This window comes from Sciurus carolinensis, chromosome 8 (assembly GCF_902686445.1).
Source record: "Sciurus carolinensis chromosome 8, mSciCar1.2, whole genome shotgun sequence".
Taxonomy (NCBI): Eukaryota; Metazoa; Chordata; class Mammalia; order Rodentia; family Sciuridae; genus Sciurus; species Sciurus carolinensis.
Genome location: NC_062220.1, coordinates 68,471,327 through 68,574,459, shown reverse-complemented (window position 1 = coordinate 68,574,459; position 103,133 = coordinate 68,471,327). Strand labels below are relative to the sequence as shown.

The 103,133-nt window shown below is 39.4% G+C and overlaps 2 protein-coding genes across 3 annotated transcripts; one reads left to right on the top strand and one right to left on the bottom strand.

Annotated features, from left to right (window-relative positions):
• The first annotated feature begins 346 nt into the window (after positions 1 to 346).
• Positions 347 to 70,853, top strand: Lamb1 (laminin subunit beta 1). Its single transcript, XM_047559858.1, has 34 exons — positions 347 to 443; positions 580 to 701; positions 1,773 to 1,948; positions 4,539 to 4,674; positions 7,744 to 7,817; positions 13,848 to 14,036; positions 14,123 to 14,186; positions 17,285 to 17,487; positions 19,935 to 20,055; positions 21,561 to 21,749; positions 22,023 to 22,202; positions 22,337 to 22,449; positions 24,176 to 24,255; positions 31,600 to 31,735; positions 32,947 to 33,105; positions 34,192 to 34,319; positions 34,547 to 34,670; positions 35,644 to 35,845; positions 36,625 to 36,768; positions 36,993 to 37,224; positions 40,758 to 40,921; positions 41,969 to 42,193; positions 43,167 to 43,381; positions 44,409 to 44,505; positions 56,679 to 57,048; positions 60,023 to 60,207; positions 61,115 to 61,356; positions 63,898 to 64,101; positions 64,779 to 64,923; positions 66,007 to 66,214; positions 66,515 to 66,656; positions 68,878 to 69,054; positions 70,205 to 70,364; positions 70,549 to 70,853. The coding sequence occupies exons 2-34, from the start codon at positions 665 to 667 to the stop codon at positions 70,683 to 70,685; spliced, it is 5,358 nt and encodes a 1,785-aa protein (XP_047415814.1). The 5' UTR covers positions 347 to 443; positions 580 to 664; the 3' UTR covers positions 70,686 to 70,853.
• A 1,995-nt stretch (positions 70,854 to 72,848) lies between these two features.
• Positions 72,849 to 99,708, bottom strand: Dld (dihydrolipoamide dehydrogenase). 2 transcript variants are annotated; one of them, XM_047559859.1, is made up of 14 exons: positions 99,574 to 99,708; positions 98,030 to 98,108; positions 94,225 to 94,304; positions 93,521 to 93,589; positions 92,858 to 92,927; positions 91,905 to 92,005; positions 91,487 to 91,630; positions 90,781 to 90,882; positions 77,362 to 77,552; positions 76,261 to 76,431; positions 75,523 to 75,712; positions 74,905 to 75,042; positions 73,891 to 73,980; positions 72,849 to 73,797 (listed from the first exon to the last, which is right to left on the bottom strand). In XM_047559859.1, the coding sequence occupies exons 1-14, from the start codon at positions 99,610 to 99,612 to the stop codon at positions 73,732 to 73,734; spliced, it is 1,530 nt and encodes a 509-aa protein (XP_047415815.1). In that variant the 5' UTR covers positions 99,613 to 99,708; the 3' UTR covers positions 72,849 to 73,731. The 2 variants fall into 2 exon arrangements, with proteins under 2 accessions (XP_047415815.1, XP_047415816.1); XM_047559860.1 differs by lacking the exons at positions 98,030 to 98,108; positions 99,574 to 99,708 and adding an exon at positions 95,565 to 95,893.
• Positions 99,709 to 103,133: the final 3,425 nt, after the last annotated feature.

The window sequence follows — 103,133 nt, the reverse complement described above, 5'->3', positions numbered from 1 at the left end:
TGCAAGAGTTTGTAGCCTTGGGCACCTTTTCATGACTCACTTCTTACAAATGTAAATGTACGAGTCCAGGTAGGTCCCGACCAACTCCCCTCGCTGGGTGATCTAAGCACCTATCTCTCAAACCAGCCCAAACGCATCCCACCCTCTGCACACGGGCCCAGGACACGCACCGGTGGTGGACCCGCCATCCCACGCTGGAAACTGGAAGCGCCAAAACCCAGCGCAACCGTAGAAGCTGCCTTAAAACAAAAGAAGCGCCCCGGGGGGGTGGGACCCAGACCTAACCCCCTCCTCGCCAAGTTGTAGCCGCCCGCCCCCTCAGCCCCTGCTCTCGAGTGCGCATGAGCAGAGGCGCCTCCCTGGGTTCCTCCCAAGGCTAAACTTTCTAATTCCCTTCTTTGGGCTCGGGGGCTGCCAGGACCGGCAGGAGCGCTCGCACTGGGGTGAGAAGAACAAAGTGGCTGCGTGATTTTTCCCAGCTTCTCCGGCCCACCCCTTGCTTCCTTGGGAGCGGCAGGAAATGGAAGGGCCCTTCTCTTTTCCCTGAATATTCGCCTTTTCCCCCCTCCACCTCTCCAGAAACGAAGACGCGAAGAAAAGGCAGGCAGTTTGGCTGGGGTGTTTCCCCTCCTCGGCGGTGTCTCCCCGGCTGCAGGAACTGGATATGGGGCTGCTCCAGGTGTTCGCCTTCAGTTTCTTAGGTAATTCTGAGGAAGCGGTGGGGAGAGGGGTGGCGCTTGGGCATGGGGGAGGGAAATCAAAAGGGTTTGTCCACGCTTCGAAGGTAGCCTAGGGGATCGGGAGCAGGACAGGTTGGAAATGACCTCTCTGGGATTAAACGCTACTGCTTTCACCTCGGTGGTGGTGGCTGGGGATGGCGCATGCGAAGGGCGGCGGACCCGCATCCCCAGGCTCTGCGCCCAGAGCTCCCTCCCCTGCCGCTCCGGAGGAGGCACCTTCGGCCAATTCATTTTACCCACTAGGGAAGGCAGCCTTCCTAGGGTGGCAGGGCTTGCTGTGGAGGGTCTGCGAAAAACTCAGTTGCCCAGGAAAGTGCTGGGGCCGAGTGTAGGCATCGTCCTGGGAACAGCTTTGGGGCCATGTGGCTTTAATTAACCATCCCTGTTTGTCTCTGGGTGGCACCAGAAACAGCTGGACTGGATGGTTTTTCGAAATGGCGAAACATTGAAGCCACTTCAGAGCTGTAGGACTAAAGATTTGCCCTTTGCAAGGGGAAGCGGCATCTGCTACAAGCTCCTGGTCCCCCACCGAATCACGAGAGACCCTAGTGCGTGCATGCGCACAGGCTCCAAGCCCCCACACTGGCACATTTTCACACGCACAAATTTCCACGCACACATACTGGGGAGGCGCGCCGCACTGCCATGTGCGCGCGGGTGTGCAGCGCGTGGCCGCTAGCCACTCAGAGCCTCGGTTTAGGCACGTCGAAGTGGCGGGTCAGCACATCCACCTTTGTGGTGGGGGTTTGCACCCCTGGGGTAGATAAGGATGGGCGCAAGCGGTGGGATGGGTTTCTCCGGAGAGATGCCTTCGGCTGCTGCTAGACCGACCCTGATGACGTGTGTAGGTTTCTTTCTGCATTCTTTTCTCCACACCCTGCCTTCCCAGCCTTTTCGCTTATCTCTCCATTGTCTTTTTTCTGTGTATTCTGCTTTCTTCCGAATTCACTCTGTCCCTGCCTCCTGCATTTTCTTTTTCTCGGGCCTATTCCCTGCTGGTGCCTGCAACCTCATAGCTTGCTCTTTCTGTAGCCTTGTGTGGAACCCAAGTGCGCACTCAAGAACCGGAGTTCAGCTATGGTTGCGCTGAAGGCAGCTGCTACCCCGCCACCGGTGACCTTCTCATAGGCCGAGCTCAAAAACTCTCAGTGACCTCCACGTGCGGACTGCACAAACCGGAACCCTACTGTATTGTCAGCCACCTGCAGGTGAGGACTGACCAACGGGTGCTTACATCTCCTCCGGACCTGACCTAAGGGGCAGGCGCAGGGGAATCCGCATCCTGCCAGCAATCCAGATAGGAAGTGCAGCCAGCCGGGGAGTCCTGGGATTAGGCTGGTCACTGTTTCGCCCCCACCTCAGTTTGCACAGTTGCATCCGCCAATCATTTCCTGTTACTACCACCATCAGTATGAAAAGCCAGGACTGCAGACAGACCTGGCCCTTGCCTGTGCCTGTTCCCTGCTCAGGGGCTCCAAAAGTCTTTTTTCTTTTTCTTTAAATATTTTATTTGGAAGTGTGCATTAAAAATGGTTTATCCTTTTATAGACTGAGCAGTAATCTTGGTTTTTCCCCTCCTCATCTTTCATTCACAAAAAAGGGTATTCAAAGCACTGTTGTCTTGCAAGGTGATTTCAGTCACTGAACCCATTTATATTTCTTGGCTTGGTCCTCTGCCCATTAGATATTAGGATTGGATGCTTCCTTTATCAGAATGTGCTGGTTGCCATAGTACCCTCAGAGTAGAAAACCAAAATGAAATGTCAAGGTGTTAACCTGTTTCTAAGAGTAGACCCAGATTTTAAACTTCAGAGGTCATGTATATACAAAGTCAGAACTAATTTAAAAGACAGAGTATAAACTACCCAGAATTTGATTTCCTTTTCCTTGATTCTTAAAAAGAAGGCCTTTATCTCTGGCCTCTAACAAAAGCAAAAGATGTTAGTCTCACATATAGGGCAAGTTCCAAGCTGATTGCTCTGAGCTTGGTCATGTCACCCACCTGTGTAACTGCCCTTCAGTGGAAGGACATTGTGTCCTGTGCTTTGCACAGCAGATGCCTTAAAGTAGAGACCCATTTACAAAGCAGAAAGCCCATTCTGGAGACCTGATAAATTAAACTTAAGGAATGTGGTAAAGTGAATTCCACTCATTTGCTTCCAGGTTTATACAGAGATGTCTAGACTGCTTCCTCCTGATTAGAAGGGAGGCTATAATTAACCATTTTTTTTTTAAAGTTCTGGTAATTGTTTGTCAGTACTAGTTTCCTTGACTACAAGTTAATAAAGGCAGTCGATGTTACCTTTTCTAATATTAGCATTTAAATTTTACCTAAACTATTGTGCTGACATTTACTTCAGAGGCCAGGACATCCTGTAAATGAATCACCAGAGTCTGAAATCAGCTTTCACCAGAATGAGAATCGGTCTGCTTGCCTTAAAAGCAAGTAGAGCCAGACTCTCTGGTTTATAGGATTAGCCATGAAATTGTGGAGTGCTTTTCACAGATAATGGGGTCTAAAAAGGACTAGGCATGCCCTTTTTAAAAAAAAAAAAATTTTTTTTCTGGTGCTGGGGGTCAAACCCAGAGTCTTGCAAATGCTAGGCAAGTTCCCTACATCCCCACCCACTTTCAGCAAAACATTGAGTAGGTATAGAAACTAAGGCAGAAAGTTTTTGTTCCTGGTCCTTGTGTATCCCTGATTTTTGGTGCTTGTTATTGTTTTTTATTTATTGGCTAATACATCTTGCCAATCTACAAATCCTTTGGGGGAGAAGGTAATAACTAAATACAAACGTAAAAGTATAGTCAGTCAATTTGGACCTTGTAAGAATATCTTCCTGAACCAAAGCCTGTTTGTGAGATAGATATATGTAGGTCTCTATATATTGCAATCTTCATGTCATTTTCAGACTTAAGAATAATCTGCACTTCAGACAATGTAGGTACAGAGCAAAGCTCCATATGTAAAAGGAAACTAGTAAGCTGTGCTATTTATGATGCTCCGTATTATCGTATAAAGACATTTGGGAACTCTTGTGATCCCACGGCCCATTTGCCTGTGGCTGCCATCTTAGGGAAAAAGAAAATAAAAGAAATTTAGATCTTCTCTAAAACAAGACTATCTTCATTTCAATTCACAGTCATTTGGGAGTTCTTTGAATTGGCTCCCAGTTATAGAGGTCCAATGTGGCAGGACAGCCTGTTACCCTCCTCTCCCGCTGTTCTGGGCAATTTGCAGGTTAGCCTGTGAGCCACCACTGCCACACTGCTTGCTCGAACAAAGTAGAAACTCAGAAATCTTGTTCTGTAGGTCCCAAATCCTCTCAAAATATTTTTGCCTAATACTTGGTTTCCGCCTTATTTAGGTTTTAGAAAATCAGGCCAAATGAATTGTTCATTTTTATTTTTATTTTTTTTTCATCTCCAGTTTGCTTTATGTCAGCAAAAACTCTAAGCTTCTCCAGCTATTTACTGAGATTAAGGTCTAAGCCTAGAAATTTGATTTTGATTAAATTAGTAGTTTATGAAAACAAAGCCTTCTTTTACTTTTGACCTTGAATTTGCAAGAAAGGAGAAAATTATTGTCAGGAATATTTTAGACTCAATAACTTAAAATAGGAAAGATGTGAGAGTCATTTCAGTAATTTTTGCATATTTATCTTAAAGCTGTAATGGTTTGATTTTTGTATTGTGGGCTTAATGGGGTTTTCGTTGTGGTGGTGGCTGGTTTTGTGTTTTGTTGTTTGTTTTTAAATGAGATTGCTTCCTAGACTTATGAAACTAACTTGTTTTCAGGAGGACAAAAAATGCTTCATATGCAATTCCCAAGATCCTTATCATGAGACCCTCAACCCTGACAGCCATCTCATTGAAAATGTGGTCACTACATTTGCTCCAAACCGCCTTAAGATTTGGTGGCAATCCGAAAATGGTATGTGGTTGGTGTGGGAACAAGTTCTATGGGGTGTGATTGGTAACCTGCATGGGGTTTACAGGCTCCTGGGTGTTTGTAATTGCTATTGGCTTTTCTGTCCTGTAATTATGGCCTCTGACAGATAAACTGCCTACAGCACTAACTTTTCTTGGTAAAATCTGACCCTTCTCCCTGAAGCAGACAGCTTGGAAGAAAGCATTCTCTCATGCAGGACCACAGGAGTATACCTTAGTCCTCACTTGAGGGGGACCTTAGGGAATGAGTTTGTGTTGGGGCATTCAGGGGAAGGTGTATGAAGACCCCCATATTCCTCAGACCCTTATTATTCTACAGAACATAGCTTTCATTTTTATCAACCCCAAAGGAAAGGGCAAAATCAGAGCCCTCCCCCACCTTCTTTCCAGCTACAGTTTCCTAGCAGTATAATAATACTCTGAAATAAGAATAGTGATGTAATTTTAAAAGTTCATCAATGTAGATACGACCATAAGTTAAATCATTTACCCAGTAACCTTGTGAATACAGCCCCTTTTTTTCTTTGCCTTTTGGGTTTTGACTTATTAAATTCGTCAAATGTGATGCTCCTGTGCTAAGACACTAAGATCAAATGAGTATCACATTTATTAAATGTTGAAATTAAGGGCATAAAGGTGAAGTTAGTGTGTTCATTAACAGTGTACCATTAGATTTTTTAATAAAAATTTTATGGAAAAGGACCCCCAAAGAAGTGAACATAAACCTGGCATTAAGGGCTTGGATACAACTAAATTTCTTTAGTATGTGCCCTATAGTGGGGAGCTTTGGATGTGTGCAGTTGTTTGATTCAATAATAGAGGGACTCTATTATTAATATCTTCCATGTCATTCACTATTGAATTGAAAAATTTTCTAGAAGACCGTTTCTAGGGAAGGTTAGTTGTTCATTAGTTGACTTTGGGAATCTATTGGTTACCAATTTGAGACAGATCCTCAGAAAGTATGCATCATTTAGATTAATTCTTAAAGAATGAATAATTCTTTTGGGAGAATGAATATTTTGGTTGATAGTTCAATGTGAAAAAAGTTTCTATAAATCTGAGTCGCAGAAGACTTCTGAAATAGCATGGAGTGTATTACAAGCAGGGGCAGGAATGTTTCCTGACCTCCCACATTCTTCCAGTGAAATGGGAAAGACAATTAAAAGGGTACCTGGACAATAGGAACAAGACTGTCCCCATTTTATTAGTAAAGTTGCTTTTCAGGTGATACAGGTTCTAGGGAAGGTTTTTCTTAGTTATATCTGGAGTTGATCCGTTTCTATGACTTTGAATTTTTGCAACAAGAGAGTCCAAATGCCATAAGGATTTTCCAAACAGGGGCTTGAGTTCTCTGTCACAAAGATTAGATGAGATTAGACAGATGGAACTCGGCCTTTAGAAAGGCAGACTGATTGTTACTATACCATATCATCTCTCTGTTGTCTGATAGCTCACAATTAAAGACTTTCTCTCTGAATGTGACTTTATCTATTTTCTGTGTGTTTTGCATGAGTTGTGCTTATACATGGTGGTATTTAAATCAGCAGTGCTCAGGTCTAGAGATGTGCTTGGAACATACAGCTACTTATAACTGACTCTTCATGGTGATCTGTTCCTAGATTTGAAAAATCAAATACACTATGGAAGAATGATCTTGTTTCTCTTCTCCATGGATTTTTCTTCCCATATTAAAAACACAAAACAAAATACCGGGGGGGGGGAACCATAGTGCTTTATCAGGCTCTAAATCTAAATGGAATGTGTACTTTGGGGACACATATTGCAGTGTGTGTCTTATGTTACATGTAAAAATATCTTATGGGGCTGGTATTGCTTTGTACTTTATTTTGTTATCTCTCAATTTTGAACAAATATCCCAGATTTTTAAATCCCTGAAAAGGAGAGAAGTAAAATCACCTTAGCTTACATTTCACTCAGAAATAAGTGTCCATAGTCGTTTTGTAACATGTTTCTTTTTAATAAGTTAGATAAGTTTCATTAGTATGATTATAGTGTTTTTCTTTTAACATTCCAACTAACTCATATCCGTTCCAGTGACCACTTTTTCCCCTCAATCGACTTGGCAGTTTTCCAGCAGGAGAGTTTATTTCAAAAGATCCTACTGATTTCCTGAAAATACAACCAGCCTGTGACATGATTCATTCCGACACATTCCTGTCTTCCCGCGTTTAAGAGTTCTTTTGCTCTGGAAGATGGTTCCCCAAAGGCTCTCTCCATTCTGGAAATATGGAAAAGTCTCCTTGACCAAACAGGCAGGCTAGGGCTTGGGGTTGGGGGAGGTGCTTCCCATCCCTGAGATTCCAGTGGCCTTTTTAGTGTGTTCAAGTGGGACCGACTGACCCTCAGGGCACAGTGCAAAGGCTCATTTGTTTGTTCAGGCTTTCCCCTGAAAGGGAAGATGTTAGTATTTGTTCTGGGCCAGTTTATTTACTTGACCGATTCTTTGTCTCTTTAGCATTGTTTTTCGGCTGTGGAAATACATCCAAAGGTTGCCCCATTGGGACAGATAGTTTTCTAAATTGGCGTATAACTAATATATGCACTGGACTTATTTATTTTCTTTGCTACCCCACAGAGAAAAAAGAATATTTGTGTTTTATTGAGGGAGGATTGTGTCCCTTTGCTTCATACTGCAAGCTCACCCCCTACCGTGTACAGGAAGTGCCCCCTTCCCTTCTGAGAATTGCTTGGCTTAGAGGGTTGGGACATGTTTCATGTCTTCCCGGGCAAGAAATGTCTTTCTTGACAGCACAGAGAGGCACCCTGCCAGATGTCTTGTTCCTGTGAGCAGATTCAGTAAGTTGAGCTCCAGAATGATTTGTGAAAAACTGAAGACTCATTCTAACTTGAGCTTCATCACCTAAGTAAGGATTAATGTTAATAGCTTTAGCTTGGGCACAAGCTAGAAGGCAAAGAGGATTTCTATGAGGAGCCTAACGGTAGTATAAGAAAATAAGTCGCAGTTGTTTGGAGATGTTCCTATTTGCCTTACCCTTTCCTTCTTTATTTTTAAAAAAATCTCTAATAGGTGTGGAAAATGTCACTATCCAACTGGATTTGGAGGCAGAATTCCATTTTACTCATCTCATAATGACTTTCAAGGTAAGAAATCCATAATTTTCTCTCAAATGACGTGAGAGCGCTGTGTAATCACCCCTTTCAAAACCAATGTCCTTGTGAGTTGGCCTACATGGAAACTTTTGTTGCCCTAAGTTGGGAATCATTGAGCACTTTTAAAACATGGGCATGAATAATGACCATTAACAAATACTCTGTCTTCATGGTCATAAGTAGAAAGAGCTTCTATTCTAAGGTAATTCAGCTATAAACTTTTAATTAGATATCTCTTTATCTCTCTGTAGAGAGAAGCAACATTGACTTGCTTCCAAACCACAATAAAACATCTGGACATAAATCTCTGATCCCATGTGTTTGTTTTAATGCTGAGTCTGGTAACTGAAAAGGAAGTGTATTATCTTTAGTTTTCAAGGTTTTGCAAAATTTGTGGGAATAGTTTTACAGTTCCTTAAGAAGTGTGTGTGCCTTCTTAAATGTAAATTTTTCTCATCGTTTTTCTTTTCAAGATGTAAAATGACTCCAGGACTAGGGAATGTCTCTGCACAAAGTCTCTTTGTTTCTTCTTAAGCAGCTGCCTGGAAATGACAGACTTCACATGGCTTAAAGTACATGTTGGCGCACATAAAACTCATAATTTGCCTTTTGCTTCTCAGATTAAAATCACTTTTGAATAGTTTACATTTGGAGTTAGGAAACTTATCTGCACCCTCTTAGATTAGGAAAAGGTGCTGGGGATACATTTCCCATATGGCCCAGGAGTCATGAAAGATTCACTGTGTCTACTTACCAAAGCCTGTGAGGCCAGGGAGCAAGGGTTGGCGTGGGAGTCAAAAAGTGACTAGCAGGAACATTAGGGCATGCAGTTCCCAGGCCTCAGCTCATCATCCCCTTGATTACCCGCAAGTAACCGGTGATTGTGTTGCTGAACAGTAAGGTTTACACTGACACTGGATCCCAAGGGTGAAGGGGAGGGCTTTCACAGAATAATTCATCAGGTGTTTCTTGTCACCAAATTTGTCCTCTCACTCACCACACACTCAACCTGATGGTTAATTGAAACTGTCACACATAAAGATGTTGCCTTCATATTATGTGACTCCTAAAAATATTGAAAATCACCTTTACTAATGCTTATGATCCTTTTACCTTGGAGAGGGCATCTGTTCACATACATGGATAGTTCTGAGTTTATTCCTGTTCAAAAGTCCTTTGGGTACATATTCAGTACTCATCCTAGTGAATACAGTGGGCCAGAGATGAAAATCTGCACACAAACGCCAAAGGTCAAACAGCAAGTGGCAACTAGACTGTGAATGATGGACACATTTGTCAGTGTTCAGTTTAAGGGGCATAAACTTACCCATCGGGTTCTAGCTCCAGTGAGAAAAGCAACAGGTATGGGGTTGGGCAGAATTGGGTGTGAATCCCTGTTCCACCCTTTACTGGTATACAGCTTCCTCATTGGTAAAATGGGAAGAAAGGTGCCTGCATCCCAGGGCTGTGTGACATACCCCTCTGCTCTGGGAATAGGGATAATCTTGCTATTATCCTGGCATGTTGTGGGCACTTGATGTTTTATAAATGCTGTTCTTTAGCATAGGAGAGGGGGATATTAATTTTAGTCTGGGATCAAGGAGAAAGCCTTCCTAGGAGAGGACTGGGTCGCACTGGACTTAGCCAGGAGGGCTGACCAGGATTTCAGTGGGAGGGCGTGAAAGAAAAGCCACTCTTGGCAGAGAACACAGTCTACGAGCAAAGCACTGGTGGTGGGACCTTTGAGCTGGGTTGGTTCAGCCAGGTGCTCTGTAGATTTGCCTGGAGCTCCAGGTAGTGAGCGTGGGGAAATTAGCAAAGCAGATTAGAATCAGAGGGACCCTGCCTCCTTGGTAAGGAATGTGAACATATGGGAAATGGGGACAAGAAATAAGTCCTGTGTTTCAGAAACGACAGCCCTGAAGGAAAAAGAGCAGGGACTAGGATAGTGAGACGAGGAGACAAGTGGGGTGCTCTTACTGAAGTCAGTGCTGACGGAGGTCTGGTGTTAATGGAAAGTCCACCTGTGAGCCTCACCTAGGAGGGAGCCTCTTCCTGCAGCCCAGGAGTCCAGTCCATCTTACAGGTTGAGTATCCCTTATCCAAAATGCTTGGAATCCGAAGTGTTTCAAAATTTGAAATATTTGCGTAGACATTATCACTTGAGCACCCCCAATCCTGAAATCCAAAATCCAAAGTTCCAAAATTCAGAACTCTTTGAGTCAGGTTGGCACTCAGAAAGTTTTGAATTTCAGGGCATTTCAAGTGTCTAGGTTAAGGGTGGTCGAAGCATACTTGGAAAGCTTTTTCACATCACATGTATCCTCTTTCTGCCATACTGAGACCCTCTGCTTCCACTGCCTTTGAGACTCATTGCTGAGAGGAGGCAACCCTGTTTCCCATGGACAGATACTTGGATGGTTTAGGATCAAAGGTTGACCCATGAAGGGCAGAAAGAGGAGAGGCAGAGCAGCAGAAGGAAAGAGATGAGTCAGAAGTCATCTAGTAGTATAATTGGGAAGATGGTGATTACAGGCACAGTGGTGGAGACGGGAAGGGAAGTAAGGTTGGGGATGGAAATGAAGAGTATGTGTTTATTGTCACACAGGTTTGCCATGGAGATGACTGATTAGGTTTTCTTGGGCTAGCAAAACTCATTTTTTGTATGTTCATTAGGTTTTTGTATATAGCTAGATGTTTCCAAATTCTCATGTGTATTATACATCTGGAGGCAACTGTGCAACAGCACAAGGCCTGAAAAGGTTGGTCACTAAGCAGAGGGCACAGAAAGGATTCCTTCTTGAGGTGCGATGCATTGTTCCGATTTCCACCTCAGAAATTTGGATGACTTGCCAATGGCCCTTTGGGACTTAGAAGTTTCCAGAAGGGAGGGAGAAGAAAGCACAGACAGGACTGATTTCAATGCTTTTCCTCTTTTCCCTGTTGACACAGTGACATCAGACTAAGTGTGGCCCTCCCAGACCTTTCCCAGTGTCACAGGAGTCTGATGTCGTGGGACTATGCTGTGGCTACTGGCACACAGTAGTGTTCCGTCAGTCGCTGGGGATCCCCCCACGTACCCTAAAATTCTTAGTTTAGTACTCTCTTCAGTTTGATTGTCATTTTCTTCTATTCCTGAATAGATAAAAAAGTAATTTATGCATCTGCAAATGTAATCTACTTTTTTATACTTGACTCATTTTATCAGAGAAAAAGGGCCTTGGGAAAAAGAGGTCTGAGGTCTGGAAACGTGTTCATTCTCACCCTTAGCTCTCATCCGAGGGCTGACTGTAATTCAGGAGTAGACATCTTTATTTGGGTTCTGTTTTCTAGGTGACTTAACTCTCCTTTGATCTTCTTCCATGGTGGTCTGACTTCACGTCCTAAAATGCACTCACCCCGTTCACGAGTGTGAAGCATCTGCCTGTTTGCTGATTATTAGTGCTCATTCTGCTTTATCTCTTATTTCCAATTGACCCTGTTCATCACACCCTCCTAAATCTTCATCTTATTTTGAGCATTCTTTTCTCTTTTTCCCCTCTGACACTTATTTTTCACTTTCTACTATGCCATTAACCAGAAGGGAGGGAGATGGTACTGATCTAATTTAGCCTGGATTTGAATCTAAGCTCTGCCTGTAACTATCAAGTCAATTAATGTCTGAGTCTCAATTTCCTCATCTATAAGACAAATGTGTTATGAGAGTGTAGTTTCCCAGGGCTGCCCTAACAAAGTATCACAGACTAGGGGGATTAAACAATAGGTATATATTTTCTCCCAGTCCCAGAGGCTAGAAATCTGAGATAGATGTGTGGCCTGGGTTAGTTTCTTCTCTCCTCGGCTTGTAGAGATAGGTGTCTTCTCCTTCACACTGTCTTCACTCTGTGCATGTGTATCTTCATTTCCTCTTCAAAGGACACCAGTCTTGTTGGAATCAAGCCCACCCTAATGACCTCCTTTAGCCTTAATTATCTTTTGAAGACCCTATTTCCACCTAGTCACATTGTGACATATCAAATTAGATCTCCAATATAGGAATTTGGAAGGAAGTCAGATCAGCCCGTGGTAGACAGTTAAATGGAGTACTGTCATTGGTGTCACGGGCTCTGCTGTTTCTCTTGGTCTCGCCTCTCGCGGCATTTTCCTGGAGCACTAACCTTGGCTCCCTTTATCTTGCCTTTGCTTCTCTTTTGGAGACATCATATACTTAGAAGTTTCAAATATTATGTGTGTGCAGGGACAAGTGCCTTCACTCCTCTTCCATGCCCTCGTCATTGTCAGCACCCCCAACCAGCTCCCCAGGCCCTTGTTTCCTTTCCCTTCCTCTCCACTGAGAACTAATTGACTACCAAGGTAATTCAGCATATTTTACTGTCAAAATTTTCAGAGCAACCAATTCCATACATTTTTTTTTTCTATCCATGTTGTAATTGCTTGAATTAAAAACCTTCATTTTTTTTCTTTTCATTAGGGAGTGAACCCAGGGGCACTTAACCACTGAGCTACAGCCCTAATCCCTCTTATTTTTTGAGACAGGGTCTTGCTAAATTGCTTAGGGCCTTGCTTAGTTGCTGAGGCTGGTCTCAAACTTGTAATCCTTCTGTCTCAGCTTCCCGAGTCACTGGGAAAAAACCCTTCATCTCCCTCACCCCACCACTGAGTTTCTCCATATCTTGTTTTTTCCAGATTCAGTAACTCTGCCAGAAGAGTTATCTTGCTAAAGTGTAATACGATCATTTAACTTTTTTTCTCTTAATTCCTCAGTATTCCCCTTTCATTGCAAAAAGGTAAAGTAAGCCCCTTAGCATGGCAAACAACTGCTTTCCTACCCTGCTCCACCAGCCTCTCCTGTCACCTTGGGCCACCTTCAGCCCCTGCCTGGAAAACCCTCATTAAGATCGTTTGATGTTATCTTCTCTGTGAAGCATTTCCTAGCTTTATTATTTTTTTTTTTTAATATTTTTGGTTGTAAAATACACATACCATAAAATTTGCCTTTTAACACTTTTTAAGTATGTGATTCAGTGGTGTTAGGCATACTCACAGTGTTGTACAATCATTGCTTCTGTCAATTCCCAGAACTTTTTCATGGCTCCAAACAGAAGCTCTGTGTCCTTAAGCAATAACTCCCTGTTGTCTTCCCCTGGTTACTTTCAGTCTTTACTATACTAGATATCTCTTAACCATCCTAGATATTTCATATAAATGGAATTATTATAGTTGAAATTTTGTGTGGCTTATTTCACGTAGTATAACACTTTCAATATTCATCCATTATAACAAGTGTCAGAATTCTTTGTGACCGAGGGATATTTCATTGTATGTATTTGACACATTTTATTTATCCACTTACCAGTTGAAAGATACTTGAGTTCTTGCTACCTTTTGTTTATTGTGACTAGTCTGCATGGACAGTCATGTAAAAGCATCTGAGTCCCTGTTTTCAGTTTTTTGGGTATGTACCTAGCAAGAGAATTGCCGGATTCCCAACTTCTGGATTTATTTCTTCTTTTTTCAAATCACTCCATGTGATTCTACTGTGTTTGACATGTACTGTAAATTTTATATGCTCATATCTGTACTTCATTGAACTACATATGGCATATGTACATCAATAGAGGCCACTGTCTGGTGCCATTTAGGCAGTTCATACATTTATCGAAGGGTTAAATGAAGAAATGAAAGAATGAGCACCAAAATGCAATTGTGTTATGGGCCTTAAGTCTCCCAAAACTTTTTGCTATTAAGGCCTGTTTGTAATCCACTTCTAAAGAGAAACAGCTTACTAATCTAGTAGACTAGGGAAAAGTGTAAAATTTAGAGAATAGACACTTTTCCTTGCAAGAAGAGGCTCCGTGAAACAGCTTGAAGTATTTGAAATCGAGCCACAGTCTGAAATACCAGCCACATGCAGTCAGGGCTTGCGGCACACAGTGAGTGACATTTTCTTCTGTGACTTAAAAAAAAGTACAGATCACCAATAAAAAAACATCAAACGAGACTTTTGTTCCCTGCTTTTAGACATTCCGCCCAGCTGCTATGCTGATAGAGCGATCATCTGACTTTGGGAAAACCTGGGGTGTGTACAGATACTTCGCCTACGACTGTGAGAGCTCTTTCCCAGGCATCTCAACTGGACCCATGAAGAAAGTCGATGATATCATTTGTGATTCCCGATATTCGGACATCGAACCCTCAACAGAAGGGGAGGTTTGTTTGCTCCTTTGTTCTCCAATACACTTGCAAGTCTGCTTTTCGACGTCACAAAAATGCCAACCACTCTTATCTATTTTTAGGTGATATTTCGTGCGTTAGATCCTGCATTCAAAATAGAAGATCCTTATAGCCCAAGGATACAGAGTAAGCTTGTTTTCAAATAAAAGTTTGGATGGGAAACAGCACTCATGGAATAAGTGTCACCCAGAACCCAAGTATTCAGTCCCAAATCCACCTACATTTTCTTCCTTCCACTGTTGTACCCTACCAAGAGCCCTTGAAATGCCAGTAATAGGTCTTTGATGATGGAGAACATGTTTTGATAAAAGATTTACGTCATAGTCCTCAAATAATTATGTTGATCATCCTGTCTTATTTATGTTATTGCTCAGTATATTGTTTAGAATACAGATTAAGCTGTTGTAGCAAAGTATGCCAAAAAATACAGTTGTTCAAATAAAGTAGAAGTTTATTTCTCTTATGAAATCAGCCAGAGGGTTTTCTAGAGAAGAAATGTAGCTCGATTGCTATAATTAGGCTTTCACCTCTACTTGCTAAGTGAGTAGCCCCAGTTATAAGACCAGTCTTCTTCCCAGGTTTATCCATGTGGCTAGAATTAGACCACCACCACTGTATCCTCCTCTCAATCTGTGGCAGGCAAGCAAATTTCATTTAAAATGAAACATGGAAATTGTCCATATCACTTCTATTCAAATTCCATTGGCTGCAATGGGTCATGTGGTGGCTGTACAAGAGACACAAGGAAACTTCTCCAGCTAGGTAGCCATGGGCTCTGCTAAAACTCTTGGTGAGGGAAGATGGGAAGGAAGAAGTGTCGCCATGCTCAACGTACTCAATAAGGTGAAGGTTGTATTTCCATTTAATAGCAATCAACCACCAACTTGGTTCAAGTGACTAAACTTAAGTCTGGAAAATGAAAACCCCTGAGCATTAAAGTTGGACAGCAAACATAAAGTGAGGTGGCTATTAAATGGCAGTCAGCTCTTAATCCACGTGTTGCTATTCTCAGTTCAGAGCTCTTTCTAATGTTCAGCAAATATGCTCATGCTATTACATTATTACATTCTGATCTTCTTGGAAAACAATATGCAATAATTAAAAGAATGGGCTTTGGAATCACAACTGGTTTTTAGATCTTAGTTCCATCATACAGCTATGTGACCCAGGGCAAGTAATTTACTAATGAATTTTGTTGCCACTTTCTTTCATCTTTAAAAGAGAGCATGATATTGACCTTGGGATTATTATGGAAGGAAAATAAGTCGATGCACATAAATGACAAACCAAAATGTCTGACCAATAAATTGAAGCTGATATTGATGTTAATACCGTTGCCACTAGCTGTGGTTGAGGTATTGCACAGAGCTGGCCCTGGGAAGGGTGAGCCTGCCTTCTGTGCTGTGGAGTTGCACTCAGTTGAGTAGAGGCAGGGTTGATTCTTGCTGATCTTCCCCAGCTGTGCTTGACCCTGTTTTTAACCAAGTCCTCATGGAACTTCCACGCTCAAAGCATGGAAGAATAGAGTGGAAGAAATCCAAGGAATATTGCCAGAAAAGTACTGCTTCCCTGCTTAAATTAATTTTACATGTGGCCCAGACTGTCTCTGGTCCATAATTTACTCATTCATTCTATTGTAAAACAAATGTTTAATGGCATTTCCAGCTCCGTGCCAGTTTTTGAGTGAGTTATGAGGCCATCCCTCCATGTCTCAAAATCCAGTTACGAAAAAACATCTGCATGAACTCTGGGAGACAAACACCCAGAAGGACTCACCTACCTCCTTGTAGGTGAAATTTGGGAAACTTGGGGATTATGCTGCTTCTGTAACTTTAATCCCCTTGTGTTTTGTTGTTCAGTGATCTCAGAAAACCTATTCGTGTATTACAGAAGCATTAGCTGATCATGCTTTTGATTCACATTGTAATCCAGGGAACATCATTTCTTTAGTGTCCCTATTGTATAGACCTCAGAGATGCACTTCAAAGATGATCCCCTGTTGGTTTGAGGTTTGATTGTTAAGTATGGCAGGAGAAAGAGGAGAGCATATTTGCTCTTCTGAGGACTTCCACAAGGGTTCAAGGGTTTCTAAATATTCCATCTGCCCTTCACATTTGTGGTTTGGCCTCTCTTTAGTAGGGGCTTGTGCTCACTTTGTGCAGGAGGATTTTGCAGCAGGCAGTGTTCCATTTAGCTCAGTGGGTTTTCTGTTTCAGGCTTTACAAAGAGCCCATGTTTAACGCCTGGATTTTGACTTTCCACCCCCATCCTTTTCTTTAGTCTTTGTTGTGAACTATGCATTTATTACAAGTATTTAAAATTGTATTTGGGCTTTGAAAGTTTCTAATATACTGGGCCACTACTCTTTTGTCTTCTATTGTATGTTGTAAGGCTGTATCAGCATAAATGAAAATAAAGCTTATGAGCAATTTGAGGCTACAAAGCTCAGCCAGGGGGCAGATGGACTAACCAATCTCCCGGGATCCACTTTGGCAAGAACAGCTTAGTAATTAATGAAAACAATAGTGGAGAAGAGTTGACTGTTGGTCAACTGTTGGTTTATCCAGTTACAGGAAGATGTAATTGAAGCTCAGCTTCTGTAGTAAGCATAGGCCTCCAGATCTGGGATGAAAGAGGAAAGATAAAGTAAGAGAAATTGATTTACAAAGAACTTATATTTAGGGAAAAATAATTTGCCCTGACATCCTTGTACTGAGCCCCTTTATCCTTCTGTCACTATATTATATTGATAAATATGGAAATGTTTTATAAAACTAGGACAGAAAAGTTGTAGATTAAAAAAACATTGCTTAAAAACTTGGTTGACTTTTTTCCTGGATTGCAGTTATTCTGGAGTGTTAAATCTATTTTGGTAACTTGAATTTCATTGAAGTGGCAGGAAATTTCAGATAGTGTTTTCCCCTCCAAAAATAGACAATAAAAATATGTTCCTAACTGTTAAAATAATAACAAAAATTAAAGTGAAGATAAATCTTTTCCCACCTGAATGGAAAAATTTCTGTGGGTGCCCGTTGGGATTGCAGTACTTTAGGTTACCAGGTGCCAGTGGGTTTTTGTAATCATACTCCTGCATTCTTATTTCTCCACTTTCATGCTTCTTCCTTATTTTCATTTGTCAATTGTTGCTCTAAAGAGAAACGAAGCATAATTGCAAAAAATTGCTTGTTTGATCAGAATTTTTATCTTCTTGGTGACCTTCATAGATCTATTAAAAATCACCAACTTGAGAATCAAGTTTGTGAAACTGCATACTTTGGGAGATAACCTTTTGGATTCCAGAATGGAAATCAGAGAAAAGTACTATTATGCAGTTTATGATATGGTGGTTCGAGGAAATTGCTTTTGCTACGGCCATGCCAGCGAATGTGCCCCTGTGGATGGATTCAGTGAAGACGTGGAAGGAATGGTAAGCGAATGCTCCTTGTGGCTTTCTTTTATACTAGTGATTCTACAAGGCAAATAGAATCTAGACTTACCTTAAGTCTTTCACATTGTTTAGGGGTTTTCATTTTCCAGACTTAGGCTTAGCCACTTATACCAGGTTCGTGGTTATTGGACTGTGAGAATGTATATAGAATGCTCATTTCACAGACCCTGAATGAATTTTTGTAATTTGTTGCTATAGACTGTTGCTAAAGAAGATATTTTAGTCACCAAGGATTAAAAATTTGTCTAAATAACAATTTAGTCTGCCTTTACAGTAGGGAAGATTAAAAACCACAAGTATTCAGTCTTTATGCTAGAAAGCAGAAATTGATTCCAGTCCAAAGAAACTGGAAATTTTAACCCAGACCCATGGGATATCTTTAGAAATTTAAAGTTGAAATAAAGTTTTCTTTGTCTTTTTCTTCTAATTTCATTCTTTTCATACTTCCATGTTGTGTTTGCACATTATGAATTTTTTTTTTGCAGTGCTGGGGATTGAACCCAGAGCCTTGTGCTTGCGAGGCAAGCACTCTACCAACTGAGCTATATCCCCAGCCCTGAATGTTTTAAAATTTAGAATTTGGATGATTTCCCAAATAGGCAGAAAGAGTTAGGGTACTCTAACCTAGTTAAATAATTTCTGGGAGAATTCTTGTAGACTTAAGGGATTTTAGTGCCAGACAGGATTCAGGAGATCACCTAAACCCACTGTACTTGATGGACGAGACCAGAGATTAAGTACTTGGCTAAGGAGTCCTAGATAAGTGAATAGTAGGTGGGTGTTCAGATTAGTGCTCCTTTCCCTGCCTTAGGGCTCCTGCCACCAAACTCCAGGCCTCCTCGTGGAAGGGTGTGCCTTGATTTCTTACTGTTTTTGAAGATTGTTAATCCTTATTTTTAAAAAAGGTGCAAGATTGAATGTATTCAACCTTCTAAAACTTCTGTCTTCCTTTTATTCCAGTTAGACATCTCAGTGCATAAACAACTGGATGATTGTTTTTAATGCAGTGCTGGGAATCAAACCCAGGGCCTCACACATGCCAGGCAAGCCCTCTACCACTGAACCATAACTTAGATTTTTAACAGAGCCTGAAGGCAGGGATAGATATGTCCCCAATCTTACAGTTACGTCTTTCAGAGAATGCCAGGTAGATGATGCAGTTACTTTCCAGTTTAACAAATCTGCATAACTAATGTCATGTTACTCTCTTGGTGTCACAGTATGTTGTCCTGTTTGCTCAGACACTGTAGAGTCTCATGGTATGAGCTTCAGACTGTTTTTTAGTTTATATAAAACCACCTTGTAGTGAGAAGACTTTTATCTTCAGCTAACTCCACTCTTGTCAGAACTAGTCCAAGAAGGACCTGTTGGTTCTGTTCCTGAATTCAATTTTGTAGAAAATTGAAGTACCATGTACATACATATATGGTGAGCAGAAATAGTTTCTTTATCATTTATATGTCTCAAGGGTCCTAAGCATACACGTCTTAGAGCCAAACATGGAATAGTGCAACAAATTAGTTTGTATCTTTTGCTGAGATTGTATCCTGACTTGAAGGAAAAAATGTTTTTTAAATTTTTATTTCGGTTGAAAAAAAATTAAGTATTATGCCTAAAGTAAAAAAAAAAAAAAGGAGCAAATAACTTTTTAAAAAATGGTTGTCTGGGTTGGTCATGGTAGTGCAGCCTGTAATCCCAGCCCATCTGAGGGCTGAGGCACAAGGATTGCAAGTTCATGGCCAACCTCAGCAACTGAGACCTTGTCTCAAAATTTCAAAAGGAGTGGGAGTATAGTTCAGTGGTAAAGCACCCTTGGGTTCAATTCCCAGCACCCAAACAAAACAAAGTAAAAAGAAATGGTTGTCTGACCAGGCACAGTGGCGCACACCTATAATCTAGCAACTCAAGGAGCTGAGGCAGGATCACAAGTTCAGCAACTTAGTGAGAACCTGTCTGCAAATTAAAAGAACTTGGGATGTAGTTCAGTGGTAAAGTACCTCTGGGTTCAGTTTCTAGCCGCCCCCATCCCCAAATTTATTTGACCTTGTGGCAAAACTTAAAGTAATATGAGTTGGTATTCAGATATATGCATTAAGTTCTGCATTGTAACTGTTGGAGTTTCAATTCAGCAGATTTTTTAAAATTCTTAAGTAATAAGTTTACTTTTTAAAATTAGCAAATTTTGTTCATCGGGGTTCTTTTTAGAGATAATAAAGTATTGGGCATCTGTTATGTAATGGGAACTATTCCAGAGATGGGGGTTAAAGGCATGCATGAACTTGCTGGGGGAGGAAGAAGATAAAAACAAAGAAAGCCTCACTGTGATTAGTGTGAAAAGGCGTTTATATTTTCTATTGATCTTAGAGACAGTTTGGCCATTAGTTTTATCTCTCACTTTGCTGGTCCCTGTTTTTACTACTTTCAAGGTCCATGGACACTGCATGTGCAGGCATAATACAAAAGGCTTAAACTGTGAACTGTGCATGGATTTCTACCACGATTTGCCCTGGAGACCTGCCGAAGGTCGGAACAGCAATGCCTGTAAAAGTAAGTCTCAGCTGTAGGGAGTTTTGCATCGACTGGGACTCCAGTATCTGTACTCTGGTTAGCGGTGCCCAAACAGTGCAGTTCTGAAGAAGAAAAGTTACACACTTCTTCCAACTTCACCCTGATAGTCCCAGGAGACCAGCAATATGCATTCAGTTAAATTAACAAGAAATTACTATTGCCTGAGCAGCACCTCTGTGTTTGGCACTGACCCAGGAAGACTGAGTTGTTGTTCTTGACCTTGTACCTGTTTTTAAGGCAAGATGATTTGAGGGGAAAATGAAAGAAAATTATGGCATGGTGGATCATTAAGTTTAGAGAGAGATGGAGTAGGGTCTTCAGCTTCAATTCCATGCCAGCCCAGCTGTGGCCTCTGGACATTTCCATCTATCCCAGTGTTATTCTTTGAGCAGAGGTGTACAGCAGTGTGAACCAACACCCTTCCCACCTGCCTCTGATTTCGTGCACTTTTCCTCCCCTTTAAAAGAGTTCTTCTGCCCCCACTAGAAGGAATGTTCTAGAAGTTCAGAAACCAATGGAAGCTGGTGTGTTCACCTCTTTGTTAGCAATTAGCACCAAGCTGGCCCTTGATGATGATACTTGAGGTTGCTGGAAGAGAGGAATGGAGCAGATGAGACACAGTTCCTCTGCAGGATGTCCTATGGCAGAGGCAAGTAGGAAGCTGAGAGTGTAGAGCCCCAGGAGGGGCAGACAGGAGGAATTGGTATGCCCTGTGTTGAGCATGAGTGAGATGATTGAAGCCAGTTGGATGACTGCCAAAGAGAAGGAAATACATCTGAGAAGGTTGGCTAGAAGGCTGTTGAACATACCTCAGTTTTCTGAGTGTGGTGGTACATACCTCTAATCCCAGTGACTGGAGGCTGAGGCAGGGGATTGCAGGTTTGAGGCCAGGCTCAGCAACTTAGACCTTGTCTCAGAATAAAAAAGGGCTGAGGATGTAATCCAGTGGTAACGTACCTCTAGGTTCAATCTCCAGTACCAAAAGCAAAACAAAACAAAACAAAATTTCAACTTTTATTGAAGAACCTGGCTTGGTGTGGTGGTAGAAATGGGGAGGAGGGAAAACGATCCTTCATACCATGTTATTCTGAGCAGGGAGTCTAAACAGGCTTTCCTATTAATGTACTACCTTATGTCCTTTGGAGTACTTTCACCCAGTCCTACAGAGTGGGACCTGTGGGTACCCCCAGTGGATTGACAGCTGTCCTTCTGATCATACTTTCCAAGGGAATTTCCCCAAGGGCTTTCCCTTTTTAATAGCCCATTCTCCTCTACAGATAAAGGTGTTTGCTTCATAGAGTTTGCATTTTTAGTTTCCAGCCTGATTTAGGGTTTGAACCAGTGTCATTAGTAGGACGGTGCCTTCTTAACTGATCGCTCTTTGTCTGAACTCAGTCCCTGGTTTCCTGTATGAGCTTTCTTCCTACCAACTCTGTGGGTAAGTCGCTGAGACCGCTTTTCTTTACATTGTTCTTGTTGCACAGAGTGTAACTGCAATGAACATTCCAGCTCATGCCACTTCGACATGGCGGTCTTCCTGGCCACTGGAAATGTCAGCGGGGGAGTGTGTGATGATTGTCAGCACAATACCATGGGACGCAACTGTGAGCAGTGCAAACCATTTTACTACCAGCACCCGGAGAGAGATATCCGAGATCCTAATCTCTGTGAAAGTATGTTGGGATATGTCACATGTGGGACCTCCTGCAGGTTACCTTTTACATGAAAATGTCTGTAGTAACATCCTTCTCTGTGTTCAGTTTGAGCAGCAGGCCCAGCATGATTAATTTAGTTGCTGGGCTGGTGGAAGTGGAATTTACTTTAAAAATCGAACCTTCTTTGGTTTATTTTTGTGAGATTTAGAGGGTGGAAGGGAACAGTGCATTTACATAAGGATGCATTGTGTTTCCTGGTCCTTTTAACCTGTTGCTTCTTGTTCTTCTTAGAATGTACATGTGACCCAGCAGGTTCTCAGAATGGGGGAATCTGTGACAGTTACACTGATTTTTCTGCTGGTCTCATTGCTGGCCAGTGTCGGTGTAAATTGCACGTGGAAGGAGAACACTGTGATGTTTGCAAAGAAGGCTTCTATGACTTAAGTGCTGAAGATCCATTTGGTTGTAAATGTAAGTCTGTTTAGTAAAAAGTTTGGGAGTTCTCCCATGTACACAATTCCCATTTCACTTTGTAATTCTAAAACCAAACGGTGACTTTGGACTCACTTGGTGTGTTTCTTTGTCTCACTTTATCTTTAATAAAGCCTGTGCCTGCAACCCTCTGGGAACGATTCCTGGCGGAAATCCTTGTGATTCTGAGACTGGTTACTGCTACTGTAAGCGTCTGGTGACAGGACAGCATTGTGACCAGTGTCTGGTAGGTAAATCCTAATCACATGGGATGAACGGTTAGTGAACATGACATGTTTTAATAGAGAATGCTTTTTACCATCAGGGAGTCTACCTTATGTTTTAATGTTAACAGACACAAGTAGAACATTCACAATATAGGAATTACTTGTAAATAATTTGATAAGATGTTTACAGTTAGAATTATAAAATAAAGTCACAGTGAAATATCACTTTTACAGGCAAATTAGTAAGTTTTAAAAATAAGAATACTTGCTATTAGTGAAGACACAATAAGTGCTAGCACTTGTTTGTTGCTGATAGAAATGCAGATTGGTTCATACTCTGGAAAGCATTTTGGAGCTATGTCTCAGTAGCCTGTGGAAATGTACGTACCCCTTGACCTACTAATCCCACTTCTGGGAATCTGTCCTAATGAAATAATCACAAAATTTGGACAAAGGTTATTCACAGGACTCACTGCCTCTTTATTAATCATGGCAGAAGACTTGGGAACAGCAGTGGGAAAATAGTTAAGTAAATTTGGAGACCTCCATACGGTGCTGAATTTGGTCGCTGTTGAAAATGACAATACTATGAGGAAATACTTATGCTGTTAAATAAAAAAACACAAGATGTGAATGATCTCTTGACTATGTAGGGAAAAAATTCATCAAGAAAAACAAAATATGGAAGGAAATATACAAAAAATTTCACCAGACTGATTGGAGTAATTTTTGGTGTTTTTGTTGTTGTTTTTTGTTTGGTGCTGAAGATCAAACCCAGGGCTTTGCATGTGCTAGACAAAAGCCTGCTACCGTTAAGTTATATCCCCAGCCTTGAGTGGAGTAATTAGGAGGATAGTTTAAAAACATTATTCTGTATCTGCTATGATATCTTACATTGCTTTTAAAAGTTAGGTTTATCACCATTAAAGTATGTATTTGTATATAGTCCTGACAGATTATAAATAGATTTCTGGAAGTCTGATTTAAATTGGTAAGGTTTATTTTTTTTTGGGGGGGGGAGACCAGGGATTGAACCCAGGAGTAGTTCACTACTGAGCCACATCCCCAGCCCTTTATTTTTTAATTTTGAGACAGGGTCTCACTAAGTTGCTTACAGCCTCACTAAGTTGCTGAGGGTGTTTCAAACCTGCAATCCTCCTAACCTTAGCCTCCCAACCCCACTGGGATTATAGGCATGCAGCACCATGCCCAATTTGGGTAATCTCTTTTTAATCTACTCATTTGTGAGATACAGAAATCATCTTCCCTGATAAATACTGTCCCGTTCCTTCTTATTATTATTATTTTTTTTCCATTTCTAATGCTCCCAAGACTTGGTAGTTTCTTACCCTCCATTTGTGAGAATAACCTATGCAATGTTTCTGTACAGGTGAATCCTTGAAGGGCTTTCCTGGTGGGACTTAGGACAAACTGGAGAGGGAGAATTAAAGGCTTGCCAAATATTTGCTGTAACTTACTGGCAGCATAATTGAAATGAAGAAAATTGATATCTGTACTGCTTACTCATTAATTGCACAAAGAAAAGTAGTCTGATGTGACCCTGTCATGTGATTACCTATAATCCTCTGCCTCCTGTGACCTGCAAGCTTGGGTTCATTATTTCAGAATGTGCCTTCTGTCAGCTTTCTTTGGTGGAACAACCAAAACACGCTATAACTTGTTCCTTGCGGTGTGTTGTGTAACTCCGGGAACCCACCTTGAGACTTTCCATCTTCTGTTCTGCAGCCACAGCACTGGGGCTTGAGCAATGATCTGGATGGCTGTCGACCTTGTGACTGTGACTTCGGGGGAGCATTCAACAACAGGTGAGTGGAGCTCCACTGTGCTATTCAGCGCAGTCACCAAGGCCCATCAGCTATTCTAGGAGCAGCCTAAGCGTCTGTTGTCTCTTAAGAAGCTATATGGAATGTATCCATCTTTCGTTTGCATACCTGGTAATCATTGGTACCTATGATCTTAGTATTTTCAGTTTTTCATTCCAAGACTTACCTTTGAAACCTTGTAGTACATTTGCATTACTTGAGTTTTTATGGTGATGTTTTATTTTTCAGTATTTTTCCAATTAGGGAAGCCACGTATACCCATAGTTTTAAAAAAGAAAAAAATCTGAATTCAGAGAGGTATAAAATGAAAAGTATTTCTATTCCTGTTCTCACTTCCAATTTTTTTTCTAAACACTGTTTAGAAGTGCCACTATCAACAGCTTCTTGTATCTCCCTAGAAATTAATAGAGTTTAAGATGTTAAAATTGATATTCTATAATGCACCAATAAAAGAGTGGAAAAAATTGATATTTCTTTTAAAATTACATGTTAGGTTTCAGTTTTTTTTTTTGACAGGTGAATTCAAGAAAATCATGAACTCATTTTTTCTACTTTTACTCAGGATTTTAAAAAGAAATATGTATGATATTCTGAAACATGGTCTTTTTCATGTGTAGAAGTTTTCCATATCAGCATGTATTCATTCATCTCTTTTCAATCACTCTTTGGCACTTTAACATGTGAAAATGCCATGGCTTATTTATTTTCATCTCTTTTGCTTTTTAAAAATGTTGCAGTGAATATACTTGCAGATACATCTTGACGAATATTTGGAGGTATTTCTATAGACCAGGTTACCAACAATAGAAGTGCCAAGTCAAAGTACATGCACATTTTTTTGTTTTAATAGAGAATGTCAGATTGTTCCAGGCAGATTATACCAGTTGACTTTCCAACCAAAGGATTATAAAAGTACCTTTTCCCCATCTCCAGAAACAGCTGGTATCAAACATTTTTTGCCAATCTAACAGATGGAAAACAGATTCTTATTTTGACTTACGAAGAAGATCTTTTCATTTTGTTTTTCTTTTTTTGTAGTTTCCAAATCCAAAAATAAAAACTACCTATAGTAATTCTTTAGTTACTAAAATATGCTGGTATTCCTTGAATAGAAGGAGCATGAAGCTCTACCAAAAATTATCATAATACACATTTGGCAAGGTGCTCAATTTGTGGGCGTTTAATAAACCGCCTTTGAGCCCCAGAGAATTTTGGTCTCTCACTGGATCAGAGTCAGAACATCTGGTAGAGACAGTGTAAGTGATGGCTGAGAGAATCAACAGATGTTTCCTTATCCTGAATCTCCCCTCAGAGAACAGAGAACATGCTGAATTCATTGAGCAAGCTTCATGGATTCAAAACTCAATTCTCTTACAAGGTTATTTCCCAACACCATGGTAGTCCACTGAGAAGGAATGAGATGTTTTGGGTCGCAAGAACATGTTCTGTTTGGCCTCTCTATTTGGGTTTGTTCCCTTCCAGATTGTGCTGCAGACTCAGTGTAGCCTGTAGCCTCTGCAACTCCAGTGAGAGTTTCTGTTCTTAGAAAACATCTAGAGGGTGGCAGATAGGATAAGTCAAAAGCAGGGAAGAAAGATCAGCTGCTGTCTGCTATGGAATCCCGTCTCCTGTCCTCTGTGACTCCCAGGAGGCTCGCTGATTCCTCCATAGAGGACTATGATCACCACAGCCCTCCTTAAGCAGATGGAAGGAGCCTGTGTAATTCTCCAAATTATTTCCTAAACTCAGGAATGTCCTATGTTCCTTTACCCTAAGTGCTTTGTTTTTTATACTCCCTTCCTCTTTTTCTCTATTCCACACACATTTCCTGTCTCCACCCACGCACTGCCCCGGCCCGCTCTTTTATATCTCCTGTGAAATTTTACAAAATTCACAACATGTTCATCGAAAGTTTGTGAAGCAAAGAACTTTTAGTTAAAAATTTTAAAGCAAGTAGTCTTCTTATTGTTGTAGCTTGATTGATAAGACTTACGTTACCATCCTTGGTGGGGTAAAAAAGAACCTTTAAAGATGTCTTCCAGTCCCGTGACTCTATAGTCTCTAGTGGTGTTACTCTTCCCCAGTCTTTTCCCCTGAGAGGAATTTCTTTGTGTCCCTGAGGCCTGGTCTCCTAAAGCACCACTCCTACTAGGAGATTTCAGTGCATCAGTGACACTCAGGAAGAATTTGCTGGATGTTCAATTTGTTGTAAGCACTAGTAGTACCTTTTACCTGACAGAATTCCTTCACTTTGCCTTGCACATAGTAGGTGTTAACTAAATGCCAAGAATTTGAGAAGCAAATAGTTTTTTTAAGATGTAGTAAGCACTTATTTCTTAGGTGAGGCAATCTCTAAATGTGATCCCCAACAACCCTTAGTTTCTTCAGCCAGGGACAGAATGAAGTCATTTGAAGTTTTCCATATTTAAAATGTATTGCCAGCCAAATGGATTTTTGGTGGTACAGTAAAAGCTTAGTAATCATGTCTATTCTGTCCATAGCTAATCTGAAATTTTTAATATTTGAAGAAGACCTAATTTAAGTAATGTAATTCAAGCCAGGTTAATAAAATTGTGCCTGGCAGATTGCCTGCTTTAATAAATAAGAATTAGTGACACTGGTTGCTAGGCAAACAGTACATATAAATGTTCAAAAACATTGAAAAAGGTAAACATCTTTGCAGCATTCTTCAAAATGGTTTCCTTAATTAAACTAGGCCCTCCTTCTCTGACCTGATCCCCCACCACTTTAGGGAAGATTTCTGCCTCCTACACTGATGTCCCAGCCCTCTCTTGATGTTTCAGCAGCACCTTATTTTTGCATCTCTTTACCACTTTTTATTCCGTCTTGTATTACAATTTTTGTGTGTTGAGAAGTTCCCTAGATAGATTGTGTGTTGCTTTTACATCTCCCATGACACTCAGCACAGAGATAGGTAGATGCTCAATAAATGGCGGACTGAAATTTATCAACTTCGAAATCAGAGCAAAAGTTAATAGACATTTTCATTAATGTATTGAACGGTTAGGGTTTATCTAACCATTTGCCAATTGCCCTGATACGAGGGATGCCAGAACAAGCTTAGTATAGTTGGAGTGGCAGGGTGATGCTGCCCAGGAAAGAATGGATGGTGCTAATTGCTAATCAGGGTGGAACCAACTCTTAATTGAAATCAGAAGTAGGAGATGACAGCAGAGTGGCCGACTATTATGAATGGTGCTGTCTGCACTTTTTTTTTTTCCACCTAATTCCTTAATAAAGAAAAGTTGAAATTGTATTTTCCTTGCTCATTAACTGTTTAAGTTAAAAACTCTTGCAATAGAATTTTTAAATGCTGCTCATTTTTGTATTTATGAGAAGTCCATGTTTTTTAAAAAAATCTGTCTTCACCTATTAGGAAAACACAGGGCCTGTATTAGTTTTCTATTGCTGCCATGACCAATCACCATACTTTAGTGACTGAAAACAACATAAATTTATTACCTTACAGTTCAGGTCAGTCTCAGTGGACTAAAAGCAAGATGTTGGTGGGACCACATGGCATTCTAAGGCTATAGTAAGGTAGAATTTGTTTCTTGCTTATTTGGGTTGTTGGCAGAATCCATTTTCTTGCTGACTGTCATCAAAGGGCCATTCCCAGCCTCTAGAAGCTGTTCAGAGCCCCTCCCTTCATCTTAAGGCCATGGTGGGTCAGATCCTTTTCATGTCACAGCTCTCTGACTCACTTCTCTACCTGCCTCTCCCACCTTTGAGAACATGTGCTAAGATGGAGCCCACCCAGATAATCCATGATCATCTCCTCATTTCAAAGTCCTTAACCTTAATCACATCTGCAAGGTCCCTTTTGCCATAAGGTCACATATCCTCAGATTCCATAGAAAAGGATGTAGGCATCTTTGGAGGCTGACACACTGCCTACCCCAGAGCTTTATTTATTTTATCCTGTCATTATTCTGCCTTATTGATTCAAAGAATTGAACCTGTATCTATTTAACAAGAAGATTTGTGGAAAATATAATAAGTATACTGTTTCCACCAGATGTGACTTCTTGTTATTACTTGAACAACAATAGGTTATCTGTAACCTGTTCTTCACTGTGGATCAGGTCAGATTGGATCACCAGCTGTGAAAGCTGATGAAGGTTTGAAAGGTGTGGTAGGTGGATGGAGAGGGCTTCTTTCTGGCTGAAATGAAAAGGAGGTAAAGACATAGATAGGAAGAAGGGTGGCATTGTGATGATCTGGTCTGATCTCAGCCATCTCTGCTCACTTTCCTCCATCATGCCCTTTGTTCTTGTCATTCCTGCCTGTCTTCCTGTCAAAACTACTTTTATTTTTAATTTGATGCCAGAGATTGAACCCAGTGGCTCTTTACCCCGAGCCACGTCCCTAGCCCGTGTTTTAATTTAAGTTCCTAAGGTTGACTTTGAACTTGCGTTCCTCCTGCTTCATCCTTCTGACTTACTGGGATTACAGGCTGTGCTACTGCACCTTGCTATTGTCAAAAATCCTTTCCAAGTTTCAGTGCCATGTGTTTCCTGAAACCTCTTCAGTCTCCTCAGTTGGATGAATGGCAACTTCCTTGGTACCCAGAGTGCTCTGCTCGTGGTTCTGTAGAGTTCTTACTACATTGGTTAATTGCTTTATTGTTTATCTCCCCAGTTAGACTCTGAGTTCCTTAGGACGGGCACTGCCCCCTTGCCCCATTTCTCTTTCTGCATATAATTTAGTGAGAAATAAATGGACTTACCAAGGAAGTATGAGGATTGACTCAGGAAGTTGACCATGTGAGGGTCCTGGTGCCAGGAAGCGCAGCTTCCAAGACCAATATTTGCTCAGTAAATATTTGTTGAAGAGTACGAGGAGTGTGGCTCCTCGGAAAGCTAAGTGTGGGGCCGGAAAGAGAAGCAGTTGTCTTCAGTGACTGGTTTGTGGAGGCTGCAGAAAGCCTGGCAGAAGCCTCACGACTTGAATATAATACGATACAGGGGAAACAACTGGGTTTTGTGGAAAGATGTAAACAGTGCAATGGGAAGGCAGGTTGGGTGGTGGTAAACTGGACAAACTAAAGATGGAGAAGGGTTGAGAAGTCAGTTTATGAAGCTGCTACAGCAGCAGGCGAGGACAGTCACAGTGACAACCAGAAGAGGCTGCTAAGTTGAGATGTTTTGAAAGAAGATTTGAATATTGGGATAAAAGAGAAGGTTATAGATCACTTGCACCGACAGAAAATTTCAAAATCTGCTGACAGAAGTAGCAAAGGTGAGGATAAGAAGTTGGTGTGGGAAAAAAAAAAAAAAAAAGTTGATGTGAGAGGCGACGGACAGTTTGGGACAAGATGAATTAGCACAGAGGGCAGTTGGACAGACCATGGAAATGCCTCGTCCATGGCTGGAAATACAGAAACGAGCCCAGCAGAGTGCTGGGTTCCAGGAGCTGTAGGGGCAGGTAGAGCCACAGGAAGGTGCTCACCAAAGCAGCTGGTGTAGATTCAGAGCCCTGCTCATCAATGAGGATGATTCTCATCTGTCACAAAGTCACCAAGGCTTGTGACCATAGAGAAGTGTGAGGAGAATTTGTTTCTCCTGGAGTTGCCTCGTAGGGAGCTGTTCCGCAGGGGAAGGCAGCCCTGGGAGCCTGTCGGGCATCTTCCTCCTCGCCTTTGTTCTCTTGTCTCATAATTGCTCCAGAAGGATCTAGTTGTTTTCTTCCTCAGTGTTTCATGTTTTGGTCATTTGTTTCCTTGGTAAACATCTGTGGGGGAGGAAAAGAGGATTTTGTTTTGTCCATATGATGTAATGTCTGATGACCGAATTTCTGAAAATGGCTGTTGGTGGCGGCCTGTGCCAAAAGAGCCCTGGTTCCCAATGGGAACCGGCTTTCCTCTCCCAGGAACTGGTCACAGGGCATTCAGGATTCCTATTCCTGTGGGATAATGACGTAACACACAGGAAGTGGTCTTCCTCTGAACGGTGACTGCCATTTGGGACATTTTAAACAAACCTCTGAATGTTACATCTTCCAGTGATACCTGATTTCAGGTGAACTTTCAGAGATGATAAAGAAAAAAAGATAAAAGGGTGTTTGGGAATGGGTTTAAAGTAACAATTTCAAACCACAACTTAACTTGTGTTGTTGCCACCCGCGGCAACAAATCCATGGATATTGTTATCGCCTGCAGCAACAATTGCGCGGGTATTTATTGGAGGTGGACTGGAAACGAACTACTTCTACTATCTTTCTCTTTAGTGCGCTGCTTTCTTGCTTGTTCCCTAGCTTATAGGGGAAGAGAGGCTTTAAGGGGAGAGAGAGAGAAAGGCTTTGCATAAGAGAGAAAGAGTCTTTGAGAGGAGAGAGAGAGACTTTGCTTATCAGGAAAAGAGACTTGCTATACTTTCAGAGATCTATATCTTCTTAGAGTCCTGCATCCTGCAAACTAAAGGTGTGTACTATCAGAGGTGCTTCTTCTGTGATCTGCCATCTGCCTTCTGTGATCTATCAGAGGTGCTGCTTCTCTGTGCTTATCCGGCTATCCGTGGTGTTTCCTATAGGTGTGTCTTATATACCTAAGGCAGCCAGTCAGCTTAGGATTAGCACAATTGAAGCACGCACCTCGGTACCAATCAAGAAAGAATGAGGAATATCTGTTGACCACTAGCACAAAGGAGACATTAACTAATCAGGCAAAAGTAGATCACACCGTGTTAACACTATGCACCACCTCTTGGCTCAACGCCAGCTGCCATCTTAGGGTTACCCAAACATGTCTTCTGCGTGTGTGTGTGTTTATTTAGATATGAAGAAAGAATCTGTAGAATACCTTCTAAATATTCACCTTAGTTGACTCAGTCGGAGGGTGGGAGTGCTTCACCCAGTAGAGAACATGGGAAGGATTGAGTGCTGCCATTTTGAATCCTTTGGTTTGGGGTGCCTCTGGGATAATCAAGTTGGAGATGCCCTTCATGGAGTTGGATATTTGGATCTGAGGCTCAGTAAAGAGTTTACATTGGAAATAAAGCAAATATAAAAGATACCAAAGCAAGAAAGTGTGTGGTGTCTACAGAAAATCTCAACAAGGGTGGAGCATATAAGTGAAGAGAGAAAGAAAGTAAAACTGAAAAGAGGTTTCATCATCATGCTTCTGAGTTTGGGATTCATTCATAGGCATTATTTTTTTCCCCACATATTTTTGTTTTGTGAAGGAAATAAAATTCTACATAAACCTTTTACCCCCGCCCCATAATGTTTAATGGCAAGTACAGACCAGCTTGCAATGAACCAGTTCATGCGTATGGCAAACACAGCTGACTTGGCTCCTCCCTGCAGTTGCTCTGCAGAGTCAGGCCAGTGCTCCTGTCGGCCTCACATGATTGGACGGCAGTGTGACGGGGTGGAATCCGGTTACTACTTCACCACCTTGGATCATTACCTCTATGAAGCGGAGGAAGCCAGTTTGGGGCCTGTAAGTAGGGGAGTGCGTGGCAGGTGGACAAAGCAGCATTTTGGAGGGTGGTTATTGCACATATGTGCTCTGCATAGAGGCCATTTATGAAGCATTTTTGTAGCTTTTGTATTGACAAAATAAGGGTGGGGATGTGCCTTTTTGAAAATAGTCTATATTTAAAGCTGAGTCAATTTGTAATTCACAAATGGACTTTGGAGCATTCACTAATAAGGCTTTTGGTTGGTGCATTGAAGAAATTTGTCATTGTAATAAAAAGTTTTCCTCCATTTTTCTCTCTATATGTGCTCCAAAATTATATTGGGCATCATATATACTCAGACTTTTTTCACTTATCATCCCAAAATGTAGTGATTTAAAACTATGTCTAGACTTCAGCTGAGATGGCTGAAGCAGTTGGGGTCTGGATGGGCATTTCTCTCCACATGACTTCTCCAAGCAGGTCTTTTGAACTTCCTCCTAGCATGGTGGGGTGAGGACATTGAGACTTCTTCACTGGCCTCTGGCTTCCAGGAAAGAGGAAGCAGAAGCTGCCAGATCTCTTGAGACCTGGACTCAAAAGTCCCAAAATATCATTTGCTGACATTCTATTGGTCACACAGTCAACAAAGTCACAGAGAGCATAATGTAGTTTGTTTGTCTTGTTGTTTAAAGCTGTATACAAATACAGGGAATAAAAGAATTGATGGTGGCCATCTTTGAAGATGACCAGCCACAGGTGTTGTATAACAACCTTGTGAATGGACATCAGATTTGACTCATCAGTAATCAGCAAGCACCCGTCAGCATATGAAGTTTATTTCCTTGCACTTAGAGCCTAAAAGTAATGCCAATGAGAGAGAGAGAAATCACTAGACATTAGACTGGCCTTGTCGAGCAGAGATGATTCTCTGGATCCCTCCTAGACTTGCTTGTCACAGCACTTGGGATATTCTTTTCCTCTATGTGTATTCTCCTGTTTATATCAAACAAGCTATATCCCAACCTTTTGAATTCCATCCCAAGTGATCCAAGACTTCCAGCCACAAAACTAAAAAGAAATCCATTACCTGCCTATGTTTCAAAAACTTTATACAACCTACTGGGAAATTTGTGACTGAAGAATAGACATGAGCCATAGTTTTGAATCTTTCGGTGGCTTTGGGTTTCTTTGTGAAATGAAATTAAATTCCATATCATATAAAGCATACTACTGTTGCCCTTGTCCCCAGGGAGTCAGTGTGGTGGAACGGCAGTACATCCAGGACCGGATTCCATCCTGGACTGGAGCTGGCTTTGTCCGTGTGCCCGAGGGGGCTTATTTGGAGTTTTTCATTGACAACATACCGTATTCCATGGAGTACGACATCCTAATTCGCTATGAGCCACAGGTGAATAAACGCCTCCGTGGACTGTTGGTGGGGTGGTGGAGGGGGCACTGGTGGAAAACAGTACTTCTACAGGGACTAGCGATTTCTATGAGATATGGCATTTGTTTTGGAACAGATCAGCCTCTTTGCTATCCTCCTCTGCAAAGTTAAAATGTACATTTTTCTTGAATCCAGTTTCATTTAGTAATTTCTGGTTAAGCGCTTAACCTAGCCGAGTTGAGGAAACCCCATGGGCCTGTCTGCCCAAAGGTGGTCTCATTCCCCTCACTGTACGGAAGGACTAGAGATGACGGTGGGAGGCAGCAGAGGTGAAAATGGTGCCGGAAGATGGAGGGGGTCACACCAGCCAGGCTGAGCCAGAGGCTGCCAAAATGTGTCCTAAAGAATTGGATCTAGCTGGGCACAGGGGCACACGCCTGTAATCACAGCAGCCTGGGAGGCTGAGGCAGGAGGGTCACAGTTTGAAGTCAGCCTCAGCAACTTAGTGAGGCCCTAAGCAATTCAGTGAGACCCTGTCTCTAAATAAAATACAAAATAGGGCTAGGGATGTGGCTCAGTGTTTGAATGCCCCTGAATTCAATCCCTGGTACCAAAAAAAAAAAAAAAAAAAAAAAAGGGATCTAAGCCTTAATGTTTGGATGGAATTTTTATAAACTAGTACAAATGAAAGAAAGGAATAGTGTGAGTAAAGAAAAGAGTTTTTTGGGAATCATTCCTCTGGGTGAGATGAGGGGTATGGCTGGAGCTGCTGTTAGGAGGATGCCAGGCTCAGTAAAGAATGTGGGCTGTATAGTTGCAGGAAGCTCGAAGGATTGTGAGCAGGGGATTATCGCCACTGGGACTTGAAAGTGGGCCATAAGGGAAGAAGCAGGGAGGGTCTCAGGGCGGGGGTGTTTCAGCATCCAGAGAGAAGGGATTAGGGTTGGAACTGGGGCAATAGCAGAGGAAGTGGTAAGAGGGAGGAGAAGCAACTGTGTTTTCTATTTAAACTTGGCAAATGATGGGTTTAGAGAGGTCTTTATAAACAGACAAGGCAGCGGTGGGCTAATGCAGATGGTCCTCTCGATTGTTTGTTTCCTATTCTAGCTACCCGATCACTGGGAAAAAGCTGTCATCACAGTACTGCGACCTGGGAAGATTCCAACCAGCAGCCGGTGTGGTAACACTGTTCCCGATGATGACAACCAGGTGGTGTCGTTACCGCCAGGCTCAAGGTCAGTGTGACAGTGGTTTGTAGCTCAACAGAACTAACTAAAATTTAAAAAAAAATTTTTTTTTTTCTAGTCTTGCAAGGGGTAGTGACTGTTTGAGAGCCAGACATTGACTGTTGACTTGCTTCCTTTGGAATTGTCACCCTAGAGCTTTCATTTTTCCTTCTAATGTTTATGTTTTGGATGCTTAAGGGCTGTTTGTTGTTGTTTTCCTCTGTGGTCCGTGGCAGATATGTCGTCCTTCCCCGCCCCGTGTGCTTTGAGAAGGGTATGAACTACACGGTGCGGCTGGAGCTGCCCCAGTACACCTCCTCCGACACCGACGTGGAGAGCCCCTACACGCTCATTGATTCAGTAAGTGCCAGGCCACTCCTGACACACCCAGGAAAGCCTGGACTGAGCCACGTGCAGTAGTGCCCACCAGGAATCCCCGCTACTTAGTGGAGTGAGGCAGGAGGATGTCCAGTTCGAGGTCCCCCTGGGCAGCTTAGCGTGACCCTGTCTCAACATGAAAAATCAAAAAGGCTGGGAATGTAGCACAGTGGTAGTGTGCCTCTGGGTTCGGTTCACACTACCATATACACACACAAAAGTGTCCAAATGCCAGGCGGGGTGGCATACACCTGAATCCCAGTGGCTTGGGAGGCTGAGGCAAGAGGATCACAAGTTCAGAGCCGGCCTCACCAACTTAGCAAGGCCCTAAGCAACTTAGCAAGACAAATGAAATATAATATAAATGAAAGGTAAAGAGGGGGACTGCAGTTGTAGCTCAGTGGTAGAGTGCTTGCCTAGCATGTGTGAAACGCTGGGTTCAGTCCTCAGCACCACATAAAATAAAGTTATAAAAAAAAATGGACCAGTGAATGCTTAAAAATATATATATATGTGGGCTGGGGATGTGGCTCAGTGGTTAAGCACCCTGGGTTCAACCCCTAGTACCAAAAAAAAAAGTGCCCAAATGCTTCCTTGAGGTTTTTTTTGGGTAGCACCCAGGAAAAGGTAAAGTAGATCATTCTTTCTTGCCTCCAAGGTCACCTTGCTTATAAAATTCCACCTGCTGGAAAGGATCCATTTAAACTGCCTTTATCCCAAAATAGGAAGTGTCTTGAACACTAGCATTTCAAAATCCATTGTGCTATGTAAAGTATATCTAAACTTTTCCTGGCTAGAACATTCAAGAACAGGAGGGATTTCACTTGACTTCATGAGTCAGATTTTCTTCCGTTCAGGAACCAAAGAGGCCTTGCGAGCTTTATCTGTTTACCTGCTTTAACTGACCATGTGGACACAGCCATCAGGATTTTTTGCTGTTCTCCTTCCTTGGCAGCTTGTTCTCATGCCTTACTGTAAATCCCTGGACATTTTCACCACGGGAGGCTCAGGAGATGGGGTCACCAACAGTGTCTGGGAAACCTTTCAAAGATACCGGTGTCTGGAGAACAGCAGAAGTGTCGTGAAGACACCCATGACTGACGTCTGCAGAAACATCATCTTCAGCATTTCCGCCCTGTTACATCAAATGGGCCTGGGTAGGTTGTAGCCTGGCAGCTGGGGCAGCGGCTGCTTCCTGCCCTGAGTGTGCTTGGCATCAGAGGTGCACTGGAGTGCAGGTCCTGTGGCTCCGTGTTCGTGCGAGGGAGATGGTTTCTATGAGGGGTTGTCTTCATTTTAAGTAGTGTTTTGGTAATCAAACTGGGTGTGGTGGTACACCTGTAATCCCAGCAACGTAGGAGGCTGAGGCTGAAGGATCTCAAGTTGAGGCCAACTTTAGCAATTTATCAAGACCCTGTCTCAAAAAATAAAAAGGGCTGGGGTTGTAGGTCAGTGGTAAAGTGACCCTGCATTCAACCAAAAATTAATAGCACCATTGAAGATGGAATCGAAGTTTAGGAAACATACAAACAGCAGGTGACTAGGGAAAAATCCACAAGGATATTGCATGTCCTTAGGTAGGAAGGGGAGTCGGGTGGAGTCAGAGGAGCATCAAATAACAGAAATTTGTTTTTCTGTGAAAGGTCAGAGCAGCCCCTAAAGGTCTCATGTCCTATGATATTTGAGCTCTGAAGGCCAGGTGAAATGCCTTCACGACTGCCTGCCTGGAAAAACTGGTTTGCTCTGCCATCTCTACCCTGTTTCTTCTCTCCCACTCAGTGTAGGAATGATACTGTTTGAAATGGGAATTCCGAATAAGCTAAAGTAGTAAGAGACAAGGACCGGGGTGGGCCTACAGAGGAAATGGACCTGCTCAGAGGCAGGTGTGAGGTGCTGCTGCTTATGTCATAGATTCTGGCCTCTCTCCACCCTGCAGCTTGTGAATGTGACCCTCAGGGCTCCCTGAGTTCTGTCTGTGACCCCAGCGGAGGCCAGTGCCAGTGTCGGCCAAATGTGGTCGGAAGAACCTGTGACAGGTGTGCACCGGGAACCTTTGGCTTTGGCCCCAGCGGATGCAAAGGTAGGTGTATGGGAAGCGCTGTTAAGCGTTCAGATTAGAGCCACAGTACTGGGCGGGGGAGGGGGTGTCCATCGCTCCAGGAGGCGATGCTGAAGCCGATCACGTGAGCCCGTGGACATTGTGAACTGGAGTCAAATTTGCTTATTTTAAAAGGGTGCTTCTCTGTGTCTCTCTGTCATTCAATGAGTTTCTCAAGGCATTTTCTTGGTGGCCTCTTTCTGCAGCTTGTGACTGCCATCCTCAAGGATCTGTCAGTGCCTTCTGCGATGCGGTCACTGGCCAGTGCCACTGTTTCCAGGGTGTGTACGCTCGGCAGTGCGACCGATGTTTACCTGGGTACTGGGGCTTTCCAAGTTGCCAGCCCTGCCAGTGCAACGGGCATGCCGATGACTGTGACCCAGTGACCGGGGAGTGCTTGGGCTGCCAGGACTACACCACAGGCCACAACTGTGAGAGGTATGTGCACGCCACCCTCCTGAGATAAGAACGATGTCGTCCTTGGCTGAGAAACATTTCCTTAGACAAACCACAGACTTCATCTCTGCTGGGCTCCACATGGCTCATGCATTTCTTACCACCTTGCCATTTCCCAGGAGTCCATTCACGTATGCAGCACGAATGTAGTTCATACCTTCTGTGTGCCGGGTAGAGGCCGATTGCTGGGGATGTGGCAGAGAACAAAACCACCGTGAATCTGCCTTTACGGAGTCATTTTACACCTCACCATAGGTCTGAGAAGAAATCATGTCTCCGTTTCGGCACATTCTGGCCTCAGATGGAGTTGTGAAATGTTAGTGCCTAATTTGTGTCAAAGGAGAAATCAAATCCAAATGGGATTAGTCATTTTAAGTAGCTTTGTTTTTCAGAACATTTTATGCAATCACAGTTTCCTGGAGACTTATAAAATGTGCACAAGCAGAGCTGTGCTCCAGTTAGCAAGTGAATTATTATGAACCCCAAGCCCTGGAGGAGTAGACATAGCATGTACCTCCAGTGACATTAACAATTTAGTTCAATAGATAAAAATAGTCCAGGTGAAAAACTACACACTGATTTATCCTTTCATGACTAATTAAGATATGCAAAGTTACTGCGAGAAGCTGCTTTTGAGGGGGATTATAGTCTCCACCTTTCCATGTCAATAAATTCTCTCCTAATATCCATCCATTCCACAGTCACTTGTGAGACTTCAGCAGGCACTTCTTTGGGTGTCAGAGTTGCTTATCAGATGAAAAATGGTTAGTAAAAACTGAGCATGTGGTTAACCTAAGGCATTTAAACATTCATGAAGCAAACACATGACTCTTGGCTTGATGCTGAAGTGGTATTTCAGAATTTGGAGGCCTAACGACTAGCCCTTGGAATCAGTCATCACAATATTGTGCCATAAAAAGAACACAAGGAAAGAGTTACACAGAGATGAAAGTAGGAAATTAATATATTGCTGTCATCTTTTGCTTTCTGCCCTAGATTTTTTTCTTTGTTGATCATTCAGAGGGAGATGGAGAACTAGTATGAGAAAGAGATAGATGAAGAAGTAAGATTAACCAGAAGAAGGGAGGAGGATGGGGAACAGAGATAGACAACAAGGTTGTTACCTGCAGTGCTGCTTCAGTGAGACGTACTGGAATGGATTTGAAAGAGCATCGGGCGAGAAGAGACTGGTTGATATTTGCAGCTGGATTTGGGTTTTATTGGCAAAGGGTTTTAATTTTTTTTTTTTAAGAGAATAGGAAGTGATGTGGGAGAAGGAAAGATTTTTTTAGCCCTAGGTTTGGAAGACAACCCTTTATTACAATATTTGGAGTTCTGCTGTCTAGTTTGAGTCAATTTTTCATCCTTCTTTTTCTCATTCCCAGATGATCAAAGTTTCAATCCCATAAATTTAAAACTGAATGCTCAAGTTTGTTCTTGAGGGGAGGAAGTTTGGGGGAGGGCCAGGAAATGAACATTCTATTCGTCATGACATGTTTATTTATTTTTGTTGTTGTTTTTGTTAATTTTTTTTTATTCATTTGTATACAGATAGGGTACAACTTTTCATTTCTCTAGTTATACATGATGTAGAGTCACACTGTTTGTGTAATCATGTATTTACATAGGGTAATGATGTTTGTCTCATCCTATTATCTTTCCTTACCCCGACCCCCTTCCCACCCCTCATTTCCCGCTACACAATCCATCCTTCCTCCATTCTTCCCTGACCTCCTTCCCTGTTATGTATCATCACTTATGAGAGAAATCATTTGTCCTTTGGTTTTGGGGGATTGGCTTATTTCACTTTGCATGATATTCTCCAACTCCATCCTTTTACCTGCAAATGCCATAATTTCATTCTTCTTTTTGGCTGAATAATATTCCATTGTGTATATATACAAGTTTCTTTATCCATTCATCTGTTGAAGGGCATCTAGGTTGATTCCACAATCTAGCTATTGTGAATTGAGCTGCTATAAACATCAATGTGACTGTGTCACTATAATATGCTGATTTTAAGTCCTTTGGGTATAGGCCAGGGAGTGGGATAGCTGGGTCAAATGGTTGTTCCCTTCCAAGTTATCTAAGGAATCTCCATATTGCTTTCCAGAGTGGCTGCACCAATTCGCAGTCCCACCAGCAATGTATGAGTGTACCTTTTTCCCCACATCCTTGCCAACATTTATTGTTGCTTGTATTCTTGATAATAGTCATTCTAATTGGGGTGCAATGGAATCTTAGGGTACTTTTGATTTGCATTTCTCTTATTACTAGAGATGTTGAATGTCTTCGGTTTTATTTCACTCAGAAAAGCCCCAGAAACTTCCTCAGAAACCATTTTACAAAATTGCATCACTATGAATTTCTTAGCACCTCACACATAATTAAGGAGCCATGTTCATATATTATTTCTGTATCTAGTTAAATACATGATTAATTTCCTCTGAACAGCTTTCTTCTTTCTCCCCACTTTAAAAAATATATTACCTGTCTCAAAAAAAAAAAAAAAAAAAAAACCACATGAAAGACAGGCTGGGGATGTGACTCAGCCATGGTAGAGCATGTACCTGGTGTCCGCAAGTCCCTGGGGTCAATCCCCAGCACCCCAAAACAAAACACAGAAAACACACTGAACTAGAAATCTTAAAACCTGAGTTGTAGGCCCTGCTCTGCTTCTAACTTGCTTTATAAATTTGGGTGAGTTTGAGTGTTCAACTTCCTATAAGTATAACTAGGATGGCTGAATTTATCTTGAGGATATTTGCATGACATAGTGAAAGAATCCCTTGCTGAATTGAAATCATAGCTCATTTATCTAACAAGGTGTATGAGCTTGGCAAATCATCCAGGCTCCATGGATCCCTTGTCTATAAATTGAGAGGATTGGACCTGTTGGATTTGGGAGTTAATAAATGACATCCCTTATTGCTGCTCGAGTTGGAACCATGTGAGACGTGGACTCTGGAGTCACATAGTTGCAGAGCATCCCTATCAGCTTTCTTACTGGTAAAAAGCTGGATCAGATGTGATTTTAGACCTGTGGCCGCCATGGGCTTGCTAACATGTTCTTCCTCCCTGGCATGGTATATAAGCCACGGTCACAAAGACTGACTCCTTAGGGAAAAGAGGGAGCAGAACCCCATGCTTGGGGCAGGCAGGTAGCGTATGGGACCTCCTTCTCTGGAAAGCTGTGAGCAAGAGGCTGTGTGAGGTGAGGGTATCATCCTAATGCAGTAGTTCTGCAACTGGTCCCCACATCAGTAGCATCAGCACCACCTGGGACCTGTTGAGTCAGAAGCTTGAGGAGAGGCACCCAGCTATGTTTTGACAAACCCTTCAAGGGATCCTAATTGGGATCAAGTTTGAAAACCACTGTTTCAATAGAAAGATCTCCATGTGGAAACACAAAGAATGGGGGGAAAAATGTCCCCAGGCAGAACACAGTTTCTAAGACTTTTCTTGGAACAGGTTTCTTACAACTGGATCATGGCTCACTCTTGTGACTACTGCAGGTGCTTGTCTGGTTACTATGGTGACCCCATCATTGGGTCAGGAGATCACTGCCGCCCTTGCCCTTGCCCAGATGGTCCTGGCAGTGGACGCCAGTTTGCCAGGAGCTGTTACCAAGATCCTGTTACTCTACAGCTTGCCTGTGTTTGTGATCCTGGGTATATTGGTAAGTCCTGTACCGATGTTGGGAGGCAAAGCGGAGGAAGGGTGTGTCTTTGATTCATTGTTAAGGAGAAAGTGATGGTGAGTTAGTTAAGCTCACTTTTACAAGCCTTAATTAAAAGTTAAGGAAGTTGGCATGTGGATAGAGGTAATTCTTGAGTCTCTAAGATAATAATGTTATTAAGTGCACACAGGAACCCTTCCTCTGGGGAGCTGAGTAAGTGGCCATATGAGGCAAGGATATCAAGTTCATTCAGATCCACCCAAAACCCTGTGAAACCTTTTTCTGTTCTTAAACAATAGGAAGATTAGTTTAGTTTTTGTTTCTCCCTTCCCTTGTCTAACTCTTAGCCAAAGTGTCTCAGAGCAGTGAGGTGGTCAGATGGTGGCAGAAGGATGAAAAGAATATCATCCAGGAAACTGGCAGATAGCTGTGCTGGTCAGAGCTGAATGATTCCTCACTGTTTATTATAATCACATCATCTGTTCACACTGAGTGAATTTAGCTGATTATGAGAATAAGCTCCCTCTTATTTCAGTCTCAGAACCTGTGATTCAATACTAGCTACACTTTTGTGTGGTTCACATAAGCCTATGATTCAAGGATTTCTTAGGAAAATTGGTTATCACTGAGGATCCCATTTTTCAGATTGTGTAAGAAAGTGCAGTGATTTTTCAGTTTATATAATTCTTGGGGTAGGATTTTAACATTAAGTTACCCTTTACTTGTTCTTCATTTTTTAGCTCCAAGCCTTCTCCACCCATTTTTAATGAGAAAGCTAAAGTCCCACATGCTAAGAGTCTTAGAACTCTCTTGCCCTGTTGTGACCTCTAAGGCCACTGCAGCAGCATTAGAGACCACAAAATATTTCCCTCTCCTAGCAGCTAGAAGCCTGTTCTTCTCCCTCAGGATGTGATGGTCCCAAGCTCTGTCAATAGCACAGTGAGGATGAAGCAGTGGGGTTTGCCCTTGAGGCAGGAATATTGGTGGACTGTGATCTGGCTTTTTAGTCAAGCTGAAAGTCTGAGGCTTTTTTTTTCTTCACACCAGGCTCCAGATGTGACGACTGTGCCTCAGGATTCTTTGGCAATCCCTCGGATGTTGGGGGGTCATGTCAGCCTTGCCATTGTCACCACAACATTGACACAACGGACCCAGAAGCCTGTGACAAGGAGACTGGAAGGTGCCTCAAGTGCCTGTACCACACGGAAGGGGACCATTGCCAGCTCTGCCGATTTGGGTACTATGGTGATGCCCTCCGGCAGGACTGCAGAAGTAAGATGCACATTCTCTTTGCCCGTGGTTGAAATGATTGCCACCGTTCTCTTCATCATTGGGGTTTATTTGCATGTTTATTTTACATGGGAAAACATTAGTTCAGAAGGGTCAAATTTCAGTTTCAGTGAAAAAGACTGAATTGTGTTTTTAGCATTACATCATTTTCTGGCAAGTGTGGACTCTCCAGATGTGGCTTAGTGTCAGGGAGAGAAAACCAAAGGGAAAACTGGCTGTGACCATGATAAATGGCACACTACCTGTGTGTGAACTTGCTGACCAAATGGGACTTGGAGATCCTAAATACCCACTGCAGGCCACACCTTTTCTAGCATCATTAATGGAGCAGAGCCTTCCAGCTTAGTAAAGGGGAGAAACATCTCTAAAATCTTCCATATTTTATTTCTCTCTTATCAAGAAATCAGTCAGAGCCTTTTCTGCTGCTGCAAAGCCCCCAGGCCACTGTCATTCATACAAACCTGCATGGAATGTTGGGGACCAGCAGGACTGGATTCTTTCAAGCCTTACTAGCTTAAAGGGCTTCTTTCTACCTCTTCCTTCTGACATGTTCATTACTGCATTTTCCTGCCAAGAACTTTAAATTATGAGATATCTCTCTTCCTGCTGGCATATATCTTTTTAAATTTCCAATAAAGTCTTCAATTTTAAAATGTTTCACCAGCAGCTTATTGAATTTGTATATCTTGAAAATACTCTGAGGCAAAATCTGTCATTGTGCATTGTGCAAATATGTCATTTGCCTGAGAAATGTCAGAATGGTGTAGCATATCATAAAACTTCTAAAGAGCAGTAATTTTAGATGTTTTTTTAAATTGCCTCCTTTCCTTCTTGCCTGTCAAGATTGAGATCTGGAGAGGGAAAGTCTTTGCTGATTAGAGGTACCCAGCGTCTGCATGCCTGTATATTTGTGAATGTAATCATAGGTAAATCTGATCACGCTGTTCTTTTTCAGAGTGTGTCTGCAATTACCTAGGCACTGTGCAGGAGCACTGTAATGGCTCTGACTGTCAGTGTGACAAAGCCACTGGTCAGTGCTTGTGTCTTCCTAATGTGATCGGGCAGAACTGTGACCGCTGTGCACCCAATACCTGGCAGCTGGCCAGCGGGACCGGGTGTGACCCATGTGACTGCAATTCTGCACATTCCTTTGGGCCATCTTGTAATGAGGTAAGGGACTGTGGCAGAGGAGTGAGGATTTAATGAGCCTAGGTGACAGCTAGCCCATCAGGTAGTTTTGCCCCAGTTGTTGAAAGGCCAACATAACACACAAGCTGGCAGACACTGCATGAGCTGGCTGTCAGCCCTTGTCCCCTTCTTGGCTAAGGTGACATAATTCTGCAGAGTCCTCATCTGATGCATCCATAGCATTTCATTACAGTGCCCCACTGCAGATGCAGACTCACCTGAGTGGGTAAAAGTGTGCCACTTCCTTTTTTTATTTTTATAGACTGCATTTTGATTCATTGTACACAATGGAGTATAGCTTTTCATTTCTGTGGTTGTGCACAGATGTAGATTCACACCATTCATGTAATCATACATGTACATAGGGTAATGATGTCTATCTCATTCCACCATCTTTCATTCCACCGCCCCCTCCCCTCCCCTCATTTCCCTCTACACAATCCAAAGTTCCTGCATTCTTCTATTATTCTCCTCCCACTTCCTTATCTGACCCCCAAATAAGACTTTTTTCTTACTCAGCTTCAAAGGAACCAAATAGCCATACCCAACATTGCAGAGTCTTATTGTTTATTCACACATGCCAAGAATGACATGCTGCTAAGTCAAGTGAGTCAGATGGCCTAAGATTAGTGTTGATCTGTGAGGATAACAGGAAAGAAGCCAGGCCTATAATCCTAATGACTCTGGAGGCCAAGGCAGGAGGATCACAAGTTTGAGGCCAGCCTTAGCAACTTAGCAAAATCCTTCAGAAAAAAGGAAGAAAAAAGAAAAGCGTGAGGAAATGTGTAAATCAGTTGTACCATGCTATGGACCTGCTTCAGCACTGTTTCAGGAGAGCAGATAGGATGTGCTGGCACCTGAGCTGGAGGGTCGAGCCTCTCCTCAGAGAGCATGTGCAGGCCTTTTCAGGCAGACAGCTCAGTCCACTTCTACCTGGCAGCTAGCGGGGAAAAGTGACAACTGGCTTCTGCCCTGAAGCTACTTGACCACAATCTATTTCTGGCCGCAGTTCACAGGACAGTGCCAGTGCATGCCAGGATTTGGAGGCCGCACCTGCAGCGAGTGTCAGGAACTCTTCTGGGGAGATCCCGACGTGGAATGCCGAGGTGAGGTGCAGGTATTCTGCTGGGAGCTTTGATGGCAGGGGAAGGGGCAGGCTTTCCAAGGGCCTTGTAAACTCTAAAGTGCAGTGCAGATCAACATGTTTACATGACAAGTCCATGCCCAGGGCTTTTGGTTTTGCTTTTCTGATCTAATCTAGCCTCACAGATAAGTGTATTCAGTGAAAAGTGTATGTGCTCACCCCTTCCCCACACCTGGGGTAGCATTGTTTGTCTCTTTGCACATGTAAGTGCATGTGCACACATGCGCGCACGCGCGCACTCACACATACGCATACACACACACACACACACAGATATGTTCCAAGTTGCTTTTGTAAATGCTTTTAAGCAAAATGGGAACATGTGAACTGTATATTTCCGCAAACTGATTTTTTTTTTTTTTTCCCCCTCTCTGAACTGTATCTTTTGGCCACCTTCCTTGATGGCACATGTAGAGATAAACAATTATTCTAGTAAAATCATTTGATTCCAGTGGGTCAAGCAGATTCTGTTGGCAGTTAAAGCTCTTGGTATCTGGGTGTAATATATTGCCCACATCAGTAAAATTGGAGGGTGACGTCATGGAGTCTTTGTGCACAACAAAGGGAATGTGGGGTTGGTTTTCCAAGTCTGTTAAATGTGCATTAAACCCAGACTCTCACTTAGAGAAATGACATTTTCTTAAGAATGAAAACTTGGTAAAATCATGTGAATGATAAGGATTGCTTAATTTTATTTTTATAGACTGCATTTTGATTCAAAACGGTTGCAGTTTTCAGATCCAAAAGCAAAAGCATTTATGGCAAAATTTTAACAAGCTGTTTCAACTCTTTCCTATTCTTCTGTTCCTACTTTTTCTTCCCTCTTTTTAATTTATAACTAGATATTTTCTATAGTTTGTATGCTCTTTGGTGTATTTTCTTTGTTGCATGCACCAAGTAGTAAGTCCCTGTTGGACTGTAAATTTTAAAATGACCTTTTTTTCTTTTGGATATATCATCTCTTTTGGATGAGAACAAGAAATAACAGATCTTAAGTGAGCAACTCTTGAAGTATTTCCTATAAAAAAACAGAAATTTAGGAAGAATGTACCTTAATAGCAGGAAAACTTGGAACAGTGGACAACACCAGAACAAATTCATATGATTTGTTCCTAAGTTGAGGCTTGACCAGAAGGATTGGTGTGGACATCTTTGATTAAGGTTTGTTTCACAGAGGGGATGATATTTGCTGTGTCAATAAACAAGTACTCTTTCGTTCATCACTCTCCAGTCCAGATGTTGATTCTAATGAGCTGGGACTTTCTCAGTTCTATTAGAAGGTATTGACTGTCAGTGGACCAGTTGCTCTCAGATTTTTCTAGAAATAAAACCCTGGTTTCTCCAGGGCCCCGATCACTATCTCTTTAATTCCTCAATCTTATAGTGCCCCAAGGGCTTGATTCTTTTCCACATAATGGCTCTATCTTTGCTTATACCCTGATTCTATCAGCCTGTGTTATTGGCAAAACAGCGTTGGCTGCCAAAGCTCTCTGACCTTTAGCCGTCTTAGCTCTTTTGGCATGAAATGCCTGTTACCCAAGGGCTGAGTCAATCAGAGAATTGTTCATGGAGTAGTCAGAACTTTACCTCTTACCCTTTTATCTTTTCTTTCAGCTTTTGCCTCTAAATCTGTCAGAAAAATTGTGGCTTATGGACCCCCATGCCAGCTTATTTGGGTCAAAATTTAGATCCTGTTTTAGAAACTTCGTGAAAAATGAGATTTGTAGCATTGAAGTTTGCCAACTTCTTTGTTCATTTTATCTAGAAGAAAAGTCAGCTCATTACATAGGAAACTGATAAGCAGGAAAAACAAACTTATAATACAAACCCAAGTTTTCTGCAAGGAGAAGTAGTTTGTATGAGGAGAATGTATTGAAACTGGACATGTACATGCCTTTCTGCATCTCCCTTTGGTATTTCCTTTTTAAGATAATCAGACCTTTAGTTAATGAAGACAGTACACACATCATCTGGCTTTAGGGCTTTCCTGTTGTGCTGTTGTGCAGTTGGATCCCAGTGACAGGAGGGCAGCAGGGAGCCAGGCAGATGGAATCCCATAGCAGAGAGCTTGGGTGCCTGGAGCCAGGCTGGCTGTGTTCAAGTCAAACACTCCTTCTGTATTAGGAGAACGCCAAGCCCCTGCTCCTCTCTGCCACCCCAGCACATTCCTCCCTTTCCTCAGTTTGGTATGAATATCTCCAATCTTCTTTCTATGCATTTATCATTATATGTATATAATTTTTTAAAAAACATGCAGAATCTGCTTTTAAAAAATTCAACCTCAGTTCTTTATATTTTTGTGACCTTTTTATTATAATCTAAGTCTTCACACCCATTCAGCCCATCCCTGTTATGTTTAGATATGAAGTGTCTCCCAAAAGCTCCTGTGTGGGAAGGCAAGAAAATTCAGAGGTGAAATGATTGGGTTATGAGATCCTTGATCTAATCAGTGCTTTAATCCACTGGAATGGATTATCTAGGTGGTAATTATAGGCAGGCAGGGTGTGGCTGGAGGAGGCGGGTTGTTGAGGGCATGTCTTTGGGGTATGTATTTTGTCCTGGGTGAACTGAGCTTAGCCTCTTCTCTGCTTCCTGGTGGCCATGTCCTGAGCCACTTTCCTCTGCCACCCTTCTGCTGTGATGTTCTATCACAACTCAGACCCAGAGCAGTAGAATCGATCAGGTATGGACTGAGACCTCTGAAACTATGAGCTCCAAATGAATTTTTCCTTTCTAATTGTTCTTGTTAGGTCTTTTGGTTATAGCAAAAAGCTGACTGAAACAACCTCAACTAGTAAAAAGTTGGTGGCAAGACCTTTGGAGATAGTATATGGGCTCAAGGGAAAATACCCAAGACGTATTGGCAGATTCTCGATCTAGGGGTTCTCTCCTTACTTTCTTATTAAATTACAACATCTTTGGGATTTTTTAAAGATGGAGACCAGAAAGCCCCTTTCCCCAAAGTGTTAAAATCTAGATGTAAAATACCTAACCTCTTTGCTAACTTGGGCAATTCAGAGTTATAAAATGTTGTATCTTTTTGAGTGTTCAGGTCTATACTGCCCTTTGGGTTTGCATTGACTGGACTAGGGTGGGACATTTGGAAATTTGGGGGAAGAAGAGCATTTGGGTTATCACCATGATGGGGCAGTTGCCATAGGATGACAAATGTCCCACAGTGCTTAAGGGAGACTCTCAGGCAGAATACACTGGGTCCCAAAGGCCTTCGATAACCAGCAGAGGAGGCTGAAAACCTACAAAGCATCTAGAGAGAGCGAGAATTGAATTCACAATGGGTGATTCATGGCAGCCACAAGGCCTGCTCATACTGGATGGCAGTGGGAGCTAGTGATCAGTATGGTCCAGTGATCACAGGGGCAGTAAGAAGCAGACCAGGGGCTGGGGTTGTGGCTCAGTGGTAGAGCGCTTGCCTAGCATGTGTGAGGTACTGGGTTCAATTCTCAGCACCACATAAAAATACACAAAATAAAGGTTCATCAACAACTAAAATATGTTAAAAGAAAGAAGAAGCAGCAGCAGACCAGGCTCAGGTCTGTTTGCACTGGTGTGCCTTAGAAATGGGAGTAACAGAACTTGAGGGACTGGGTCCAAAGATCAGCAAAGACAAGAAGAAATGTTATCTAAAATTAGATGGAACTATGAGGAAAGAACATATTCTTTTCTTGAACTATGTAATTAATTGCCAAATATATTTTCAGTTGAAATGGTTTGTTGGAGGGCACAAATTTAGACTTTCTGGTGCCATCTTGCAAACAATAAGCTTATAGAAAGACTTAGGTCATAGTATTCTCCTTATGGAAAAAAATGTAGTTATGTAAAAGACAAATGAGTTGAGCCTCCAACATACAAATTGGTGAATGTTCCTATTGTCCCAGCAAGTTGGGCCTCTTGGCTGATGGTGCCAAGCCTGAACAAGCCCACCACTGTGCTGGGATGGAGAGAGAGTCTCATCCACCCACTGAGAACATGCTGGAGGAAAGTTCAGCCTGGAGCTCTGCATTGTGCCCCCCAGAAGCTAAAGGGTCATGTAAGGAATCTTTCTGTTGATTCATAGATTGTAAAGGGAGGGTATGGTTTCCATTTGGGGCCTTGGCTCTTAGAAAAGGCCAATGTCTCTAAATCCAGAGGAAGGCAACTATGGGGCACAGGTGAGAGGCCCTGAGCAGTGGCCTTTTTCCCCATCATGCTTGTTTCTTATTTCACATTTCTCTAGTAGAAAAAAAACAAAACTGTGCATTCTTTTGCCCACACATTTATCTTTAGAATGCCTGAATTCTTCTCTCAGGTTGGAATTTCTTCTATAATCACTCCTCTTATTCTTTATTTCCATTGTGCTTCAGGAAATCAGACTTTGAGTCTTTGGAGAACTGTAAATTCTGTTGATAGGAGGGTGAAGTCTTTCTTACCTAATCTTAATAACAGAATGTGGGTCCCTGGAAGTGGGGATCTAGACTAGAAGTGGGCAGACCTCATGCAGCCCACTTCCCATGCTGGTAACTAAAGCATTGAACCTGCTTGTTTATATTTTATCTGCGGCTGCTTGTGCTGCAGTGCCAGAGTTGAATACTTATGACAGACAGAGTGGCCAGCGAAACCTAAAATAGTCACTCTATGGATCTTTTGTAAAAAATTTGCAACCTCTGGGCTAGTCAGGCAAAAATTTCTGTAGGTGAAATCATAGTCATCCTCCCTCTTTCATTCCAAAATTGAAGTTATAGTATGGGGGCCAAAAAAAGGGAAAGGGGTAGGAAAGAATGTCAGAAAACAGAAAACCACATGTAAAGACATACAAAGTATTCAAGTTTTTCTTTTAGTGAAATGGAAATGTCCTGGTAAAGTATCAGCCAACCTTTTAGTGTTGCTGTAAATCCTAGAGACCCACATTACTTAAAAAGCAAAGCTGGTGGCAGCAGATAACTGTCATCTGGTACTTAAGATACTTAAGACTTTCTCTGTCCCAAGGCAAATGTAAGTTTCCAACAGAAAGGTGGATAATGAGCCCAGTGTTGACTGACATTGGTGCATAGTGGTGAGTGGACAGGGCTCTTGCCTTGACAGGAGGCTGGTTATTTGGGGAAATGGAGCACAGAAAGCAGGAAGAGAGTGGAACAGATCCTGTCAGTTGGTAGGGCAAGATCAGTGGGAACTGAAGTCATTAGATGAAATCTTATGGAGAAAGTTACTTCTAGTGGGCATTTGCAGAGATCTGCTCAGTCAGTGCTGAGCATTTTCACACATACGATTATCAGTCTTAATTTTATCCTTGCAGCAACCTTTGGGGGTAAATCTAACTAACCTCCCTGTCATAGTTGACTAATCTCAGACTCAGGTTAAAAGGCTTGCCTGAAGATGTGTGAGGGGAGACCAGGGCTCTGAGGCCATGCCTGGGAGCCCAGGGTCCTGCTCTTTCCACAGTCCTGGTGGCTTCTTGTTAATAGCTGGTATTTAGAGAGAAATTACTGTCATAGCGAAGGACAATAAGGACATCATGTAGTGCAAAGACCATAGGAAATACCATTAGGAAAAAGGCTTGGCTGGAGTCTTAGAAGATTTGGTTTCACCCAATTGTGAAAAGCTTTAAATGACAGGCCATGAAAGGTGGACTTTGCTTAATGGGGAAATCAGCTCTGGAGGAGGAGAGGGAAGGGTATGAGGAAAGCAGGTTTCCATTCTGACACTGACTTATACATGTTTTCCTCTGAGCCTCAACGTCTTTAAAATTGGTGCAATAGTCTTCATGTACCTAGCTCTTAGGTGTCATGTTTTAAATAAGAAAACTTAATAAACAGAGGGGACACCTCCTGACCACAGAAAATGTATTTGCAGATGAACATGGAATTCTTGGGGCTCATTAATATAATTTTCTTTCATGAAATGCTGTTCTTGAACTTCATGATTTGTTCATATTAAAGATCAGGCAATAACTTTTTCTGTATATACTTTCCTCTTTCCAAGAGAAAGTTTTTGGTTCTCTGCCAAATAATATCACTTCCTAACGCAACGCTGTGCTCGAGGCACACCCTTTCTCATAGGAGGCTGCTGAGTGCGTCAGCCACGGCCTACACAGTTGGCTTATCATGTTTAGATCCTGGTGGGTGTGAGAGATGACCTTTGAATTTCCTTCATAATGTTAGTTAGTGTCCAACAAGTTTTAAGTTGCCAGGTGTGACCCAACCTTTCTGCTCCAGGCATGTGAGTAGTAAGAGTTTCACTAAAAGATCTGGGGTGAGGAAAGGTCTTTTGACAAGGTCATGCATGTGGGTCTTCTGGTGCTCATCTCCTAGGGGACTCCAAGAAGCCATTTTGGAAATATGTAAGCTGGGAAGGAAGCACATGTCCAGGAGTGTAACCATTTCCCAGCTTCAGTTTGAAATTAAAACCGGATGTATTCTGGAACAGTTGTTTTGTATTCTTTGAGAGTGCAGGGCTGACTTTTTCAGTGATGATCAGCTCCTCAGTTGAAGGAAAGGAATGTTGGGCTAAACTGGTGGTTGTCTTTTGGAGAGATTTGAAGCCCTGCGGGACCCAAACTACCCCCCACCACCCAGTGGCCAGATAAGGAGGGAAACTTTATCTGCCTTTTGAGCCTATGGTGCCAGCCCAGTGTTTTTCCCTCAAAGATGCTTGTGACAGAATGAGTGCAAGATGTGCCCTTAGCAATGCAATAGGTGAAAAATCAGAGAAATGTTAAATAAATTCACTGTTGACCTGCATCCCTTGCCCTAGTCATGAACCCAGTAGACACCTATGCAGGATTGAACTAAAGTGTACCTTTGCATGAGCTATGGGGAAAGAATAATTTTCTGAGCAAACTAAAAGCTATCTGTGTAGCATGTGCCTCAGCTATCTGAAGCCTGGGGAGGTGTGGGGTAAGTGGGCTTTAGTAGTTGGTTCTTGGAGCATTTACAGGGATGACTGCTAATGGGGGCAGGAGTGAAGTGGTCTCAGTATCATGGGTGGCATTGCTTATCCCTCTATTACATAGGCCCTTACACTTGTGCATCAGTTCACACTGTGAACTCTAAAGTCATGGTTCTACTCCACCTTTGAGAAGGTATCTACACACACACATTTGCTCACACTCTTGCTCTCTCTCCCTCAAACATACAAAGAAGGTGGAAACAGCTGGAAAAATGACACAGTCAATACTAAAAGTCAGGTCTAGCAATGCTCAACAGCACATCTCCTGGGACCTTGTAGAATGTTAAGTTGTTGGGCCCAGACCTCCTGAATGAGAAGATGGGATGAGGGAGCAGCAAAGGCATCTGTTTCATCATCCCTCCAGGTGATTTTGATGCAAGTCACCCGGTAACCAAGTTTTCTGGATAACAATGAATTTACCAAAATGATATAAAAATCATTCTTAAAATTTAAATATCATTTTTTAAGGTAAGCAGTACTGTTATATTATGTGTGAAATCTGGGTTGTACCTATTGAAATGTGTATATATATGTATATATATATAAAGTATCTGGGTTTTTATGTGAATATATGAACTTATATCCCCAAATACATAGGTACATTCGTGTAAAATATTATGGTTTGTATGTATAGTGGTTTCTCTAAGTTGTATTGGTAGGTATAGGACTAACATAGAAAAATTGTTAGGGTTAGTTTAGGGATTGAACATTATTATCCATATATAGGAATACAAATATGAATATATATGTAAAAATATACATGAAAATATTTAAATGGGTATAATTTTTATATAGTTATTTTTCTTTTAAGATGGATACTTATAATTTTAATTATAGTTTATGATTATGTAACTGAATATATATGAAAATGTATGAGCAGGAATTTGGTTGCTGTTAAGGTATATTCATATATATATGTGAATGTATACAAACATATAGGAATATATATGTGAAAATATATATGGATATTCAAACTAAAAAAAGAAAAAAAAATTTTAAATATCATAAGGCTTTCAGGTGTAGCCTTATCTAAGTTCTTATTCTGTTCATCCAAGAAACTGAAAGTAGTACCTTTCTCATTATTTTTCTGGTTTGTCACTAGGTATTCCACTAAAACACAATCCCATGAATGAGTTTGAGATACAGCTGGGTAAAAAATGTAAAAACAAGTTTAGGTTTGTTTGTTTTCCTGCAGAACTCCTCTGGATCTTTAATATGCTGAAATTTCTTTTTATGTGTTTATTAGTGTGAAATGTGCTCTTAATCTTCAAGGGGAAGATGTAGAATCTCCTGTATGGACCTTGATCATGGAACCCTTTTTTCAAGGAACATATAGAATAAAGGGTATAGGAATCACAATTAAAGTTACACATAGCTTGCTTAAGTTACTTCTTGGTTCAGTATTCTTTCCAAAATTAGGAAAGAATAAAACATGCCTTAGGTGTTTAAAAAAAAAATCCAAGTTTTAATTTTAAAACCCAAAGTTTAGTTTTGAAAACCCAAGGCACCAAGAAAAGTATGTTTTAAACCCTAAAAGTTAAAAACTAGAATATTCTAAACTTCAGATTACTAGCAAATAAGCCTAAGACCATGACTACTTTTCTTTTATCCAGTGGAAATGTAATCAGGTAACACTGGGCGGACCATCAGATACAGAAAGTGATATTAAAAACTTAACAGTTTTTTGAGTGCTTTTTAGAGATCAGATGCTCTTCTAAGCACTTTAGAATTAAGTTATTTTTATCCTCAAAGCTATCATATAAGGTAGGTGTAATCATTAGCCTGTTTCACAGATGTGGAAGCCATGACTCAGTTTCCTAATTGCCCAGGGTTCCATAACAGAGTTTTTTTTGTTTTGTTTTGTTTTGTCTGTACTGGGGATTGAGCTCTAGGGTGCTTTGCCACTGAACTACATCCCCAGTCCTTTCCTTTTTATTTTGAGACAGGGTCTCGCTAAGTTGCTAAGGCTGGGATCCAACTTGCAATCCTCCTGCCTCAGCCTCCCAGGTTGCTGGGATAATGGGCATGTGCCACTGTGCCGGGTTCCCAGCTTGCCTTCTTCATTACAGTGCTGGACTTACCAAACTTGCTGCTCAAGAACTTGGTGTAGTTGGCAAAGAAAGACAATATAAAGGTAAACTAGCAACACAGGGCAGGATGTTGTGAGGTAAGGGTCAGACAAATGGTGTCAGAAGATGGAGGTATTGAAGGTAGCTCTGGGGAATATCAGTTTACCTGTTTCTGGAAGATGTTCCAGTAGACAATCTGGCGGAGGCAAACTGCAGCTATTACCCAGGAAGACTTTATAAAAGTATCTGAAAGAGTATGAATCTGCTGTGCTTTGCCACAGTTGCCACCAGTTTTAGGAGGGTTATTTTATTTTGAGGAGGTATGTAAATGAGGTTAGGACCTCATTTGGCAAATACTATGCAATTCCAAGTGCAAGTTAACACTGTGCTCAAAACTGAAAATGGAAAAATGGTTGAAGACACGCCCCTGCCTTTGAAGTCCACAGTCTAGTTAAGGAAATAAAATCATATTTATTTTACTTATTCACAACTTTTCCTAGAATGGATTTAAGGCCAGAGATGTGTGTAGCATCAGTCTTTATTTACTCAAACACTGTACAAATACTGTGAAATGTCGAATACTGATAGAAAATAATTTGGTCACCTGAGATTTGGAACTTTAAGCCAGGATTCAGAAACATTGGCATTGTAGTCAACAAAGTCAATCACAGCTGTTGCCCAGAAACACTAATTTTTACCCCGTACTAGGCATGATTTTACCTCTTGCCATCTGGCTGTGCATAAAATGCCAACCATATCAGGCCCTTGGATCACCTCTGACGTTTTGAGTCTCCACTTACAGTGCTAGGGTGGTTATCACAGTGGCAGACACCCACAAATGAGATTATATGTAGTTGAAAGCCTTTTAATATATTTTTTTATTTGTTCTAATTAGCTATACATGACAGTAGAATGCATTTGACACATCATACATAAATGGAGTATACCTTCTCATTCTTCTGGTTGTACATGATGTAGAGTTATACAGGTCATGTAATCATATATGCACATAGGGTAATAATGTCTGATTCATTCTACTGTCATTCCTACCCCCATACCCCTTCCCCTCCCTTCACTCCCCTCTGTCTGGTCCAAAATACCTCTATTCCTGCCCCACCCTTAATAGTGAATTAGTATCCGATTATCAGAGAAAACATTCAGCCTTTGGTTCTTTGGGATTGCCTTATTTCACTTAGCATGATATTCTCCAGTTCCATCCATTTACCAGCAAATGCCATAATTTCATTCTTCTTTAAGGCTGAGTAATATTCCATTGTGTATATTCATCTGTTGAAGGGCACCTAGGGTTGGTTCCATAGTTTAGCGATTGTGAATTGAGCTGCTGTAAACATTGATGTGGCTGTGTCACTGTAATATGATGATTTTAGGTCCTTTGGGTATAGACTGAGGAGTGGGATAGCTGAGTCAAATGGTGGTTCCATTCCAAGTTTTCTAAGGAATCTCCATACTGCTTTTTGTGATGGTTGCACCAATTCCCAGTCCCACCAGCAATGTAAGAGTGTACCTTTGGCCCCACATCCACCAACACTTGTTGCTAGTACTCTTGATAATTGCTATTCTGACTGGAGTGAGATGACATCTTAGAATAGTTTTGATTTGCGTTTCTCTAATTGCTAGAGATATTGAACATTTTTTCATATATTTGTTGATTGATTGTATATCTTCTGTGAAGTGTCTGCTCAGTTCCTTAGCCCATTTATTGGTTGGGTTATTTTATTTATTTTTTTGGTGTTAAGTTTTTTCAGTTCTTTATATATCCTAGAGATTAATGCTCTGAGGTGCATGTGATAAAGATTTTCTCCCATTATGTAGGCTCTCTCTTCATGTTATTGTTTCCTTTGCTGAGAAATTTTTAGTTTGAATCCATCCCATTTATGGATTATTTTACTTCTTGTGCTTTAGGAATCTTATTAAGGAAGTCAGGTCTTAAGCCCACATGATGAAAATTTGGGCACAGGGTCTCTATTCTAGTGCCTAAATCTTTGATCCACTTGATTTTTGTGCAGGGTGAAAGAGGTTTAATTTAATTTTGTTCCATATGGACTTCCAGTTTTCCCAGCACCATTTGTTGAATAGGCTGTCTTTTCTCCAATGTATGGCTTTGGCAACTTTGTCTCGTGTGAGATAAGTGTATTTATGTGGGTTTGTCTCTGTGCCTTCTATTTTGTACCATTGTTCTACATGTCTATTTTGGTGCCAAGACCATACAGTTTTTATTACTATTGCTCTGTAGTAGAGTTTAAGAGTTTAAGGTCTGGTATTGTGATACCTCCTGCTTTGCTCTTCTGGCTAAGTGTTAATTTGGCTATTCTGGGTCTCTTTTTCCAAACTGAATTTCATGATTGCTTCTTCTAGTTCCATGTCATTGGATTTAATAGGAATTGCATTAAATCTGTGTAACACTTTTGGTAGTACGGCCAGTTGAAAGCCTTTAAACTAGGTACTTTGGATTCCTGAGACTTCTTCCAGATTTGGTTTTCTTTTGATCAAGGTTATGCATTTTACCAAGTACCACTGCTCTGTTTTGTGACCAGATAGGATCAGTTCCATTAGGCACTGCTCTGAATGATGCATCTTCTGCCAAGTGATGTACATATCAGGATGTAGCCTGAATGGTCTGTACTAACATGATCTGAAGGACATCATAGTTAGAAGGAGGCAGAGATGGGATGGAGGTCAAGAGCACAGATTCTGGAGTTAAAATGGTGAATCAGATTCCTGACTTAGCCTTTTCTGCATAAGACTCATTTTCTCTATACCTCACTTTCCCTATCTGTGAAGAAGTAATTGTTACTGCACCTATCTCATATGGTTGCCATGAAACAAGATAGGTAAAACATTTCTGAAATTCCTGGCACATAGTTGAAGTGTTCAATAAGTGTTAGCTATTAAGTTTTAAATTATTTCTACTGTCAAGAGGGTCAACGAGGGTTAAAGTCATATGTGCTGAAGGAAGCCTTTGCAATTTCTACATGAGCAGTTGGTAATCTGGCATTGACAGTTGACACTTCCCATTTTAACAGTGACCGAGGATTCTAAATGCTAAATCTGGTAATTGCAACTTGATTCAGTAGATCACCTACCATTGCTGTTTCCTCTCTAGCCTGTGACTGTGACCCCAGGGGCATCGAGACACCTCAGTGTGACCAGTCCACAGGCCAGTGTGTGTGCGTGGAGGGTGTTGAGGGTCCACGCTGTGATAAGTGTACACGAGGATACTCCGGCGTCTTCCCCAACTGTACACCCTGCCACCAGTGCTTTGCTCTCTGGGATGTGATCATCTCTGAGTTGACCAACAGGACCCACAAGTTCCTGGAGAAAGCCAAAGCCTTGAAGATTGGTGGTGTAATTGGACCTTACCGGGAGACCGTGGACTCAGTGGAGAAGAAAATCAATGAGATAAAAGACATTTTGGCCCAGAGCCCAGCAGCAGAGCCACTGAAAAATATTGGGAATCTCTTTGAGGAAGCAGAGTAAGTAGATAATGAGTTAGAGTAAAAACTTGCAGAGTTTTTCCAACTTTTAAGCAGCAGAGACTGTTTAAAACATCATTTCCCAGTAGTCTTGACTGTGAGCACTTGGGTGAGTAAATATGGGTCCATTACTGGGGACCAAGATTTGAAGGCTGCTGTGTAGAATGAGTGTGCATGTTTTATTTTTTGCAAATAATTCTCTAAGGCAGTGGAATGGAAGGGACATTGGATTTCAGACAGAAGATTCATAACTGAGCCTTGGCTTTGCCATGTGCTAGGCTTACAAACTTGGATAACATTTCATTCCTGGGCCTGGAAGAGGGAGAAAGTAACATTTGCCTTTACCTTACATTGTAAAAATGATAACTGCGAAAGAAAAAAATAACATCGTAAATTTAAACTGTCATTGCCTATATTACATTGCTACTACTAGGGATATTCCACCAACACAAATAAGACTCCTGATTCTCAAGTTATTCTACTTCTTAGCCATGGATTTACTAGCCATTCATCAAATTATAAGAACCCCTCTACTATGAAAAATTCTCTCCCAGCCTTCCTCAGGGTATTTAGCTCTCTGATTGGACAGTGTTTGTGCCAGTTAAAGCAGAGAATTGAGCTGAGATGCCAAACTTCTTAGGCATCATTTTTCCATCCTTTCTCCTAGCCTCTTTTTCTCCTGTCCTAAAACATTCTAACTACCATTGCCAAAAAAGACCCCAGGAAACAGCATACTAAGACTTAGGAACTGAAAGGACAAAACAAAGGGGTACTAATGTTTGTTTCCCAGCTGCTGTGGGGTTTTTACTGCAATCCACTATCTAGGCAAGAACAAGAGGACTCTTTCACTTCTAAGTCCTGCTCATTAAGAAGATGATTTTACATTATGACAGAAGTCCTGTAGCTTTTTCCTGGTATGGTGATACTTAAATTGGCATAGCTGACCTAAGACAACATAGGAGAAGCAGTAAGAGAACTACTGATGTCATCAGTTTAAGTGCCTTGTCCTTCTAGATTTGATGTCAGCTGATCCCTTGACTTTTTAAAGCCTCATATTTTCTGCCCAAGACCATGTAGTTGACCAGGGAGTTAGGAAATGTCTGATGTGGAGTAATAATGCATTTAATGAGGCATTTTACCTCATTAAGAAACTTAGCTTCCTCGTGTGCAGTGATCACAAGTTTTGGTAGGCCATGTTCTGAGTGCAGGCCCATTTAGGGAGAGATTCTTGGCCTGGGTTTCATGCCCCTATGTGAGAACCAAAAAATACAGTGTCCTTGGAGAGATTACATTCCAGGAGATTACATTCCAGAAGCAGCTGTTTCTACCCTCACTACTCTGAGGTAGACTGTAAGCATCTCAGGAAAACTAATTTCATGAATTTTTTTAAACAGTGCCCAAGAATGCAGTTTTAGGATACGAAGTGATCTTTCTTTTAAAAATTCTGTAATATTACAGGGACAGTGCTATAGTTTGGTGGTAAAGCACTTACCTAGCTTGCATGAGGACCTGGGTTCAGTCCCCAGCATCACACACACACAAAAAAAATGTTTTGATTTTTTTATTATAATTTTTTTGAGATCTGAGAAGAAATGAAAGCCTTTTTTGAATCAACAGATGAACTGAAAAAAGGAAGTCATATCCACAGGGAAAAAAAGCGATTTATAAATTATAACCTCTTTACTGAATAGGGCAAATGTGTTAAGTGCTATTCTTTGAGTTAAGTCATCCATGATATTATTTCAGGTTTAAACATAATTTTTCTAAAGGCCCTCAAGTTTTTAGCATCTTTACATTTTCCCAGTTTGTTTTTAAGAGACAGGGTCACACTATGATGCCCATGCTGGCACTGAATTCCTGGACTTGAGATCCTCCTGCCTTGGCCTGAGTAGCTGATCTACAGGTGTATGCCACCACGCCTCAGTCATTTTCCCAATTTTCTGTACTATTAGATTCCTGAGAAAACAGTTACATTCAATTAGATGAATCAGTAATTCCCAGAAATAAGGTCTTCTCAAATATTACTTTGTCTCTCTCTTTTTCTGTCTGACACATAAACACACTCACCACAAACTGCATATACACAGTAATAAACAAACAGATGCCTAAGTATAACTTTGGAGATATGAAGATACATAACAAGATGCAGCTGGGTCTGGAGTACAAAGAACTATATGAAAGTTATATGTTTCTTTCACAGTAAATGATCACCTTTTTTTCTTAAGAAAAATGAAAGGGCAGTTTGGTGTAAGGAGACTCCTTTGATGGGACCTTACTTGGAGTATATGAAAAGCTAGTTTGGATGGCTCCCATTGTCTTCATGGTGGGCTATAGGGTTTCCTCTTGCATGTTCCATCTTGTAGAAGATCCCTGAGGTTCATAAAACATTTTTGGAAGGTGGCTGGAAGGCATAATTCTGCACTGAAATCATTTGTGTCTTTGAGCCCATGCAGTTATGTGGGCTTGAAGCTGCTTACACACAAAGCTGGGATCCGCACTGACCTGTGCTCATCTTACAGCAGAGACTTGGAACCCATCCACGGCCACCCACCATAACCTAGCTGGGTGTTCATCTGTGCTTGTTTTCAAAGTCTTTGAAGAAAGAAAACGTGCTAGATTTAATAGAATCGCTTATAAGAGTAAAACCATTGTTACAAATTACTGAATAGGTTTGAAGTCAGAGTAACAGGCACAGCTGGACACAGTGTCGCACACCTGTAATCACAGCAGCTCAGGAGGCTGAGGCAGGAGGATTGCAAATTCAAAACCAGCCTAGGCAATTTAAACTTGGTCTGGAGATTTTTCTAAAAATGACTGGGGATGTAGCTCAGTGGTAGAGACCCTGAGTTTAATCCCAGTCCCTAAGGGGGTTGAGGGGAGAATAACAGATACAATATTAGAAAATGTAAACATCAGACTTTACCATTGTCCTTTGATTTATTTTAAATAGGTAAGCTAATTTTTCTTTTTACAGGAAACTAACCAAAGATGTTACAGAAAAGATGACTCAAGTAGAAGTGAAATTATCTAACACAGCTTCACAAAGCAACAGCACAACCAAAGAACTGGATTCACTGCAGGCAGAAGCCGAGAGCCTTGACAAGACTGTGAAAGAACTTGCTGAACAACTGGAATTCATCAAAAACTCAGATATTAGGGGTGAGCACATTTTTATGCAAAAACTAAATCCTGGACAATATATTTCACCATCTGCCTAACATTTTAATATAATACTGAGAAAAAAACTGTTTTCTAATAGTTCCTAAACTTTTTTTCATGGAGTTTGTGGCACAAATGGGGACTGAAGTCCCTGTTTTACAAAGGTGGGACTTGGGACACAGAAAGACTGAGACAGCAGAGGCCCCACGGGGTGAGTGGCAAATGGGATCCGTTTCCTAATTTTTCCAGTTAATGGTTTAATCCCTTGGCCCTTTCTTGGAAAGAGGCTCTTTTGGATAGTAAAGACATTAAGTTGGTAATTCTGCAAATCCTTTCACATTTGAGAATGTTGCTTGGTCAGGAGGTAATTTTTCCAAATCATTTATTGGTATCATAGACCACATAGTACTCTCCCCCAAAAGCAAAAGAATATAGAAATAATAATCACACCATTTATCCTGGTTTTTTTGTTTTGTTTTGTTTTTTTGTTTTTCTTGTTTTATTTAACTAGGTCCCTAAAGCTAAAACACATTATGCTGTTAGATACATGATACTAGTCATTTCAGTGGCCCTGAAGAGTAAATTAAGGAAAAAGCACCTGGACATACAATCTACAGACTGCCCAGCACCAACAATTTAACTAGATGTTTGCCTGAGAATAGAAACAACATGTGTGTGATTAATTTCTCATCTCTCATCCCAATGTTTGGCATCCTCTGGAATTCAACTAGGTGCTAATGGGAAGAATAGGTTCACTGGTCATGAGAGGAAAGCTCTACTTCTTCATAAAGATTTTTATAAATTCTGAAACCTTACAGTAAATTTAGGGCATCAAATATGGATGTTGCTTGGTGAGGAAGTCGGGTACAATGATATTAATTGTGGGCGATTTCATTTCCTGCCCCAGGTGCCTTGGATAGTATTACCAAGTATTTCCAGACTTCTCTTGATGCAGAAGAGAGGGTGAATGCCTCCACCACAGATCCCAATAGCACTGTGGAGCAGTCGGCTCTCACCAGGGACAAAGTAGAAGACCTGATGTTGGAGCGAGAATCCCAGTTCAGGGAAAAACAAGAGGAACAGGCTCGCCTTTTGGATGAACTGGCAGGCAAACTACAGAGTCTAGACCTTTCAGCTGCTGCTGAAATGGTAAGGTTTGGGGGTTGGCCTCACTTCTGCAGTATTGCTAGGAGGAAACACTGTAAGAGTGAAAACTCCCAGTCTTAGGTCTCCCAGCCAGTGTCGGGTGTCCATGACCAAGTCAGATAAACAGAGCATGTGCTTTCCCAGCCTCCCCCTCTTCCAGCTATTTCTCTGTGGTGCAACCAAAGAATCATGAGCACTTTCCCACACTGAATGACTTTTTATTGAAGTTTGATCCTTTTTATGATGTGATTTCTTTCTTTTTATAACCTTATTCTGATTTGACTTGCAAAATATATCTCAGTGGAGGAATTCAGAATCATTGACTTTCCCCCCCCAAAAAAAAAAAAAATCAGAGCAAAAGAATTTTTTCCATGAGTGTTAGCTAAGATGTTCCTTTGTTTCAGTAACTTTACCTGGTGAAGATTAAGCCTGAAACTGGCTTAGAAAGTAGATTAATTTCCTAGAAGCTTTTAAAAAGTAATTTTGGAGCCAAATGAAATTGAGTAGTGAGTTTAATGAAAATCAGGCAAAAGGCCAAAGGATAGCCAAATTGAGCCTGTTTCTTCCTCCTGTTTCCTTACTATTTTTTATGGAAGGATACCTGAGAGAATTGAGGGTACTTTTTATAGACTAAGACTATTTGTGTTCTCTGAGCCTAGAAACAAAAGAGCAGTAAGAGTGATGGTGTGTATTGAGTCAAAAGAGTCGAGACTTCATTACCACTTTGTTTTAGCCATGGTCCCTCCTTCCCCCATCCCTCTCTGAAATCAATGAAAACATACTGTCTGTTCTGTTTTGTGACCAATTTAATTGATGTCTATAAGGTTTGATGATATCTTTTCAAACTTTACAGCACCTAGAAGTAGGAAGTATGTACAGCTGTCACCATTTATTAAATGAAAAAAACTAAAGAAAAGCGAAGGCTTAGAACTGTGTAATCTGCACCTTTAACAGTAGATAAAGCTGTTATAGATTAATATGCCATTCTTTCATGTCACACTAGTTTGGCATTGCAGTTCAGAGATTTTGTGATGACTGATGTTTTTGAATTAGAATTCATAAGGAAGGAATCTTGATTCTAATTCAAGACCTTTTGCTCTGTTAAGAGGGCAACTCCCTGCCCCCACCGCACACACACTACAAATGAGCACCTTCTCTGGCAGGCTTTTCCACCTGGTAAGCTACCTACGGATTAGCCAGTTTTGCCAGTTCTCTTACTGTTTTTGTCTTTGTTCCTTATCCTGTGAGAACTCTTTGGGTTCTATACAATCTTTTTCTTGTAAAACGACAGATTTTTGTCCCTCTGTGTTTTTCTAGTACCTCCTGATCCTTTATCTTTGTTGATATTCAGCTAGAACCATGCTGTTTTTCTCCTGCCTGCCTCTGTTGAAACAAAACAGACCTAGTGTGCTGTCAGATTGTTTTTATAAAGCATCTCTGAGGTTTTAGGCCACTCTTGATTAGCACTGATGTTCTTCTGTAGCACACAGAGTAAACTTGCTGAAGCTTTTTAATGTATTGTAATCCAAAGATGTGAAAGACTGTTATTTTAGTTATTGAGATACAGAATTATAATTATCTTCAAAATTTCAGGCCAGAGAGCTGACTATATCTACTAAACTTCTTAAAAACAATACTATCCTCATTTGGGAGTATTCTAATAACTACTTTTCCATCACAATAATTTTTTTCTTTATATTTTCCATAAAAGATCAGCTCTAAATATAGTTTCTCTTCCTGCTCAGCCTTTTCCATCATATAGTTTACTTGTAATTTCTCAATTTGCATTTGCATGCCATAACCACTCAGTGATCTTTGAGAAGTTTTTGGCAGATAATAAAGGTGGTCTGGGAGGTTGAGTGGGTACTGGTGGTAGGGAATAATTTGGAAAAGCTACAGCTACCTTTGTTCAGACTGCTTTCTCCCTTCCTTTCACATCTGTAATGTTCTCCCACTCCCCCTGCTCAAATTCCACCAGCCCTTCCCCACCTACAACTACCACAGTCCTCAGAAGTCTCTCCTTTGCCGTCTTTCTTTCACACTTACTGCATCTGACTTTTTCTTGATTACTTTATATGCAGTGCTTCTATCTTCCTAGCTAGATGTGAAAGCTACTAAATGCAATAGGCCTTTTGTTACCATGTTCACCAAAGCAACTAACATGGAGATGGGCCAAGAAGTTTCACAGTACCTTTTTTTTTTTTAAAACCAACTGGCTAGGAAGAAAAAAAGAAAGCAATATTCTGTGGCTCCCACACTGACAGAATCCAACTTGATAAAGCAAATGATGTTCATACCCTGGATATGGCCCTTATGGTATTCTAATCCATTTGGGCAGGATTGAGGGATGTGAATTTTGTTTCATTATAAATAAGGAGGTTTGCTCATTCCTGAGCCCCTTGTTCCTCTCTCCTGAACACTGTGTTTTTAAGCACCCTTGCCAAGGACTACATGCTCTCTGGGGCCACCCAGGCCCTGCACAGCTGTTATATTGCAGTAGATTCACTCTCTGAACTCTTATGCCTAATCTTTGGCTTCTTACAGACATGTGGGACGCCTCCAGGGGCTGACTGTTCTGAGACTGAATGCGGTGGCCCCAACTGCAGAACTGACGAAGGACAGAAGAAGTGTGGGGGGCCTGGCTGTGGTGGTCTGGTCACTGTTGCCCACAGTGCCTGGCAGAAAGCCATGGACTTTGATCGAGATGTCCTGAGTGCCCTGGCTGAAGTGGAACAGCTCTCCAAGATGGTAATTCAGTGGATCGCCCCAGTTTTTGTTACACTTGTTGGTTTGCTTTGTTATAGACCAGAGGATTTAAAAGGTTGAGATCAACTCTAAATGCTAACTGAAATGAAAAGATAATTTCAATGTCCAGTATGAAAATTCATGTTTTTGTGTGGCCAAGGAAGGTGACAAAGAGGTTTTATTTATTAAGAATTTGCTTTCTTCTGAACAGAAAAACACATGCTTTGGGTGTAGGAAGCTCAAATCTTAGGTAAACAAGATTTTGAGATAACTGTTACTTTAGCAGTTTAATGAATACATCCAGCTATACTACAAATATCCTATACTAAGCTATTGGGCATTTGTTCTTTTAAAGTGACACATACTTATCATTGAAGTACTTATGTTGGTAATTGAGGAAAAAGACTAGGGAACATTTTATAGACCAAATGTTTTGGCAGAGTTAAAAACAAGTTGGGAAAAAAAAAATGTTAGCCATATTCATGTAAGAATACTGTATGTGAATTTGTGTATCAAATGTTTTGTCTGTATAGGAATATAATACTTGGCTAAATGGGATAAATTTGTTTCCCAGAGACATGATTATAGTTTTTCAAATCATTTTTTTGGACCCTTTCTAACATCATGGTGTGCTTCAGAAAGAAAATTTTTTTCATGAGTAATTTATTCTTTATATTTAGGTCACTGAAGCAAAACTGAGGGCAGATGAGGCAAAACAGAATGCTCAGGATGTTCTATTGAAAACTAATGCTACCAAAGAAAAAGTGGACAAGAGCAACGAGGATCTGAGGAATCTGATCAAGCAAATCAGAAACTTTTTGACTCGTAAGGATATTTTTCATTTTACTTACACTTTTTGGGGGTCCATTTTTAGGTTTGTTGACAACCTAAGAACACATGCAGCTTAAAAATGAGCGAGAATCTGATATATTTGAATCCTAACCACTTTTTCACATTTGATATTTGAAACTCCCTGGCTTTGTTACCTGGTTTTCCTGCTTCTCTCTCTCTGACTTCTCCTGTTTCTCTTTCTCTTTCCATAATTTTCTAAATCTAAGAAATTTATAAGGAATATCACAACACTTCATATCTTCATTTGCTTCCTTCCAAGCTTAAATTTTCATTGCAGGGGCAAAGGTTTTAGCTCAGTGGTAGAGTGCTTGCCTAGCATGCTGAAGGTCCTGGGTTTGATCTCCAGAACTGCAGGGAAAAAATTTCACTGCCTTCAATCCCAGCTTTAAATGCTTGCCTCTGTGGGATTCCACAAGCCGAACAACTCACTCCATAGGCTGTCACATAACATGCTCTGCCTGTACTAGTAGTCCCCATCCAGAAATCTTTCAAATTCTGATATCCTTCAAAACCTGATCAGTACCTCATCCCTCTGTGAAGTCTTTCCTTACTACCTATAGCTACCTTTGTTGCTTTGTTTCTTTATCTAAGAAAGATTGAAAAAAAAAAAAAAAAAGGTACTTTAGGAAATAGCATAGACTCTGTTCAACAAAATGTAGTATTAAATTCCAAAATTATACTTTAAAATACTGTTCCACTATTTTATGAAGCGGCTCAAAAGTAACCCATGACCAGTGTCTTTGTGATTGAGCACCAACATCTAAAAACTGTACAGTAGTTTTGATAATCACTGGAAAGCAACAAAGGCCAAAATGTCTGTTTCCAACGCCCAATTCCAGAGCTTACAGTCTACCTGAGATGATGACAGTTCTGGTAATACTGTGTGCAATTACTTTTTTATGTGTGTAGGTCTCATCTCCTTAACCAGTAAGGTTATAAATTCTTAAACAGGAAATGGGTATCTCTTGGCATATCCCCATGATGCAGTTCACATCATAGATGACTGATGTGGTTGAATGAATGAGTTATGAATTTTCACCTCTTTGCTTTTCACAGAGGATAGTGCTGATCTGGACAGCATTGAAGCTGTTGCTAATGAAGTATTGAAAATGGAAATGCCTAGCACTCCACAGCAGTTACAGAACTTGACGGAAGACATCCGTGAACGAGTTGAAAGCCTTTCTCAAGTAGAGGTTATTCTACAGCAGAGTGCTGCTGACATTGCCAGAGCTGAGATGTTGTTAGAAGAAGCTAAGAGAGCCAGGTATCTAAGGACACCATAGCATGTAGGGACCATATTGGTGTTGCTAGCTTGGATTACAAAAGGATTTCTTTGACCAATGAAATCTCTAGGAATGACCTGTGTGAATCTCTCTGGGTCATTTCAACAAGGCTATCCTTTAAAAGAAATGTTCTTTGCCAGGAGTGGCTGTGTATGCCCTGTAATCCCAGTGATTGTAGGCTGAGGCAGGATCACAAGTTCCAGGCCAGCCTCAACAACTATAAAAGTAGCAAGTCTACTTTTTTTTCATGTTAACAAAGTATTTTTCATTTCTTTACACAGCAAAAGTGCAACAGATGTTAAAATCACTACAGATATGGTAAAGGAAGCTCTGGAAGAAGCAGAAAAGGCCCAGATTGCAGCAGAGAAGGCAATTAAACAAGCAGATGAAGATATCCAAGGAACCCAGAACCTCCTAACTTCAGTAAGATGTTATAGTCACAGCTGAATGTGGGGGGAAAATACCCATTTTATCACTCCTTTTTATCAGGAAAGTACATTTATCAATGAACAAGAATTCTTCCAACTCCATAGTAAAAAGAATTCCTTTTTAAATAAATCTGAACTATTGTTCCTTTAGCACAGATGCTAAAACTGAATGATGATATTTTTCAGGAGGATAAAGGACTCTGAAGACAGATCATTAAGCCCCTTCCTTTTCACCCCCACAAAAAGCCCTCCGTTCAACAGTATGAAGTATAGTATTAAATTTTAAAATTTCCTCTTAGGTCACTATCCCACTATTTTTTTTATAAAGCAGTCTCAAAGTAACCCACATAGATAGCACCAGTGTCTTAGATAATTGGTGGTGATTATTCACAAAAACTGTACTATAATTTTGATAATCATTGGAAAGCAACAAAAGTGAAAACATGTTTCCAATGCCCAATTCTAGAACCTAATGGAGATCTTATAGCTGAACGAAAACTTAAGTATTTTCTTTATAAGCAAAACACTAAGGAATTTCTAGATATTAAAGGCACTAGGAAAAGAATTTCAGATTTATTATTTTTTATTCTAACAATCCTCTCGCCTCTTAACAGAAGTAATGCAAACATTTTTTTTTTTCCTTCCAATTTTAGGAAAGTGGCTTTTTGGTTGGGTTGTTTTTTTTTTTTTTTTTTTTTTTTTTTAATAGGTAAAGGAAACTTGATGACTAATTGAATTCCTGTACTTTGAAACTGTAAGCACCCACCCAGTACCTGGCACTATCGGTCTTCTCAAGCCAACCATCATCTGTTTAAAACTTGATGGAGATGGTTTTTCAACATGCTTTTGCTACCACTGGTCGATACAAAACTATGTTCCTCTATTCTACTGCCCTTGGTGAAATGAAAATTGCCAGCTGCTCAGCCATTGTTCCTTGTTAAGTTTTGAGAATATATGTCTCTTCTTTAGGCTACTTGTTCAGAAAAATATTAAGAAATGTTTTCTCACCAGACTATGCTATAACCATTTAAATATTTTGATTTGTCTCTAAGTTGTTGCAATTTCTTAATTGTACTAGTAACATTTTAGTGAACTTTTACTTATTTTAGTGACTTTTAAAAAATTAGTTTTGAAAAGCAAATTGGAAAATATATAGTTGAAATATTTGGTTTGATGATACAAGTTAATAAGGTGGCTACTTTTCAGGGACTCTGGGGGCAGGAAGTGTTTTAGATCACAAAAGTAAGAAACAAAGAACCTCTAACTAAACCATGCTAGCAAAAGCTTGTGTGAATCTATTCTCTATTCTCTCAGAATTATTACTTGTTTCTAAGAATTTTTTTCTAAGTCAACAACTGGGTGAACTTTATGAGGCTAAGGATCATTTGGTTTGAAATATTTACAAATTTTAGCATATGTCCATACTGAAATTCATTTCATTAAGACAGTAATGGTTGCTCAGGTCTATCCCATAGAATAACTATCTTTAGCATCACTTTTAATACTAACTAACTGGTCAGTGAAACCAACTATTCTATCATAGGCCAGACTAGCTGCCTGCTTTGGCTAGTTTTCAGAAACAATGTTTGTTGATCCCCCCTTATCATTTTCCCAGATGAGATACTCTTTCCCTAAATAATTCTCCATATGTACAGCTTTCATCTATAACTTTCCCAGACCATATGCCATCACTCAATCTTATAAAAACTTTGCAGTTGAACATCATTAGCTGAAACCTCCACTATTAGAGTATGACATTTAGTTGATAGAAGAAAAAAAAAACTAAAAAAGTTGGATGAAAGTTATAATTTTCCCACTCACATTCATTTGGAAATTCACATGGAAGTCCCTCATCTCACAGCTGCTTATTTGTGAACACTCGTTAGCCAATTTGTAGGTGTTCCTAAAATGCTTCCTTATTATATCAAGCTGCCAAGGCTTGTTCTTAATGTCAAATAAGAAAAAATTTCCATCAATCTCAGCTTGGATCATCAGAAGTACTAAATGAATAATGTGAACAAATACATGAGATGTATGTAGTAAGGACTAAAGTTTGGCTCTTAAAACTTTTACTGAAATTATATTTTTAATTACTTTTGCCATAGAACAAAATGACACAGCAGGCCTTCTAAATCTTCTACTAAACTTGTACTCACAGTAGTTCCTATCATTTCTTAAACTAATGGTTGGCTGGGTTCTTGAAATTATACTTGTAGATCGAGTCTGAAACAGCAGCTTCCGAGGAAACACTGTTTAATGCCTCCCAGCGCCTCAGTGAACTAGAAAGAAACGTGGAAGAACTCAAACAGAAGGCTGCCCAGAACTCTGGGGAGGCAGAATACATTGAAAAAGTAGTATATACTGTAAAACAAAGTGCAGAAGATGTTAAGAAGGTAAGTAAATCTTTGTAACTTCACAGTTAATAAAGGCTCAACTAGTCTCTTCCTTGTTCAACTTGGAATTAGACATGATTATTCACTAGAAACATACCAAATGACCTATTTTGAAATAATCTTTAGAGATGTAAATGGAAGTGGATATAGAAGTGTCCAATAAACATGACCTAAGACTTCAAATCTAAACTGGAATTAATTTAACCTAGTGGTGAAAGTCTTAAAACATATACTGAACTTATATGTCTATATTGTATTTTATTTAGAAAGCTCTTTATAGCATATAGTAATTACCTGGCCGTTTGAGAATATTTTAAAAGCAGAATGAAAAAAGCCTAGAGTTCATTACAGAGAACAGCTTGTAGGAAATCAAATCTCACCTTTCAGACTCACTCATTTTGAATTTACTACACACCTTCTCATTAGAAGGTACTATATTTTGCAGAGAAAATCTCACGCAAGTCAAACTTTGAGCCAGAAGCCAGATAGTGCTTTATGCATGCATTCTGTTTCTCAATTTTTGTGGGTAAATGTTTATCCCCAAAAAAACAATATGTGAAGTTCACTGCAGCTGTCATTTTAAGTACTCTGCTTATAGAGCATTTTAAATAAGGACATTACAATAAAGAACAAAACCCCTTGAAATGAAATTTCCACAACTACTGTTTGAACAGTTTTTCAGGAGAATCACTTACAGCTACTTTTCCAAAACCAGTGCAATTCTCTCCTCACCCCTTTTGTATATTGCTACAATCTCACTCTTCCTTCCTAATTTTTTTGTTTGCCCTTTTCCTTGGTTCCTGATGTCCAGTTTTCAAACCCTGTATTAGCCAAAATGCAGATGGTCCTCCATATCTTCAGAATGGACTTTCTTTGATGTCTAGTCTACTTTATGAAGTTAAGCTACTTTTCTATGGAAAAGTATTCATCAAGAGAATGAGGGTTTAGCAGAAATGCCAAAATTTTTCTGAAATTAAAAAATATACATATTAAGTCTGAACACCCCCAGTGGCCCTTAATTCAGAACACTTACCGTGTGAATTAATATCTTTGTGATCTGAGCTTGCTGCAATTACACAGTGGCTCTTAGATATAATTACTGACATTATCTGACATTATCACCTCTTTGTGTCTAAATGTGGAATTGCAGACTCTGGACAGTGAACTTGATGAAAAGTATAAGAAAGTAGAAAATTTAATTGCTAAAAAATCCGAAGAGTCAGCTGATGCCAGAAGGAAAGCTGAAATGCTACAAAATGAAGCAAAAACACTTCTGGCTCAAGCAAACAGCAAGCTGCAACTACTGAAAGGTGGGTCTTTTCACTTGGGCTCATGGTTTTCCTAAGTTAAGGCATCCACAGATTTTCTTTAAAAGGTGAAAATCTATTCACTTTGCCTTACATATGTAAATAGAGTCATATAGCACAGATTAGGCCAGGTTTTCAGATCATTGTAGTATATTCAGACTTAATGTTTTCTTTTTATCTTCCACAGATTTAGAAAGAAAATATGAGGATAATCAAAAGTACTTAGAAGATAAAGCTCAAGAATTAGTGAGACTGGAAGGAGAGGTCCGTTCACTCCTTAAGGATATAAGCCAGAAAGTTGCTGTATATAGCACCTGCTTGTAACAAAGGAGAAAGGGCTGTAAAATGGCCAAGATCGTGACCAAAGAAAAATAGCTACATTTAAAAAACTGACATAATGACGTTCAAAATAAAACTCATTACCTATTTAATGTTTTTAATCACCAAATTTTGTATGGAATAAAAATAAAGTATGGTGCTTTTATATAAACAGTATAATTCTTACATTCATCATTACATTTACTGATTTAGTATTTCACCATCAAGATTTACAAAAGCTTATTGTCTCCACAAGACCTGTTTTATGTCTATAAACAAGCTACTACTCATCCTGTCAACAGGTGTCACCATCTTCCAAAAACCTACCCCTTAAAAATCACTTACCAGTTGAATTTCCAGGTAAAAACTGAGGAAGTGTAGAGTCTAAGCTGCCTTCACTATTTCAAAGACTGCTTAGTTGTTCCAATCGCCAACTTGGAATGTGAACAAAAGCAGTTTCTAGAATTGTGGCTTTTAAGTATTACCGCGTAGAATCTGGCCACAGTTTATGGATACTGCTTTTGCCTACTAAGCAATGCTATTAATCATATTAATAATCACTTAATGCATAGAAAAAAGTAGGTCACTTACAATAGAATTGCCAAGCCAGTGTCAATTATGTAGCTGAATTAACTAGATTACAGCCCAGTCACACTATCTTCTTACACCAAGACTATGCTGTGGACCACTTAACCACCCACATATCCAACACAGATGCATTTGAAGTCAGGCCTAGATAAGTAATATGAACAGCTGGAATTTAAACAAAGCAATGTCCCTCTGGTTCAAGGCAATTATTTGCCACTTTATACTGAATCCTAATAGCGAAATGGTAGTATCTTACCATTAGAACACCTATTATTTTTTCTTAAGTAGCAGAAACTGTCTCTATTCCCCATGACTTTTCAGTTAAAATAACAAAAGCTTTCACTTTATAATTACTAATTTTAAACTTTAAACTCATTCTTCACAAGCCCCACAATATTGAACACAGTAGCTAAAAGTCAGTGCATATTTAAAATCTGTTTTATTCCTAGGACTTTATTCCCCATCTCAAATTGAATGAGAACCCTTAAGATGGGTTTATTGTTTCATTCAATTCCTTATCTACAAATTTCCCGAGATTCAAATAAACTAACACCATAATACTGAGAATTTTTTTAAAAGATGCAGAGTTCACTTGCAATAATGGCAAAGTAGACCTATCACACCAACACTTCTACTACTAACAAATGCAAACTCTGGACAAAATAAATTTAACAAAAACTGTAAAGGCACTGGAGAGCAACCAAAACAGATGGGAAGCTAGAGGTGAGTTGACACTAAAGCAGGGAACAGAACTGAGTGAATGTCCCTTTTTAACAAGCTGTTACTTGAGGAAAGCAAAAGCAAATTTCTTTGATGTTAGGGGATCAGAGGACAATTTGGGGCAGCCACAACAGCTGGAACATGAAGAACAGTCTCAAGGAAAGTAGAGGCCTCCCCGGCCCAATTTTTAGCTAACCCTTAAATTATACATATTCAGGGAAGAGTTCAAGCAGCTCAAATAAAGCTAAAACAACAGAAATTTCAGCAGTCCCCCCATCCAACAAAAGTTTGGAGTTTAGTCAACTGCCTGATTAATTTTTTTCAATATTTTTTAGAGTTATGTAAGAGAAGCCAGTTTACAATGTATCAGTCATGACTATGATATAATCCCTAAGACCACTGAACACTACAAAGGAAAATGTAATCATATAATGCAATTAAAACCTAAAGACTAATAAACTTTTCCTTTTAGCTACAATCAACTGATAGTATCTTATTCCAAACAGATTATAATCGCCATACTTTCCTTAAAACTATAACTTAAATTGCAGTCAAGTGAATATCTAGTTTGCATATTTCTAATATTTAAATTTTTGTTCCTTTTTAGAAATCTCTACAATCTATACCAAACTTAAGGAATAAATTAAAGAAATTTATTAAAGGAATTAAAATTTATTAAAGGAATTAAAGAAATAATCTTTAAATTTGGTTATAACATGGAAAAGTCTATTTAGCATTTAGTTCATGGCCTTAGGATATTTAAATAACCATTTTAAATACCTCTCAATTAATATAACTTTATAACATTCTTTAAAGAAATGATCATTTTCTCAGTCAAGGAAAATGACATAGAAAAAGACAGCAGGTTAAGATTCTTTATGTTGTATTTCTCCAAAAGTAAATGCCAAACATTTAGTAGGTATCTGTAAAACAGATGAAAGAGTGACTTTTTAAATGCCTTAATGTTGTACAATGTGAAAAAAAGAGATATTTGGGACTATAAAAGTAATAAATAAAATATACACCAGATGTAGTCATAAATGAATCAAGACCACCTCAACATGTAATCAGAATAACCAGTAAATGAATATTAAGACATTTATTTTGGTATCTTCATTCTTTACTATAATACATTTGAGTCTCCATTTAATATTTGAGTTCTGTAGATAAGACTCTTGAGTAACAGATTTGTGGGCCTCAATGGAACCTTGAAAAACCCTTCAAATACATAAATCCTATCTCTAAAATGCAAGAATTTAAGGGTTTAAAATGAAAGAGATGGTCACTTATTTACATGAGTTCAGTTCATATATATTTGAATATTGTTCTAATAATTGACTTGTTTCCAATATGAAAACCAAATTTAAAATAACTTGGTCACCTTCCTTCAAACACAACTGTTGACATACCATACTCCAGCTCCTTTGTTGTAAAAGTAAATCCAGCTTTACTGAATCAGTAAAAGCCGCTTAACTTTAATTCAAGGAAGTTGAGCCTTTCATAAGTAGCATGAAAATATGGGTTGATGAAAACTCTGCAGGATGCTACTATTAATATCTTTTGTCCTGCATAGAAATGCACTGAAACAAAATACTTTCAAATATAGATTATTCCATTCTGCCCTGGCCTACTAAATACTTTCCAAAAGTTTCATAATTCAGTCCTAGAAATTGTTGGAACAGTGAGTATATCCTGTGACCTCTACAAAAGCTTCCAGGAGATTTCAGAAAATATATCTTCTAATTTAAAAATTGATTGATTTGCCAAATGATGCAGCCAGATTTGCTTCTCTAAAAGCTTCTGATAAGGTCTGCAAGGGAAAAATGTAAAATTAAAAACCAAATATTTGTGGGTCAGAAGAAAATTTAAGTAGCCCTTAATTCTATATATTGTTAATAATTACCGGATGTGCATGACAGACTCTAGCTATATCTTCACAGGAGGCTCCATATTCCAAAGCCAGAGCAGCTTCATTTACCATTTCTCCAGCACCCTTTAAAATAAGCCAAAAAGAAATTTTGCTTTGATGGCAAAACTGTGTGCTAATAGGACAGCAATTATTAAGAGAACAGGATTTTAGACCTTAAAATTGTTTTAAATCTTTGTTTGCCATTATGGCAGCTAAGGAAAATTCAGGAAAAGGTAACACAGAAGAGTTCAGGCTCTGAAGCCAGATGGCCTACAGTCAAATCCTTTACCTTGGCTACCTCAACCATTCATTGGCTATATGTGCTGCATTCAATCTCTTCACTTCAATAATGGCACCTATCTCACAGCCTACTGCAAAAATAAGTTTAATGTATATACTCAGGAAAAGCAACATAGAAAGCACTCAAATATCATATATCATTACATCAGATACATAGGTAAGAACATATTGTATACTAAGTGGAATCTAAGGCTTCCCTTAAGAGGGAACATGTGAGCTAAGACTTGAATAATAATCACCCAATGCCAAAACCTGGAGGGAGAGCATTCTAGGCAGAAGATCCTACAAGCACAAAGGCCCTAAAAGCCTGGCCTATTATGAAAATGAGAAAAGGTTGATGTAGTAAGAAATTCATGAGCATAAAGAGGAAAATGAGGTCAGAAAGGTGAGTAGGGTAAGGCCAGATTCAGTGAGGGCTCATCTGTAACAATCTGAAGTTTAAAAGCACCACTGGAGGGTTTTAAGCAGGGACAAAGCCTACTGCATGTTTTGAAGGGATAATTTAGCTGCAGTATAGATGATACGGTAGGCAAGATGGTGAGAGTATTATTTGGTACTCTAGTAAAAATGAAGCACAAAGGCCATATTCAAACTTTTGTTGATAATTAATAATGTCAGAATGTAAACACCAGGTGGTTTAAAATTAACCTGTAAGATAGCAATGCTTTCCAGGAAACTTAATGGAATTTCTGTTTTTATAATACTCACTGGTCCAAGAATATGTGCTCCCAGTACTCGGTCGGTTGATTTCTGTCCAAGAATTTTCACCATGCCATCTGTGTCAGCATTTGTCTTAGCTCTGCTATTAGCAGCAAAGGGAAACTTTCCAACTTTGTACTCAATACCCTGTGAGACAAAAAATAAAAACCAACATAAGCACTGAAAAAGTTTATTTCCATTAGTGAAATAATCTACTATTTGTATAAAAAACAAATTCCAAGAAGGCAATTGTTCACAGAGTATACAGAAAGACAGGTTAATGAAATATATTATAATATATTGCATTACATGTTATATAATGTATATTGTATAAGTACAAGCAAATATAAGTGTTTGTCCATCTAGTTATTTCAAAGTCAAATATAGAAGCTTTGAAATTACTAGTTTTTGAGTATAGGTAGCTCATTCTTCCTTCCCTCTCTTACTACTGATAAATATCAAGAGTGAATGATCTCTTTTTGATGCTGACAAAGAAAAATACATAAAATTGAATGTTCTCCACAATTACTAAAAACTATTAATGCAATAACAGATGCTTTTTCTCAGTCATTAGTATCATTAGCTCAATTCAAACCCTGAAATAAAACTGCCCATGTTCAGAATTACCTCTTCCTTCAACTGCTCTTCTGATTTGCCAACCCATGCAACTTCAGGGTGTGTGTAAATCACCGATGGCACGCAATTGTAGTCAATGTGCACAGCGCCACCAGCCATTCCTTCAACACAAATAATGCCTTCATCCTCTGCTTTGTGAGCCAGCATTGGACCAGCAACCACATCACCAATAGCATAGATACTACCAAGAGATCAAAAGAAACAGTGAACTTCTGAAATCAAGGATACTCTTCATTATTTACACCACATTAACAAAAATATGCTTCTAGGGCTGGGGGGGGTATAGCTTTGTGATAAAGCACTTGCTAGCATGTGTGAGACCCTGGGTTCCATCCCTAGCGCAATAAAATGAATGAATGAATAAATGAATGAATAAATAAAATGCATTTCTAGTTAATAAGTCACCAAAACACATATCAAATGCAGTTCTTCAATTCTAGGAGCAATGGAAAAAAATTCACTGTTCTTTTTATTTTACATCTTGTGAGTACACTATTCTTCCCCAAAGTCAATACTTTTTTCAAGCATGATACAAGTCTTATTTTTAAAACAGTGTCTGAAATAAATTTTAAAATTATTGAAAATGCCCAGCACTTGAGAGGCTGAGTCAAGAAGGTCAGCCAGCTCAGGAGTTCAAGACCAGCCTGGGCAATACAAACCTTGTGTTCAAATAAAACATACACACACAAACACACACACACAGAAAATGTAGATAATTACCCAACTTACTTTGGAATTTTCGTTTGGAATCTGGTATTGACTGGAATTCTACCTCTAGGATCTAATTCAATTCCAAGCTCTTCTAATCCCAAATTCTGTGTAAAGGGTCGTCGACCAATGCAAACCAAGAGCACGTCACAAGTGATAACTTCAGCTTTACCACCAGAAGCAGCTTCAATACTAGACAATGAACAGTGTACAACTGTTAAACACTCATCTATAAAGATAGGTGTTAGAAATTTAAAATCAAAGATTTCTCAAGGCTTGATAAAATTTTTTAACAAAGTTAAGTTTACTTCATTATAAGCAAACTGAGGCAATGAAAAAAATGTACACATCCTCTAGAGTTTTATCATTAAAATCTAATAAAAACAGGCAATAAAATAAACTAGTTAAGAACAGAGTCCTCAGTACGACACAGGGGCACATGCCTGTAATCCCAGCGATTTGGGAAGTGAGGCAAAGGAACCAAATTCAAGGCCAGCCTCAGCAACTTAGTGAGACCCTCAATAATTTAGCAAGACCCTATGTCCAAATAAAAAATAAAAAGAACTGTGATGTCACTGAGTGGTAAACTGCCCTTGGGTCCAATCCCTAGTAGCATCCAAAAAGAAAAACCATAGTTCTCAAGGGTGGGGAATGTGGATCAGGCTCAGTGGTAAAGTGTTTGCTTAGTGTTTTTAAGCCTGGGGTTCCATCCCCAGCAATACAAAACAAAAAAAAAGCAAAAAACATAATTCTCAGAATCAATCAAGTATTATCTCTGCCACTCACTAACTGCATAACTGACCTAAGTTATTTCACTAAATTATTTAATAAGTAGAATGCCAGACATAGTAAGCACATTGCTTTATTAAACAATGGGAAATTTAAGTTTTCTGAACAGGAAATATGAAATTATGAAAAGGAATACTACAATAAGAACATTGGGTTAATTTTACACCAACCAAATCATGAGTTTCAATGCACTAAGTAGATAAGCAATACTGAGTCACAGTAAGCAATAAAATGGTCTCATGTTATAAAAACCCAATACATTTGTTAAGCTAATTGAGTGTGTTTTTTAAAGAGGCAAGGATAATACATCAAAAATAAAAGTAGTGTACTTACGAAACATCAATTTTTCCATCTGGCTTTTTGGTAGCACCAGTAACCTTTGTATTCAATTTAAATTTAAACCCTTGCTTTTGAAGAATGCGTTGAAAGTTTTTAGATACCTCCATATCAATTCCAACTCCACCAACATGACCCAAAAATTCAACTGCTGTCACATCTGCACCTAGTCGTTGCCAAACTGAACCCTGCAAAGAACAATTTAAAAATATAAAAAATCTCTACAGCAAATATTTATTGAATCATCTTAAATAATTTACTGTACGATATTTTATTCTTTTGCTAATACTTTTATTAGAAAGAGGTTTAAAATGAACCTTGAGGAAAACAGGTATAACTTCATACATTCACTTATTCACTCAAAATTTATTGAGCACTATGTACCAGACATCCTTTTATATGCTAGGCATATATTAATGAACAAAACAATAACAAATTTCTGCCCTTGGGGACCTTATATTATGGCAAGGGAAATTAACAAGTAAAATTCATGCTATGAAAGTAGGAAGAAAGAATCAAAATATTAAACTGACTTCATATTTTATTTTCTCAACAGAGGAAATGTTAATTTTATTCAAATTATAATTTAAACTGAAAACTACTTTTTGTATGTTTGTTTGGTACCAAGGATTGAATCCAGGAACAATTAAGCACTGAGCCACATCCCCAGCCCCTTTTTTAAATGTTGAAACAGGATCTCACTAATTTGCTTAAGGCCTTGCTAAATTCCTGAGGATGGCTTTCAACTTGTAATCGTCCTGTCTCAGCCTCCCAAGTTGCTGGGATTACAGGTGTGTGCCACTGCACCTGGCTAAATATTGTTTTTTTTATTTTAACCACATTTTAACAATTAGCATTATTTCTGAACAACTGTATAAGAAAGTATGAATGTCATTTTTAGCGTTAAATAAAGTATGATAAAGAACTTACCCTTTGCATGAATTCATGTTTAAAAAAATCACCTAGTATAGATAGGAATATTTGCCAAATTATATTGTTATATTGCGTGCATGTACTAATATGTAACAATAAATCCCAACATTATGTACAACTATGATGTACTGATTTAAAAAAATGGAGAAACAAAATCACCTAGTAATTTAAAATTAGCTATGAATTTACTTTTTCAATTAAATTAGGTTTGTACATTCATTTTACAAATTTTATGAAATTTTGGGTTCAGAGCGAAATTAAAAAGAGGCAATATAGAGTCATTAAAAATCCAACAATGAGCATATACAAAGATTCAATAACTCAAAAATGCATTCTGAACCTAAAGCCCAAGATTATAAAACTTTTAGAAGAAAACACGGAAGACAATCTTAGATACAATATCTAGATATCTTAGATACAATATCAAAAGCATAATTCATAAAACAAACAAAAGATAAATGGGACTTCATCACCATTAAAAACTTATATTAAGAACACAAAAGCAAAAAGCCAGACTTCTGCAAAGATCTGCAAAACATCTATATGATAAAGGATTTATATCCAGAATACATGAGGAACTCTCCAAACTCAAGGAGATAAAAACAAACCCAATAAAAAAAACAAACAAAATACTGGGATTTTATCAAAGATGATAACAGAAATAGCAAATAAGCACATACACTCTCAAGAAATGTAAATTAAAACCACAGTAAGAGCTGTGAAGAGGCGCAGGCACAGACCTGCAATCCCAGCGGCTTAGAAGGTGGATGGAGGAAGATCCCAAGTTCAAAGCCAGCCTCATCGATTTATCGAGGCCCTAGACAACTTAGTGAGACTCTGTCTAAAAATTTTTTTAAAAATTAAAAAAAAAAAAAAAAAAAGGCTGGGAATGTGGCTCAGAGGTTGAACACCACTGGGTTCAATCTCTAGTACCAAAAAAAAAAAAAAAAAAAATCTGGGCAGTACAAAGTACTGATGAGGAAGGAGAGAAATTAAAACTTGAACCACCAGTGGTACTATAAAAATGGGGCAGTAACCATTTTGGAAAGTGTTAAAAAATTAAAACAGAGTTATGTGACCCAACAATCATACTCCTAGGTATATAACCATAGGAAATGAAACACAACTATATAAAAACCTTTACACAAATATTTACAGCAGTGTTATTCATGACAGTCCCTCAATAGAAACAACCTAAATGTCTATCAACTGATAAATGGGTAAATAAAATGTATACTCTCCACAGAATGGAATATTATTCCATTATAAAAAGAAATATAAGAGACAGCATGCTACAACTTGAAACTTCAGAACATGTTAAATGAAAGAACCCATAAACAAAATGCTACATATTGTATAATTCTATTAATATGAAATGTCCACAACAAGAAACCCAGACACAGAATGTCGATTAGTGTTTCCAGGGGCTGTGGGAAGGGAAAAATGGATGAGTGCTAATGGGTACCTGGTTTCTTTCTGAGGTGATGAAAATGTTATAGCATTATGCAATGGTGATAGATAGCTGCACAACTCTGAACTGTGAACTAAAACCATCAAATCAAACCCTTTAAATGGAAGAATTATACAATATGTGAATTATATCTCAACAATTGTTAAAAAGCAACAGCACTCTTCTGAAACTAAATTAGAATAGTATGAAATAGTAGGAGTGTGGAAAGAATAAGAAGCATTATCTTGGAGTACTATCATTCAAGTGGGGAATAATGAATATAAATAAGTTCATCTACTCTAAACTGATTGCAAAATCCTTGGAGGAAAACTCTAATAATACCTACCATTTATTTATAGAGCATCTTAGATGCCAGGCATTATATTCACTGTTTTAAACACATTATTTTATTAAATCCTGACAATAATTCTATAAGTTATTCACATCCCCTTTATGAAGAACTAGTGCAGAGAGGTTTATTAAGTAAATAAGAACATAAAGTGAATAATAAGCAGAGTTGAAATTCAAATTTAAACATGTACTGCTCCAAAACTTACGTTCTCTTTTTCTTTGGTGGGGCTGGGGTTTCTGGGGATTGAACCCAGGGCACTTGACCACTGAGACTGAGCTACGTCTACACCTCTTTTTATTTTGAGACAGGGTCTCACTAATTGCTTAAGGCCTTGCTAAATTGCTGAGGCTGGCCTTGAACTTGGGACCGTTCTCCACAGCCTCCTGAGTTGCTGGGGTTACAGGCATGTGCCACCATGCCTAGCAAAATTTATAGAGAACTGTTTATTTTCCTTTTGTCATACTAGGGATCAAAACCAAGGCTTCAAGCAAGTTAGGCAAGTGCTCTACCACTGGGTTATGTTTCCAGTCCTCTAAATCCTATGTTCTCTACCACCACAAAACCAAAATCTAAGGCAGACAAACTATAAAAAATAAAAATAGCTGTATAATCTTTATGAAAAAGGAAAGAGAACACCTCCTTCTCCCCGGCTCAGCAGCCCTCCTACCTGCTGCCACAGTAACCCCTGCAAATCACTGTGGAGGGTGCTCAGCAGAGTGCTCTTTCCTTTCTATCACTGAACTGTTGGAGTTCTTTATTTATGTATAAGAATTATAGACTGTTACAGTACCTGCAGGTTTGATTACACGTGGCTGCCACCATTTTGAGACAACAGCCAGCCCTGTAGGACCCCTGGCCGGACTGACTGAGCCCCGTCTCCAGGATCCCTCAGTCCAACTGATCACTCCCTGCCTCTGGGGCCCTCACTTCGACTGATTGCTCCCTGCCGCCAGGACCCCAAGACCAATTGACTGTGCCCTATCACCGGGACCCCAGACCGACTGATTGCACCTGGCCTCCAGAATCCCACAACCACACCAAATACACCAGACCTCCAGGACCCCTGCCTGACCAACCGCATCCCGCCTCCAGGACCTCCAGCTGACCACGTCTACACCCTGAGCTGCAGCTCCCCATTTGGCAACACATTTTGAAGCCAGAGCGGCCATCTTGGATAATCCTGGAAGCCTTAGCTCCGATCTTTAGGTGGGGCAAATCCCATCCTGAGACACCTGCTGGAGGCTTGAAGCTCACTGTCAGGTACCTCTCATGCATCAGGCTACTGAACACTGGGAGGTTTCATTACTATATGACTATTATACTGTAGATTTTCTTTTTTCTCCTTATTGAAAAAATTTAAGTTTTTATTTCTTTACTTTTCTTGCTGTCTTTTCCTTTTGTTTACCTGTTTGCTCAGAGTCTCTTTCTCCCTTTTTTGCATGCTAATATCCAATTTCTTTTGATTACATTCTCAACCTTTCTATTATCTAGAACTTCTGTATATTCTCTTCTTATCCCATTTACAGCCACATACTACATCCCTCTGCATCCTCTTGGTCCTCCATTAGAAACTGCAGACCTTATTGTAAATCTGTCTGTTTTACCGAAGATAATATTCGAACTCATTCTGTTTATTATGACAATTTTGTTATTGACCTCATAGGGGTTATTTGGTCTAGGATTGCATAGTGTCTGAATTGGGCACTGCTAATATTGATCTCCCCTTAAAGAAAGGGTTTTGGAAACCTATAGGGCTACTATAAGCCGATAAGGGGAAATCTGCAATACCCCAGACTTGCACTGCTAGAGGGGAAGATACATGAACAACATGAAAAAACAAGGGAAGAAAATGATCCAAACAAATCTAGATTCTATATTAATAGAATCCAATAACAGTATGTTATAAGAAATGTCAGAAAAGGACTTCAGATTATACATGATTAAGATGATTTGCGAAGCAAAGGATGAGATAAGAGAGCAAATGCAGGCAATGAAATGATAATACCAATAAGCTGAAAGAGCACCTGCAGGAAGCAAAAGATCATTTCAACAAAGAGATAGAGATACTCAAAACAAACAAACAAACAAACAAACAAACAAAAAAACGGAAATCCTTGAAATGAAGGAACCAATAAACCAAATAAAAAACTCAATGGAAAGCATCACCAAAAGACTAGACCACTTGGAAGACAGAACCTCAGACAATGAAGACCAAATATTTAATCTTGAAAATAAAGTTGCCCAAACAGAGAAGATGGTAAGAAATCATGAACAGAATCTCCAAGAACTATGCGACATTATGAAAGACCAAATTTAAGAATTACTGGGATTGAGGAAGGCACAGAGATACAAACCAAAGGAATGAACGACCTATTCAATGAAATAATATCAGAAAATTTCCCAAACCTGAAGAATGAAATGGAAAATCAAATACAAGAGGCTAACAGAACACCAAATGCACAAAATCACAACAGATCAACACCAAGGCACATTATAATGAAAATGCCTAACATTCAAAATAAAGATAGGATTTTGAAGGCCATGAGAGAAAAGCATCAGATTACATATAGGGGGAGACCAATACGGATAGCAGCCGACTTCTCAACCCAGACTCTAAAAGCTAGAAGGGCCTGGAACAACATATTTCAAGCTCTGAAAGAACATGGTTGCCAACCAAGAATCCTATACCCACCAAAACTAACCTTCAGATTTGAAGATGAAATAAAATCCTTCCATGATAAACAAAAGTTAAAAGCATTTACAAACAGAAAGCCTGCGCTACAGAATGTTCTCAACAAAATATTGCATGAGAAGGAAATGAAAAACCACAATGTAGGTCAGCAAAGGGAGGAACTAACTACCTTAGAGAAAAACCACTCAAAGGAGAAACCAAGCCAACTTAAAAACCAAAAATAAGCCAAATGACTGGGAATACAAATCATATCTCAATAAGAACCCTGAACATTAATGGCCTAAACTCATCAATCAAAAGACATAGACTGGCAGAATGGATTAAAAAGAAAGACCCAACAATATGCTGGCTGCAAGAGACTCACCTCATAGAAAAAGACATCCACAGACTAAAGGTGAAAGGATGGGAAAAAACCTACCATGCACATGGACTCAGTAAAAAAGCAGGGGTTTCCATCCTTATATCAGATAAAGTGGACTTCAAGCCAAAGTTAGTCAGAAGGGATAAAGAAGGACATTTCATACAGCTTAGGGGAACCATAAATCAGGAAGACATAACGATAGTAAATATTTATGCCCCAAACAATGGTGCACCCCTGTACAACAAACAAATCCTTCTCAATTTCAGGAATCAAATAGACCACAGCACAATAATTCTGGGTGACTTTAACGCACCGCTGTCACCATTAGATAGATCTTCCAAACAAAATTCAACTGAAGAAACCATAGAACTCAATAACACAATCAATAACCTAGACTTAATAGACATATATAGAATATTCCATCCATCAACGAGCGGATTCACTTTCTTCTCAGCAGCACATGGAATCTTCTCGAAAATAGACCATATGTTATGCCACAAAGCAGCCCTTAGGAAATGCAAAAAAATAGAGATACTGCTTGTGTTCTATCAGATCATAATGGACTAAGAATAGAAATCAATGACAAAATAAAAAACAGAAATTACTCCAACACCTAGAGACTAAATAATATGTTATTGAATGAAACATGGATAACAATAAACATCAGGGAGGAGATAAAAAAATTCTTAGAGGTTAATGAGAACGACAATACAACATATCAAAATCTTTGGGACACTATGAAAGCGGTACTAAGAGGAAAATTCATTGCATGGAGCGCATTCCAGAAAAGAATGAAAAGTCAACAACTAAATGACCTAACATTACAGCTCAAAGCCCTAGAAAAAGAACAGAATAATAGCAAAAGTGGTAGAAGACAGGAAATAATTAAAATCAGAGCTGAAATCAATGAAATTGAAACAAAAGAAACAATTCAAAAAATTGACAAAACAAAAAGTTGGTTCTTTGAGAAAGTAAACAAAATAGACAAACTCTTAGCCACACTAACAAAGGGGAGAGAAAACTCAAATTACTAAACTTCGTGATGAAAAAGGAAATATCACGACAGACACCACTGAGATACAGAACATAATGAGAAGCTACTTTGAAAATCTGTATTCCAACAAAATAGAAACTACCGAAGACATTGACAAATTTCTAGAGACATATGCTCCTCCCAAACTGAACCAGGAGGAAATACACAATTTAAACAGATCAATATCAAGCAATGAAATAGAAGAAGCCATTAAAAATCTACCATCCAAGAAAAGCCCAGGACCAGACGGATTCTCAGCCGAGTTCTACAAGACCTTCAAAGAAGAACTCATTCCAATACTTCTCAAAGTATTCCAGGAAATAGAAAAGGAGGGTACCCCACCAAACTCATTCTATGAAGCTAATATCACCCTCATACCCAAACCAGGCAGAGACACATCAAGGAAAGAAAATTTTAGACCAATATCCTTGATGAATATAGATGCAAAGATCCTTAACAAAATATTGGCAAACCGTATCCAAAAACATATTAAGAAAATTGTGCACCACGATCAAATGGGGTTCATCCCTGGAATGCAAGGATGGTTTACCATCCATAAATCAATAAATGTAATCCATCATGTCAATAGACTTAAGGATATGAATCATATGGTCATTTCAATTGACACAGAAAAAGCGTTCGACAAAATACAACACCCCTTCATGCTCAAAACACTAGAAAAAATAGGAATAGCAGGAACATACCTGAACATTGTAAAGGCGATTTATGCTAAGCCCATGGCCGACATCATTCTTAATGGAGAAAAACTGAAACCATTCCCTTTAAAAACAGGAACAAGACAGGGATGTCCTCTTTCACCACTTCTATTCAACAATGTCCTCGAAACTCTAGCCAGAGCAATTAGGCAGACCAAAGAAATTAAAGGGATACGAATAGGAAAAGAGGAGCTTAAGCTGTCACTATTTGCGGATGACATGATTCTATATTTAGAGGATCCAAAAACCTCCTCCAGAAAACTTCTAGACCTCATCAATGAATTCAGCAAAATAGCAAGCTATAAAATCAACACACATAAATCTAAAGCATTTTTATACGCAAGCGACAAAACAGCTGAAAGGGAAATGAGGAAAACAACTCCATTTGCAATAGCCTCAAAAAAAAATAAAATACTTGGGAATCAATCTAACCAAAGAGGTAAAAGATCTCTACAATGATAACTACAAAACATTGAAGAAAGAAATTGAGGAAGACCTTAGAATATGGAAAGATCTCCCATGTTCTTGGATAGGCAGAATTAATATTGTCAAAATGGCCATACTACCAAAAGTGATATACAGATTCAATGCAATTCCAATTAAAATCCCAATGACATACCTTACAGAAATAGAGCAAACAATCATGAAATTCATCTGGAAGAATAAGAAACCCAGAATAGCTAAAGCAATCCTTAGCAGGGAGAATGAAACAGGGGGTATTGCAATACCAGAACTTCAACTATACTACAAAGCAATAGTAACAAAAATGGCATGGTATTGGCACCAAAATAGTCAGGTAGATCAATGGTACAGAATAGAGGACATGGACACAAACCCAAATAAATACAATTTTCTCATACTAGACAAAGGGGCCAAAAATATGCAATGGAGAAAAGATAGCCTCTTCAACAAATGGTGCTGGGAAAACTGGAAATCCACATGCAACAGAATGAAACTAAACCCCTATCTCTCACCCTGCACAAAAATCAACTCAAAATGGATCAAGGACCTTGAAATCAGACCAGAGACCCTGCATCTTATAGAAGAAAAAGTAGGTCCAAATCTTCAACTTGTTGGCTTAGGATCAGACTCCCTTAACAGGACTCCCATAGCACAAGAAATAAAAGCAAGAATCAATAACTGGGATAGATTCAAACTAAATAGCTTTCTCTCAGCAAAGGAAACTATCAGCAATGAGAAGAGAGCGCCTACAGAGTGGGAGAATATCTTTGCTACTCATACTTCAGATAGAGCACTAATTTCCAGAATATATAAAGAACTCAAAAAACTCTACACCAAGAATACAAATAACCCAATCAACAAATGGGCTAAGGATATGAACAGACACTTCACAGAAGAAGATCTACAAGCAATCAACAAACATATGAAAAAATGTTCGCCATCTTTAGTAATAAGAGAAATGCAAATCAAAACTACACTAAGATTCCATCTCACCCCAATTAGAATGGCGATTATCAAGAATACAAGCAACAACAGGTGTTGGCAAGGATGTGGGGAAAAAGGTACACTCATACATTGCTGGTGGTTCTGCAATTAGTGCAGCCACTCTGGAAAGCAATGTGGAGATTCCTTAGAAAACCTGGAATGGACCCACCATTTGACCCAGCTATCCCACTCCTCAGTCTATTCCCAAAGGACTTAAAATCAGCATACTACAAAGATACAGCCACATCCATGTTCATAGCTGCTCAATTCACAATAGCCAGATTGTGGAACCAACCTAGATGTCCTTCAATTGATGAATGGATAAAGAAACTGTGGTATATTACTCAGCTATGAAGAATAATAAAATCATGGCATTTGCAGGCAAATGGATGAAAATGGAGAATATCATGCTAAGTGAGATAAGTCAATCTCCAAAAACCAAAGGAAGAATGATCTTGCCCATAAGCGGATGATGACACATAATGGGGGGGGGGGGGGGGGGGGGTTAGGGTTAGGTTTAGGGTTAGGGTTAGGGAGGGTGGCAAGAATGGAGGAAGGAAGGACTGTATAGAGGGAAAAGAGGGGTGGGAGGGGTGGGGGAGAAGGGAAAAAATAACAGAATGAATCAAACAACATTATCCTATGTAAATTTATGATTACACAAATGGTATGCCTTTACTCCATGTACAAACAGAGAAACAACATGTATCCCATTTGTTTACAAAAAAAAAAGCAAAAAAAATAAATAAATAAGCCAGGCACAGAAATACAAGTACCACATGATCTCACTTATGTCTGAAATCTAGGAAAGTTAATCTTATAGAAGCTGAGAGTAGGATGATGGTTACTAGAGACTGAGGTACTTAGGGGAGATGCAGGGTTGGGTAAACCATAGTCAAAGGATACATAATTACTGTGAGGTAGAAGGAATAAAGTTCAAGAGGCTTACTGTTCAGCAAGGTGACTAGTTAGTGACAACATGCTGTGTTCTTGAAAAATGTAAAGTGAATGTTGAGTGCTCTTACCACAAAAAATGATAGCTATATGAGGCAATGCATTCATTAATTAGCTAGATTTAACCATTCCACAGTGTATGTGTACTTTAAAACAACATGTTGTATATAATAAAAGCATACAATGCTATCTGTCAATTAAAAAAGAAAAAAAAATAGCAATGTCAAGTCAAACATAAATAAAATTTAGTCTCTGCCTTCAAGGAGCTCAAGGTATTGAAGAGAATTCAAAAGTAAACACACAAATGCAATTGTTAAAATTGTTAGAATGCCAAGTACTCAAAGATGAAAAGACTTGAACTTTCTAAGAAAGAAGTCATCACTAAAAAGGCAACTACTAACCTGACTTTTAAATATTTATCAACAAATATTTATTGAGCAATAATAGCAAAACCCAATATAGGAGTACTTATTATATATCAGCTACTGTGTTTGGTGCTAAAGACATTCAGTGAATGAAACAGCCATGACCTCTACCCCAGGAGTTTAAGATTTAATGAAATAATAGGGAACAAGTAGTATCAAGAAAGTAATTGCCTGTAATCCCAGCGGCTTGGGAGGCTGAGGCAGGAGGATTTTGAGTTCAAAGCCAGCTTCAGCAAGAGCAAGGTGCTAAGCAACTCAGTGAGACCCTGTCTCTAAATAAAATACAAAATAGGGCTGGAGATGTGGCTCAGTGGTCGAGTGCCCCTCAGTTCAATCTCCGGTACCCACCCCCCAACAAAAAAAAGTGACATAAATTAAAAAAAAAAAAAAAAAACAGATGTTCTGGGTGCAATGGAACACTCAGCAAGAGCACCTCAGAACCCTGGGGTAGTAATAGGGCTCACAAGAATGCAAGGACTGGGAGAGGGAAGGAATGTCCCAAACAGAAATAAGATCTACCAATAAAGAGAGAGCAAGGTGTACCCAGGAACTGATAAACCAGATAGACCCAAAACACAGCTTGAAGGGAAAGGGGCTAATAAAGTTGGAGATATAAGCCAGTGTCAAATCATGCTGATCATTTTTAACCACTCCAAAGTTTGAATCTGTCCTAATAACAACAGGAAGTCATTGAAAGACTTCAAGCAGGGAAGGAATGTGATTAAATTTGTGTTAGAAAAGATCAGCTACTATGAGGAAAAAAGACTAAAAAAATCTAATAGAATGAAGAACATAAAGGCAGGGGAGAAATAATTTTAATCTTCTTGCTTAGACCTCCATATGGGTGACATTACCATTTATTGAGTTAGGAGTGTTATAAGACAAACAGGCTTGGATTTGTCTGGGATGGGGAGGGAGAATGGGCACAGAAAGGTGAAGTTGTACATTTACTAAACAGAGTGCTTGGACATACACAAATGGAGATGCTGGTACATTCAGATATGAAAGTCCAGAGGCAAGGAGAGAGAATTAGGCTATAGATATTCATTGGATAACTGGAGTGAGAGTAATATTCTGTGAAAGACAAAAAGGGTCTAGGTGAAAACCTGGAAACAGAATCTAATTATCCACAATTAAAGGGACAGTAAGAAAGAAAAGGTACAGTGAAATCGACTTGAAGGGTAGATATAAAATCAGCAGAAAATGAAATCAGAGAAGCTAAGGTTTTAAAAGGAAGAAATCACAATGCTGACTGCTACAAAACAGTAGTCCACTGGATTGAGCAATAATTTCATTCATGTCCTCATCAGAAGCAATCTATTGACACCAGAAGCCATGACTGTGTGGAAGTTGATGAAAAAGAGCAGAGACAACTCTTTCAACAATTGTGGTTGTGAAAAGGTGAGAGGAAATTAGCCGAAAGACATGAGATCAAGGGAAGTCTTATTTATGTGTACATAAGCCTATGTCTGCAAGTGTGAATGTACCTGAGCATGTGTATGTGGCATATAAACATATGTAGAGGAAAGCTCAACTGTAAATGAAAGGAAGCAAAAGTAGGAAAGAATTTAAAAACTGAAAATACAAGAAAGATAAAAATCAAAAAACCAAACTCCTGAGAAGGCTAAAAATGATGTGCTACCAAGCACAGGTGAAAGGATTAATCATAGGACAAATGGCATTTCCATAGTAACAGGAGGGAAGAGCAAAAGGATAGCTGCAAAAAAACAAGTAAGGTCATTTTCAAATGTGGGGCATCAAGGGGAAGGAGTTCTCCTCTGATGGTTTCTCTTTAATGTGCTCTTCAGGAGAAAAGGAAATCTGCAGGCAGAAAACAGTGTACTAGCAGAGGTATGAGAAGAGTGAGAAAGGAAACAGCTACTACAAGATCCGGACAGTGTACCAGCTAGGGGAGTAAGGGATTGTCACTCAGGCTGAGGAACCTGTTGAGGTTTGTAACCAAAGAGTTTTTATAGACACAAATCCATAGGATTTGTTTTTCTCTAGATGCAGTAAAGACCCTGAGAATAGCATTAAAAAGTCACACAGCTGTAGTCAACCAGAATGAATTCAACAAGAGTTCCACTAAGCAATATGATAGAACCATCAAGGCAAGTGACTGAGGACACATTAGAGAATGTTTCAAGTGATGGACTGTGTAACTGATAAGGAAAGTATTCATGACAGGAAAAAGCAGATGTCAAAAATGTACAGGATTTCCGGAAGAAAAAATTTGAAGTATAAAGTATTTAGACTAAGAGTAATTAAACAAAAAGAAAGGAGATTGTGGTTACAGAATAAAACGTCTGAATTTATGAGTTCAGAAACAGAGCAATTCTTGGTGATGACAAAATACAATGGTCCTGCAAGAGGATACCTAAAAAGAAGGGAAAAGGTCACTGGAGGGACTGAGGTTGTGGCTCAGTGTCTATGTAGCGTGCTTGCCTAGCATGTGTGAGGAACTGGGTTCGAACCTCAGCACCACATAAAAATAAATAAATAGAGTACTGTGTCCATCTATAACTTTAAAAAAAAAAAAAAAGTTTAAAAAAAAGGTCACTGGAAATATGTAGAAAGTTGCTAGTAGGACTGCAAGGCTGAAGTTATGAAATAAGACAGGTAGAAGGTATGAAACAGCATGGTGTTCAGAGAACTCCAAGTAGTCTGATAATTCTAAAACATAAGTTAGGAGGAAGCAATGAGCCAGGTCAGATATGCTGTGTAAGAAGCGTGGTCTTCATCTGGAATGCAATTGCTCAGAATAAGAACTGTCTTTTAGCATCTCAAGAGCTGTCAAATTAAAAAAGAATCAGATTAGCTCCAAGGAATAGAAAGGGTGGAAAAACAGAGAAGCAGACTATAAAATATAGGAGAATGTTCTAACGATTAATGATTATCTAAATAGTCTGTCTCAGAAAAAGTATATTCATTATTACTAGAAGTGTTTAAGCGAAACTCAATGCTGACTAGCCTAAGATGTTATACAAGAATCAAAGAGGGTCTTTAAGTTCCTTCCAACTCTATGGAGGTAGTAAGAGAAAAGACACCACTTACCAATTCTACACCAATTACTCCTGCACCAATAACAACCATCTTTTCTGGAACTTTTTTTAAAGATAAAGCACCTGTAGATGACACTATTGTATCTTCATCGATCTACAATAAGAAAGCAAAAGAAACAATCAAAATTACTTGGAAAAAACCAGCAATTTATAAACTGTTAACTCATTCCATAAAAATCACTAAAAAAAAATCTGTTGTTTATATTTTTTGAAATATCTATGACTTCTGTATGCCCAATTTCATCAAATCGCATTAAAAATGCTTACTATTCAGCATTCCAAAACAAAAAGATAAATTTTAACTTTAGATTGAACTCCAATATATCTTAATTAGTGTTCTGTATCTCGTCAAATTCACTGCAAAATAAAGACAAGTAACTTTCCAAATCTGAATGACTGTCAAAATATATTTCAGCCAGAAATCTCTCATTCAAAATTCATAAGTAGGATAAAGTAAAGTATAGTAAACTGGGAATTGAACCTAGGGGCACTCTACACTGAATTACATTGTCAGTCCTTCTTATTTTTTATTTTGAGATAGGGTCTTACTAAGTTACCAAGAGTGGCCTTGAACTTTCAATTCTCCTGCCTCGGCCTCCCCAGTAGCTGAGATTACAGACTTACACCATTGAGCTAGCTTATAAAACTTATTTCTAAAGAAAGGTTGCAACAGTTGTAAATTTATAAAGCATACATACCGTGATTCCAGGAAAAGGAGTAACTTCTGAACCTGTAGCTATAAGAATGTTCTTCGTATCAACAACCTGAGTGCTGCCATCGGCTTTTGTAGCTGTGACCTGATTCTTGCCAGTTATCTTTCCATATCCATTGACGTGAACAACCTTTATAATGTTTATAAATTCACAAAGCTTAAAATGATTTTTTCTGACAAACATGAGTAACAGAGAAAAAATACTCAGTAATTAATTTAAAATACAAATGCTTCTACTTTAAAAAATTGTTGTATATGTCAGGGAAATCTATTTCAGGTTACTATTGTTTTAAATTAAGCAAATATCCCCCAGGCAAGTTTCAATAGCATCACTATATTAGCATAATGTATAATGTTTAATGTGTATGTAAAATTAAACAAAAATCTACAAGCTGAACACCAACCTTATTTTGCTTGAATAAGTGGGCAATTCCACCTGTTAAAGCTTTTACCGCAGTACTCTTCTGCTCCATCATTTTCTCTAAATTCAAGCGAACTTCAGACACTGTAATTTGTTAAATAAATCTTAAGTCTGTAGTTAAATTCTTGAAGCAATGTGTGATAATTTGTTTATGCTGATAGAACTGCATAAAAATCAATATTAAATTTTCAAACTAATAGCTAGCTTAATAATTACAGAAGACAAAAGCTAACAACATCATATCACAATAACAGAACCTATCAAATATTATATTATGTACGTCTCAGGTAAAAATGCAGTTCAAAATAAAATATGGGTGATACATTTGCTTTAGTGTATATACAACATCTCTAGTCAGTAGACTGCCTACACACAGTCCTTTTCTTTCAGAAACCTATTGCTATAGAGAAACAAATGAAGGAAAAGTTAATAAATAACTCAAGATATATTTCGTCTTTCTGAGAACACTTCAGGGAGATAACAGTAACTGGAAAGAAAGGGTGAAAACAACCCAAAAAAGTACAGTAGAACACATAACACATTCAAATATTATGAAATGTCTTCCTCCTATTCTACTATGCCTCACCCTTCTCTATCGCCTTGACCCTTTCTACTAGCAATGGCTTACGGAGGTTTCCCCTCCATCTGTCCACAGCACTCAGGAATTCAGCTTCCCTAGTGATTAGATATTAAGGAAATGAAAAATGAGTATTTATACCAAAAACAGTAGACATCAGGCAAAAGTTTACTAAGGAACAGAAGATACCTTGGAAGAAATCTGGATCTAAGTATTCTTAAGTAAATCTCTACATTTTAAAGATTACCTTCCTCTTCCCTCATTAATCATCTATTCACAAATATTAGACATATTTAAGTATTTAGCAAGAAGAATCAAGTATATCCAGTAATATTGCTAAATATAAAAAGTATACTTACTTTCAATTCCCCTAGATGCAAAATCTTTTCCATGGGCCATATGGTAATAGTGAGAGTTATTCAATAAAGCCTAAAGGAAGTGACAAGACAAAATTATCAACTACTCATAGCAGACTCTCAACAATCAAAAAGTACTTATGAAATGACATTCTCTACATGAACTAGTATATAAGATTATACCAGTTCACAGTCTCTCCTTATGTAGTTAATCTAAGACAAAAAATAATGACATAAAAAACATTCAACCAACAAGAATGGAAAACAAAAACCTGCTTTCTTTAAAAGCACATATGTAAGAACATGCCTCAGGGTAGCAGGAGAAAAAGGCAGTCATATTTACATACATAATAACCTAAAAGAATTTACTATTTATTATCTGCTTCCCTAGCAAAGAAAAACTACGAGGGTGGTGGGGGGTGTGTGGACAGAACATCAGAGTTTGAATGGAAAGACTAGGTATTCTGACAGAAGGAAGCTATTTCAGGAATGCATGCCAGGCTGGTGATAGTACTCTGTTCTGCAAAGGAAAAACATGTTTTTTCTAATCATATGTGGGTCATTTACTTCTTACTAACTGTATTAGTCTAATAATCTAATCTCAATACATCCTTATATTTTGTGGCCAATGAAAAAATCTCTGCACTGTTCAAAATATATGCTCACCTTAGAAGGAATACAACCAACATTCAAGCAAGTTCCACCAAGTGTTTCATTTTTCTCAATGCAGACTGTCTACAACCAAAGAAAAAAATCAGTTAACTGCATAAAACCTGCAGTTTCAGTTCACCAAAATTCTAAATGTATCTGTCTTAATTGTTCTGCAAAACAAGCTACTTGAACTACTTTTCAGAGACCAAAACATATATTTCTTTAAAATTCATCATCTGAATAAAAAAAAACACAAGCTAGCTTCAAAGTGAATTATTCTAAAAGATTTTTTTTTTTTAACATTTCCATATATATGCTTTTACTTCTATCACTGTATCTTCCTAAGTGTGATCAAAAGCCCAAGTAAAAAGTTTTGGGAGGAAAGGAAAAATGAAGGATCTTACTTTCTTTTTTTTCTTTTAGAAGTTTTGGTCTTTTATTTATTTTTATGTGGTGCTGTAAGGATCGGACCCAATGCCTCACACATGGTAGGCAAGCACTCTACCACTCAGCTATAGCCGCAGCCCAAGGATCTTACTTTCTATTCCCTGAGAATACTACAACCAATTAAACCCTCTATCAGTCTCAGGGTTGCAAATAATCTGTAGAGTTAAGAAATTATTTACCATGTTTCTACCTGTAAAACATTTTATGAATATGATCTACTTGTCCTGTTAGCTTTTGTTTTAAAACAAATCAACATCTAGTTTATATCTTACCTTAAAGCCTAACTGGGCAGCTTTAATGGCAGCAACATATCCTCCAGGACCAGAACCTATCACTGTTACATCAGCATCAACTAAAAGTAAATTGATATAAAATAGTAAATTGCTTAATATTTACCAAAAGTAGCTATTAAAAAATATTTAAATCTCCAAGAAAGTGTCAATAACCAGCATTTTCTAAACAATATTATTTTTTTCTTATTAACTTGATGTTCTTTGATGCTACTAAATATGGCACATATTAAAATTTTCATTTTTTATTTTAAATTTCATTTTCAGTTTCAATTATTTTCTATTTATTATAGCATAAGGAAACAACTGAGTTCTGCAATATTACCTGTATTCAGTGAGCTTGCTAAATTTTGTAGTTTTCCTTAATGATAATTAACAGGAATTTAGAACACTGAAAGATAAGTCTATATAAAGGAAAGAGCCTGATATTTGGAATCTGAAATACTATACTTCAAACTTCAGCTCTGCCACTTATTAGTGTATGATGGTGGCCAAGTGACTTCAACTTTCTGTAATATGAGGAAGGTAAACATGGCATAAATATGACATTTCAAAGAAGAAACAAGAGGTTCAGAGAGGTCAACTGACTAACCAATCATCTAGCAACTAAGTAGTAGGATAAAACTAAGCTTTTTGATTCTAATACTAATGATTTTCCTATTATTTAATACCATTCCACTCCTCAATTTCATCCATCATAAACTAAAATTCCAGAGAATAATCAAGTTTGATAATTAGTAGGTATGTGACTTTAGGTAATTTAACCTGCTTCATCTTCATTCCTTCATCTACACAAAATAAAGACCACAAAAAAAAAATCTATTTTATAAGGTCATAACACAGAACAATGTACTAGGTAATTTAACCTGCTTCATCTTCATTCCTTCATCTACAAAATAAAGACCAAAAAAAAAAAAAATCTACTTTATAAGGTCATAACACAAAATAATGTACATTGGGACCTGGAAGAGGATGTTTTTAAATTGTCAGTGGCCTTCATTTCCAGTATACAGTCACGTCTCCCAGAGTCATTCTATACTTGTTCTCTCCCGAAACTGCTCATACTCTGAAATCCTGAACTGTAATACCTCATAACCCTACAATCTCCTAAATCCATAAGGAAAAAGAAATATAATAAAGAACTTGAAGTAAAACAACCCTGGGTTCAAAGATAAGATCTATCAGACCTAAATCCTTGGATAAATTATGTAATCTCTCTGGACTTTAACACCTGTATAATAATAAGGATGATATGTATAGCCCAAAGGTTTTAAGGCCAGAGAGAACATACGTAAAGACCCAAAAGAGCGCCAAGTACGTACCTTTCACTCAAATGAAAGTAAATGTTGCTTCCCTTCTCAGATCCACCTCCCAACTTTAGTCTTGCAGTCTCCAGCCTCACTCCCATCCTCCATAACACCTTATACTGCTACACTGCTATCTTGTTTTAGTCCTGCTAAAGACTAACTTGGATCTTAATCTCTTGCTCTTCATCAATTTCCCTGTCCCTTACTGGAAAAAGTCCAAATTACTAAGTTTACTAAGTTTAGCACTCACATCTTTTCAGTCACTGTTTCTTAAATCTCATCTCCCATCACATTCTGTTTACCCACCAATACCATGCAGTTTAAGCTTCAGCAGAAGTGTTAGCTTACATACACAGAATTATACTGGCCTACCCATGTACAGTCTGTCCATCTACCTAAAATTAAATACTAAGAGTATGCATTTCATATATATATATATATATATATATATATATATATATATATAATGCATTGTCCTGGTTCTTACAGTTTAATCAAAGAAAGAATTATAATAAAGTCAAATCTGAGATAGAGAAGAGTGAAAGGGAAGGTGGGGGGAATTCCACCAAAATAGAAAAAAAAAAAAAAAGGCCAGGAGACTGAGAAGAAGGAAGAAAGGATGGAATAAGGGAAAAACAGTAGAATGAACCTGACCTAACTTTCCTATGTACATATATGAATACACCACAGTAAATCTCACCATCATGTATATATCCATAAAACACTATTTAAAAAAAACTAAAATAGAAGAAAGATCAGTAGAGTAGAGGGCCTGAACAATTTAGCAAGACCTTGTCTCGAAATAAAAAATAAAAAAAGCTGGGAACATAGCTCAGTGTTAAAGTGCCCTCAGGTTCAATCTTCAGTACTAAAAAAGAAAAAAAGGATATCAGTATAAGTATCATTCCATTAAAACCTAAGTTCCTGCTCAAGGACTGTCTATACAAATAGAAAGCAATAAATCTTTGCTGAGTAGCTCCAAAGATAGTTAACCATGAAAAATGTGCTTTGGAAATAAAAACACTAAACTTTTAGGTGAGTTGAGAATAATACTTCCATTTAACAAAAGAGACATTAGGTACAATGGGTCCAACATTTTCCTCCCATCATCAAGTTAATATTTTTTTAAAGAGATTTCTGGACCTAGTCAAAGCTAAAATAAATCACTCACTCACTATTGGTCATGGGGACCAGAATCCTCTGCTCTTCCCATTTCTTCTAAGAATAAAGTATCTCAAATAATAGTTTGACAATACTTAAGGATACAGGATTTATTTCAAAAATTATTTCACAGAATAATCGCAGGGCGACATCATCACAATTATCCCCAGCTAATGGTTTCTACAACGAAGTTTTAAGACTTACAATTTATTTTTACTTATAATCCAACTGGGTGAATCCAGTAAAAGTCAAAACAGATAACTTCAAATAATCAATATTCGTGATATTAGGAGGATTAAAAAAAACCTCAATTTTTATTTCCCATATTTCCCATTTTAAATGCTTAAAAATATAAACCTTTATAGAAACTTCAAAAATATAAAAAGTATGAAGAAGAAAATTTCTTAATCCATAACTTCATTTTAAGTACATCCTGCTAGTCTTTAAAAGGTGCTTTTGATGAGGTCGTGGTTTGGCTCAGTGGTAGAGTACTCACCTAGCACGTGTGAGGCACTGGGTTCAATTCTCAGCACCACATAAAAATAAATAAAACAAAGATATTGTGTCCAACTACAACTAAAAAAAAAATTTTTTTTTTATAAACCCATCAAGATTTTCATTCAGGACACTAAAAATCATCTCACCATTCTAAACTGTTAAAATTACCAACATAATCTTACCCAGTAGGCAAAATTCATTAATTTTTAAAACTGTAAATACAGGAAATTGCTCCTCAGTTCAAAATCTTTCGGTAGTTCCCCATCATACTTGGAATCAAACCTACACCATTTGGCCTGGTTTACAAAGATTCCATAATCTGATGCTTGCCACCATCTATAATTTTACATTCTGAGGGCCTCTGTACTGGCTGGCACCAGCATTCTTGCTATTCCTGGAATCTCACAAGCTAATTCCCATTCAGACCTTTCTCACTATAGAAATAACCTTTTCACTCTTTCCACTGAGGGCCCTGCTCAGACATCACCTCCTCAGAAAGGTGTTCCCTGTCACCCAATCTTAAATTGTCTCTCTTCCTCCCAGTTACTGCTTTAAGTTTCAATTACTTCCTGAGTATTTATCTGTTACTTATGCATTAACTATCTTTTATCACCAGCTTCTTAAGTTTCTTAAGAGCAGGGCTTTACCTTATTCACCTCCCAGAATATACTAGGTGCCTAACAAACATTTCAGTGAATAAATACATAAACAAATGAATTCTAGCAGAGATTACTTTTTATTTAATATTCACTTGCTTTTACATTAAAGCACAAAGGAACTGTCAGTTAATTCAATTAAAACCTGTTGTACCAAGTACTTACTTGACTGATCAGCGTAAGTTCTCAAAGGCATTGCAGAAACTCCCTGTAGGCCATGGCATATTCGATTGAAATGGCCTCTCTAGAAATAAGGAGAAAGACAATGTTTCTATGTGAAATACAAATCATAGAACTACTGAAGACTGAAGAAAGTATAACAACTTTGGGCAAATAAATTGAGCACTGCTTATTCAATGTATCTTCTATTGCCGCACAGAAGCTAACATCAATTCCTCTTCGTTGGTAATAATTTGCACTTTTCACAATCCCAGCTTGCCATATTTATTTTTAATTATGAATATTCAACAAAACATTTCATATTTAATCTGATAAAAATGATATTATTATTAAATTTTCAGAAAGCATGGCTAATTTTCATGCTGGGGATCATTCAATGTTGTAATTAAAACCAAAATTTCAAATTCAAGTACTTGAATAATCTACAACATTTTATACGTAATTATTGTTTCCTTCTCTAACCTACCAAGTACGTACAGTTCCTATTTACCTAGACCAATCTATGAACATGCTCCTGAGTCTTGGACTAGGAACAGAAAATTAGACAAGGTATCTAAGAAAATGCACTAAAAATGTAATCTTAACCTGCAGTTACTGTAGTTCCACAAACTGCATTTTAATGTCAACCTCTACATACCTAAGGCCATCATTTCCTAAGAACACAGAAAGACACCTGCTCCTATCAAATGGGAGGCGAATGGGAGGCAGTGACAAAAATCTACTCTGAAGTAGTAATAGCTCTATTCCAAGGCAACTGTTGCACCTGAGGTCAGGATAGCAAAGAAAACAGTGTCAGTCCTGGGTTTTACTCACTGCTCCACCTCTTTTGAAAAAGCATGACTTCCGCATGTTTCATTTACTTTCGGGGACAGACACCTCAGATTTGAAACAAAGGAGTTTGGTTGCTATAAGTTCTTGTAGTACCCAGCCATGATACCAAATACATAGAATTTGACTGTATTTGGTAGATGGATGAAAAGGAAAAGCTGTGAATGAAACGATAACCCGCTGCAATTGAAAATACAAGCCTGCTGGAGGACCCGAGGGATGGCAATGGGCACTAGTTTAGAGCTGCAAACAGAGGCCCTCAGAGGAATTTTCTAGCCCTATACGTTGAGGTAACCCTAAGCTTACTACCAACTGCAGAAAATTAGGCCAGTCAGGAGTCAGGGTTAGGATCAGGGAGAAGGTATGAGGAGCCAGAGCGTACGTGAGAAGGGTGGTTTACATTTCCCCTGTCAAGGTGAGGGCCTATGGGAGATCCGTGTGCCCCTCAGCCCACAGGGCGTGGTGTGTGAGGCCGCTAGTCGCCACACACTAGCAGGACTCTCCACAGCCCCGGCCCGCCGCTCGGCTACCGCTGCGAGGAAGCTCGCGGTTACCTGCTAGCCGAGCTGGGGCCAGAGGTGACTCTGGCCAACAGCCCGCCTCTCCCACCACCACCACCACCCAGAAGGCCGCGTCCTGGACCCTGGGAGCGAGCTCTTCGTGCTTCCGGCTCAGTCCGACCCCGGCCAGTCGGCTCTCACCTTGGCCAAGGGGCAGTACACACGACTCCAACTCTGCATTTTTCCCCGGTACTTTCCTTTTCGCCAATCCTTTCACCTCCGCCGAGCTGCCCCACCGCTATTCCAAGGTCTCCCCACCCTGCGCATGCACAAGTGACGCTTACGTCATCACCCGGGAACACCGCGATTGGCCCGCGCGATCGAGGTGTTCTTGTCAGGTTCGGCGTCGTAAGCTGCCGTAAAGAGCATAGTGCTTTGTGGCAGTGGAGCGTTACGCGATCATTTTAGGGGATGCTGTCAAAACGTGCGGAGCTGCTTTGTAGTTTTATACTTGGAAAATGAAATAAACAAGTAAAACTGTCGTTGGCTCCATGCAGGATGCAAAAAGTAAAGTTCAACGAGTCGACAAGCTATTGGTTGTGCTAGACCTTCCTCGGCACTTTGCATAGGCATTATCTCTCTTTATAATAACCATATGAGACCGGGAAGATAGCTCAGTTGGTAGAGTGCTTGCCTTGTAAGCACAAGGCCCTGGGTTCAATCCCCAGCACCGAAAAAAAAAAAAAAAAAACCAGAATAACCATATGAGGTAATACTAGCCTCCGGTTTTTGGATGAGGCCCAGAGAGGTTAAACAAACAATACCTTTAAGGTCTCGCAAGGGAAAGTAACTGCAGCCAAAAGGACAAGGCCTTTGGTTTGATTTCTACTTTATAATTTCTCCTTCAAGTGCCATGTGAGCGACGGGGCCACAGACTTTTGCATCACAAGCAGCCTGCTCTAGGTAATTAACTGGCAATGACTAGGAAATACACTATATCTTCTATTTCCTCATTTGGGAAATACACCTCCCTTGTAAGCAAATTAAAAAGGGTGGGATAGTGGGTGAGAGTTTGGGTTTTTATAAGAAATAGATAATAAGTTTAAAACTGTTGAAACCATTGTCTTCAAGATTGAGCACGGAGGCCTGAAGTCTTTGTGATAACTATTTAGTGTGAATAAAACGTCTAATTTCCTGAAAGTTTACCATCCAGGCACTGTGCTGGGCTCTTTTGTTTAAATACTAGTTAGGAATTACTCCTTGGTTAGATATGCTCAGTTTTAGGGGAGAATAATTACATTTAGAGTTTGTTGTAGAGACTGATAGTTGTCACCCAATATCCATTCTCCCCTTTTTATGTAGTAGTAGAATAGCTGAACACATAGGTGCCCAGAATAGCAACTACTTTTTCCCTTGAAGCATGTATAGCCATACAACCAAATACTGGTCAAAGCCCTTCCTCTTTCAATATGTGTTAAATTATTTCTGATAATTCTCAAAGGAATAGTCTTCATTGTAGTGTTTTTTAAAGATAATCAAAAATTATTTGACATTTATCCCATCAAATAGTTTACTTAGAGGCTGGGGGTTTAGCTCACTGGTAGAGCACCTACCTAGTATCACACAGCACTGGGTTCGGTCCCCAGCATCACTTCTCTCCCCACTCCAAAAGTGGACTTAATCTTACCTTCTCCTGACCTGAATGAACCTTGAGTGCTTCTTCTAATAAATAGAATGCAAATAGAAGTGATATGGGGCAACTCTCAGACTAAGGTCATAAGAAGCCATAATAGTTTCATCCTGGCACTCTTCACTTGTACACTTGCACTCCCCACCCCACCTCTCTCTATGAACTATACCTTATATCCCAGCCATCATGTTGTCAGAAGTCAAGTTGCTACTTGGAGAAGCTACTTGTAGGTATTCCAGTCCCATTAGACAGCCAACAATAACCATTAGTCATGTGAGGGAGTAAACCTTCAGAGGATAGCAGACTCCAGACCAAGTACCACTCAACTTCCATATTTATCAGTAAAAATAAGTATTGTCATTGTTTTAGCAATCACATTTTAGAGGATAGTCTGTTGGACAATAGATAACCATCACTAACATTTCCACAAGTCGGTTGTAATTACACTATTATTTCTTCCTCATGATAATTTCTTACCACTGTTACTATTTTTTTTTTGGAGAATATCAGCCTTCATGTTGCCCTCTAAATACTGCCATTCTCCCACCAAAATGGAACCAAATGTACAAAATTAGCATAGAAACGTGACTGCCATAACAGGGCTTCCCAAAATGACACAGGAGTTCATTTCCCTCTCATGAAAGTCTAGGTTGTTTCTGGAAGCTTTGTCTGAGCCTTCATCTGTTATTTCAAGATGGCTACTCCAGATTCTGCCATCATATCCTCATTTCACATGGTTAAAAAACCATATCTAGCTGCAACAGCATCTAGGAAGCACAGTCTGGTCACCTGAGTACCCAGCTAAAATCATATTAATAATAAAAGATAAGGAGATATTGGAGGACAGTGAGCAACCTCTACCACACAGGCAGGGAAAACTGCCTACCCTCCTCAGACTTGGACATCTTGTCTAGGACTCAGTTCTGAAGCTTTTGACCCTACTCCCTTCTTAGAATTATAATATTCTCATGAGAAAGACACCTCCAACACTTCCAGCTGTCATTTACAGAACCCAGGCACTCAACCAAGTATGAGAAATCAGACAGGATATGGTTTCCTTACCACACTCACCGTGACCCTCCATGCTTCTCCCCCCCTCTTCTAACAACTATGTCTCTTCTCTCCTCAGCAAGGTCACAATGCATATCAATTAATGCAAACAATATTAAGAAAGTGGGGTCAGTGAAAGCCCAAATTAGCAGTGTTTATATTCCAGGTAGAAGGCAGCCAAAAATTGGAACATATATTTGGTAACTTGCTTTTTCACTTGAAACTATCTCATGGGCAATTTTCCATATTAATATTAACCTGCAACATTAGTTATAATTATGTCTTAGTATTTTTAGATGTACCTTCATTTATTTAATTATTCCTTATTATTAGATATTTAGTCCATTACTAATTTTTCAATATTATGAACAATTTGTGGTTAAACCTTTGATTACATTTTTAAAAATCATTTCCTTATAGTAAATTCCAAGAAGAGGAATTACTGGGTCAAATAAATAACATATTTTAAAGCTTTTTATGTTGTATTTAGCTTCTTTTAATTCCTAACAGTGGTTGCCTTAAATGAATCATAAGTTCTAATTGGAAGTGCCAAATGCCATTCATTAGTTTAAGAGGTTTAATGGAAATAAATTATAAATTGTAAGTGCAGTAAGTCAGACAAACAAAATATTTCAAAACATGACTTTAAAAGCACTGTGTTAACGTATAGAATAAAAGGAAATATTAACTAAGGTAGTCTATATACTTCATTGAATATTTTGGAACAATTGGCAGTATAGTGACAAGAAACATGGATTTTGCCATTAGATAGGCCTCTCGCTCCTCCACTTAGTACATATATGCAGGAGCTTGTGCTATTTCCTAGCTTCTGTAATCTTTGGTTCCTCTCAGGGTAACATAAGGTGCTAATTCCCATGCCACAGGCTGTTGTAAGTATCAGCATTAATTCCCTTCTCCCAAGCTCTTTCCCTGTCTTGTTAAATTAAATCTTAATTCCTTCTTCACCCTGTGTAACGGTCTCAGTGAGTTTTAGAGGAAAGTGTACCTTCATAAAGCTAAG

Coding starts and splice junctions, on each gene's coding strand:
- Lamb1 (XM_047559858.1), top strand. CDS start 665: ATGGGGCTGCTCCAGGTGTTCGCCTTCAGTTTCTTAG. Junction 14,037..14,122: donor AACCCTCAACAGAAGGGGAG/GTTTGTTTGCTC, acceptor ATCTATTTTTAG/GTGATATTTCGTGCGTTAGA. Junction 37,225..40,757: donor ACAGGCCACAACTGTGAGAG/GTATGTGCACGC, acceptor TGACTACTGCAG/GTGCTTGTCTGGTTACTATG.
- Dld (XM_047559859.1), bottom strand. CDS start 99,612: ATGCAGAGTTGGAGTCGTGTGTACTGCCCCTTGGCCAAG. Junction 75,043..75,522: donor AAGAGCAGTTGAAGGAAGAG/GTAATTCTGAAC, acceptor TTTGTCTCACAG/GGTATTGAGTACAAAGTTGG. Junction 73,798..73,890: donor GAGTCTGTCATGCACATCCG/GTAATTATTAAC, acceptor TTTCCCTTGCAG/ACCTTATCAGAAGCTTTTAG.